The 144,179-nt window shown below is 35.5% G+C and overlaps 2 protein-coding genes across 4 annotated transcripts; one reads left to right on the top strand and one right to left on the bottom strand.

Moving 5' to 3' along the window:
• Nucleotides 1-52,181: 52,181 nt before the first annotated feature.
• On the bottom strand, nucleotides 52,182-58,634 carry LOC127840770 (uncharacterized). The gene is made up of 3 exons (XM_052369183.1): nucleotides 58,578-58,634; nucleotides 55,108-55,414; nucleotides 52,182-54,568 (listed from the first exon to the last, which is right to left on the bottom strand). The coding sequence occupies exons 1-3, from the start codon at nucleotides 58,632-58,634 to the stop codon at nucleotides 54,129-54,131; spliced, it is 804 nt and encodes a 267-aa protein (XP_052225143.1). The 3' UTR covers nucleotides 52,182-54,128.
• Nucleotides 58,635-71,587: 12,953 nt separating this feature from the next.
• Nucleotides 71,588-123,157, top strand: LOC127842017 (uncharacterized). Of its 3 annotated transcripts, XM_052371322.1 has the most exons (5): nucleotides 71,588-71,670; nucleotides 72,592-72,691; nucleotides 73,314-74,293; nucleotides 75,057-75,222; nucleotides 123,005-123,157. In XM_052371322.1, the coding sequence occupies exons 3-5, from the start codon at nucleotides 74,111-74,113 to the stop codon at nucleotides 123,127-123,129; spliced, it is 474 nt and encodes a 157-aa protein (XP_052227282.1). In that variant the 5' UTR covers nucleotides 71,588-71,670; nucleotides 72,592-72,691; nucleotides 73,314-74,110; the 3' UTR covers nucleotides 123,130-123,157. The 3 variants fall into 3 exon arrangements, with proteins under 3 accessions (XP_052227282.1, XP_052227284.1, XP_052227283.1); XM_052371324.1 differs by lacking the exons at nucleotides 71,588-71,670; nucleotides 72,592-72,691 and having other exon boundaries at nucleotides 73,148-73,463; XM_052371323.1 differs by lacking the exons at nucleotides 71,588-71,670; nucleotides 72,592-72,691 and having other exon boundaries at nucleotides 73,148-74,293.
• The last annotated feature ends 21,022 nt before the right edge of the window (nucleotides 123,158-144,179 follow it).

The raw sequence follows: 144,179 nt of genomic DNA, 5'->3' as shown, positions 1-144,179 counted from the left end.
CTTGACCCTTCACCACTCAAAATGTGCAGCTCCATGAGATACACATGCATGTCAAATATAAAATTGCTAGCTTCAATGTTGCAGAAGTTACATTACATGAGAAATTTTGACCCATATATTTGACCTAGAAGGATGACCTTGACCTTGCCGCTACTAGTTCTGGCTATGTTGTCGCTGATAGTTCTGACTCTGCTCTGGCTTCTAGTTGCGGCTCGGTTGCCGCTACTAGTTGTGGCTATGTTGCCGCTAATGGTTGCCTCTCAGTTGCCGCTACTAGTTCTGGCTGTGCTCTCGCAACTTGTTCGGACTATGTTGCCGCTACTAGTTTTGGCTATGGTCTATTGTGAAAGTGACCTTGACCTTTGACCCAATTTCAATAGGGGTAATCTTATGTCAAAGGCCAATGAACTGGTCTACCGACAGACATCCAGCAAAACAATATACCCCCTCTTCTTCGAAGGGGGGCATAATAATTACCAATTTGCATGATATATACACTTCAAAGCAGATGCACAATTCCTCACAATTTTCCCTTGGGGTGATTTAGGTAAAGACCTGACCATTGTATTCTACCAAGTACTGACTGATGATTGCAATCCTTGACAGCCACGAACATATATCATTGGATTTAGTTTTGACTTGTTTTTTTTATTTACGATAACATGATTTAGGACAAATGTTCGTAAAAATTTTGACCATTTAGGACACCTGTCCTGAGGAAAGTGGAGCAAATCTAAAACACTGCAACATTATTTATTTTTTTATCAGAAACCCTCTTAGACAGAATATATATGGATTGCTTTTGTATTTCATGTTGACTTGACAAATGGCCAGCGCAACAGCTAGAATTAAAACATTATGACAGCCTTTTGAAATAATCCAGAGATAAAATTAATCTTGCTCTGATACATGTTATTTTACTGCTTTTGTTTAAAAACAACAACAATTGAAATGTAAAAATAAATAAACACCAATTGAAACTGTATTAATCACCACAGCTTACTTACAATGACTTTAACTCTTACCCAGTAACTTCTTTTTGTTTGTCAGATTTTTCAGCCATTTTGATTTTTTGTCTGATGACATCATCAGTGAGTCATGACATCATGCAAAATATGATGTCATTCCACAATTGTGGCTGCCTTCTGGCCTTTTGTGTTTTCAAGATTAATATTAAAGTATTGGTTGTGGCTACCATCTGGCTTATAATTGCATACTAATAGCCATAAGATTGCCACAATTGGCTACTTTCTGGCTAGTAGTTGCAGCTACAAAAAAAGGTAGCGGCTTTGTAGCCCCAACATTGCGGCTAAATAGCGGCAACCTTTTCATTTCTGTATGGGATTTTCCCAACATGGGAAAATGATGTGTTAGAGTTAAATCAACAACATTAAATCTAATTGAAAACTCAAATGGACTCATGTATTTTATTGAGTATTCCAACGACTATGTTACAACTTGTAGTTTGATTAAACCAGAAATGGAAAATGTATAAACTATGGTGAGAATTGCTAAATGCATATCTTATTATGACACTGCAATGTGGAACTGAATGTTGAACCTGTTATAGCAACTTTAATTTTATAGCTGCTTTATAATAAGTTGAACTACGTCGTGCTTCCGACGCTATCTGAAGCCAATCTCACGTTGGCTCGTAAATGTTCGGATAAATCTTCGCAGGAAATTCACATGGAATATATTGTCACACACAAAATAAAACAAGCATTTTGAATCTCAATAAATCTATGCTACAAAACCACATCTAGGGTTGAAATTTGGGCTGTTGCTACATTGTATAAGGAACACTGATTTTTAACAACAAAAGTATAGTGAGTGTACAAATCAAATCTTCTGAAAACAAACTTGTTGACCAGACAGGGGCTTTCATAGAATAAAGTGAAAATACTTATCCAAGTGCATAATCTTAATGATGGTAATGTTTTAGTTTTGTATATGCTTCCGACACCACTTAGTCTTGATTGAACACTTCTCACTATCAATTGACCAGCTGTCTATAATCGTCCTTGTTAAGGAGAATACTTACAGTTCTCAAGCAGTGGTAGAAGTGTGCTGTTATGACTTGGTATTTAACACTTCCTTCTGCAGAATATAAAGAGTGAATATTTAAATATTGCAATTTTAATGTGAGCATACAAAAATATTAACCTAAAAGTAGTTTTTTTTATAGATTTTACAATTTCTGTAATAACAATTTCAAAACGGTGTTGTTAAGTGTGTGCAACTGCCACACACTTCATAATTTTGTATTCCTATAACTGCTTATGAACGGTATACATTTTGATAAAAAACTAAAACATTTAAATATAAGATCAGTTAGCAATTTAGCATCATATCAACAACTGCTTTACATTGTTACTACTCCACATAATTTAAAAAGATGTCATCAAAGTCAATGTAAAAGTATGATTGGGGCGCAGGTTTAGTCTTGTTCAACAACTATTCGAATATCCAAGTGATGTAGCACAGGGAGTGAAAGGCCGAGAAACAGTTTAAATAAAGTTTCAGTGTACAAATAGAATCAAACTAAGAGTGTCAGGTGGTGCATTCAATATTGAAGACTAAAAGTACAATCTGATAAGAGAACATTGCAGGACGATTTATTAGTATTTCAGTATTTAAATTCCTGTGTATTCTCTATACTGTGAAACCATTTATTTTCGTCAGCACGAAATTTCGTCCTTTTTAAAAAAATGACTATTTCGTCAGCACTTAAATTCGTCCATTTCTGGTTTTGATAAAAAAAGCGTCCGATTTGTTTGTAATGTTTGTAATACATGTAATACGCGGTTGCGAAAAAATCGTGCTGGGGAAAGAGGGGTGACACTTGGTAGTCACTTGCAGGAGGTGGGCCTTGTTTGGCATATGCCAATTAACAAGTCTGTTATTTCAGGTGATAGTAACTGTCCCTTATTTTTATGTCATTGACACGTTCTTTGTTATGATTAGCCGATAAGTGGGACTGAATAATCGTTTATGAGTGTTTTAAACAACGACGCCAATTGCCAATTAGTCTTTTTCCATTACAATCACGGACAACCAAACACAAATCAATATGTTCTTTATTAATTTGTAATAAAAGCGCAGAATATATTTCAGTCAGGTGTTGATCACACATCGTCATATTTTAATTGCGTTTAATAGTATTGTCTTTAATCCGGATTCGCCGCGTGTTGGCTGTATAATCTGCAACACCCCTGAAAAACACAATACACACAATGGGTAATAAAGTTGTTAACAATAAGCGCTAATCAACACTATTATACCTAAACGAAGTCGACGCATTCGATACAGCCTTATTGCATCTGCGTTTTACAGGAAATGTCAGTTGTCAGTACACTGTATAATGTACACCCCTTTGTGTCAAAACCGGATTTAACTTGAGTGTGAATAGTCGACTGTTTCATGTTCTTTGTATCAATACCATTCAGGTATCTGTACTATAAGTATACCAGTCTACAAACAAGGTGCGCGCTTCCACATATGGGTATTCGGTCGTTCAAAAAATTGACCTACGGTTTAGCGTTCACGCCGTCGAACGCATTTAGCAATATAACTCTTTTTTTTTTCACTATTTCTTTACTTGCAAAAAATACTAGTGGCTTATAACTTACCTTGCAATCTTTTTTTTGCGAGTGTGCGAGTGTTAATTTCGAGCCCTGTGTATATGCGTGGATTATGCTGGATTTAAATGCCTCATGCCTACGGTAATTCAGTCTTATTTGTTTCAAATATGGGACATGATTGTTCGTTAGGATCTTGAATTCGTCCATCGGTCAAAGGACAAAAAAGACAAAAATTAATGTCTGACGAATAATGATGGTTTCACAGAATATTGTCCATTTTTCATGACATTTGATCAGAACATTTGCAGCTAATGATATCTTGGCCCGAGTTCCGGTTGCTTTGAAAACATGGCTACCAGAGGGAAGGGCAGTTTTCCTTTTATTAATATGTCCTGCATTTTGGAAAACTAAAGGACTTACATTTGGCTGTGAATGAAACTTTACAACTCATGGATTGACTATTTAAGCAGCCATGATTTAATGCCTAATTGCTTCTAATACACTGGTCAACTGATAAAAAAACAACAACCAAACATGCACATCAACAGGTACCAATTAGTGGAACAAAACTCCAAGAGTGAACATTTGATTCTTAAAATTCACTCAAATGTGTTGTTTGTTTTGTTCTGAATTATTGTTCACCAATAAGGTTTTGCAAAGAAATTGAACCGTTATTTTAGACTAGTATTTAACATGATTCGTTTATTTAAATACTACTAAAATACAAACAGAATATTTGTTAAATAGCATCTTAATGTAACATGAAGAGTCAATGATGATGTATACAGTGTAATATGATTCATCCTCATCATCATCACCTTTTTCTCCACCCTTATTTCAATCGTCATTACCATCAAAGTCATAATCTTGTGCATCTTCATCATCATCCAGGGTTTTTTTTAGACAAAGGGGAAGACGCTGGACGCTGGGTGAAAGGGGAAAATAGAGGGCGAAAGAGACATATTTGGGGAAAAAATACAAACTGTTTTAATGCTTTTTTCATAATTTAGTACGTTTGACAAGATTAAATTGAAATAGAATTGAGATATTATAATCATGAGACACATCTTTCTATTAAATTTTTTAGAGGGAATTTTTTGGTCCAAAATGGGAAAATACCAGCCTAGTTTGGTGGGGAAAGACGCCGATATTCGGCATCTGTTATATAAGGTAAAAAAGCCCTGTCATCAGCAGCTTCATCATTATCATTCTCCTCCTCCTCATTATCATCATCGTTATTATTAACATTGTCACCATCATCATAACTATTATTACCATCACCATCATTATCATAACAAGGGCTGTTTGTAAAACATGTATGCTCCCCATATGGGCTGTCAGTTGTAGTGGAAGCCATTGTGTGAATCCTTTTTTTTTGGCAGTGACCTTGACCTTTGACTTAGTGACCTGAAAATCAATAGGGGTCATCTGCCAGTCATTATCAATGTACCTATGAAGTTTCATGATCCTAGGCATAAGCATTTTTGAGTTATCATCCGGGAACCATTTTACTGTTTCAAGTCACTGTGACCTTGACCTTTGACCTTCGAAGTGACCTGAAAATCTTTGGGGGTTATCTGCCAGTCATGATCAATGTCTCAATGTACCTATGAAATTTTATGATCCTAGGCGTAAGCATTCATGAGTTATCATCCGGAAACCATTTTACTGTGTAGAGTCACTGTAACCTTGACCTTTGACCTAGTGACCTGAAAATCAATAGAGGTCATCTGCCAGTCATGATCAATGTTCCTATGAAGTTTCATGATACTAGGCCTAAGCGTTCTTGAGTTATCCGGAAACCATCTGGTGTACGGACCAACAGACCGAAGGACATACCAACTGACATGTGCAAAACAATATACCCCCTCTTCTTCGAAGGGGGCATAAATATTAACATAAACATCTTGCACATGAAAATGAACGCGAAAGCAACAATTTTATTTGCGTATCAAGAATCAAAATAATTTAATATTATAATATATATATATATATATATATATATATATATATATATATATATATATATATATAATATGTTTGTAAAAGCATTCAAACATAATACACAATAACACTTGTCATAAGCAAAATTTCAATAGCAACTTATATACCAATTATGGCCATACAACTTTTACAGTGAGCACTTTGAAGGCTATTTTTACCTGACCCTAAACAATATTATCCTTAAACAATTGACATGTGTTGTAAACCATAAAGCATATCCCTTTATGCTATGTACTTTGTGAAACAATTGTTTTAATGTATGAAACCAATTTGTGTATATTATTATCTGTCTACTCCAAATTAACAAGGACCAACTCTAAAAAAAACTATTTTGGTAATAAATGATATTTATTTCATACAATATTTGTATACATATTCTTCAATAGCATTGATAACGAATCAGAAAGTTTCAATACGTCATCAATCCGAAAAAAATGAGTTAATGGTTTCCTGTAAAACGTAGTGTTGAGCACCCGCTTACAGTTTACAGTTTTTAAATTATACTATGTTAATATGACAGAAGTGGTTTCATTTTTTTTAGATGCTTGATCTACATTACAGCCAACGCCGAACAAACATAATCTGCGGCTACGCCACGGCCCGAAATTTAGTATGCGGCGGCTGTGTCAAGTGTTCACGCGGCGTATTGCCGAGGCACTTGGCATCGATCTTGGCAACGACGCTAAGTCTGATTTAACCTCGCGTACTTGCGCAGAGTAAATCCGCCGCATAGGTACGCGGCAGATTGAGTGAAAAGATATACACCTACATGTACATTTGTGTAGCATAGAAACCTAGATTTAAGCTATTTTCATATTTATTATTTTCACATTTTCAAAAGCGATATGGCACGTAATGCGCTTTAACAATTATCGTTGAATAAATTACGCACAATGTTAATGTTTCGTTCGATTCTGAAATGAGCTTTCTTAAATTTGTAATCTGAAACACGCTTCAGAATTTTAATGCTAATGCGACATTAACAAATTTTAGCGTCAAATAAACAGTGCTAAAATATCCTTTGTCTCCATAAAAAGCGCGCAAAAATTATGCAGACTTGTACAACGTCGCATGGAAAGTTTGGGTGTATTTTGTGTTGTATAAAAACATGTACATCACGTCAGGCGCTTTATGCATGTTCAGTGGTGAAAAAAAACGCCCCGATTGGGCGTTATTTCATCACATCTTTAAATAGTAACAAATACCAAAATGTACTTGATACTTGAGAATAATTGCGAATGTGTGTGTCTTGAGCACTTTTATCGTAAATATTTACCGGAATTTGCTTTAAAACTGGAATATACGGAATTATCGGGTATGATTGGCAATATCAACAGTATAATATAAACAAAATGAAACTAATTTATATACACATAGTCAAACAATAGTTATAATAAGCTGATTATTAACAAAACAACAATTAAGTGTTGGTTATTGATGTGGCTTCAAACTGCTAATTGTCTCAGCTTAAATATAATAGCAAAAACAACAAGCCATCCTAAATCCACCAACTGCTGGATTCTTGACCACTCGTATGTGCCAACACATAATTACGTGACATTTATGTGTGAAATAAATACACTACGGGCGGGAAACAAACTAACTTGGCCAGACACATTAAATATGCTTATTGCTAATACATGTTGTCGTAAAAATTAAACCCAAAACAAATACGTCTGTTGATCGTTTTAATATAAAGACAATAATCATAAGGCGCAATAAACGCACACAAAGTAACTTAAAGTACTTTAGCCAATTCTTAAAATGACAATGGCAAATGATTATTGGAATCTTATTAATACATGTCCGTGACAATCGTATTTTGTTTTAATTAATTCGATTTTTTTTACTTGCATTCTTTTAAAATAATAATTATTTATATCCAGATGACAGCAATTTCTTTAGAAACCAGAATGCAATCACTAACAAGAGCACCGCCTTGCGAGTGCAGACCGCTCATCTATTTTCTTTTTAAAGGTGAAGGGACTCTCATTTTCAATCACAAAGGAGGGAGGGGTGGAGTGAAGAGGGGTGCATAGTGTGGGGGTGTGGACATTTATTACATTATTTTCCAAAAATGCGAAAAAAATGCACAAAAAAAAATAATCGGGGGGGGGGGGTGGGGGGGGGGTGGGGGGTGATTCTTGGTTACGATGGTTGGACGGTATTTCAAACATAAAATAATAAAAATAAATATTTGTGATTTTTAACCGTTTAAAAAAAATGAAATTTGGGGGGGTGGGGCGGGGGGGGGGGGGTATAGTGTGAGGGTGTGGTGGTCATTTGTGAGATGATCTTAAAATAAAAAAATAAAAAAATAAAAAAAATAGGGGGGGGGATTCGGGTGGGGGGAGGGGGGTGGGTTGGGATTCTTGGGTGCGATGGTTGGACGATATTTCAAACATAAAATAATAAAAATAAATATTTGTGTTTTTTAACCGTTTAAAAAAAAATATAAAAAAATTGGGGGGGGGGGGTGGGGGGGGGGTGGGGGGGGGTTTAGTGTGAGGGTGTGGTGGTCATTTGTGAGATGATCTTTAAAAAAAAAATTGGGGGGGGGGATTCGGGGGGGGGGGAGGGGGGGAGGGCACGGGGGATGGTTTGGGTGGAGTCTATTGTGGTATGTCAGGTAAGAGTAGTTTTGTCAAAGTATCAATAAAATCTAATCATAAATAAAGAAGTTATGGCAATTTTAGCAAAATTTAATAATTTGACCTTGAGAGTCAAGGTCATTCAAAGGTCAAGGTAAAATTCAACTTGCCAGGTACAGTAACCTCATGATAGCATGAAAGTATTTGAAGTTTGAAAGCAATAGCCTTGATACTTAAGAAGTAAAGTGGATCGAAACACAAAATTTAACCATATATTAAAAGTTACTAAGTCAAAAAAGGGCCATAATTCCGTAAATGACAACCAGAGTTATGCAACTTGTCCTTTTACTGTACCCTTATGATAGTTTGCGAGTGTTCCAAGTATGAAAGCAATATCTATGATACTTTAGAGGTAAAGTGGACCAAAACACAAAACTTAACCAAATTTTCAATTTTCTAAGTATAAAGGGCCCATAATTCCGTCCAAATGCCAGTCAGAGTTACATAACTTTGCCTACACAGTCCCCTTATGATAGTTAATAAGTGTTGCAAGTATGAAAGCAATAGGTTTGATACTGTAGGAATAAAGTGGACCTAAACACAAAACTTAACCAAATTTTCAATTTTCTAAGTATAAAAAGGGCCCATAATTATGTCAAAATGCCAGTCAGAGTTACATTACTTTGCCTGCACAGTCCCCTTATGATAGTTAGTAAGTGTTGCAAGTATGAAAGCAATAGCTTTGATACTTACGGAATAAAATGGACCTAAACACAAAACTTAACCAAATTTTTCAATTTAATAAGTATAAAAAGGGCACATAATTCTGTAAAAATGCACGCCAGAGTTATCTAACTTTGCCTGCACAGTCCCCTCATGATAGTAAGTAAGTGCACCAAGTTTGAATGCAATAGCATTGATACTTTCTGAGAAAAGTGGACCTAAACGCAAAACTTAACCAAAATTTTCAATTTTCTAAGTATAAAAAGGGCACATAATTTTGTCAAATTGAACACCAGAGTTATCTAACTTTGCCTGCCCAGTCCTCTCATGATAGTAAGTAAGTGTACCAAGTTTGAATGCAATAGCATTGATACTTTCTGAGAAAAGTGGACCTAAACGCAAAACTTAACCGGACGCCAACGCCGACGCCGACGCAGACGCCGACGCAGACGCCGACGCCAAGGTGATGACAATTGCTCATAATTTTTTTTCAAAAAATAGATGAGCTAAAAACAAAACAACAGCATGCTTTTTTATTAACAAGTTTATCTATTTTGAATCCGCACGCATAAACTTAATTATGATAATAAATATAATTATAATTGTTCTTTTAAATTTCTTTGACCAACTAATCATTTAAAAAAGATTTTGATTTGAAGATGCCCATGGACTCGGCATCATGTCGCGGATCGCGGCTTGCCTCGGCATGTCTCGGCAGACAGATGCGAAGCTTCGCTGCGAAATGCGACTTGCCACCGCATACTGAGGCGGCTTCAACGGCCTTCTCGGCATCGACTGTTGCGCCTTGCCGCCGCAGATCGCAAATATGTTTGTTCCGCATTGGCTGTACTGTAATTAATTTATTCTATTTTCAATTAACATTTTTTCCTCTTTGTTCTTTTTTTGTACGAATGTCTTAAAATTTCACCCATGTTGTATTAGTCAAAGATTGGTGATGAATGTCCCAGAAGTGGTTTAAATGCAATGCCAAAAGCTTGAATAATGACAATAAAGATAAATCCAGAAATAAGCATTAGTGAAAAATATAATTGCCAACTAAGGCAAATGTCAAGTAAAGTACAAATGGACGGATGGGTCAATCAATATATACCTCACACATCAATCAAGGCCGGGGCATACACACTATTGACTGATAAAATCCTAACAAGGGCTGTTTGTAAAACACACATGCCCCGAAATTGGCTGTCAGTTGTAGTGGCAGCCATTGTGTGATTACGTTAGAAACCATTTGACTGCTTCAGGTCACTGTGACTTGACCTTTGACCTAGTGACCTGAATCAAAAAGGGTCATCTGCCAGTCATAATTAATGTACCTATGATCCTAGGCATAAGCGTTCTTGAGTTCTCATCCGGAAACCATTTTACTATTTCGGGTCAATGTGACCTTGACCTTTGACCTAGTGACCTGAAAATTAACAGGGGTCATCTGCGAGTCATGATCAATGTATCTATGAAGTTTCATGATCCTAGGAATAAGCGTTCTTGACTTATCATCAAGAAACCATTTTACTATTTCGGGTCACTGTGACCTTGACCTTTGACCTAGTGACCTGAAAATCAAAAGGGGTCATCTGCTAGTCATGATCAATGTACCTATGAAGTTTCACGATCCTAGGCGTAAGCATTCTTGAGTTATCATCCGGAAACCATTTTACTATTTCGGGTCACCATGACCTTGACCTTTGACCTAGTGACCAAAAAATGGGTGTGGCATGTAGAACTCATCAAGGTGCAACTACATATGAAGTTTCAAAGTTGTAGGTGGAAGCACTTTGATTTTAGAGCCTATGTTAAAGTTTGATATTAGAGGTCACAGTGACCTTGACCTTTGACCTAGTGACCCAAAAATGGGTGTGGTGTGTAGAACTCATCAAGCTGCATCTACATATTAAGTTTCAAAGATGTAGGTGGAAGCACTTTGATTTTAGAGCCAATGTTTAGCTTTTAGCACGACGCCTACGGCGGATGGCGGACGAGCTGGCTATGACAATAGCTCGGGTTTTCTCCAAAAACAGCCTCGCTAAAAAGAGGTTTTTTAAAGGGACCATAATAAAATACCCATCTGAAAGTTATTATAAATAGAATAATTTCTAGCATTAATATTCCATGTACAAGAAATGTTGCTCATCAGGCTGAAGTTCGCAAAACTAAATACTGAAATTCCTACCCAAAAATGACTTAACAATCAAGTAAAATGAAATTAAGAAAACAACCAATTAATTAGACAAATCCTCTAATCAAATAAATATTATCACTTAAAAATTATCTTAAGACATGTTGTTAAGGTTAAATTTTTATGAAAAAAATAATATCTTTATCTCTGAAGATCAATATAGGCAATATAGTTGCCAATATAGATTGAAACACTTTGAAAGAGGATCACCCAATGATCATTAATTTGAAGGTTCATTAGGATCAGCCCACTGATTGGGGTGGAGATTTGAAGCAGGTTATAATAGACGACACAGAAGACGGGCAAATAACCCCATAGCTAACAATCTGTGTAGAGGACCAACATATAAGATGCAAATCAAATACCAATTAAGAAAACATTTTAACAGTCATTTTGGCATACAAATTATGAGTAAACAATGTATCAGAATGACGAATCATTGGTTCCTACCAAAATAAAATAAGAGAAAATTTTAACAGTCATTTTGTCATACAAATTATGCGTTAACAATACATCTGAATGACAAACTGTTGGTTCTTACCTAAATAAATCAAAGCGCTGAAAGCACTGAAGTTGTTCACTAATGCATAATCTTAGATGCACTTCAGTTTTCAAAATTATGTTATAGCTTTTTATAACGAAAGTTTGAAATGAACATAACCCATTCAAATGTATAAAGAGTGTGTCTTAAAGCACAGGTCGACATGTGTGTGCACTGTTAATCCTCGTATTTATGTTATAGAGATAACTTCGACAAAATGTGCACGCTGCACATGCTAATCAGAGTGCACAGGCCGATGTTGTCGCACAAGCTGTTAAACACTAGACTGGCCAATGTCGTTGCACAAGCTAATCCTGGCGTAGTTAAGAGCAGACTGACTTGCAAAACTCCCTCTTCATTAGTTGTCCGCTAGCGCTAACAACTCAAAACACTGAACTACTGTCAAACCCCCCCCCCTCCCCGTGAACGATTTTACTATGTTAAGTACCTGCAAATAACGCCCGCCTGTCAACAATCACCAACGACCGCCATTTTACATTCCCAAAGTCGATTTAGATAGCTAACAAAGACCACTTCAACGACCAGAAAACCAACATTTTACATTCCATAGAGTCGATTGACGAACAAAATCGTTTTAATTATCATAATATAACGTTTTATAACGAATAATTTGGATTTGACAAAACAGCATACATTACTTATAAATACAATGCTAACGATATTTTTTGCAGCATTTTGTATAAATCATTGTACGTTGCCATCGGTTTGCAAAATAAAGTCTTGTTTTCCTTGAAAGAGGCTAACAACAACCACTTCAATCATAACAATTAACGATTTCACAACTGTAAATAAAAAAATGGCCGCCATGATGCTGTGATAGTCATGTGATAAACATTTTATCAGTGCACTGGTCGGTCGCTATGGAGATATTGGCAATTGACAGTTTACTTAACTCGATAGCAGTTTTGTTGTTTATTTAACACACACTGCTTATTGGTAGCCTGCTTCTTTTATGCATTTGACAGTTTGTCGAAAGAAAAAGATTAGTTGCCTTTTGATTTAAGTTGCTCGCGATTAAGGTACTGATTGACGAAAAATATCAAAGAAAAGTTTGGGGCTTACATCAATTTACGGATTTGTTACAATTACAATGCCAATTACAAACATAGCGTTTAATATCATTTCTTTTTTAAATTTCTCCGTGATAAGTCGTGCATAAATGACAGAAAAAAAGTAAATTATCAGTTACATTTAACCAGTATGGCATCCAAGCGTAAGTTCTTGACGTTGGATGGACGTGTTACAGCGATAAGTATGTTAGACAAAGGACACAATTGTAGGAGAGTGGCTAATGATTTTGGTGTAGGTAAGAATCAATTCCAGAACAACCTGAAGCAGACACTGTATTTTCAATCCTTTATTACATTACATATGCATTAGTATTCCTCTATTTAAACAATACAGCACAAACGTAGATAAGGTACCTGGAAAAAGCCTACTAGCATATTTTTCAAAGTTTCAATCAACCCTGCCAATAAAGACAACCTGTCAACAAACCACGGCGACCAAATCCCTTGAGTGGTCTTTGTTCACAGGTTGACGTGTTTTCATATTCAACAAAAAGAATTATTTTATTAATACTATAATATGACATTGTAAGACCGTTGTCAATATATTCCATCATATATGTCGAATTTATGGCATAATTTTGCGTCAATTAGATCTTCATGTGACGGCTTTGGACCCCGTTGGAAATAAGCTTTGTACGATTTATCGTCAAAACTTTACGGGTTATCCAGTGCACTCATATTTCTATAATAAAATATAATGTAATATTGACCAATAAGTGTGATAAAATGTGATAGAGTATGAACCATATAAATATGTGTATTATGATCTCTGATGGAAACCGTATCTGTCGTATGTCTGAATTGTTAAAATTGTTGACTGTTTGTTGTATTGATATGTTATGTGCACCAATAAAATTATTATTATTATCATTATTATTATTACTGTAATTATAAATTTGAATCTAACATGATTTTTTTAAATAATTGGCCTGTTTCTACCAAACAATAAAAAAATGTGTTTTCATGACATCAACACTCCATAACAATCATACATTATATCAGGAACATTAACATAATTATAATAGTGTATTTCTTAACTTTCTTGATTAAATGTATGAATGTGAAATAAAGTTATTAAAGGACATTTGTGTTTGGATCTCTCGGTAATCCTTCTTCAAACTTTATATGTGGACTGGTGGCAGCAAATTTACCATTGTTAATTGCCCAAACTAATCCATGTTGTTTTAGGATCGCCGTGGTGTAGTGGATATGGTGTCCGCCTAGCGATCGGGAGGTCTCGGGTTCTATCCCCACTGTGGGAGCTTTCTTTAGATCTCCCCCATAGACACCAAGGACACTGACTCGAGAGCGTTTCATAAAAGCTTAGGCTTGTTATGCAATCAAGCTTAAATAAATAGGTTTAAAAAAAAAAAAAAAAAAAAAAAAAAAACAAGCTCATAGGATTCCCAAAAAATTATAAATATTTAAAATGTTTGAAATTGTAATGCATTTCATGAAAATGGGATTTAATCAATAAAAAAAGAAATGATTCAAACTTTAACAAATATTTACACATATAAACGGATAAGAATACGCAATCAACTCCAGATTGCTGCACTTGTCTCGCTCTCTGCCAGCACTACATTACTCAAGTGTTTTCACTTTTGTCACATGATCTTTCTGATTCAAGCTATTTCCACTGTAAAAGTGCATGCTTAAATTTTACTGTTAATTCTTTAAAGTGACTCCACATTCGAACAAATGTGGATCTCCGCCCCATGCTGCCTTTTTTTAACACAATATCTCAAGTTTTACTATACAATTTATTTAAGTTCTAGTGCAATGGTGTGGTTAATTAGCCAAGCTTATGTTAGAACACTGCTTTCACCAGTTTCTTACTTTTCCTTAACAACCAGCAAATTTGTTGCATTGATATCCCCCGCCTTCACCTTATGTATATCTATACACCTATCAAGGTTCATGTTGAAATCTTAAATAGTTTCTGAGATAAAGCCCTAAAAAGTCTGTGACAGACAGACAGATGGATGGACTGATAGACTGACAGACGGACAATGACAAAACTATATCCCTCTGCATTTGGCGGGTGATAATTATAATCCATTTATACAAGCAGACATATGCAAGTACTATACTGTCATAGATGGTCTGGGAGATAACTAAGCACAGTTATGTATTTTATGTGATTAAACTATACATGTCTGTCAATTACAAATAATTTGCAAAGTGTCTTGTGGAGCTTGCTTAAAATTGTTTAATAAGTGAATAAGTGTACAAACTGAATCTTCTAAACAAACCTCTTTAACCATTGATGGGTTTTCATACTCAAAATACTTTTTCCAGGTATATAGTCACAATGATGGTATTGTTTAGTTGAGTGTGTCTTTCACACATTACTTACTTTCAATTGAGCATTTCTCATTATGAATAAAATCTTCCTTGTTAAGGAGAACACTCCAATTTATTAACTAGTGGTTGAAGTATGCATTCCATGACTCAGTATTGAACCCCTTGAGAACAATCTACAATACATCCTTCTCCAGTCTGAATGTTAAATTATTAAAAGTGATTTTTGGAAGAGATCAAAACACAATTTCCAACTGAAACGTTTTTTTATAGAATGACCAATTTCTAGCTTTAATATTTAATGTAAAAGAAATTTTGGTCTTCATACTGAAATCTGCAAACAAAATAAAAAATAAAAAAAAGGTCAAGGTCACAGAGGTAAAATATTGTATGCACATGGAAAGGTGTTGTCTAGATAAACATGCATACCGAATATGAAAGCAATATCTGAAGGGAAACATAAGTTTTGAGCCTTTTTCGATTCGCTGTTGCAGATTTCAAAACCTGAACACTGACCTCAAGTTCAAGGTCAAGGTCACAGGGGTCAAATATGTTATGTGCATGGAAATGTGTTGTCCAGATACACATGCATACCAAATATAAAAGCAATATCTGAAGGGACACAGTATTTATGAGCGTTTATCGAATCGCGGTTGCAGATTTTGAAACCTGAACGCTGACCTCAACTTCAAGGTTAAGGTCACAGGGGTAAAAAATTGTATGCGCATGGAAATGTGTTGTCCAGATACACATGCATATGAAAGCAATACCTGAAAGGACACAGAAGTTATAAGCCTTTTTTGAATCGCAGTTGCAGATTTCAAAACCTGAACGCTGACCTCCAGTTCAAAGTCTAGGTCACAGAAGTAACAAGAATATCAGTGAAACTGATGGATGCTCACCGACGATGCGCTTTGTCAATCAATGTGTTAATAACCACCTAAAAATATCTATTATTAGCCTTGGTGGCCTTGACCTTGACCCCAGTGACCTCAAACCTCATCAAAAGGTCCATGCAAGGTACGTACATGCCAAACATGAAAGTGATTGGTAAAGTATTGAAGGCGTTATGAGAAACGGTAGCAAAAGTGTGAAGGAAGGAAGTCTATTACTAGCCTTGGTGACCTTGACCTTGACCCCAGTGACCTCAAACCTCATCAAAAGGTAGAGGTCCATGCAAGGTACCTACATGCCAAATATGAAAGCGATTGGTAAAGTATTGAAGGCGCTATGAGAAACTGTAGCAAAAGTGTGACAGAAGGAAGTCTATTATTAGCCTCGGTGACCTTGACCCAGTGACCTCAAACCTCATCAAAAGGTAGAGGTCCATGCAAGGTAACTACATGCCAAATATGAAAGTGATTGGTAAAGTATTGAAGGCGCTATGAGAAACGGTAGCAAAAGTGGACGGAAGGAAGTAAGTAAGGAAGGACAAACTGGCAACTATATGCTCCGCCGAAATTTTATTTCGGGGAGCTTAAAAAAATGTATTCGCATGGAAAGGTGTTGTCCAGATACACATGCATACCAAATATGAAAGCAATATCTAAAGGGACACAGTATTTATGAGCCTTTTTCCAAAAGACTGTAACGCCGCGGCCGCGTGCGCCAACACAAGTAACACCTTTAAGTCCCCTGACCATAGTCAGGCAACACAATAAATCGTGTGACCAAATTTTTTACGACAACATACATGCGTATTCAATCTGACTTCATTCGGCGCTCATTGTGCATGTATTTGTTAGGCGCCTGTACTTTCAATTTATATTATGATGAGAAATTAAAATGTCTAAGAGAGGTCGAAAGACGTCCACGATTGTTGCGCCAAAATATCAGTCAATAGCAAACTTTTTCGAACCAAGAAAGCAATAGCCATTAAGTGCCGAATCATTTGTGGTATTGATTTAGTTTATATGTTTGACAGTTACAAAGATATCAGTTAACATCAGTTTTTTTTAAGTTTAAAGATTATAGTATGGACAGTTGCAAAGATTAAAGACGTTATGAAACGTCAGTTTATTAAAGTTAATAATTATGGTCTACAGTTTTATTGAATCAATACAAGTGTGCAGCTTCAACAGAAGTAAAGCAGCATTGATTTTAAGATATGCATTTTTATAACTCATTTCACCCTATTTCAACAAGAGGGCCTGAAAGGCCGAAAGTTGCTCACCTGAGATTCAAAGGAACTGACCTGTTCTGTGCAGCCCAAGATGTCATTAGAACAAAATGTTCTTACCAACTTTCATGACTAGTGAACACCCTGGCAGCCACGTTTTTCAACAGACCAGAACCATTTTCATACACATCCGAGATATCATTTAAACAAACATACTGACAAAGTTTCATAAAGATTCACAAGTCCATATAAGGAAAAATGCACCGCCCACTGGTGGCCATGTTTTTCAAGCAACTGGAACCATTTTCGAACTTGTCCAAAATATCATTAGGTATATCTTCTGACAAAGTTTCATGATGATCGTACAATAAATACTGCTTCTAGAGTGTTAACAAGGTTTAACTATAGCTATATAAGGAAAAATGCCACGCCCCCTTGGTAGCCATGTTTTTCCACCAACCGCAACCATTTTCAAACTCATCAAAGATATCATTGGGACAAATCATCTGACCAAGTTTCATGATGATCGGACAAAAAATGTGGCCTCTAGAGTGTTAACAAGGTTTTACTATAACCATATATGGAAAAATGCCCCGCCTCCTGGCGGCCATGTTTTTCAACCAACCGGCATCATTTTTTAACTTGTCCAACATATTGAGTGTTAACAAGGTTTTACAAGAGCATGATATATAGCCATATTAGGAAAAATGCCCCGCCCCCTGGTGGCCATGTTTTTTAGGCAACCAAAACCATTTTCGAACTCATCCAAGATATCATTAGGACACATCTTCTGACCAAGTTTCATGAAGATCGGAAAATAAATGTGGCCTCTAGATTGCTAACAAGGTTTTACTATAACCATATATGGAAAAATGCCCCGCCTCCTGGCGGCCATGTTTTTCAACCAACCGGCATCATTTTTTAACTTGTCCAACATATTGAGTGTTAACAAGGTTTTACAAGAGCATGATATATAGCCATATTAGGAAAAATGCCCCGCCCCCTGGTGGCCATGTTTTTTAGGCAACCAAAACCATTTTCGAACTCATCCAAGATATCATTAGGACACATCTTCTGACCAAGTTTCATGAAGATCGGAAAATAAATGTGGCCTCTAGAGTGTTAACAAGGTTTTACTATAGCCATATACGGAAAAATGCCCCGCCTTCTGGCGGCCATGTTTTTCAACCAACCGGCATCATTTTTTAACTTGTCCAACATATTATTGGGATAAATCTTCTGACCAAGTTTAATGAAGATTGGACAATAAATGTGGCCTCTAGAATGTTAACAAAATTTTACTATAGCCATATTTAGCCATATAAGGAAAATGCCCCGCCCCTTGGCAGCCATGTTTTTCAAGCAAACTTTACCATTTTCAAACTCATCCAATATATCATAAAAGACCAATTTTCTGACCAAATTTCCTGAACATTGGACAATAAATGTGGCCTTAAGAGTGTTAACAAGGTTTTACTAAAGCCATATAAGGAAAACTGCCCCGGCCCTTGGCGGCCATGTTTTTCCACCGATCTGGACCATTTTCAAACTCGTCCGAGATATCAATGAAACCAATGTTTTGACCAAGTTTCATGATGATTTGGCAAAAATTGTGACTTCTAGAGTGTTCACAAGGTTTCTCTATAGCCATATAAGAAATACTGCCCCGCCCCCTGGTGGCCATGTTTTTCAACGGACCGGAACCATTTTTGAACTCAACCAACATATCATTTAGAAAAACATTTTGACAAATTTACATCAAGATTGGGCATCAAATGTGACTTCTACAGTGTTCACAAGGTTTTTCTTTTTTTTGACCTAGTTTTTGACCCAGCATGATCCAGTTTCAAACTCAGTTGAGGTATCAATGGGACAAATGTTCTGACCAATTTTTATGAAGATCAGACAATAAATGTGGCCTCTAGAGTGTTCACAAGGCAAAATGTTGACAATGCACAACGCACGACGGACGACGGACAAAAGGCAATCACAAAAACTCACCATGAGCACGTTGTGCTTAGGTGAGCTAAAAATAAAATCACCCTTTTTTTTCAAAATCAATGGGTGAAAACTCTATTTCCCAAATAATAATGTGGGGCCCTGCTTCCATATTTTCAATTACTTAAACACTTTAAATATTCATAGCTACGCAAACATCCATTATTCTTATTATGGTATTATGGACTTAACATCCTGCCCCTTGCAGATATTATCAAATGTTTGCGTGAAATTTACTAATGTTGACATGGAAGGCAGAGGCTAAAAAAACATGAAAATGCAAAAAAAAACATGAACATGTGCGCAATTCTATAGATCTGCCATTAATTGTTTTGCTGCATACAATTCTAGTAAGGAATCTAGGTCAAAACGTCTGGATAAGACAGCTACAATAAAACAAGAGCTGTCAGAAGACAGCGCGCTAGACTTTTCGAGTGCTTGACAGTATAATGGGGAAATTTTTCATATTCAATAAAGTCAAGGTAATATACCGGTAGTCATATTCTAACTGGAAGAGGACCATATTTGAAACATATTGATTGCTTATTTTTTTAATGAAGTGGTGCATTATAGACGATTCTGAGTTCAGGTATATTTTCCACAATCTATTGAACATTTGTAAAGACAGTAAAACAAACTAATAAGAATATATTTCAAGTTTGATAGTAATTAGCTTGGGTGTGATAGTTGGACGGTCTTTCAAAAATAAAATAATATAAAATAAATATTTGTGATTTTTTTACCACTTTAAAAAAAAAAAAATCTTTGGGTGTGGGGGGGAGGTGGAGAGGGGGAATAATGTGGGTGTATGGTCATCTGTTAGATGATATTTCAAAAATAAGAAGAAAAAAAAGGGAAAGAATAAAATATTTTTTTTCAAGGGAGGCGGATTCTTGGGCTGGGCCTGGGGGATGGTTTGGGTGGAGTCCATTTTGGTATGTAAGGTAAGTGTTGTAAGAGCTGTGTTCGTGAAACACAAAGCCCCCTACATTAAACGACCCGCGATTTTTGCCTAAATAACCGAGTTAGGGCCAACGTGACAAATCGCTGTAATTTGCTGCGATTCGCCGCGATAACACTCTACGGGTGATTCGCGGGGATTCCGCCGTGATTTCACTTTTACCATCTCGCGATAAAGATCAGCTGTAGAATCATGGTGAAACACCGGGATTAGCAGTGACAACTAGATTTAAATTTCAACTTATTAACAATTGTCAACATTATTGACGATCACATTAGGTCGCGAAATTGTATTCCAATATGAAAGTAAACACCCTACCTGCTGAATGTCGAATCCTGATTTCCAAACAAGATCTTTATTTGTTAAAATAACAATTGTACAGTTCAGCTCACGCAAAACCTTTTGTTTACGAAGTTTCTCATCCACAACAAGTATTCACTCCGCATCATGCCGAGGCACTCGGCAATATATCGCATATATAAGAAAAATATACCGGTACTGATAATACCCTGATATTTTTTTACTTCTACGCCATTGTTTTAACATTTCATCAGCTTCTCTGCATACTTCATACAATTACCATCGGTTGTCAGCCGTCAAAACAATGATTGTGTATGTCAGTAGAAATTGAAGAAATTTACATAGTTTAATCTCAGAAACGAGACTTGCTTTAAACATCGAAAAAAAAGATATCTATTAGCATAATAGTTACTAAAATACACAGACGACACAAATATAAATAATATCTAACGATTTAATAAAATCAAATGTTGGTTTATTTTTAAAATGAATGCTTTCACTTTGTCCCAATTTTCAGAAAATGACTTGCACATGTGCATTTAAATTTGAATCTACACATTGCTTCAGGTGATGTACGCGAGTTCAGAGGGAATACTGACGTCCCGATTGGGCTGCTATGTAATAAAATAGTAGCATGTAAAATTCATTTGATGGAACAATTATAAACGTTTGTCTTAACAATTTCTTGAGCAATGTTGAACGGAATATACTTTTGAAAATAGAAGCCGTGATCATACGGAATAATCATTATTTTAAATGTTTCAAACGTAACGTAGTTTGTTACTCTTTAAATTATGCGGTGGCATTCTGTTTCATTTCGGACCCCATGCAATTTTTCAGATCATAATCTCTGTGCTTTATTACTCGAACTTGTAAGGTTCTGACCACGTGTGCTACTGAAAGTAACCATGGGGACTGTGTACTATGGCCTGTACAAGTGGCTAGGACCCGTGTTTATGATCCCTAAATGTTAGATAAGCATGTGCACTTTTTATGATTAAGTTGGTCAGTACTAAAGTTCTACTGAAAACTGCCAAATGCGTCTTTGTTTTATTATCCAATCAAGCCTCTAACATCCAGTATCCTGTGTATTCAGAGACAGATGATAGCCATCGGGCGTTATTCTCCTGAAAAATTGTGCTTATAATGCATAATATTATCAAAATATTTTTTTCGACATGTACAGGTTTTTAACAAATCAATATTTAATTCATAACAAATTTAACACAAGTATAAATGTTCCTTTAAATTCCCAAATGAGAATAATAATTTGTAATCCAAACACTTCTGATTTTTATGCCCATGGATCGAAAGATCGGGGTATATTGTTTTTCACCTGTCTGTCATTGTATGTGTGTGTGTGTGGGTGTGTGTGTCCCAAAACTTTAACCTTGGTCATAACTTTTGCAATATTGAAGATAGCAACTTGATATTTGGCATGCATGTGTATCACATGGAGCAGCACATTTTGAGTGGTGAAAGGTCAAGCTCAAGGTCATCCTTCAAGGTCAAAAAAACAAAATCAAAAACTTTAACCTAAACTTTAACCTTCTTCATAACTTTTGCAGTATTTTATCATAGCAACTTGATATTTGGCATGCATGTGTATCTCATGGAGCTGCAAATTTTGAGTGGTGAAAGGTCAAGGTCAAGGTCATCCTTCGACGTCAAAGGTCAAACAAATAATTCAAAGCGGCGCATTAGGGCGCATTGTGTTTCTGACAAACACATCTCTAGTTTAATGTTAACACGACGTTTACAAATGCTTCCAATATAGTCATCATTTATATTTCCCGACAAAAGAGCGCACAAATTATAAGGCAATGTTCAAGGTCAAGGTATAGGCCTGGAAAGCTAGCGTGTGTTGATTTTTTATACAAACTGTGTTGCGCAGAGAACATTGAGTTATGTTGATTTCGGTTAAAAGTTTCTTAGGTATTTTTTAACACAATTATATCGCAAATAATTTGATAATTCCTCTAAATTAATTTCAAATCAAACACGCCGTATCTTCATTGTTACGATCCTTTAGTTGAGTAATTATTGAAATAGTAATTGTACTGTACTGATTCAAGAGAACATCTGGACGGAACTGGATTAAGTATTGGGCGTTATGAAAACACGCATTGCACATCTACTGACCTATTGTGTAGACTGCTGTCTGCGGTGTTTAGACAAAAGAGATTAACATGTGTGAATGCAACTCTTCCGATTTGGTCCATAATGTCTGGTAATACATTGTTTCTAATGTCATTATTTTAATCAATACATTTGCGATCTAAATAAGGGACAAGTAGTGTAACACGAGATTTTTTTTTTTTTAAATAAAACAAGATGTGTTCGTGAAACACAATGTCCCCCTATATGACGTTTGACCTTGAAGGATGACCTTGACCTTGACCCTTCACCACTCAAAATGTGCAGCTCCATGAGATACACATGCATTTCAAATATAAAATTGCTAGCTTCAATATTGCAGAAGTGACATTACATGAGCAATTTTGACCCATATATTTGACCTTGAAGGATGACCTTGACCTTGAACATTCTCCACGCAAAATGTGCAGCTCCATGAGATACACATGCATGCTAAATATCAAGTTGCTATCTTCAATATTGCAAAAGTATTTATAAAATAAGCAATTTGGGCCACATATATTTGACCTCTGACCTTGAAGGATGACCTTGACCTTGACATTTCACCACTCAAAATGTGCAGCTCCATGAGATACACATGCATGCCAAATATCAAGTTGCTATCTTTAATATTGCAAAAGTATTCATAAAATGAGCGATTTTGGCCACATATATTTGACCTCTGACCTTGAAGAATGACCTTGACCTTTCACCACTCAAAATGTGCAGCTTCATGAGATGCACATGCATGCCAAATATGAAGTGGCTATCTTCAATATAGCAAAAGTTATTGCAAAATGTTAGAGTTGGCGCAAACCAACCAACAGACCAACCAACCAACAGACAGGGCAAAAACAATATGTCCCCCACTACTATAGTGGGGGACATAAAAATTGCAGTCGGTAGATATCTACGTCTCTGCTGCTATGAAATGTGTATTTACAAATAAATACACCCACGCCAATTAGAACAAAGAAACTCATTTAATTTATGTGCACTTTGGATAGAATTTGTAACCGAAAATAGCTGTACACGACGTGTGCTAACCGAGTCAGGTGATTTACTCATGTTGGATTACAACTGATCTGATTGGACGCTTATTTCATCAAATCTTTAAATAGAAACATATGCCTAAATTCATTTAATACTTTCGAAAAAATTTTAACGTTTGTGTTTGACATTCTTTAGCACTCTTATCGTCAATATTAACCAGAATTCGCTTTAAAAAAATGAAAACAGGCATAAGCTGGATTATCGAGTCATGGATAAAGACGGAAGAAGTTGCATGTATGCGATTGAGACAGTTGAAACGTATATATCGGGGAATAGAGGCACTCGTGGAAAATACCACTATTACATTACAATCAGTTTTGAGTTCTCCATGGCTTCAAACTGTTAATTACATAATGGGACTACTTTTATATTTATTGGTTTACAAAACCAGCAAACGTATTTTTTCAAAAACCAGAAAAAAATATAATTAGATTTGACATTGTTTTTTAAAACAAAAATTCCTGATCCTACGAAAATGGTCTGAACAGTAATCAGTTTTCTAAACGTTCCGCGTTTTAAACATGACATTGCGCACTGAGCTGTCGGGTTGTACTATTTTTGGTATTTTACGTTCTTGTGCGTATAAATACGCAGTAACTGTGATAAACCAGTCTGTTGTTATCGGGAACATGGCGACTCCCGTTGACCTGGAGAACAGGGGAGATTGTTTATTTTTGCAAGTGGACTTGTTTGGTCATAATTATAACGGACCTGCAAAGATTTTTATGTGCACAAAATGTCGAGACTATTGGAAATGCCTTTGCGACTTGATGACGAAAGTCTGACTGTGTCCAAACCCGAAGCCTTCCAAAATACACAAGGGTCATACTCTAACATCGCAATGACAACAGATACGTCCGTCTGAGCTATCCAGGAGTTCCGATACAAGTACTTGCACATACAACTAGCAAAAGGTAATATTTTTATTTTTGGCTATCTATTTTAAGATTTGCGGTAGCGCCCTTGTCGTTTCGCCCCCAGGATGTGCCACCCTCGTCGTTTCGCCCCCAATTATAATTAAATTAGGGGATATTTATCATGTCAATGATTTAACTTTAATACAGGGGTAAACATACAGCCTGAGGGCAGAAACACCTTGAAAGCGAAACATTTGACGACCTATTTTAATATTGAATTGTGAAACTGATCCCGACCTGCACACCATCATCCATTGCAAGCTTGAAGTTAATTTTCAATTAATTAAATATTGACTCAATTAATTAAATATTCACGATGGTAGTACAATGATGCATTGTTAAAATATGGGATTTCATTGTTTGATATAATTCATTATCATAAAATCTAACAATGGTCAATTTCATATGCAAGTCAACTACACTTCTCTACATGATGAAATGTTGTATTTGTCTGGCAATGTTTTTTGTGCATGATAAAGTTTGAATGCACAAACATTTGAACTTATGTTATAAAATATGTGTATTTAAATAGTATTTTTGTTGTGACAGCTGGGGTGCAGGGAACTCCTGAAGGACAGCAACCTGCCGGCACAGATGTGTTCCAGATGTTACTGGCTGCGCAGAGGTTCTATACCCACCTCCCAAGAGACATGCTCCAGACTAGGACTTCGAATGTGTTTTGTTGTTTTTATTGAATGTGTTTTTTGTTGATTTTTATTCAATAAAACTATATTGTAGATTTTCAAACTATATTGTAATGCCATCTGAAAGATAACAAATACACAATCATTTTTTTTCGACCGCCTGACGGATTGTTTCACTGAAAATTTTTGTAAACCAATAAATAACAAGGGCTGTTTGTAAAACATGCATGCCCCCCATATGGGCTCTCAGTTGTAGTGACAGCCATTTTGTAAATAAGTTTTTTGTCACTGTGACCTTGACCTTTGACCTAGTGACCTGAAAATCAATAGGGGTCATCTGCGAGTCATGATCAATGTACCTATGAAGTTTCATGATCCTAGCCATAAGCTTTCTTATGTTATCATCAGGAAACCATTTTACTATTTCGGGTCACGGTGACCTTGACCTTTGACCTAGTGACCTGAAAATCAATAGGGGTCATCTGTCAGTCATGATCAATGTACCTATCAAGTTTCATGATCCTAGGCATAAGCGTTCTTGAGTAATCATCCGAAACCATTTTACTATTTCGGGTCACCGTGACCTTGACCTTTGATCTAGTGACCTCAAAATCAATCGGGGTCATCTGCGAGTCATGATCAATGTATTAATCAAGTTTCATGATCTTAGGCATAAGCGTTCTTGAGTTATCATCCGGAAACCATTTTACTATTTCGGATCACCGTGACCTTGACCTTTGACCTAGTGACCTGAAAATCAATAGGGGTCATCTGCTAGTCCTGATCAATCTACCTATCAAGTTTCATGATCCTAGGCATAAGCGTTCTTGAATTATCATCCGGAAACCATTTTACTATTTCGGGTCACCGTGAACTTGACCTTTGACCTAGTGACCTGAAAATTAATAGGGGTCATCTGCTAGTCATGATCAATCTACCTATCAAGTTTCATGATCCTAGGCATAAGCGTTCTTGAATTATCATCCGGAAACCATTTTACTATTTCGGGTCGCAGTGACCTTGACATTTGACCTCAAAATCAAAAGGGGTCATCTGCAAGTCATGATCAATGTACCTATGAATTTTCATGATCCTAGGCCTAAGCGTTCTTGAGTTATCGTCTGACAACCACCTGGTGGACGGACCGACAGACCGACCGACAGACTGACAGACCGACCGACATGAGCAAAGCAATATACCCCCTCTTCTTCGAAGGGGGGCATAAAAAAAGAGAGGCCTAATAAAACACACAATTATCACTCCTCCAGGTGCAGTATCCTACAGCTAGGTGCGAACACGGATTTGTTTTATACGCGGCATTTAAAAAGACAGAAAAAACCTGTCGGGGACATGTGTGTACAATATATGTTGAAATTTTTAAACAGATACTCTCGTATATCTGCCAACAATGCTAATAATCCCATATTGCTATAATGGTTGTGAAGATTAAACATGTAAGGTAAGAAAATTGTACTTCACCGCATTTCACCATGAACGCGGTGAGTCGCAGTGAATCACCATGGAGATTCTATTTATAGCATTTGCGGTGATCGAGCTGGACCTATCGTGATAAAGGGCGCGAGATCGCGGTGATTTGTCACTCAATATAAATAATGACCACCGCGTGTCTGTGATTGAGGCAAAAATCGTGCTTCGCGTATTTTACTACACCGCTTTAAAGCCATATAATTGACCTTTGACCTCGAAAGATGACCTTGACCTTTCACCTCTCAAAATGTGCAGCTCCATGAGATATGCATGCATGCCAAATATCGAGTTGCTATCTTCAATATTGCAAAATTTAACATTTGACCTTGAAGGATGACCTTGACCTTTCACCACTCATAATGTGCAGCTCCAAGAGATATGCATGCATGCCAATTATCGAGTTGCTATCTTCAATATCACAAAATTTGACAGTTGACCTTTGACCTTGACCTTTGACCTTGAAGGATTACCTTGACCTTTCACCACTCAAAATGTGCAGCTCCATGAGATACGCAAGCATGCCAAACATCAAGTTGCTTTCTTCAATATTGCATAATTTGACCTTTGACCTTGAAGAGTGACCCTGATCTTTCACCACTCAAAATGTGCAGCTCCATGAGATACGCATGCATGCCAAATATCAAGTTGCTATCTTCAATATTGCAAAATTTTACCTTTAACCTTGACCTTTGACTTTGAAGGATGACGTTGACCTTTCACCACTCAAAATGTGCTGCTCCATAAGATACACATACATGCCAAATATCAAGTTGCTATCTTCAATATTGCAAAAGTTATGACCAATGTTAAAGTTTTCGGACGAACGGACAGACGCCATATATTTGACATTAGACCTTGAAGGAAGACCTTAACCTTTCACCACTCAAAATTTGCAGCTCCATGAGATTTACATGCATGCCAAATATCAAGTTGCTATCTTCAATATAGCAAAATTAGACCTTTGACCTTGACTTTTGACCTTGAAGGATGACCTGGACCGTTAACTTTCACCACTCAAAGTGTGCAGTTCTATGAGGTACACATGCATGCCAATTATCAAGTTGCTATCTTCAAGATTGCAAAAGTTATGACTTATGTTTAAGTTTTTGGATGGACGGACAGATGCCATATATTTGACCTTTAACCTTGAAGGACGACCTTGACCTACCACCACTCAAAATGTGCAGCTCCATGAGATACACATCCATGCCAAATACCAAGGGATATCTTCAAGACTGCAAAAGTTATGGCCAATGTTAAAGTTTCTGGATGGACGCACAGACTGACAGACAGTTCAACTGCTACCGTTGGCATTAAAAAGGGAAAAACAAAAAAAAAAGTTGGGGGGGGATTCTGGGTGGGGCCTGGGGATGTTTTGGGTGAAGTCCATGTGGTATGTCAGGTAAGCGTTGTTTTGTAAAAGTATGAATCAAATCTGATCCTTAATAAAGAAGTTATGGCAACTTAAGCAAAATTTATTTATTTGACCTTGAGAGTCAAGGTCATTCAAAGGTCAAGGTCTAATTCAACTTGCCAGATACAGTACCCTTATGATAGTAAGAAAGTGTTTGAAGTTTGAAAGCAATAGCCTTGATACTTTAGAAGTAAAGTGCATATAAACACAAACTTAATCAAAATATTGAAAGTTACTTAAAAAAAGGGCCATAATTCTGTCAAAATGCCAACCAGAGTTATGCAACTTGTCCTGTACAGTCCCCTTATGAAAGTTAGCATGTGTTCCAAGTATGAAAGCAATAGCCATGATACTTTAGGAGTAAAATGGACCAAACACAAAACTTAACCAAATGTTCAATTTTCTTAGTATAAAAGGGGCCAAAATTCTGTCAAAATGCCAGTCAGAGTTACTTAACTTTGCCTGCACAGTCCCCTCATGATAGATAGTAAATTTTGCAAGTATGAAAGCAATAGCTTTGATACTTTAGGAATAAAGTGGACCTAAACACAAAACTTAACCATATTTTCAATTTTCAAAGTATAAAAAGGGGCATAACTCTAAAAATAATGCTGACAGAGTTATTCAACTTGACATACAAAATTGTGTTGTTGCCATAAAGAAGTATTCCAAGTTTGAGTTAATTATCTTTGATAGTGTTAAAGTTATTTGACTTAATAAAACAAGAATATTAGTGAAACTGATGGATGCTCCCCGATGATGCGCTTTGTCAATATATGTGTTAATAAACACTTTAAAAAATCTAGTATTAGCCTCGGTGACCTTGACCCAGTGACCTCAAACCTCATCAAAAGGTAGAGGTCCATGCAAGGTACCTACATGCCAAATATGAAAGCGATTGGTAAAGTATTGAAGGTGCTATGAGAAACGGTAGCAAAAGTGTGCCAGAAGGAAGTCTATAATTAGCCTCGGTGACCTTGACCCAGTGACCGCAAACCTCATCAAAAGGTAGAGGTCCATGCAAGGTACCTACATGCCAAATATGAAAGTAATTGGTTAAGTATTGAAGGCGCTATGAGAAACGGTAGCAAAAGTGTGACAGAAGGAAGTTTATTAGCCTCGGTGACCTTGACCTTGACCCCAGTGACCTCAAACCCCATCAAAAGGTAGAGTTCCATGCAAGGTACCTACATTCCAAATATGAAAGTGATTAGTTAAGTATTGAAGGCGCTATGATAAACGGTAGCAAAAGTGTGATGGAATGAAGAAGGAAGTAAGGAACTACTAACTGGCAACTGAATATGCTCCACTGAAAATATTTTCAAGTAGCATAAAAACTTTCACCAACGCCAACGGCGACGCTGACGCAGGGGCTAGTAGTATAGCTCTCATTTTTCTTCCAAAAGTCAAGCGCACATGAGGGTCAACAGGAATAGCAGTTAATTACAGGCTTTTTACGCTCCATTTTGGGAAAACGCCACACTGGAATTTTGGGAATTTCGCGTCGTGAAAATCCCCATTTTGGGAAAAAAATTAATCACAAAATTGGCTCAATTGGGAAAAATTATTGCATGTAAATAGTGTTTCTTATATTTCAAAGAAGCCGTTAACTGGTAAATAACGACTATTTTGGTAACTAATTATTAAAATTTTACAAAATATTATGAACATGTGTTATAAGTGCAGGTTTTTTAATCTGAATTTGGGGAAAAGGCCTGACCTTTTTTGTGGTGAAAACATTTGCGCGAAGCGCCGGATTTTGAGGAAAATAAGGAAAGTCTTAAATAATCATTAACATATTTTACAGTTTTAAAACAATGTCAAGGCAACAAATAATTTAATTATGCAATACTTTCTATTTTCTACACTGGATCAGGTAAACTCATATATTTTAAGGTTAAAAAAAATAAAAAATAAAAAAAATTTTGTTTGAATTGGGATTTTTTTTTTCAATTGGGAAAAAACAACCAGATTTGCATTGGGAATGGGGCCGAATTTCGGACCCGTGGCATAGGGCGGAAAAAGCCTGAATTAAGATTGCATCCGTTTTCTGAATAAGTGCCTCTTGACTTACTTCATAGAAAAAACATGTAGAATGCAATTAAGCACAAATCTTTCCTCATCACTGCCATGTCATGATAGAGATAAATTATTATGTATATTGGGCACCTATAATACATATCCATGTGAGCTGGTAGGGTGTTGGGTAGTTAAGCAGGACTTAAAAAAACATGATGAGACATACTTGCACAAGAAACAGCTTTTAATATACCATGTATAGATCAGTAATGTACAGTCTGTAATTGGTCACTAGCCTTAGATAGAACAACAAGCGTCATCAGATAGGATGCAATGTGCACACATTATGTTCTTTGGTTAACAGTCAAAAGAAAATAAAGTACCAACTGAACAATTGTCATGATTTCAGATTAGCACTGGAAAGTGCTATTAAACTAAAAATCTGATCCAATTTTGATCCAGGCTAAGTTCTGACTGGCCTTGAAGGTATACAAGAGGTCCTAAGGGTCTAATCTAAGGCTTTCAGACTAAAGCATTATGAGCAGGTGGTTTTTGCAAGGTTTATTTTTTTTTAAAGAAAACTACCCCAGCACCTGGCAGCCATTTTTTTAAAACAACAACATAATCATGCCAAGAAATAATTACAACACAATTTGTGTTAATGTGTTTATTAACTTTCACAATGAGTGTGTTACTGTAAACAAATGTGACTGCTGGAGTCGTCAAATTGTATTCCTATAGCCACAAAAGAGAACTGCTGCGCCTCATTGCTGTCTTGTTTTTTTAAAGGACGTTAAATGACTTTCACTGCGCATATGAATTATTATATTTCATCTTGATAAATAACTAACAATAGCCTACTGCAGTTTTAGTTACACTGAAATCCTGGTGTCCGTGGTACTTTCAAAGCGGACTTAAGATAAACCTTAGAGAATTTCTGTGGAATTCACTGCAATTAACTGCAAATCTGAGGATTGAGTAGTTGAATTCAAAGCCCTGCATATAAATTTTGTGAAGATTGTTCAATAACTTAATTTTACACTTATTAACATTAATATGCGCACTTATTTAGGTTTAACAAAGTTAGTTTTTTAAACTATTGTATGCAATTAATTTTTTTTTAAGTGAACACTTAACATTGCATATTATATGCAACATAGAGGACAATAAATTTATTCCCTATAGTAAGTTAGACTTAAAATAAAATGATGCATTTTTCAAATTTTTGGCTTTTCTTGCTATAATTCCCGGAGAATTCTAATGCAAGCTTTTTATTTAAGTTAATCTAGGGATCTAGTTTTAAACCTCAAGTGATTCAGTTGTGAGTTCTTCCAAGATATCATTGTGATGTATGTTGCGGCCAAGTTTTGATGAATATTGAGTCACACCTCTACAGAGTTCACAAGGTGATAATTGATGACGCAAAAGGCTAGAAAGAGGATGGACAAAAGGGAATAACACAAGCCGTGTCTTTGTGTGAATGCACTCGTAATTGACAGCACTCAATGAGTAATTTGAGATGCTTATAGATGCTTATACTCACTTCAAATTATGACAATATTTTAGCACCTTGATAGCAGCCAGGAGTCTTTTTATATTTTGCTTTTTTGCTGGTCTGACACTGAAATGGTTTTAAACAGACCAATAGACAGTACGCTCAAACAAGATGTTATAGTAACAGATAACCCAATATATGATTCATTCTCTTTATAATACTGTGTTACTATAGCAACTTTTAAACACAGAAAACACATCATAATTCATGAATTATTTAGACAGACATTTGAATATCAGATGTATTGGAACAATTTGTCCAACCATTGTCCAATGTAGTTGTAACATTATACACATATTTTTTATTACCACAAGCAAGTTTGATTATGACAACACACATCCTGTTTTTTAGACCCCTATTTATGGGTAAGACATTCCTGTCAACTGGCACCATCATCATCGTCATCATCATCGTCCTCATCGTCATCATCAACATCATCATCATCATCATCATCATCATCATAACCCCCATCATCATCATCATCATTGTTGTCATCATCATTATCACCGCCATACTCATCATCGTCATCGTCAGCATCATCATCAACATCATCATCAATAACATCATCATCAACATCATCATCACTGCCATCATCATCAACATGATCATCATCATCATCATCAACATCATCAACATCATCATCACCACCATCAACATCATCAACATCATCACCATTATCATCATCAACAGTGCTCCAGATAACATGCGTTAAGGCGTAAAAACGAATTTAATTTCTTATACAGTAGATTTCGCTTAATTGAATAGCCCATTTGTCACGCCCGAATATTCAATTATCCGGAGTATTCAATTATACAGAATCCGTTATAATGCCAATATCACTAACCGGTTGTTATCCTCCTGGAAATTGTGCTTTTCATGCATAATCAAAACATCGTTTTGAAACATAAAGCGTTTTAAAATATTAATATTGGAATTAAATATTGAATCTATTATAAATATAATATAAATGTTTTGTTGAATTCCCAAATGAGAATACAAATTTTGTAATCCAAAACACACTTCTAGCTTTAAATAAAACGTCCACATGTATTTCCTTTGCCCCTAACAAAAAGCTAGCGAAAACTATGCAGAAATGTACAATGTCACGCCATACGGTGCGTGTAATGATTTTTCCCATTTTCATTTTATTGCTTACCCAACGCTTACGCTAGCAACATCTGTTGCTCATGTAATGTCCTGGTAAAAAGCGCGCTAAAATTAGCGTGGGTGTATATACACTGTCGAAGAAAAACTTTGTAGCGAGGAGAATGCTGTTGTATCTTTGACGTTACGCTCTTTCAGGTAATTTAGTATTGAAACAGATAATGTACTGTGTACTGATCTGGTCAATACTGGATTTAATTTTGGTAATTGTGAAAACATGATCAGCAGTGTTAAGACTGCGATGTTTGGATAAATGTGCGCATTTGCGATTGTTTGACATCATGTTTAGATATGATTTACTGTGACGCAGTAGTGTAGGTTTATAAACACGAACTGAGAATATAGTGTAACATTCCATCACCTATTGCAAACTGTCGAGCAAGACACGTCAACAGTTTGTTTCTTATTAGCAACACACTCTTAAATTGTTTCTAAGCGACAACAAACTGTTGAAGTCATAGGCGCTTGATGTCAATGACAATGTTGTTTTTTGTAATTTATTTATTTATTTTTAGTTACCCGTTGTTTATTATAATGCATACACAACCTAAATTAATAAAAATCTTCCAATAAAACGTCTTAAAAAAAAAAGATAGTTCGACTATGTACATAGATATTGACAAGGTAAATCACTCGCTATTTTCTAAAGCAACGGAAGTGCGTCATTATGCATAATTAAATCGCTGTCACCCCGCTCGCTTATTGAAATGCGCGCGCAGGCCGGGAACCTTGCTCTTTTTCTATCTACTTTCAGTTTCAACAGAAACATCCAAAGACACTGTGATAAATCCTTGTAACTATTTTTTCACTCAATTTATGGGACAATCGACACAAGATATTGTAAATTGCATACACATGAATCATAAACAACGGGTAACTTAATAATAAATAAATCAACAAATTAAAAAAAACAAAAACATTGTCATTGAAATCGAGCGCATAGGGTTGAAGTGTGTTACTCGACAGTTTGCATACGAAAGTTTGCACCTGACTGCACACCAGTGTTTGCATTGAACATGCTCGCATACTACACCTGTTAGTCACGTGACGCTTGACAGACGCTACATACATGCATGGTGTGAAATGAAAACAAAGGCTGTCAATTGAGCGCGTCTGTCAAAATCATCGATACGATTCGTATCCTTGGAGATTTATGACATTCTTTGCTGGATTATAATGTACACTAGAAAATATTTGAACACTCTAGAAGTCACATTTTTGGTCCACATCTTCATGAAATTTGGTCAGAACATTTGTTTCTTGGATACGACGGTTGAGTTTGAAAATGGTTCAGATCGGTAAAAAAAATAATTGGCTGCCAGGGCTATTCAATTAACCGAATTACGCCATATTTTCTATTAGAATATGTGGAATATTTACAACTGGAAGAGATGCCAATGGTTTGGTGTTTTCAATTTCTATTCAATTAACCGAATTATTTGATTATCCGATATTCAATTAAGTGGAATCTACTGTATAACGATTTAGAGTTAAAATCTTTGCGTAAAGTTACGCATTGAAAAAATAAAAAACGAATTCGACATTTTCAAACGTGCGTAAAACTTCCAGTAGCAAATTATATATGGTAAACATTTCATCCCGGTTTAGACTCGTCTAGACGCTCAATTAAAACTACAACTTAAAGTCAAAGTCACTCAAGCATTTGCTGTGATGAAAAGCCACACCTAAGAACGGTCAATAGGCCAAACGGTCTCGATTATGTTCTCCTAGTATTGCAGGCGAGTCATTATTGTTTATTGTACCTTTTTAATTACACTTATCGTAATTTTTATACACAAGTAATATACTGTATACCTATTCAAAATGTCATTAAAATTAAATGTTAAATATAGTTTTTGATATGACTTGAACGGCGACCAAAGGGCCATTATGACCTAAGTCGAAGTGTCAGTGACCGTTTTACATAAAAAAATCAAAATGGTCGACCTAAGGGGTGTATCGAAGCGTGAAAGGCAAAAAAAGCCATTTCAGTGTCAAAAGTCCACGCTGCATGCATTCTTTCAATTAGATTCAAATACCCAAAGCATGGTTTTGTCAATAATTGATGAACTCATAAGCTCTTGCGAAGCTCTTCGATTATGGGAAACAAAGAAACGGAGAAGGAAAGCCAGGCTTTTCCAAGACTTATAATAAACCAAAATGTTGAATTGTTGATGTGTCAAAAACAATGAATAAAACATTATTTGGTAATATATTGTTAAGAATTAATTTTATAAATAGGGGTAAAATAAGAATTATTTTTAAAATAGGGAGTAAAAAAGAATTTGACCAAAAATTTTTTCATCATCATCACCGCCATCATCATCATCATCTAGGTCATCATCATCATCATCATCATCATCATCATCATCACCATCATCATCATCATCATCGTCATCATCATATTCATATACATCTTCATATTCATCATTTTCAACATATTCATCATATTCTTCAGCATCATATTTATCATTTTCAACATGCCATAATCATCATGATAATAATCATAATCATCACTGCCATCATCATCATCATCATCATCATCATCATCATCATCATCATCATCATCATCATCATCATCATCATCATCATCATCATCATCATCATCATCATCACTGCCATCATCATCACCCCCATCATCATCATCATCATCACCGCCATCATCATCATCATCATCATCGTCAGCATCATCAACATCATCATCAACATCATCATCAACATCATCATCACTGCCATCATCATCATCAACATCATCATCATTATCATCATCATCATCAAAATAATCATCTTTATTATTATCATTATCATCATTATTTTCATCATCAACATCATCATCATCATTATTATCATCATCATCATCATTAGGGCTGTAACGATACATTCGAATATTCAAATTACTTGAATATGGCTGTGGACAAATCATATTCGTTATTCGCCACCTCCCGAACCGAATATTTGACGAATACAAACAATGTAGTTTCGAATTTGAAAGTTTAATCATCTTATCTTACCTTACAAATGAAGGTTCATACAATAAACCCCTATATGTAAATGTTCTTCTCCTTATTCCGGCGTTTTTCACCATGTTTACCCCACCCACTATGTTGCACAGTGAGATTATCAACAAAAATGGGGGCAACGGTTGAATATTTAAGACATTGAATTGCAATATCTTTTGATGGTTGTTTAATGTTTATTTTGGTAAATACAAGTGATTTATGTCAAAAGGATTAGCAGATGGAATTTCTTTTTTGTTTATCTTTACGACAATGATTGTGCAACTTATCAACAAACATGGGGCCTAGCAAAGGGAAAGCTATTGATATCGTTGACCCGCCTGCCAAATACATGTCAAGTTGCTTAATTGTTCTACTCAAGGATTTTATTGGTACTAATCATGTTTTCAAAACTGTGCTCAAAGTTTAAGCAGTTCTAGTCAGTGTTTTGTTATTTCAAAGTTTTATATTTCATATTTTAAGTATGCAATAATACTCATTACTCAATTAATCAATTGACAAATGCTCATAGTTTCATACTATATAATGTCATGTCAAGTTGTCAGTATTACTTTTTTTCAATGAAATTCATATTCGCGAATAAATATTCGTATTCGCCACCCTGTATTCGTGATACGTATCGTATTCGTGACCTAGTGTATTCATTACAGCCCTAATCATCATCATCATTAGTATAGGTTGTTTTGGGTACATATTGTTTCAATTTATTGAACATGCCTAAACCAATTTGGGTCATTTATTATCTGTCTTTCTTATAGCACGCACCAATTCCACAAAATATTAAAAACAATATTTGTACAAATATTCTTAACTTTCATTGATTGTGAAATCAAAATGTTTCTATATGTTATTGATCCAAAAGCATGAATAAATCCTAGTATTTAGCATATGTGTTCAATCTTTAAATTCTGCTATTTCGATATGACAGAAGTGGTTGCATTTTATTTCATTAAGATGTATATGCTTGATCTTATAAAATTGTTACTTTTATTTTTAACTAGCAATATACATCACCAACGTTTTGTTAGTCACATATGGTGAAGACTGTCCCAGAGGTGGTTGTCACACACTGCTCATTATTCCTTATTATCAAATCAAAAGGTTATGTGACTTAATCAGTGACATCACAATTTGACCCCAAAGACAGGCCAAATTCAAGGTCAAAATGAGATCAGGTGTACATTGTGTTATAAATGTCATCCTGTCATACATGTATAACAATACTTTACAACATTATAATTGCTGCTAGAATGACAGACAGACAAACAAACAAATGAATGGACCGCAAACACCAGGAAATGCCAGGAACATGAATATATTGTCATAATAAGGGTAAACCAAGAAATTGGCACATGCGAAAAATGTAAATGCCAAATAAGGTAAATGTTAATATGAAAATAAAGTCAGATGTGTTGAGAGTGGTCAACAACAACACCCATACAAGTATTAAATTTTTGGAGCAGGTGGTTTTGATGCTAGTCAAAATTATAAAATTCGGTTGAACAAAAATTGAACTTCTGAATGAGTTTAAGTCCTACAGTTTGTCAATGTCTATCATTGTCAAAATAAGGACAGGTGATGTGTGTTGATAGTGTTCAAAGATAACATCCATGTAAGTACCAACCCTTTGTAGGAATCATAATTAATGTCTGATGAAATGCTTAATTTTTTGTTAAACAAGAGATTGGACCCTCTGAATAACTCTGAGCAAAAAGTATGTCAATGTCAACAGCAACATGAGGTAGGTTTGATGTGGGTGTGTTGATAGTGTTCAAGGACAACATCTATGAAAGTATGGAAGATCTGTAGTAAACATTATTGATATTACCGGTACATGTATATGAAATGTGTCATTTTGTGTTATCCGTGTAGAGATGGAAGGGTGGGTCAAGCAATATGTACCTCCAACATCAGTCAAATTGCCGGGGCATACAAAATATTTTAGGATTGTGACTGCTCTTAAATATATTAATGTTAGTACAAGACACACTTTGGTGTCACTATTTTTATCAAAGGAAATAACAATTGGTAAAGAGCATCAAGCAGATCTTGTTTATGGAAGGCCATACCTAAATGATGACTGTGGAGAATAGATAGCTAAGTATTGCTATTAAGACAAGGGCTGTTTGTAAAACATGCATGCCCCCCATATGGGCTGTCCGTTGTAATGGCAGCCATACTATTTCGGGTCACCGTGACCTTGACCTTTGACCTTGTGACCTCAAAATCAATAGGGTTCATCTGCGAGTCATGATCAATCTACCTATGAAGTTTCATGATCCTAGGCATATGCGTTCTTGAGTTATCATCCGAAAACCATTTTACTATTTCGGGTCACCGTGACCTTGACCTTTGACCTAGTGACCTCAAAATCAATAGGGGTCATCTGCGAGTCTTGATCAATCTACCCATGAAGTTTCATGATCCTAGCAAATGCATTCTTGAGTTAACATCTGGAAACCATTTTACTATTTCGGGTCACCGTGACCTTGACCTTTGACCTAGTGACCTCAAAATCAATAGGGGTCATCTGCGAGTCATGATCAATCTACCCATGAAGTTTCATGATCCTAGGCGTATGCATTCTTGAGTTATCATCCAGAAACCATTTTACTATTTTGGGTCACCGTGACCTTGACCTTTGACCTAGTGACCTCAAAATCAATAGGGGTCATCTGCGAGTCATGATCAATCTACCCATGAAGTTTCATGATCCCAGGCGTATGCATTCTTGAGTTATCATCCGGAAACCATTTTACTATTTCGGGTCAACGTTACCTTGACCTTTGACCTAGTGCCCTCAAAATCAATAGGGGTCATCTGCAAGTCATGATCAATCTTCCCATGAAGTTTCATTATCCTAGGCGTATGCGTTCTTGAGTTATCATCTGGAAACCATTTTACTATTTCGGGTCACCGTGACCTTGACCTTTGATCTAGTGACCTGAAAATCAATAGGGGTCATCTGCGAGTCATGATCAATCTACCTATGAATTTTCATGATCCTAGGCGTATGCGTTCTTGAGTTATCATCCGACAACCACCTGGTGGACGGACCGACATACCGACCGACCGACCGACCGACATGAGCAAAGCAATATACCCCCTCTTCTTCAAAGGGGGGCATAAATATCCTAGTTCATGCATACAACTACAACCAAATTAACCCATTTATGCCTAGTGGACTCCTTCTAAATTGGATCAATTTATTTCCAAACTTAGGGATGTCTAGTATATTTATTTCTATATTTAGAATATTTCTTACAGAAATTTCTTTTAGCAAACAGCGCAGACCCTGATGAGACGCCGCATTATGCGGCTTCTCATCTGGGTCTACGCTGTTTGCCAAGGCATTTTTTCTAGACGCTAGGCATAAATGGGTTAAACATGATAAAAAGTTTACCACTTTACAGTCATATCAGATAATCGCAAAAAAATGTTATATTTATTTGTAGCTCAGGGTTGATACAAACAGGGCAAATTGTTATCAGAAAATACAAGTGGGACTTCCACATTTATGCTTACAAGAAAAGCCTAGTAAGGCAAATATTAATCTTATAAAATTATCTACAACATAACATTTTTGCATATTTTAATACAATTACCTTAAGGATGTTTCTTATAGGTTGTTTATATTTGTATGGCAGAGAAGTTTGCCTAACTGCTCCAGATGTATATTTTTGTTGTTACAAACAATAATCTAAATAGAAATTAAATGACAGAGTGTGGGTAAATGACATGAACTTAATTACAACAAGGGCTGTTTGTAAAACATGCATGCCACTCATATGGGCTGTCTGTTGTAGTGGTAGCAATTGTGTGAATACCCTTTTTGTCACTGTGACCTTGACCTTTGACCTAGTGACCTGAAAATCAATAGGGGTCATCTGCAGGTCACGATCAATGTACCTATGAAGTGTCATGATCCTAGGCAAAAGCGTTCTTGAGTTATCATCCGAAAATCATTTTACTATTTCGGGTCACCGTGACCTTGACCTTTGACCTTGTGAACTCAAAATCTATAGGGGTCATCTGCAAGTCATGATCAATCTACCTATGAAATTTCATGATCCTAGGTGTATGCGTTCTTGAGTTATCATCCGAAAACCATTTTACTATTTCAGGTCACCGTGACCTTGACCTTTGACCTAGTGACCTCAAAATCAATAGGGGTCATCTGCGAGTCATAATTAATCTACCCATGAAGTTTCATGATCCTAGGCGTATGCGTTCTTGAATTATCATTGAAAAAACATTTTACTAATACTGGTCACCGTGACCTTGACCTTTGACCTAGTGACCTCAAAATCAATAGGGGTCATCTGCGAGTCATGATCCATGTACCTATGAAGTTTCATGATCCTAGGTGTATGCGTTCTTGAGTTATCATCCGAAAACCATTTTACTATTTCGGGTCACCGTGACCTTGACCTTTGACCTAGTGACCTCAAAATCAATAGGGGTCATCTGCGAGTCATAATTAATCTACCCATGAAGTTTCATGATCCTAGGTGTATGCGTTCTTGAATTATCATTGAAAAAACATTTTACTAATACTGGTCACCGTGACCTTGACCTTTGACCTAGTGACCTCAAAATCAATAGGGGTCATCTGCGAGTCATGATCCATGTACCTATGAAGTTTCATGATCCTAGGCCCAAGCGTTCTTGAGTTATCGTCTGACAACCACCTGGTGGACGGACCGACAGACCGACCGACTGACCGACAGACCGACATGAGCAAAGCAATATACCCCCTCTTCTTCGAAGGGGGGAATAAAAATAAGATCTATGCCCTGCAATTTTTTTACCTTATAGCAACTAAGCAATTTACCAAAAGGAAGATAAATGGCTGCTAAATGAACGTAATATCAAATTCATACATCACTGTAAAAACTAATTTCTTTGTCAACTTATGGTTGGCCATGGTTTAATTGTAATATGCAGCAAACACATTGATCTGATTGTTGGTTTATCAGTGCCCCAGATAAGCTGCATATCTGCGTCTTTCACCCTATTAAAATGTTTAAAAACGCAAAGAAATACAATATCATGCGTATTGAAAACGCAATCAATTTGACTTTCACGCAAATTTGTCAAATTTGATGGGTATGATACAATAGCTTCAATCATTTTTTATTATTTTCTCTATGGAATTATTATAGTAACGCGGCGAGGCTTGTATTCAGCAACCGCCTGGATGACGGAGCAGGCAAACAGTTTAAGTTATTCAAACGCTCTGCTGACTTTATTTCAAAGTGAAATAAAGCGTCTGACCAAATTATTTTCGACGACATACATGCGTTTTCAATCTGACTTAATCTGTCGCTCATTGAGCATCTATTTGTAAAGCGCCTGCACTTTCAATTTCTATTACGATGCAAAATAAAAATGTCTAAGAGAGGTCGAAAGACGTCCGTGTTTGTTGTGCCAAAATATCAGTCGATCGCAAAAAAATTCTAACCAAGAAAGCAATAGCCAATAAGCGCCGAAAGTTTAAAGTTTATGTTATTGACAGTTTCAAGGATTATAGATGTATGAAACATCAGTTTATTTAAGTTAATTATGATAGTTTACAGTTAACAGTTTTATTGAATCAAAACAAGTGAGCAGCTTCAACAGAAGTAAAGCAGCATTGATTTTAAGATATGCATTTTTAGAACTCGACATTTCACCCTATTTCAAGAATAAAATCACCCTATTATTCAAAATCAATGGGTGAAAACGCTATTTCCCAAATAATTATCTGGGGCACTGGTTTATGCAGCAAACACATTGCCCTGATTGTGGTGTTATGCAGCGAACACATTGACCCGATTGTTGTGTTATGCAGCAAACACATTGACCTGATTATTGTGTTATGCAGCAAACACATTGACCTGATTGTTGTATTATGCATCAAACACATTGACCTGCTTGTTGTGTTATGCAGTTATCACATTGACCTGATTGTTGTGTTATGCAGTGAACACTTTGACCTGATTGTTGTATTATGCATCAAACACATTGACCTGATTGTATGATGCAGCAAACACATTTATCTGATTGCTGTTTGATGCAGCAATCACATTGATCAGATTGTTGTATTATGCAGCAAACACATTGACTTGATTGTTGTGTTATGCAAAGAACACATCAACCTGATTGTTGTATTATGCAGCAAAAACACATTGACCTGATTGTATGATGCAGAAAACACATTGATCTGATTGCTGTTTTATGCAGCAAACACTTTGATCTGATTGCGGTATTATGCAGCAAACACATTGATCTTATTGTTGCATTATGCAGATAACTCATTGACCTGATTGTTGTATCATGCAGTTAACACATTGACCTGATTGTATTATGCAGCAAACATGTTTATCTGATTGTTGTATTATGCAGCAAACACAATTTGACCTAATTCAGTTGTATTATGCAGCAAACATATTTGCCTGATTGGTGTATTATGCAGCAAACACATTTAGCTGATTGAGTTATATTATGCAGCAAACATATTGACCTAATTTAGTTGCATAATGCAGCCAACAAATTGACCTGAGTGTTGCATTATGAAGCAAACACATTGGCCTTATTTAGTTGTATTATGCAGTGAACACATCAACCTGATTTAGTTGTATTATTGTATTATTATAGTTGCAGCAAACATATTCATGTGATTTAGTTGTATTATGCAGCAAACATATTCATGCATTTTAGTTGTTTTATGCAGCGAACACATTGACATGACTTTGTTGTTTTATGCAGCTAACACATTCAACTGTTTTCAAAATCACAATTGAAATAGGTTTTACATTATTTCATTATCTTCAAGGCTGTCTGGTTAGTGCAGTGCTGACCGTTCCAAGGCGGTGACCCCAGCTTTATTCATATTTTGTGTTTATGTTGGTTTGTATTGTGCTGTATTGTGCTGTTTTGTACTGTTTGGGCAATCGGTCACTTGCCTTAAATAAAGGACCAACTAATTGTTTTTAATGAAAATTCAATACTGCTCCAGCAGCTGGAGTTTCACTTCTTTATATTGGTACATGCAATTCTCACTTCTGCAACCCGTGTTCAATGCCAGTTCCCAGGGCATGTGAGTTTAGTAGGTTTTCACCATACCAGACAGGTGCGTTGCATCAGGACACTCCAGTTTCCCCCCCACAGCAAAAGATCATACCAAAATTATATAACTTTTGGTTTAATCAAACAAACTGGAAACTGCAGCTTTATATCAAAATTCATTTCAACTTTCGTGAGTCTAGTAATCAAATTAGGTCGGAGTGCTGGGACACACTCTGGGTCTTCACATAATATGGCCTCTGGCCCAGAAGGACCACATAAACTTCAAAATACACGCACATTATCTATGATTATGATCATTCATTTTTTTATAACACCCCCACTTCAACTTAGGTAGATCACGTTTGAGGGGTTAAACAATGCATGATCATCAGCATGGTTCCCAGTATTTGACATTCCTGCCATTCCCTCTTAAGAGTCATATTTTTGTCTACCTTAATCTCGATTCACATCACACACAAAAGGGTGTAAACAAGAAACCGGGCAGACAGGTGAGGCTCCCCAAAGTTTTTTTTGTCACAATATTGCTCTATATATTCAGATAAAAGGAAACATCTTGAGGGCACAGTAGTTTGTGGGACAAGAATTGTTTAATAGAAAATTTCAAAGGGCCATTTCTGAGAAATAGCAAAGACAAGAATTGCACTATATGTATAGTTAATGGAAAATTTCAAAGGGCCATAACTCTGTGAAAAATCATCCGACCAGAACCGGCTGATAATATGCACATCTCCTCTTGGTAGTGAAGCTTCCCATAAAGTTTCATTGAATTCCGGTCATTAATTGCTGAGAAATAGCCCGGACAACAACTGTGCACGGACGGTCGGACACACGAACGGACAGACAAAGCGGCAACTATATGCTCCCCCCACAATTTGTGGGGGGAGCATAATGACAGGATATATTACATATTCTAATCTGATGGGATATAGATCAAACATCATGGAATTTCACATTATTCAAGGATTGGCTACAATATTTTACCATTGGAAATGGACATGAGATATCCAATTAATGACAGTCCAAGGGAGACAACTCAAAATTTAAAATTTGTACCAAACTTTTACCATTGGAAATGGAAGTGAGATATACCAGTAACGCAAGTCCAAGGGAGACAACTCAAAATTAAAAATTGTACCAAACTTCTCTGTGTGTCCAGGAATTAAAAGTAAATTCACTTCATTGAATTTTAAAAGTTCTTAATGTCTTTATAAAACTGAGATACATACTGCATATACTTTCAGACATGAACTAAAGACGTCAACATGTCATAAACATGCTTTAATGTTAGAGGTTAATTAATGAAAGTTATGGAAAACACATAATTTAAAATAATTTTACTTAATTGATACAAGTAATAAATAACAGGCTTGATAATGACTGGATAATTACTTAGAACAACTTAATATTGACTGCAGTGAATAATTGTCTAAAATTACAATTTTAAACACAAATTGACAACAGTTAAACACACTGTGTGACACAGTATCAAATATGAATTTCTTCTTAATTGGGTTAGGACTGACACTTTTCAAGTTTTTTAAACTTCTTTCCTGTGGCTTCAATTAAGATGTCAAACAATTATACATGAAATGACAGGCAACACACACTTGACAACAGACAATGACTGACCAAAATAGCATTTGAACCTCAGATGAACACGCAATCTGTGATTGCGCTGCATGCCACTAAGGCTGCGGCTGTTATATATATCAATGTAATCTTACCTGACATGACTTGGCTTGTGATTCTTGACTTGACAACTATCAGAGGCACAGTCACTTCCACCCAAACAGGAGGGAGGTCAGTTCAGGTCCAGTGTATGGCTTGAATTTTATTTCTGCTGATCACTAGACAACCACTTTCACTTCCAACTCAACATGAGGGAGGTCAGTACATGTCCAGGGTTTGGCTTGAGTTCTATTTTTGCTGCTCCCTAGACAACAACTGTCACTTCCAACTCAACAGAGGAGAGGTCAGTACAGGTCCAGTGTTTGGCTTGAATTCTGTTTCTGCTGCTCACTAGATAACTATCCCAACCACTGTCACTTCCACCTAAAAAGGAGGGGGCCAGTATAGTGTCATGTGTTTAGCTTGAGTAACATTTCAGCTGCTCACAATATAACTGTTCCAACAACTGTCGCTTCCACCTAGACAGGAGGGAGGTCTGTGAATGTCCAAGTTGGACTCAGGTTCTATTTCTCTTGCGTAAAATGCTTTAGCCCCCTGCTTGCCAAAGTGTCCTCTGTACATCAACTGTGTATTCAAAACAGAAACATAATTTGCTCATTAATTATTTCCCAAAAAGGTAAACACAACTCTGTGAATACATATTATTAATGCCTTAATACCTGTTCAGCCATCAAACACCTTATCAGATTCTCAAATTATGAATAAAAAACCATCTAATTGAAATCAACTAACCAAAATTGCTACCTGATTTAATTGTTTGGGAGGGTGCGGGGAGTGCTGCTATCATTGCCACCAATATATTTTAATGTTTAATTAAAGGTTAATTTTAATGTGTTATTAAAGGTTAATTATATCTTATTATAAATCTGAAATCAAATAATATTTATCTCAATCACATACAATGTAGGTTGCTATGTCTGTTTTACAATGTACATCAAGGATACAGGATGTAGAAGTAAAGACAAGCGTAAAATTGCCATGTTTTAAGAATGAAACAAGATGTGTTTGTGAAACACAATGTCCCCCTATATGAAGTTTGACCTTGAATGATGACCTTGACCTTGAAGGATGACCTTGACCCTTCACCACTCAAAATGTGCAGCTCCATGAGACACACATGCATGTAAAATATAAAATTGCTAGCTTCAATATTGCAGAAGTTCCATTACATGAGCAATTTTGACCCATATATTTGACCTAAAAGGATGACCTTGACCTTGACCTTTCATCATTCAAAATGTGCAGCTCCATGAGATACACATGCATGCCAAATATCAAGTTGCTATCTTCAATATTGCAAAAGTATTCATAAAATAAGCGATTTGGGAAACATATATTTGACCTCTGACCTTAAAGGATGACCTTGACCTTGACCTTTCACCACTCAAAATGTGCAGCTCCATAAGTTACACATGCATACCAAATATCAAGTTGCTATCTTCAATTTTGCAAAAGTATTCATAAAATAAGCGATTTGGGCCATATATATTTGACCTCTGACCTTGAAGGATGACCTTGACCCTGTACCACTCAAAACGTGCAGCTCCATGAGATACACATGCATGCCAAATATCAAGTTGCTATCTTCAATATTGCAAAAGTATTCATAAAATGAGCGATTTTGGCCACATATATTTGACCTCTGACCTTGAAGGATGACCTTGACCTTGACCTTTCACGACTCAAATGTGCAGCTCCATGAGATACACATGCATGCCAAATATCAAGTTGCTATATTCAATATAGCAAAAGTTATTGCAAAATGTTTAAGTTGGCGCAAACCAACCAACCAACCAACCAACAGACCAACCAACCAACAGACCAACAGACAGGGCAAAAACAATATGTCCCCCACTACTATAGTGGGGGACATAAAAAATGAAGCTTTAAGAAAATACTTGTGTTTTGTGTGTCCTTGGCTATTACAGAGCCATATAAATATTGCATTTATCAGTGGCCCTATTGCTTTTGAGATAATTCACTTTGTTTCTTTTCATACTTTATGTCCAGAGCATAATTATGAAAAGTTAGTGTACATAGCTTGCTTTGCAATATATTCACCCTTGTCATAAGCTATCCAATGTCAGACAGCACATATGATTTGCTGAGTTTTATTAAAATAATATTTGTTCAGATAAGAAACAAAAATAAAATGCTTAAAGTTAAGAAAGACACTGTTGGCAAGAGAAAAAAAATTGCCAGGTTTTTTTTTTAGGGAAAGGGGAAGACGCTGGACGCTGGGTGAAAGGGGAAAATAGAGTGCAAAGAGACATATTTGGGGGAAAAATAAACACTGTTTTAATCAATGTCTATAACTCATCTACTCTGATTTCAGGCAGGTGTTTTGGGGGGTTGTGGTGTATGGGGCCTTTAGCCCTTATGTGGGGGAAATTTTACGCACAATTTTCTACTTTGGGGGGAAAATACTTACTCTCTCATTATAACATTTGTACATGTTTGCACTATATTCATAGCTTTTTTTCATAATTTAGTACGTTTAACAAGATTAACTTAAAATAGAATTGAGATATTATAATCACGAGACACATCTTTCTATTAAAAAAAATAATTTAAGGGGTAATTTTTTAGACCGGAAAGGGGAAAGAACAGCCTAGTTTGGTGGGGGAAGACGCCTATATTCGGCGTCTGTTATATAAGGTAAAAAAAAACATGATTGCTGATTAAAAATCAGTGAAGCTGAGTGGTTGAACATTTAATTGATGCAAAAAAAGTGAAATATAATTTCTACTTAAAGCCCAAGTCTCACTATTGCCGGTAGAGCCCCAGTCCATCCCGGTTTGCTAATGCCGGTTGACCGGCGAGAACAGGGGCTATACTGGCATCAGACCCCAGCAGAGCTACAGTTTAACCCCAGTCATCGCTGGTAATGCCCAGGCGGAGCCCCGGTGAATGCCGGCGGAGCCCCGGTGAATGCCGGAGGCGTCCCTGCAGCATTAGTCTATACTGATGTTAAAGTCAGAGACTTGTTGACACAGTATAAACTGTTAGGGTAACAAGTAATGCATCAACAACCAAGTACGGGTCCATAGCGCTGTCTTAATAACTACCTAATTCATGGTTAAAAAGTATTGCTTGCAAATTTATTTTTATTTATTTTAATCAATTATTTTCTTGTATATTTCAACTTTGTTTATGGCGTCAAAAAGATATAGAGGATATTTGTTGGATCCGGTGGATTATCGATTTTAATTCACGAGTGATCATAGAAAATAATATTTTCACGAGTGGCGCAGCCACGAGTGAAAATATATGTTTTCTATGATCACGAGTGAATTAAAGTCGATATTCCACCGAATCCAACAAATTTTCTTTTTATTTAATGCATTTTTCACAGTTTATAAACATTGTTCAAGAGTTTAACTAACGAATTTTCCTGGGATAATGACGTCATTTTGTCAAAAAAATGACGTCATTTCACAGTAAACAATGAAAATTATCGATAATTCTCACTGATAATTTTCACTGTTTGAAACAGTGAAATTATCAGTTTTAATTCACTGATATTTCTCTATAAACCACCGGAAAGCATTAAATAAAAAAGTTTTCTAAGGGGATTTTTTTTCATAAAATTATATTCTTAGTGGGATAGGTATCATCAATATTCCAAAAATGTTCATGTCATATAACTGTGATTGCAAATTTTATTCGATATAAACTGAATCTCATTATATACCATTTCATCATGTTTTCTATGCTTTCAGAACGTCTAAAAAGACATTTTGTTGTTTTTTGTGTGTCTAATTTATCTCTATAACTTAAAAAGGATAAACAGAGCACACACAAACCTTGCTTAAAGGGGCCGTCCAACAGATTTTGGCATGTCTAGAAACATGTCATTAAATGCTTTATATTAATAAATTTAAACATTTGACCTAAACATCTCCAGTAAAAAAACAATACAATTTAAAAAAAGGAAAAAAAGTAACCCTCAACAGGGCTTGAACCACTGACCCCTGGAGTCCTGGAGTAAAAAGTCTCCCACCTAAACCACTAGACCATCCATGCTCATGCTTAGACCAGATGTATTTTTTACCTATATAAGCAATCCTTGTAGTTTCCCAAAATATAACTACAACAACAAAACTTTCCAAATTATTCAATCGTTTTGCGTCACATGACGCTTTATAATTTTCAGGTTTTCAAATCGTCAAAAGATGCATATAATGGATATTTAAGAGCATGGTAAATTGTCAGTATTACTATTTCCTCAAAAAGATCATAACAAGGGTTGTTTTGTAAAACATGCATGCCCCCCATATGGGCTGTCATTTGTAGTGGCAGCCAGTGTGTGAATACGTTTTTAGTCACTGTGACCTCAACCTTTGACCTAGTGACATGAAAATCAATAGGGGTCATCTGCCAGTCATGATCAATGTACCTATGAAGTTCCATGATCCTAGGCCTAATAATTCTTGAGTTATCATCAGGAATCCATTTTACTGTTTCGAGTAACTGTGACCTTGACCTTTGACCTAGTGACCTGAAAATCAATAGGGGTCATCAGCCAGTCATGATCAATGTACCTATGAAGTTTCATGATCCTAGGCCTAAGCATTCTTGAGTTATCATCCGGAAACCATCTGGTGGATGGACTGACGGACGGACAGACCGACCGACATGTGCAAAACAATATACCCCCTCTTCTTCGAGGGGGGGCATAACAAAAACGAAAATTTGCGAATCTGAAAGAATTTTTTTTTAATTTTGTCAATTTACCAATATGTTGAACGGCCCCTTTAAATACATATTTTTCATGTGACGTCACACATCCAGGTACTTTTTACACCGCCGCCATTTTGTTTGGCAAACTAACGCACTTACGCTTGACCTACTACAGATGACGAATTCATCTATTTTTAGTAAAATATGGGTGTGTCATGTTGGGTTAAAGGTTGCTGCAATGGAGCAGATAATTCAGTAAGACGAGATTTCTATTCAATTCCAACTGTCAGAGAAAATGAAGGCGATTTCACGAAAACTTTGAGCGAAGATCGGCGACGACTGTGGCTGGCAAATATCAACCGGAAAGATGCGCCGACAAAATACTCGAAAATCTGCTCCGATCATTTCATAAACGGTAATTGAAATGGATATATTGATGTTCTATTTTACAAGTTAAAGCCTGCGCTTTCTTTTTATAGTTATGTTAGGCTGTTATTGTTATTGTTAGGCTGGCTCAGACCTCATGCAGCGGTAAAGTGCAGTCAATGCATATTTCTTTGCATAGATCAGATTCTGAACAAGTGTACATTTTTCTATGACAATGCACTAAGAATATTAACATCTCGTATGCTTATTTGATAGTTCAATTTTAATGACACTCTGTTTTTCAGGCAAACCGTCTAGTATGTATGAAAGATCCAATCCTGATTGGGCCCCAACACTTCTTCTTGAAGAAGACCTGACACCAAGTAAATCTTTGAAGAAAGAGAAGAAGATAGAAACTAACAATAAAAGGTACACTATACATGTATGATAAATGTGGTTTGATCTGAAAATGCATGAAAAATGACTACCCAATCTGCCATCTGGATTTGATGGGTTCAAACTGGAATTGTACAAGAGTCAGTGAGTCTCAGTGTTGGTAAGTTGGTCTGTCTCTATACTAAGTACATGTTATTTGTAGTATGCTAATTAATTTCAGATACCAGAGGAAGTTGGATAGGGATGAGGTTCAAGAGAAGCACCATGTGGCCAGAGCACTTATTGAGTTACAGTCTGAATCGCCTGAGATTCATGAAATATTCACAGCCGTGCCACTTGCCTCTGAGAGTACTTCCAAGCCCCCTAATCACTCTGTCGAAAGTGAACTTCTGGAGAGCCCATCTACTCCATGAGTAACACAGAGTCAGGTAGATAGTGAAATACAAAGACTGATCTCTGAGAACATGCAGCTGAAAGCTGAATTGCAAGCACATCAGCTGTCAAAGGAAAGTTTTGAACATGACAATGAAAAGGTTAAATACTATACAGGTCTGCCGAACTTCCGCGTCCTTTTGATAGTGCTCAACATAGTAACTCCATTCATCTGTACAAAAAATATAGGCTTGGGGATATTTTAATGACATTGATGCGCCTTAAACTCAATATGCCGGTGCAAGACTTAGCTTACAGGTTTGGTGTCTCCACATCAACAGTGTCTAGGATTTTTCTAGTCATGATACACATTCTGTACATCAGACTGAAACACTTGATTTACTGGCCAGAGAGAGAGGAGTTACAGAAGACAATGCCAATGGAATTCAGAACACACTTCTCCAAAAAAACTGCTGTCATAATTGACTGTTTTGAAATATTTATTCAAAGACCTAAAGGACTTATGGCAAGAGCTCAGACTTGGAGCAATAACAAACATAACAATACTGTTAAATTCTTGATTGGAATAACACCCCAAGGATCTATTTCATTTCTTTCTTCAGGGTGGGGCGGCAGGGCCTCTGAAAAGTCTATAACTGAAGGTTGTGGTATTTTAGGCAAGCTTCTGCCAGGTGATTTAGTTTTAGCAGATCGTGATTTTGACATTGCAGACAGTGTCGGTGTTCATTGTGCGGAAATAAATATACCAGCATTTATGCGTGGTTAGGCCCAGTTGTCAGCCATAGATGTTGAAACAACTCGGAAAATTGCGCATGTGAGAATCCATGTTGAAAAAGTCATAGGTCTTGTCCGCAGCAAATATACCATCTTGCAAGATAAACTTCCCATAGACTACTTCATGAACCAAAACGGAAGTGTTCCCGCAATTGATAAAATAGCTACTGTTTGTTGTGCGTTAACCAACATGAATGAATCTGTAGTTGGGTTCAATTAATAAGTTTTTTTTATGAAGGTAACTGTCAAAACAACATGAAAGTGACATCTAAAGGATCATATGAAATGTATGTGCTACCTGATATATATTACTGTCTAGATATCATAAGAAAAAGTCTAAAGTGACAGAAGATTATGCTTCGTCTTTATATTGCATTTCGATTTAAACGTGTATATATTGTATAATTTTGAATGAATGCAAAAATAATTTTTAAAATAACACCATCTTGAAATGCCAGGCTTGGTTATGCGGCGACCTGAATCAGTTTTACATACTAGTGGTAACAAATTCAAAGAATGATTATGTAATGTATATTTATTTATTTCTGTCACTTAATAAAATATATAAACACAATTTTTCTTTCTTGTGCAGTGCTTGAGACATTTCAGAACTTTATGAGTCACATCACAGGAAAATGGACCTTAAGGTGATTGTGACCAGTTTTGATCCAGATCAGCCTGTGCATTGCTTTATTGACTGAATAACAAACAGATTGGATCTGTGATTTTTTTTATTGACTGAATGGCGAACAGTTTGGATTCTGCTCAGACTAGTAGCGAGACTACGCTTTTAAGTGGAGGCAGATCTGGTTTCGAATCCAAATCGGTCACAATCGCCGTAAGCAACTAATTTTATATGAATGGACGCATACTTTACAAGTAACACCAACAACATAAAATATTCAAGATTTATTTAACATCAAACATGCAAACCATAAGCTGATAGCACTAAGGCAAACAGTAGCACATAGTATATGAAAGGAATAATATATTAGACGACAGCCACATCGAATTGATAACAAGATACTCGCTCTAATTTATTCAGAAAAGGAAAACAGAATGTTCTTATGCATGTATATAGTATTTGTTTGCTTGCTTCTGTTCATATATGTTGCTTAATTTCGATAGAATTTCTGGCATCTGTAGCGGAGGATAAATCTTGTTGATGGCATAAATATAAAAATTATTAAAACTAAATTTCTTTTTTTCTTTGCTTGCTTCAGAAAAAAATACATATTTGTTTAAAAAAAAACAAACAAGTAAACAATTTGATGTGGCCTTAGCTTTGCAAGAAAAGCACATTTAATTAATGATGAGACAGGCATACATGTGCATAGCATGATGATACAGTGTCACAGGAAAAGAGACCTTGTGGCAAATGCGACCAGTTTTGATCCATATCAGCCTGCTTATAAAAACACAGTTTTATAAAAATCCAGACTATTGGATTAACATCTTTGTTTTACTGACTGAATAGCAAACAGTTTGGATCCTGATCAGACTGCGCTTTCAAGATATCATACCAGTTATTACATGCATAAATAACACATACCAAATATTTGTTATATCACAGTTATCATGAAGTGGGAAGCAACTAAAACTGATTAAAACTTAAGCTGTTAATTAGTATAAAGTCAATGCATACATGTATAAATGAAAGTAAAACTTTATAGTAGTGGTTTGTAAATTATTCTAATAATGTACAATCTTTTTAGCTTAAAAATGTTCAGAAGTAAAAGAAGAAGTATAATACATTACTGATTTAATAGAAATTCTTAAATTTAAAACCTGATTTAATGACTACCTGAAACACAGTTATTTTTATAATTTACATTCTTTCATGAAAATTATAAAAAGGAATGATATATTATTTAAGTATCAAAGAAACAATTTATAATACTACAATGCATATTTTATGCCCCATTTATTTTCATAAAGAAATATTGTCTGAATGTCAAACAGCTAGGAAACAGACCAGATGCTGTGTTTCATTACGTCTGGTCTGCTTCCGAGATGTTTTCAGAAATATCAATGCCATGGTCATCCTCAACAAAAACTTGTATCTGTATCAATCACAGTTAAGTATCACAAGTGGATATTACTTCCACATCTTATGTCTGCATGATGGACAGAAATATGGGGGTTTGGGTTTTCTTTTGATTGAAATGCATTTAAAATGCAGGAAACCATGTGGACAGTTTTCATTTGCACATTTCACAGTACATTCAGTGTTTTTATCTGCAACATCACCACATACACATAATGCTTGAGAAGCCCCGTCGGACTTACTGATGTCCTTGGCACTTTCTACTGAGGAATTCCACATGGATTGGGTACATAATTTCACCGGGGAAAGGGGCTGAGCAGCTTTGGGATGTTGATTAGCACTTTGCGGACCATTTGGGCACACATCACTGAACAATGGTCCTGTCCGCGGAGTTTGCTTATGCAGCCTTTCTCTGGAAATCAGACTTCCTGTCAGTTCAGGTAAAACAGCATGAGTGAAAAAGGCCTGTGATTTTTCTACAATTTCATCACCCAGTTTAATATCGGGTTCAATCCTTTGAACAAATATATCCGATGGAGACCATACAACAAAATCACAATAATCAAGGAGCTGTGTCTGCACTTGGTACGCGTACTTGTGACTGTCCTTAAGCTTGCCATCACATAGATATAGAATATTAGCAAGGCCATGGTCCTTTGCAGTAAAAGGGCACTTTATTTCAACCAGACCTTCACCACAACAATCACATTTCACAAAACCATCCGGGCTTGCACCAACGTAAGGGTACTCTGAGTTGATACACAGTCCACATCTTGTTATGGTAAAGTTCTCGTGTTCTGTCCTCATTCGTTTTTTCATATTCCTTCAGAGCAATGTTTTCCTGTTTAATCCCATAGTCAGTGGCTTTCGATCTGAAGCGCTTGGTACTGCATTAAGCCAAGACAGTTAATAAGGCAGGATTCTCGCTGCTTGTTGTACACACAGATTTCATGATGGAAGCAGTTATTCTTCCTAACCGAAAGCGAAACCACTTTTTACATTTGCTCTGGTATCGAGTGAGCCTTTCGGCATTTATTGCCTGCTCTTCAGTCACGGTTAAAGTTCTACTGAGCTCAATACAGTGCGCTCTCAGAGCTTCCGGGGACATATCTAAATACCTGTCATCCCGTAGATCCACAAGGGGCTGAGGTAGATTTCCATCTTGAAGAATGTGCGGTATAAATTCATCCTGGAATCCAGACGAGACAGTTAGAACCGACGAATGTGTGTTTGCGGCATGCAAATCTCGCAACAACTCCCACCTTTCTAGTGCGGTCGGTTCAGGTACATATGGCAATTTCAAAGGTTGTCGCTCTTGTTGAACATCCTCACCTGAAATACAACAGTGCCCATCAATAAAAAAATGTACAAAGATATTCAATTGTACAATGAAACACATATGTGCCATGTCACAGCCCACATAAGAAAAAGGACCTCAATATAATTGTGACCAGTCTAGATCCAGATAACACATGCTTTCAAAAAAGATCTAAACTTTTTGTTTAACATCCTGAGAATTAATAACTTGAATAGCGAACAGTCACGATTCTGATCAGACTGCACATTCTAGTGCAGGCTGACCTGGGTCTGAACTGATCGCGATTGCCTACGGTGCCTTTACCAGTGAGGCGGCTCATAATTATATAGTATATACATATACAAAGTTATGCGCTAGTTTTGGTACAAGGCCAAAGCAGGGGTGTGTCACTGAAGCCCCCTGAAACACATAACTTTTAAAGAAAGAAAGTTACGTCTCTTATCAGCCCATTATTATATGGGCCGCTAAAGTGAAAGTGTTCCTTACAGTCTCTTAGTTAAATAAGCCTTGCTAAAGGTGTATAACGCCACTCATAATTAGTATATATACATACCATTAATAACACTGTCAAGACGCCTTTTTTTGGTTGACACAGACGTAAAATCGATATCCCGAATTTCAGCATAGGGCACCTTGTCGACTGCTTTAGGCATGGACCAGTAAGCCTTTTCCTGTGTCACAGTTCTGCGGGACATGAGGCGATGTATAGCCTCTATGTGGAAAAGCAAGGCTCCGACATGGCTACATGTCTCCCTGAGACCAGCCTTGCAGTCGCAATGTGCTGCCTCTACCATACCATCTTTATTGGCTATGACCCAGGGATGAAGTGGTGCTGCATTCATCTGCTGGGAGTGTCGAACCTAAGTGAGATTGAAATGAATGTATATAATAATAACTCATAACCTATAATAATATACAGAAAAAGAACACCAGGAGGTAAACAGAAACTGATCCCCATATATATTTCATTGGTTTCAGTATACCTTCACAATATAATGTATTCTGTAAGAAATTAAATTAAAAGATAAAGAAGCTTTTATTAATGTAACAAACAAATAACAAATAAGAATAAAGATTAGGTTTGATTAGCTGTACAGTTACAGCTATAAATGTATTGCGACATACATGGTATTTGCTTGTGAGCCACTAGTATAATATTGGTATGCCTTGGCCAGGGACTGATCCCACAACCTTTATCCTGCATATGAAGCGGACACTATACTACCGGGCCATCAAGGCACTGGTATATTTCCTGGACCCCTCAAGCTATTATCTTTTCCCATTTAATTCCTTTTATGTAATGACTAAATATGCGATTTTCCAGGTTAAAACTATTTACTTAAATTTTGACAAATTCATATTTTTATTTGATGCTAGATCTAGATATATTAACACGACAATTGTATAGAGTTTACTTACCTTTGCAGTCACCAAAACCAGTGCTCCAGATAACATGCGTATATGCGTAAAAACGAATTGAATTTCTTAAATAACGATTTAGATTTAAAATCTTTGCGTAAAGTTAAGCATTGAAAAAATAAAACACGAATTCGAAATTTTCAAACGTGCGTAAAACTTTCAGTAGCAAATTATATACGGTAAACATTTCATCCCGGTTCTGACTCGTCTAGACGCTCAATTGAAACTACAACTTTAAGTCAACGCCACTCAAGCGTTTGCTGTGCGGAGGAGCCACACCTAAGAACGGTCGAAAGGCCAAACGGTCTCGATTCTGTTCTCCTAGTATTGCAGGCGAGTCATTACTGTTTATTGTACCTTTTTAATTACACTTATCGTAATTTTTATACTCAAGTAATATACTGTATACCTATTCAATATGTCATGAAAATTAAATGTTCAATATAGTTTTTGATATGACTTTAACGGCGACCAAAAGGTCATTATGACCTAAGCCGAAGTGTCAGTGACCATTTTACATAAAAAAATCAAAATGGCCGACCGAAGCGATGTATCGAAGCGTGGAAGGCAAAAAAAAAAAGCCATTTCAGTGTCTAAAGTCCATGCTGCATGCATTCTTTCAATTAGAATCAAATACTCAAAGCATGGTTTCGTCTATAATTGATCAACTTGTAAGCTCTGGTGTAAATGACTGTGAATCTAAAGCACAAAAAAACATTGAGGTTTAGACCGGAAAAAGCTGTCCGATTATGCGAAAGCAAGAAATGGAGAAGGAAAGCCAGGATTTTCCAAGACTATAAACCAGAATGTTGAATTGTTGATGTGTCAAAAACAATGAATAATCAAGAGCACCGCCTTGCGGGTGCAGACCGCTCATCTATTTTTTTTTGAAGGTGAAGGGACTCTCATTTTCAATCACAAAGGAGGGAGGGGTGGAGTGAAGAGGGGTGCATTGTGTGGGGGTGTGGACATTTATTACATTATCTTCCAAAAATGCGAAAAAAAGGAAAAAAAAAATCGGGGGGTGGGGGTGGGGGGGGTGGGGGGGTGGGGATTCTTGGGTGCGATGGTTGGACGGTATTTCAAACATAAAATAATAAAAATAAATATTTGTGTTTTTTAACCGTTTCAAAAAAATGTGTGGGTGAGGTGGGGGGGTATAGTGTGAGGGTGTGGTGGTCATTTGTGAGATGATCTTAAAAAAAAATTAAAAAAATAGGGGGGCCGGATTCGGGGGGGGGGGGGCACGGGCGATGGTTTAGGTGGAATCTATTGTGGTATGTCAGGTAAGAGTAGTTTTGTCAAAGTATCAATCAAATCTAATCATAAATAAAGAAGTTATGGCAATTTTAGCAAAATTTAATAATTTGAGAGTCAAGGTCATTCAAAGGTCAAGGTAAAATTCAACTTGCCAGGTACAGTAACCTCATGATAGCATGAAAGTATTTGAAGTTTGAAAGCAATAGCCTTGATACTTAAGAAGTAAAGTGGATCGAAACACAAAATTTAACCATATATTCAAAGTTACTAAGTCAAAAAAGGGCCATAATTCCGTAAAAATGACAACTAGAGTTATGCAACTTGTACTTTTACTGTAACCTTATGATAGTTTGCGAGTGTTCCAAGTATGAAAGCAATATCTATGATACTTAAGGGGTAAAGTGGACCAAAACACAAAACTTAACCAAACTTTCAAATTTCTAAGTATAAAGGGCCCATAATTCCGTCCAAATGCCAGTCAGAGTTACATAACTTTGCCTGCACAGTCCCCTTACGATAGTTAATAAGTGTTGCAAGTATGAAAGCAATAACTTTGATACTGTAGGATAAAAGTGGACCTAAACACAAAACTTAACCAAATTTTCAATTTTCTAAGTATAAAAAGGGCACATAATTCTGTCAAAATGCCAGTCAGAGTTACATTACTTTGCCTGCACAGTCCCCTTATGATAGTTAGTAAGTGTTGCAAGTATGAAAGCAATAGCTTTGATACTTAAGGAATAAAATGGACCTAAACACAAAACTTAACCAAAATTTTCAATTTTCTAAGTATAAAAAGGGCACATAATTCTGTCAAAATGCATGCCAGAGTTATCTTACTTTGCCTGCCCAGTCCCCTCATGATAGTAAGTAAGTGTACCAAGTTTGAATGCAATAGCATTGATACTTTCTGAAAAAAGTGGACCTAAACGCAAAACTTAACCAAAATTTTCAATTTTCTAAGTATAAAAAGGGCACATAATTCAGTCAAAATGCACGCCAGATTTATCTAACTTTGCCTGCCCAGTCCCCTCATGATAGTTAGTAAGTGTACCAAGTTTGAATGCAATAGCATTGATACTTTCTGAGAAAAGTGGACCTAAACGCAAAACTTAACCGGACGCCGACGCAGACGCAGACGCCGACACCGCACCAAGGTGATGACAATAGCTCATAATTTTTTTTCTTCAAAAAATAGATGAGCTAAAAATAATTTGGTAACATATTGATAAGAATTAATTTTATAAATAGGGGGTAAAATAAGAATTAATTTTTAATATAGGGAGTAAATAAGAATTTGACCAAATTATTATCTGGAGCTCTGACCAAAACATTGTCATTTACAGTCATGCTCTGTACGTCACGAACCCAACCACAGCTCAACTGGTTGATTGCTTCCATAGATTTGTACGCTTTCAGCTGCTCAAATGTATATGCACTTTTAGTGGTACCGTAATTGAATAATTCACAATGTCAATGTATGTGACTGATGGCAGACATTTATTGTCACTGACGAGATCACCCTTACTCAAAGCGTACGGGTCTCTTCCGCCTATCAAGGATGTTTTATCCTCGTATCTTTTCCTTTCCTTTCCTTCTATGTGATCCTTGTACGAGTTTTATGATTGCTTATCTGCCATTTTAGCATTAAATAAGTTCTACTTAGTCAGTATTTTTCTAGAAAGACGACAATTCACGAAAATTAATCAGATGTAGATGTAGATGTAGAAAGCGCTATCGATTGTGTGTATTTGCCAAACAAAATGGCGGACATTTCCTGTTAGCGCGCACCTGTTATTATCTCGGGAACTATGTATAGGTTATATTACACTGAATCCATTTCCCATTGGGTCCCATTATAAACCTGGCAACTTTCAAAGCATTTTTCTTGTATCTCCTATACATCAAATTTTGCAAGACCGGTATCATTTTAAAGATAAATCTGTACTCTTTCAATAAATGCAGTCAAAAATATATGGTCTCGCAACTTCTAAGAAAGTAATATTCGCCCAAAGGCAAGCACCCTCGGAAAACAGAGTTTCGAAAGTGAAATTTCGAAAAAATCCCCGCATTCAATAAATGCACCCCAAACAGTTATCTTTCAACGTAATCCCCAATGTAGTTCTGGCTTCCATAACTTTAAATGTCGCTTTTTATGATTTTTGACTGGCGCGACTTTATAGTTATGGACCAACCCCATTAGGAAAGTCAACCAGAAATTCCAGAAAAGTTGACAATTAACAAAGACCGGTCCAAAACAGCTTTTAAATGCAGTTGTTGGCCCAAATCAAGCACTTGATTGGAAAGATTGACATTTTTCACATTTAACTGATATATTATTTCACAAAATACTATCTTAAACATTTAAAATGTATCTATTCTGCTCTTACATATCGAGAAAAACAGCAATCTGACAGACTTTCTTGAAATGCGAATCTCCCGAGATTTCACGGTCATATGACGTTATTTCTATTTTTAGTAACAAACCATGTGCTCAGGTGTTTTCAAATTCAGAATGACATTTCCCGGTATTTTAATTATTCTGGCTTATTTTGTAAACAAATTGTAGTGTCAATACAAAGTCAAAGTAAATATTATTTAAAACTACCTGATTCACAATGAAATCAGTCTTATAATCCACCAGACGTAAGTTGTTTATCACAAATAATAGATTTCAGAAAACGAAAGAAACGATTACAATTTCAGCATAACATGTCAAGGTTTATCCGAAAGTATCCAAATGAAAACTCGTCACGTGACAAAGCGACAATGGCGTCAAAATTGTGAATTTCAGACTGATGAGAGTTATTTTCATCTATTGTAAGATGCATTTGAAACATTTGAACCTTAAAATATTCCTCGATGCAGTAATTTATATTCATTCACCAATATATGTAGAAATGTATCCAAGAAAATGAGCTTTCTTTGATTTATAGCGTGACATAAATATGTTACGACTCTGGTTGACTTTCGATACGGGGTTAGCTTCAGCGTACAGGTCTGTCAATACTATATAAACTGTACGCTGAAGTTTCTTTAGCTATCCCCAATGAAATGCGCCAAAATGTTGCAGACACACACAGGATGCAGGAAATAATCACAAAAAGCATGGTTGCGATAACTAAAATGCTTTTGATACCGAAGAGAAAAGGAACTCTTTAGAAATAGGCACTACTGTAACCTATACACACTTTTTCCAAATTTGAATGGGTTGTGTTTATTTCAATATTGTATTAAAAAAGTTATACCCTGATTTTGAAAAATGAGTCGCGTCTCAGATTATGCAATGACTTACAACTTCTTTGCTTTCAGCGCATTGATAAATGTAAACAAAATCATCAATATTATGTAAATTTCTAAATGACCGAACGATATTTAAAGAAGGGGAGCAACTCATTCATCTTTAATGATCTGTCTTGACAAAATGTACAATTTCCGATTAATTTTGTTTCAGAAATTGAAATTGTATGAATAAGACCATCATACATTTATATTTATTTAAGATAATCGCATGAAAGAAACACATATTTACCTTGTCAAGACATTTTAAGTTTTATATTCTTTACTGAAATGTATGTTTTATGTTCGTATACTTAATGCGTTGTCAAACGCCGCCATCTTAGGTTACATTCAACTAAAACATCGAGTGTCTCTTCGTAGTGCGTAATTTCTCAAGAGTTTTTGTCTCTTCTTGCATAAAAGACATTTAAAAATCTTAGACCTGTAATATGTGGCTATTTCCTATATCATATATGTGTCTGGAGAATTTTGATGACATCAATTGCATTCTAACTTAAAATATTATTTGTAGAGTGTGTTTTCTGTTGTATGGGGCTTTTGTGGAGCAATGTTTTGTAAAAACGATGTTTTTATCGTGTCTGCATTCGTAGGACATGCCTTTTTTTTGCATTTTTTTCAAGACGAAATACAGATCTTTAAAATTATACCATGCTTGGAACAGGAAAATGAAAGGCCAAAAACATGCTTTAAAAGTTGGCAGTATTATAATTTGTTCACGTATAGTCACTTGCTCACGAGGTGTGTGTTGTCATGTGGTTCATTCCGTCACGCATAGTCACGTGTTAACCTAGTGTTTGCAGTCACGTGGTTCGTTCTATCGGGGTGCGCAGGAGAAGGCGGAGGTTGCGGGAACTCAAGGAGCACCGGATGGAGCGGCGCATGCATTCCGACCAGATCTTCCACATCTTCCAGATCTTGCACTGGGTCGGCCGGGAAAGTATGTCGGGAGCCCAAAGACTGGTCGGCCATACATTCGCTGAACCATTTTACACTCTGTTTCTGAGCCCAAAGACTGGTCGGCCATACATTCGCTGAACCCTTTTACACTCTGTTTCTGAGCCCAAAGACTGGTCGGCCATACATTCGCTGAACCCTTTTACACTCTGTTTCTGAGCCCAAAGACTGGTCGGCCATACATTCGCTGAACCCTTTTACACTCTGTTTCTGAGCCCAAAGACTGGTCGGCCATACATTCGCTGAACCCTTTTACACTCTGTTTCTGAGCCCAAAGACTGGTCGGCCATACATTCGCTGAACCCTTTTACACTCTGTTTCTGAGCCCAAAGACTGGTCGGCCATACATTCGCTGAACCCTTTTACACTCTGTTTCTGAGCCCAAAGACTGGTCGGCCATACATTCGCTGAACCCTTTTATACTCTGTTTCTGAGCCCAAAGACTGGTCGGCCATACATTCGCTGAACCCTTTTATACTCTGCCTCTGAGCAGGAAAGGGTTAAACTCAATTACAATTACGATTTTAGACGACAATAGCCCCTTATTCCCCGCGTTTGGCTTTCACAAGCGTACGGGAGCAGCTACGGACGCTCTTTTCCATGTGCAGACAATCAAACGCTTATGCGTACCTTTAATAAAAGTAACAGTAACAGTGTTTTCCACAATTGGATTGTATATGCGGACGAGTAAACAAATATCGCTACTAAACATGTACACCTTCAATTCAATGAAATTAACGTCAAGACAATTACTTCTTTACCAATTTAAATGCCACGATTGATTGTGTTTTATATGAATGTTCAAATGTAATTCAATAATTGTGTAAGGTATTAAGCACATCCGGTTTGCGCCGCATGTATCTAGCCCGACACATGCTAAGAGCACCTGAAGTACCTGGCGCGCATCTGCAAGGACATCGCGGACAACATGATCTCCCTGGTGACGCAAGCTATTCGGAATCGAATGCTTCTGCACGTCCGACCCACCGAGGAATTTTGCAGCATATTCGGTTGTGCGCGGTGTTCCATAGACGTACCGAGATTCTGGATGTACGCGCGCTCAACATTCCAACGCTATCAATTTGGAGAATCATGAGCGATTTCTCTGTTACTAGTTTGCTACACCTAATTGTGTAATGCTCTATCGTATTCAAATCTGTATACTACACTTTGAGTATGTTCGGGTTTTCAATCAAGGATCCTCCAACAGTCCAAGACAGAGCGGTAGTCGGAAATAAATTGGCACAAATGTTTATCTTAGATTTAACGTATTTATTTTAGCTCGATTGCATCGAAAGTCTCAGGCTTACAGAAACGCTCTCGAGTCCGTTTCCTGAGTATATAATTAGTACTTGGTGTCTTTGGGAAAGATCTAGAGAACGCTCCCCGAGTGGGGGTCGATCCAGTGACCTCCCGATCTCTAGGCGAACACCTTATCCATAACGCCACGGCGAACTGAATGTTTATCTTAATAAGCAGTTGTAGAGTGTAATCAATTGGTGGCTACTTGTGTAAGGTCTTTTCTGTATTAGGACTTTAATATACTATTTGTGTTAATAGTATGTGGATGTTCGATTATTATTGTTAAACATGAAGCTAAGACAAAACGTGTGCAAGTTATCAATGACTTAAGATTTGAGCCTCGCTCTGGGAAAACAGGGCTTAATGCATGTGCGGAAATGTTATTCTCAATTTAGCCTGTGGAGTCCGTACAGGCTAATCACGGACGGCATTTCCCGCTGTTGAATTTTTCATTAAAAATGGTTCTCTTTAAAACGAGAATCAAAGTGTAATTAGTTTGTTGGGACTGCACAGGCTAATATGGAACAACACATGCATAAAGCCCTGTTTTCTCAGCACGAGCCCCATTTGTTGCCACTGTGCATTCTTCTCTTACAGCGGATCAAATCCTTTTTGATGGACGATTCGACAACGGCCCTGCTCGTGGTGCACGGAAATAGAGGTTCGGGCAATTCCATCCTGGCGTTGTCGGAAAAATTGAGCAAGATCTGGCTGGCCAAGACGCCTAAGCTCGTGTTAAGGTAACTGATGCCATGTCGATTTGAGCATATCTTGAGTGCCCTCGGACTGGAGGGTGTAAAGATTCATTGAAAAAAAAACTTACGCACGCACGCACTCGCGCGCGAATGAGACGATGGATGATGGAAAATGCAGTATTTGTTTTAAACTGTTTAAAATAAGGTTTCCTATATGAACTACCGATATAGCAGTATTGGAACTAGTAAATTTACCAATGTCATTAATAAGTTGCGAAAGAGACAAATTTATCGAATAGACTTTTTTTTCGTAGTTTTGTAAGACCTTTATAAATAAAAATCGATCAAGTGGTCATTAGTTAACGTGTTTGTGGATTTCGAAGTTTAGGAGGCCCGTTCTTGCCTGAGGCTTGAATAATATTTTTTGCTATGATAAGTCCACGAATAAAGTGTGGTCGCAGAAACTAAATTAACGCGAGTTATCAATTTTGTGTAGTCCGTTAGCAGTGTATTTTGATGTCCTCTTTATCATAAGAAATAACGTCATTTTGCTACCATTTACACGCAAACGCATTATTCATATATTTCGGCTTGTTCTGGAAAAACGAGGCTTAAATCATGTGCGTAGAGTGCCTTCCCAGATAAGCCTGTGCAGTCCTCAAAGGCTTATCAACGAAGACACTTTCCGCTTGGAGCGGATTTTTGTAAGAGTTTTAATGTTAACGAAAATTTTCAGAGAACGCGGAAAGTGTCGTCCCTGAGTAGCCTGAGCAGTTCACACAGGTTAATCTGGTCCTACACTTTACGCACATGCATTAAGCCCAGTTTCTCACACACAGGTTAATCTGGTCCTACACTTTACGCACATGCATTAAGCCCAGTTTCTCACACACAGGTTAATCTGAGCCTACACTTTACGCACATGCATTAAGCCCAGTTTCTCACACACATGTTAATCTGGTCCTACACTTTACGCACATGCATTAAGCCCAGTTTCTCACACACAGGTTAATCTGGTCCTACACTTTACGCACATGCATTAAGCCCATTTTATCACACACAGGTTAATCTGGTCCTACACTTTACGCACATGCATTAAGCCCAGTTTATCACACACAGGTTAATCTGGTCCTACACTTTACGCACATGCATTAAGCCCAGTTTCTCACACACAGGTTAATCTGGTCCTACACTTTACGCACATGCATTAAGCCCAGTTTCTCACACACAGGTTAATCTTAGCTTACACTTTACGCACATGCATTAAGCCCAGTTTCTCACACACAGGTTAATCTGAGCTTACACTTTACGCACATGCATTAAGCCCAGTTTCTCACACACAGGTTAATCTGGGCCTACACTTTACGCACATGCATTAAGCCCAGTTTCTCACACACAGGTTAATCTGAGCCTACACTTTACGCACATGCATTAAGCCCAGTTTCTCACACACAGGTTAATCTGAGCCTACACTTTGCGCACATGCATTAAGCCTAGTTTCTCACACACAGGTTAATCTGAGCTTACACTTTACGCACATGCATTAAGCCCAGTTTCTCACACACAGGTTAATCTGAGCCTACACTTTGCGCACATGCATTAAGCCTAGTTTCTCACACACAGGTTAATATGAGCTTACACTTTACGCACATGCATTAAGCCCAGTTTCTCACACACAGGTTAATCTGAGCCTACACTTTACGCACATGCATTAAGCCTAGTTTCTCACACACAGGTTAATCTGAGCTTACACTTTACGCACATGCATTAAGCCCAGTTTCTCACACACAGTTTAATCTGAGCCTACACTTTACGCACATGCATTAAGCCTAGTTTCTAACACACAGGTTAATCTGAGCTTACACTTTACGCACATGCATTAAGCCTAGTTTCTCACACACAGGTTAATCTGAGCTTACACTTTACGCACATGCATTAAGCCCAGTTTCTCACACACAGGTTAATCTGGGCCTACACTTTACGCACATGCATTAAGCCCAGTTTCTCACACACAGGTTAATCTGGGCCTACACTTTACGCACATGCATTGAGCCTAGTTTCTCACACACAGGTTAATCTGGGCCTACACTTTACGCACATGCATTAAGCCCAGTTTCTCACACACAGGTTAATTTGGTCCTACACTTTACGCACATGCATTAAGCCCAGTTTCTAACACACAGGTTAATCTGGGCCTACACTTTACGCACATGCATTAAGCCCAGTTTATCACACACAGGTTAATCTGAGCCTACACTTTGCGCACATGCATTAAGCCCAGTTTCTCACACACAGGTTAATCTGAGCCTACACTTTACGCACATGCATTAAGCCTAGTTTCTCACACACCGGTTTATCTGAGCTTACACTTTACGCACATACATTAAGCCCAGTTTCTCACACACAGGTTAATCTGGGCCTACAGTTTACGCACATGCATTAAGCATAGTTTCACAGAGCAAGGCTTCATTATTATTATGTACCTGAAACGTTAACACATCACATGACGCATATTTCTCTTGGCTGCAGGTTTCTCGGTACAACAGTGGAGAGATCTTCCGTACTGCCTCTGCTTCAGAGTCTGGTGCAACAACTGAGTATGCTGGGGAATCAAAGCCCACGAACCGGCCTGGTACGTGTGTCATTATCATCATCATCATCACCGTCATCATCATCATCATTATCATCAGCACCATTATTAGCATCAACATCATCATTATCATCATAATCATCACCATTATCATCATCATCATCATCATCATCCTCACTATCATCATCATCGTCGTCGTCGTCAATATCATCATCATCATCATCATCATCATCATCATCATCATCATCATCATCATCATCATCATCATCATCATCATCATCATCATCATCATCATCATCATCATCATCATCATCATCATCATCATCATCATCATCATCATCATCATCATCATCATCATCATCATCATCATTAAGAATTTTATCATAGCAACTCACCCTTTTCTTATTTTTAGCTCGGCTGTTTTCGTAGAAAACTCGAGGTATTTTCATAGCCAGCTCGTCGTGTCGTGTTCGTCGTCGTGTCGTGTCGTGTCGTCCGCGTCTAGCTAAATCCTTAACATTATGTCAAGGTTTTGAACATTGGCTCTAACATCAAAGTGCTTTCACCTACAACTTTGAAACTTCATATGAAGTTGCACCTTGATGGGTTCTACATGCCACACACATTTTTGGGTCACTATGTCAAAGGTCAAGGTCACTGTGACCTTAAAAAAAATCTGAAAAGCTTTCATTTTTTCAAAATACATCGCAGCCGAGCATTGGCACCCGTTATGGGATGCTATTTTTCTTATTATTTTTTGCTAGTAATGTTATTCTTAAAATTTGTCTTCTTTGTCATAGTCATGCTTACATTATAAATCTGGTCGTACAGTCTTTAATATTGTAGAATGCCAGTCCCAGGTTATTTCCTTTCAAGATGCATATGAGCCTAGTTCTGGGAAAAGTGGCTAAATGCTTGTGCGTTCCATATTAACCTATGCAGTACGGTATTATGGAATTCAGTACGGTATTATGGAATTCAGTACGGTATTATGAAATTCAGTACGGTGTTATGGAATTTTTCGTATACAGGAAGTCTATTTCACACGCAAATTCAGTTACGGCGGAAATTGTCTTCCCTGATTAGCCTCTGCGGACTGCACATGCTAGGAAGAGACCACAATTTAGCACATGCATTGAGCCCAGTTTTCCAGGGCGGGTTGTACAGGCTAATCTGGGACGACACTTTACACACATGCATTAAGCCCAGTTTTCCCAGTGCGGGTTGCACAGGCTAATCTGGGACGACACTTTACGCACATGCATTATGCCCAGTTTTCTCAGAACACGACACATATGTATATCGGGTACCATACTATTTTGTTTAAAACACTCCTTTCTTGAATTGCCTCGTGCAAAGATAAATTGTCATATGGATTCTGAACAATAGTTTCTCTTTTTCAGACCGTTGACCTTCTAAAAGTCCAGTTAAATCGGCTCTAAGAGGAAGGCACGGAAGAGTGTTCACTCGTGGTCATCTTGGACTCGCTTGACCAGCTGGACACCTCACACAATGGCCGCTCTTTGATGTGGCTTCCGGCCTCCCTGCCGCCTCACTGTAAGATTATTGTGTCATCACTTCCGGAGGAGAAATACGAGAAGTTTCCGGCTCTCAAGGTAGTGAAACTTAAGAAAAAACTCAACTTGTGAACAAGTAAAATTTTAGCCGAGGCAATATCTTAGGTCATTCTAGGGGGGTCCGGGGGCATTGTCCACCCCCGCACCCGTAATGTTTTTTTCCTAGTACGTCTCAAGTGCGTTTAAAGTCCATTCAAACCACATTTTTTACCTAAATTATCGGAATCGTGGATGCTACATATGACCGTTTAGTATCAATAAAGTTAACACAAAAATTTGCTACAAGTTTAGTGTCATTTTTAGAATATGTTACAATAATCGATGTTACATTTGAAGTCAGATAGAATAATAAAAAAATGAGACGCAGCTCTCTCATAATATGTATATGGATAATATAATGTGCTTAATAAAATTATTATTGAAATACTAAAATAATATAGATCTACCTTAAAATCTGAAGAAAACAGATCTATCAGTCATTTTAGCGAATTATGTTTCATGAATTGTGCAATACTTTTTCACTGCCTTAACATATTTTATTATTCTTCAACTCTTAAATATCAATTTTATTGAACGCTTATTCAACTCTCCCGCCTCCAGTCGAATCCCACATTTTAAAAATTTGTTTTCGATAAACTGGAATGTGTTTATGAACAAACATTAATGCGATGCCATTAAGCCGGTCTTCTTTCATAGTAGAACGTGTCCACGTTTTAAGCCGGCCATAAAGGGGAGAATACTAATAAAGCCGAAAACGCCAACCACCCGAAGTGTGTTTAGGTCCAAAATAGACCCAGGCCTGGTCGTAAAACACTCGATTCTAGCTCGGTACGTTCCGATGTCTTCCATGAATATAGCATCAAAGTGTACAGTGCGACGCTTTGTTTAATATACGGATTTTCCAAATCATTTTGCTCAGCAATTTTGGCATCAATTGAAGTTATTAAATTGAAATAATTATCTGCCTCAACATGAACCAATTGTACTCAGTGATAATATTTGTTTGTGAATATCATAGTGACTAAAATTCATTTAATTGCCTCAATTTCTTATATAGATTTTATTCGTTGACATACATTTTCCTTTTTCCATGTAATCTCAACCACAGGTATTGGGCGCGTGGTCAAGTCACTTTAACACTATCAATATGTCATAAAACAACTTTCTTCATTAAAAAATTCTGATATTATATATATAAACATAAATTATATCAGATTTTTAATTAATTTATTTTTTAAGAAAAAAAAAGTTTGATGACATATTGATAGTGTTAATATGACTTGGGCCACGCGCCCAATACCTGTGATCTCAAGATTGCTCTGCAGATTTTAGCCGAGGCAACTGTCTCGGTGTGCCTCAGCGTTGCTTCGACGCTGCTGATTAATATGAATTAAAAGACGCTACCGAGAAATGTGTCTGTTCCCACGACTTTTAATCGTGCGGCAATGTTCAAGGTCGCCGGATGTAACGTAGGCATCCTCGAGCTTTCAGAGATAGAAAATCTATTCAAATAAAACCAACCGATTACAGCTATGTAAGTTTTGGTTTTTAATTTAAAAAAACATCATCAACAGGAACGACGAAATACAGAGGCATATCGATGAAAATTTCCAGTCTAATAGAGGCACCTTGGCCGCTGCTTCCGGTTTAGTCTCACTTTAATGTGACATCAGTGACGCCGCACTGATGACAATGCTGTCTAAAACATTTGCATTCGTCATGTGTCGAGGTTGAAAGTCGCCGAATGTACCATTGGTCTGCATGAGCGAAAAAACGCGTATTCGCACTTAAAATATATATGACGAAAACACACTTCAACAGCTAGAATGCGCTTTTTCGTTTCAATCATAAAAGAAATAAAATATTGAGGCATTTTGGTGAAACGTTTCAGTCTTCTAGGGGCACTTGGGCCGCTGCTGCTGGTGCAGTCTTTCTTTTATGGAGGCGTGTTGAAATCAATTTGCATTCTTAATCCTACCCCTTCGTAACAGTTTTTGTATGAAAACGGAACAAGATATCTAAAACATGTTTACTTTTCAGCTATCATATAGTCTTAACCAAAGTTCAGGGTCAAATAAGACTTCAAAAACTGTACCGGAGATATAAATAACAAAGCTTACATCGCCAATAATAACGAACATAAAGCTGTGCTATTTTAGAGTGATCCGAATTTAAGTATTCAAAATTATGGCCTCTGAATAAGGAATTTGGCGTAAAGTTAATTCCTTATTTGGAAGCCTGTATTTCGGACAATCACTTTCGGATATGTTATATTTAATATGTAGTGAGGGTTATTTAAGCTTGATTATGTTATATGGACGTATTCTGTTACATTTATTTTTATATTCTATTCGACGATACACGCTGAAAACAAGTATTATGAAGACGATAATAAGGAAATGGTATTGCCTCACTCAAACAAAAATAAAAATTAACCGAAAAATACAAAATGTCAATGAAAATCGTGGTATATGTAGGTTCGAAGTAAAAAAAATATGCATAACAATATATTTCTATCTAGTTTTATTAAATAATAACACAGTTTCTTATTCAGTAAGAATAAAATCACATCGAATAAGGAACTGGCATTTTCATACTAAACAGACTATTAAAAATTTAAAATGAACCAAAGAGACCAATTAATCAATGTAAATCATTGTTATTTTAGGTTGGGTATCAAAAACATTTATTGCAGCAAATCTCTACTAAGTTTCATTGAATCATAACCGAGTTCCTTATTCGAATTGAAAAAGTAATGAGGAACTGATCCCTTATTTGTCATTCAAATCGAATAAGGAATGTCATTTTCATACTTAACAAAATATTGAAATGAACCAAAGAGACAAAAACATCAATGAAAATCATTGTAATTGTAGGTTCCGAATAAGGAACTGGATTATAAAAATACAAAAACATGTTTAAATGTACAAGATTGCACTTTTATATCACATACATGTAAAATAATAGTATATGCTTTAGGTTTTTGTTGATGTGAAGTTAGTATTCGAATTAAAAATATCGGTTCGGTTTAAACAAGAAATCCTATGCAAGCGCGAAGAAGAAACATGAATATGTAGCGTAATACATAACGTAAATGTATTCGAGTTACTTTGTTTTGATTTACTTCAGAAATGTTTGCATTATTTTTTTTAACCATGCAACAAATTTCTAACGCGTGAATAAGGAATAAAGAACTTGGAAAAAGGAACCAACTTGCTCTCCATGGAATACCGCGCTATGCATGAACTAAAAATACCACGAGTTTTATTTCGCTCTTTGATTATTTTATGTGTATTGCTCTCATTTGCTGAAATGAATTTCGACAACATATAATGATGCCGTTTATATGAGCCCCGTTCTGTGAAAAGTGGGGTTCATGCACGTGGGTAAATTCTCGTCCCAGATTAGCCTGTGCAGTCCGCATAAGCTAATCAGGGATGACACTTTCCACGTGTGTTGCATTTTTTCGTTAAAATGAAGTCTCTTTTAAAAGAAATTCCAATGTGGAAACTGTCGTCACTGATTAGCCTCTGCGGACTGCAAACGCTTATCTGGGACGACACTTTACGCAATGCCTTAAGACCAGTTTTTCCCAGAACGGGGCTCATGTAAATAATTCATGAATTACATTTTTGTTTTCATTTATTTTTATTGAGTTTCTTTTATGTGATTATTCTTTCTACACTCAAAACGTCCGAATTGTTGTAAATGTTGCATTCCCCCTGAACATTATTCGATGCTTTAGATACGTACATGATATCTTTGGTTAATAACAAAACAGTCCAATTAAGTAAACTTTAAAAAGATAAATATATATATTGTGCGTCATACTTTCAAACGTTTTACTCAACAGGAGGTGGTCGGCTTTGCATACATTTGGTTTTACGAAGCAGACAACAGATCAGTGGTCATGGAAATTGGCAAAAATTTGTACTTGTTTGACCTTGAACAGATTAACTTCAGCATCGTGTTTCCGGGCATCGTCTCGGGAGGAGTGTGTATCGTCACCAAACGGAAGCGTATACGTTAAAGTCCTTATTTACATTTTACAATTCATGTGTGGGGTGGCAGTATTCACAACATTGTAATTAAATATTACGGTCATGGTGTGCCATTACTATTCAGCGTTACTAAGAAATCAAAGTCATGATTTGAAGATTTTGCGAACTGAGCGATTTGGGTCAGAGCGTGTTAGAAACCGTTCCGCCCAATGTATCTCTGTCTATGACGTCATTCTTCATTTGTAGAACTCCTCGTGACGTCACGTTTTGGCAAGAACGTAAAACTGTACACCATCACAAACGGCTGCATTGACGCCATAATCAAAACTGGATACAAGGAGGAGATCTACCAAGTTGTGATCAGTTTTTATACCTTTCTCCACAGTATGCCATAGGCCACCAGTACAAGTGTAGTAGCAAGCAGTTAACATCTCAAAACTTTATTGCATTTTTGTTTTTGAATAATGTGACGAACATTTACATTCGCAAGTGATGTGTTCATATTATGTACGGCCATTCTCCCCATACCCCTGATTCACGAAGGGCAGTTGCCAGTTCTCATAAAAGCATGTGTACCAAGTAATAGGAAGACAGCTTGCCTAGGAAAAGTGTATGTTAACTGGCCGTTATGATATGACTTTCATACTGTTGAAAAGGGTGATCAATGAAAATGATCCCCGTTCTGTGAAAACTGGGCTTAATGCATGTGCGTAAATTGTCGCCCCAGACTAGCCTGTGCAGTCCGCACAGGCTTATCCGTGACGACTCTTTCCGCTTTTACGGAATTTCTCGTTAAAAGAAGATCTATTCCTGAGCGAAAATCAAGTCAATGCGGAAAATGTCGTCTCTGCGAACTGCACAGGTAATCTGGGACGACACTTTACGTACATGCATTAAGCCATGTTTTCACAGAACAAAGCTCATATCGTTGTTTTACAGGTAAACGATCCGGGAACGCTCGCCGCAGTAACGGTTGAAATGGGACCCGTAATGGTGATGGACCTTGTCACCCACTCTCGCATGTATGAGATCTCAAACAGTACGTACAGGAGATGCGACAGTATCTTTACCTTTCAGAATTAAACATACGTTGGAATTTCGCGGCATATATCGTTCAATATATTTTAAGGTTTACGGCGTCTCTTTTTCTGTGTACGCATTACATACTAGCATAACATAAACTACCAATAAAGCTTTTAAATGTTGTTGTCAAAATCAGTTTATCGTTTTCGCTCCATATGTTATAAGACTACGACAGTGTTATCGACCAATCAACTATTAAGTATGAACGTATGTTTTATACCAATGAGTCTCTTTCTTTCTGGTAATCTGTTGAAGAAATTCAGTTTGATTCAAACATTTTTTTTTCTGTAAACACACGTTTGCACCCTTGTCGCTAATTTGATTGCCTTTATAACTTATATTATCCGCGTTCTGTGAATACTGGGCTAAATGCATGTACGTAAAATGTCGTCCCAGATTAGCCTGTGCAGTCCACACAGGCTTATCAGGGACGACACTTTCCTCATAGAATTGAGACTTCCGTAAAACGAAACATTTCATAAAAGCGGTAACTGCAGAGGCTAATCTGGGAGGATTCTTTACGAACATGCATTAAGCCCAGTTTTCCAAGAACGAGGCATAGATAAGTTCCGCGCTAGTTTTAGGCCGGCGGTACGGAGGGAGATACATGCTGTTCGACTCCTACATGTTGTTGACCCGAGTCAGCAGCCGCTTGTTCTTCATCGGAGGTTACGTGGGCGAGCGCACAGACAATGAAGTTCAACTTTTCTGCTGGGACACTGAACAATGTAGGCTGTTTGTCCCGTTCTTGCAAATAGATCAGTTTTTTTATCGACGAGTTTCCTATCTTTTTATTACATGATTTTACCAATAAAACGACATACATTATATTATTTGTATAACTGACCACTGATATGTACACCCACAATTGTTCATATTGAGACTGGAATGACATCGATCTTTTCTGGTCAATTCAGAGGCAACTATATATTTCTATATCCAAACATCATTTCCTGTGTATTTAAATTATTATATACAAAGGCTCGCTTTCCACCAACATTTTTTATCTCGTTTGATAAAATATGGTTTTAAATGACAACGCATGTCAGATCTTTTATATTTTGAATCACATAAGAACACATACAGATGCCGCAATCGAAGTTTGTTCTTACTTTTCATGTCAGTATTATGAAGGTCCTTATCTAATGAGACGAGTTCTTTTAAAACTGTTTTCTATGCACGTGCTTAAAGTGTCATTCCAGATTAGCCTGTGGAGTCCGCACAGGCTAATCAGGTACGAAACTTTCCGCATATACTGGGTTTTCTTTTTGTAGAGACTTCATATAAACGAAAAAATTCCATAAAACCGGAAAGTGTCCTTCTAGATTAGTCTGTGCAGTTACCATAGGCTAATCTGGGACGACACTTTACGCACATGCACCGAGCCCAGTCATCCCACAACGAGGTTCGAATGTATGTTTCAGAGATAGAACCTTTTGAGCTATGTGACAGAGAGGCCGTCAAAATGGTCATGGCAAACGTTTATCGTCTCGATGACGACCGTTTTATGACCACGGGAAAAGGCGACAACTATGACTTCCGAGTGTTTGACGTCAATGTATAGCCGACAGTGTAGCTCCGGACTAGACTTCGCGATTGCGCAAGCTGGTCTGGAGCTACGCTGGCCGCATATAACGCGACTTATGTTTTAACTGTTCACATATGTATAACTTAGCATGTGTGTAAAACAAAAACAAACAGTGCATATTAATACATGAAATAACACGTGGACCATATAGATGCAGAAAATCAATCATTTTGTAAATAAGTAATCAATGGTTTGAGATTATAAATCGTTTATGACGGGAAAATAATTTGGAATATTTCTTCTAATTTCGTGAAAATTGCAGAGACCACACGATATGAAATTACACGTTAGCATTGTACTTGCCGGATAAGAAGAAATGTTAAGACGTAATTTATTTTACACATGAAATCCCGGGATTCCCATGGGAGCTACAATTTGTTTTAGATTTTTTACGTCCAGTTATATACCTTAGGCTATTAATTTCATGTTGTTTTCAATATTCCCTTTCTTAGCTTGTTTAAAACCATACATGCTACAAGTTGCCTTTAAGCAAATCGCTTGAACGCACCCTGCGTATTGATTCAACTCGGGTTTGTTCGTCCTTGCGTAGATTTATCTGTCACTCAATGAGTCATTCCACATAATGTTGCCGTTGTAAACATTACGCAATTTGGTGATGGTTTATATACATTTTAATAGTTATTCGACATGACTCGGTAATAATCCACACAATTCTGCTACCCATGCTTTTCTGTCAATGTCACGGGAATACAGTCCTTATTATATTAATCAGGTCGACACCCTGCACTCGAGCGTCGATGGAACGTTTTTCTACACGTCCAGCGATAACTTCTGGAAACACAAGGCTCCTGACGTCATCACGTGGACTATTCACCATGGAAGCCAACCCACATCGACGCCTGGGGCTAAACGCAGTCCTCCCTTATATTTAACCAAAGGTGACATACATGTTATTGTTATTTCTTTTCTGTTGTCCTTTAGTACAACTGTCACAACAACTACTTCTTCTTCTACTTCTATTTCTAATTCTACTTTTACTAGCGGACGATGAGGTCTTTGATTATAGAGTCCCAAAGTAATGACGAAGGCGATGCGAGGCGGTACGAAAACAACCATTACATTAAACACACTCAGTGTAAGACATACTTATTATTAGCAACTACATAATGTTTTCCACGGTTGGAATTCATTTAAAATGTCGGAATACCCTCGATTCTAAACAATTACGTGATCGACCTTATCAATTATTATTCAAGATGTCGGAATACCCTCGATTCCAAACAATTACGTGATCGACCTTATCAATTATTATTCAATCAATTAGTATACGATATATTGGTCCGTATTAACTGTCCGTAAGGAAAATTTATGAAAACCGAAGACAAATTGAAGACATTTGCTTCAAAATATACAAGCGATAAACATTAACAGCGGCACATCAGAAACCTCGCCATGTGATGGTACAGTGGATCAGTATCGGGTTCGAACACCAAACATCATGGATTCCATGGTTTCCACTCAGCATTTTTCTCACAATACGTGTTTACATAATGTAGACATTTTTATAAAATTATTTTAAGTTTTAAATATGTTATTATATATTAATTGTATTTATATTATAGTGTACTGTTTTTGTCAGAGCAATACAAGTAACAACATAACTCAGTCGCATTTTCTTTGTGGTGTCACTCTGCCAAGTAGTTCGTGTATCTGACTACAAACTGTTATCGTATGCAGTTGGTGTCAAGGCGGATTTTTACACATACAATATAATTTTGCCCACAAACTCGTTCATGTACAACGTCCATTGAGATGATTATCGAATAGACATAAAATTATATAGAAAAATACGTTATTGGCTTTGTGTTGCTGTAATTAGGATACCGAGCAGATGAGATGCGGCCGCATTATACATGCATGTATGCAGGTCTCATCAAATATCCATAACAATCATAAACGGTTCGTATTATCTTAATTCAGATTCGGCTACGATTATTTACGGTTTTAATATATTATATATTCATAAGGGCCAGATTACATTTATCGTGAAATGAGATGTCAGAGTCTTTGCAAACATAATATAACTGACCGAAATCAGTTTCTTTTTACGATATAGTATATTATTAACACTGTATTAAAATCTTCATATTTTGTTGCAGCTAAATTAACTTGTTTTGCAAATGTTTATTTGGTACTGTAAAATCAGTACATGTTTTTGTTACCTCTTCTCTTTATTTATACATTGTGGGTCAATTTACAATTTATTAAAGAGTCTTTACTAAGTCTATCAAGACAAAGTAAAAATCATAATAATTATTAAAAAATCTTAAATGGCTCGTTTTCTCTTTCAAGTCGTGGTTTACATGACCACTTCTCTTAAAAAGCTTTAAAAGCTCATTTACCTTTGCTTTGTTAGTTTCCCAATAAAAAGAACTTAAATTACCGGTAGATGTTTTAATTTCGATTTTTTTTATATTGACAGATCAATGTTTTACAAGGTCTTATTAACACAAATATGAGTACATGTATAGATATATGAATATATTGTTTGTGCCCATATCCTTTTCTAGCTCCCGATACATTGACTTTTAAGATAAATAAAATAAAGTTGCACATAGTTAAATGTCGTTCAGAATATTTCAACATGAACATGTCATTTAAATTCATAGCTGATTATTCAAATATATATTAATTTCTTAAAAAGATGTTCTCGACATACCTGTATTTAAAACGCTATAAATGTAAATATTTCAAAGCGGTTGTCAGCAACATCAACATTTTGAGCACAAATGGTACGAATTTCATAAAGATCAAAAAGCGAATGTCAAGTGGTAATCAAGCAGTCGCTACTCTCAAGATTGATATCTGCTACAACGAAATTAACACGCAATATTTTTTTTTCAAATTTTTATTGAGGAAAAGCAAATAACAAGAAGCAGTTGAGCATTCTTTTGCCACCTTGCGATGGTCTCATCTGAATAAATACTAAATACAGGTGTAAAACAGTTACAATTAAATATAACATAAAGGTTTCAAAAAAACAACAACATTGTTTTCATTCAACATTGAATTCGAAATAGGATTCGGTTGAAATCAATGCAAAATCTGAACCATATGACTTAACTAGGTCTGAAAGCGGACAGTGTCGCCCCTGATTAGTCGATGTGGACCGCACAGGCTAATCTGAGACGACACTTAACGCATATGCATTAAGCCCGATTTTTCCAGAGCGAGGCTAAAATGATTTTACAGATTTAGGATACCAAAGTATTGTGAATGGAACATCACGAAATATACCGGTGAGCAACAAAAAATATTGATGCAAATGCCATGTGCATCCAGATTCCCGCGAGAAGCGCTATAGGTTTGAATTATGCAATATTGTCATAATAGCGATGGTCTATGAGCCGCGTCATGCGACAATGGGTCGTATGCCATAACCACTCACCTTATTCAACCACGTGACAAGAGTTTGTTCAGACCATTTAAAACTAGTAGATTATTGAAACAAATACGTTAATTAAAGTTTCGTTTATCTCGTAGAAGAATACATGCTGAGTCCGGTGTATCTGAAAAACACATGATAAGACCAAAAGTAAGTACATGATATTCCGCATCGGTCTTCATTTGGGTTTAAACAGACTGATTTGGGTTTATTAAACCAACTTCTAAAACCATACATGACCTATAAAGTAAGATAAGTCCTATTCATTTTACATTGAATGTCCTTACCAACTTTATCATGTCAAGGTCTTTAAAAGTTCGAAATTTAGACAACATGCTATAGTAGAAGCAAAGCAGATATATAACATAAAACAATATTTGACAGAAACGACTGCAAAAGTCAATGTCTTTTTGTGTTTCGACACGATCATCATTAGTTTACGAGGGAATACTTAATCATAAGTTTAACAACAATCAAAGTACAAGGCATCCCTAAGCTGTCGCATGACTTTAACCCATTTGTGCCTAACGTCTAGAAAAAAAGGCCTTTGCAAACAGCGTAGACCCATATGAGACGCCGCACCATGCGGCGTCTCATCTGGGTCTGCGCTGTTTGCTTAATGGAATTTCTGTAAGAAGTATTCTAAATATAAAAATGAATATACTAGACATTCCTAGTTTTGGAAATAAATTGATTCAATTTAGAAGGATGGGAGAGTCCGCCAGGCATATAGAGAATACTAGGTCGGTGCCGAATAAAGCAAAGTTTATTTTGCGAGGCTTAGAAAATCTGAACCACGAGCCTTGGCGAGTGGTTCAGATTTTCGTGCCGAGCAAGATAAACTTTGCTTTATTCGGCACCGACCTAGTATTCGATTTATCCCATCAATTTTCTTAGTCGTAAATTATTTCTTTAAACATAGAATAGGAAAATCGAACTAGACGGAAAATCCCAAAGATATTTTAAGCAAACATTGTTTCATTATTTTAATCGTGTCGAGCCTAATACATTACAAAAAGATCAGTAACCAACCTGTTTTTCGTTTATCATACCTCTACGTCCCCGATTTTTAAGAAATAATGGAAAAAAACACTAAACAACTGCATCTTTAGCGTGAAACAACATGCATTGTGTCGTATGACGTATTAATAATGACGTCACGAGTACGCGCACTTAATATTTGTAAATAATGTTTATTTGCTTTTTGAGTTGCATTATGTGTAAAAACTACATTACATCTTGGTATCAAATTGTTTGTTTTGTTAAATCTGATTCGATTTTACTAAAAATGATTACTTTATAGTTGATTCCGAGTAATATGAACATTCTTCGCCGCGCGTGACAGCTATATTTCAGCACTGCTGAAATAAAGGTAAATTTATTCCACAGTGGTTTATTTCGACAATGCACGTCTGATGATGGGATAAAAATGGGTTATGATACATGTATATTGTTTCTCAAAAGCGATGCGTCCGTATGTTGTTTTGATTTGAAAAACAATGTCCAGTAGGAGCGATTTCTACAATATTTTATTTAATACTAGAGTTGCGACACCTTAAGGGTTTCGCGGGATGGAATGAGTGGGAACTAAAAAAATGTGGGTTCGAAAATTTTGGGAAAGAAAATGTGGGAACGAAAAGGCACGACACGACACGATGAGCTGGCTATGACAATACCTCAGGTATTCTCCGAAAACAGCCGAGCGCATATGCATAAGTCAGTGAGTAATACTCAACAAGGCTATTGTCAAGCAAATTTGTCCCCTACCGGCTCCACCATTGTCAGAATTTATTTTATTTTTTTATTTATTGCCATAGAAACCAGAATTTTTGACGTGGGAACAAAATGAAATCACGTGCATAATGTCCTTATTGCCATCTATCCATGTTTCAAGTTTCATGAAAAAATATTAAGAACTTTAAAAGTTATCGCAGGATTCAGAAAAGTGTGACAGACTGACTGACTGACGGACACAGAGCACAAACCATAAATCCCCTCCGGTGAAACCGGATGTGGACTAATAAAAGCTACGCACGGCGTATAAAATCAGAACCACTGGGTCGAATCTGCTGAAACTTGGCCACATTATAGATTATAGTCCAAATTAACAAGCTACAGAATGAGCGTTTTTGGACCAGACAGCGTAAAACATCAACCAATAATGAACAGCACAAAATGGGTAATTTTGTACAAAAAATGTAAACTTTGAGTGGCATTTAATGACCATTAGACATCAGAAAGTTGCAAATTTTTAATATTCTGCACACTTCGACTTGTTTTTTTTTTACAAATTTAGAAGCATCTATGCTTGGGATGTATAAACCCTGTTATTCAGTGTCAAATTTGGCCAAAAATCACAATACAATCCCAAAAATGGCTAAGCAGCAATGCCCCTTTAACATTATTCCTTATATTTAATTGTATTGTTTAAAAAGATAACTGTGTTACTGTATATTTAATCATAATGGCTCTGTATATCACACATGATAGGGCACTGCTGGGGCTTAAACCCAGAACTCATCTCACATTGTAAGATGCGTTTTTCAATTAAACTACAATGACTGTATCTTGTGAAGTGGAGCCAACATACACCCACATACCGGTAAATGAAAAAATCATTCTGTCCATATATTTGTACTGGGCGTTAGTGAAAGTGAAAGTCTTTTTCCAGGTTTTCCCTGATTTCCAGGTTGGCTGGGAACCATGTTTAACTATGATAAAATGTTCTTTAGATGCCATGTGTATTAATATATAGGTCTATTTTTCTGAGATATTAATGAAAATGCCTTTGGGTATGTGGCGAATATTTTAAAAATCTGCAACTTGATATATGGTGCTAACACGGTAAAATTGTATGAGCCCAAATTATAATAGATGAATGCGTATTATGCTTCTCTGCTTATACTATGACGACATGTTCATACAATGCCATTTTTATTAATATACATGTATATGCCAAATTTATTGAAAAAGACTTGAAAATGTGTGTCGCAAGATACCAAGTAAGAAAAAAATCAGCATTTTTATGTAGGGTCTTCACACGGTAAAATTATTTGTGCCCAAAATAATAATAGATGAATGCATATTAGGCTTCAATGTTGCTTATACTATGACTACTGGTTCATACGATGCCATTTTTATGAATATCTATGCCAAATTTAATGAAATAGACTTGGAAATGTGTGTCGCCAGGTACCAAGTAAGAAAAAAATCAGCATTTTTATGTAGGGTCTTCACATGGTAAAATAATTTGTGCCAAAAATAATAATAGATGAATGCATATTAGGCTTCAATGTTGCTTATACTATGACTACTGGTTCATACGATGCCATTTTAAAAAATATCTATGCCAAATTTAATGAAATAAGACTTGAAAATGTGTGTCGCCAGGTACCAAGTAAGAAAAAAATCAGCATTTTTATGTAAGGTTTTCACACGGTAAAATTATTTGTGCCCAAATAATAATAGATGAATGCATATTAGGCTTCAATGTTGCTTATACCATGACTACTGGTTCATGCGATGCCATTTTTATATAATAATAAAATATAACAAATAATCCAACATGAGACAAAATGTCAAAATAAAGATTATTAAAATAACATCTTTATAGCACAACTTGAACAAATTACAAATTAGACAGGCACACAATATCATTATAAAAAATATGATAGTGATATGAAATGGCCGTAAACAACTTTAAATAAAAAATAATTACGAATTTGTTTAAACTGAAAACTTTTTTAAAATAGACTTTTTTCTCCTCAATTATTAATAGTGATAGCTGTTTTTGCACAAATTATAGGAATTCGCGATGCAAATGGTCAATGTTTTAAAAAGCGTGCAACTTATTTTTTCACATTTCACAACAGTTAGCGACTAATGCTGATGTTGTTACGCTGAGTGGCATATGGTTGCTGATGTCGTTACTGAGACTCATATTTTCACAAATTTGAACAATGCTCAATTAATTATTTTCACAATGTTCAACAGTCACAACACATTTGTTCACAATTTTGAAAAGTGTGCAACTTATTTTTCCATAATTGTCAAGATTGCGAGGCTCATTTTTAAAAATCTTTAACATTGCACGACTCATATTTCACAATTTTCAACATTGCGAGACACTTGTTTTCACAATTTTTAAAAGTTTGCTACTGATATTTTAGGAATTTTAAACAATGCGCGACAATTTTTTTCACAATGTTAAATAGTCACCACCAATTTTTCTCACTTTGATCATTGCGCGACTCCTTTTACCACAATATGAACAGTGTGCGCCTAATGTTTTCACAAAATGAGGCGGCAGAGGTTGCTGCACAAAGATAAAAAAGCCCACTGCCATAAATTTTATCCAAAAAATAGCAACATGGCTTATTGGAGCTAAACAACCCTTTCTACATGTACTTTCAACAAGCACACAGACCAATGTCAATGACCGTAGGACTACTGGCACTGACCGTTGGTTCATCAGCATGAAAAATGGGTGTCAAAAATAGCACAAATAATGTAAAATGTGTTATATGCATGTATAACGATGAAACTTACCAACCACTCGACCAGGAAACATCTGTTGCAGACTATGTGGGATTCGGGATTCTCTCCCACTGGTATCATATGCAGATCGGTGGTCACAAGAACGTACACAACATCATTAATGTCAGCAATATATATCTCCAACTTCAAACACACAGCTTGCAAAATCGCTGAATATTGCACAAAAGCAGCTTCGTTACAAACTTCCAGCAACTCGAAATCCACAAGCAGTCTCGTTCCCCACCCACTTTGACTTCGTAGCGAAGGCATGTTTTTTTTGGGAAACCGTTAACATCTCACAACTAAGCGTATACTACGGAGATTGACAAGTTGAAAAATAAATTACTGTAATCACTTCCAATTTGCGCACTACGTTAAACTCCAGTTCAATTTTGTCTTTATTGTTGAAATGTTACTCTACACATTCGCTTTGAAAATAGCGGTTGGCGTGTTGTTGGAAGTACATGTACATGTCGAATGTGTTAATGTAAAAACTATTGGTATTGTGTTTTTAGTGCAGACATTGTATTTAAGTTTCGATTTCTAGCTTAAATTTATATATTTTGTTAAATAATTTGCGTTTAAATGTGATTGTTTGTTGCTTACTTGCGAACTATTTTTTATGTGTAAATATGCATAGACGCTAGTGGATATGTAATCAGGTTACCATATTTACAACAATAAAATTTAACGGTTGTTTGTTTTTGTTTGTTTTGTTAATATTTTCTAAAACGTATGTTAAACGCAAGATGAAATTATTAATTAATTTGGGAATACAATCGCAATATGTATTATTTAAAATCAAATTTGAATTGCCTAGCGCGTGAATTATCTCCTGGGGTGAATCGGCTTCCGGCGAGAACTCATTTTATAGCGCGTGCGCCATAAAAACACACCACTTTTTCGTGATTTAATCAAAAACTAGATTTTTGCCAGGTATAACGCCTACGCCAACAGGTAGATCGCATTCTTGTCCATATACATGTCAAATTTCAGCAAAAGTTACCGACCAGTTTTCAAGGCGCTCAAATCGCGGCTATATGCCTCAACTTAACGAAACTTAGCCCCCTTTATCATTCGTTCGAATGAACGTCATCAATGATGACGTCCAATACATCACTCATTCCATACTAGAGTTGCGACACCTTAAGGGGTTTCGCGGGATGGAATGAGTGGGAACTAAACAAATTTGGATTCAAAAATTTTGGGTAAGAAAATGTGGGAACACAAATTTTGGGTACTAAACAAATGTGGGTATGAAAATTTTGGTTACGAAAAAAAATGTGGGTACGAAAATTGTGGGTACAATGGGTCAATGTTAAGGTTTTAGCATGGCGGACGCCGGACGGCGAAAAGACACGACACGACGCGATGAGCTGGCTATGACAATACCTCAGGTATTCTCCGAAAACAGCCGAGCGTATATGCATAAGTCAGTGAGTAATACTCAACAAGACTATTGTCAAGCAAATTTGTCCCCTACCGGCTCCACCATTGTCAGAATTTATTTTATGTTTTTATTTATTGCCATAGAAACCAGAATTTTTGACGTAGGAACAAAATGAAATCACGTGCATAATGTCCTTATTGCCATCTATCCATGTTTCAAGTTTCATGAAAAAATATTAAGAACTTTTAAAGTTATCGCAGGATTCAGAAAAGTGTGACTGACTGACGGACCCACAGAGCGCAAACCATAAGTCCCCTCCGGTGAAACCGGTAGTGGACTAATAAAAGCTAGGCACGGCGTATAAAATCAGAACCACTGAGTCGAATCTGCTGAAACTTGGCCACATTATAGATTATAGTCCAAACAAGCTACAGAATTAGCGTTTTTGGACCTGACGGCGTAAAACATTAACCAATAATGGACAGCACAAAATGGGTCATTTTGTACAAAAAATGTAAACTTTAAGTGGCATTTAATGACCTTTAGACATCAGAAAATTGCAAATTTTTAATATTCTGCACACTTCGACTTGTTTTTTTTTACAAATTTAGAAGCATTTATGCTTGGGATGTATATAAACCCTGTTATTCAGTGTCAAATTTTGCCAAAAATCACAATACAATCCCAAAAATGGCTAAGCAGCAATGCCCCTTTAACATTATTCCTTATATTTAATTGTATTGTTTAAAAAGATAACTGTGTATATTTAATCATAATGGCTCTGTATATCACACATGATAGGGCACTGCTGGGGCTTGAACCCAGAACTCATCTCACATTGTAAGATGCGTTTTTCAATTAAACTACAATGACTGTATCTTGTGAAGTGGAGCCAACATACACCCACATACCGGTAAGTGAAAAAATCATTCTGTCCATATATTTGTACTGGGCGTTAGTGAAAGTGAAAGTTTTTTTCCAGGTTTTCCCTGATTTCCAGGTTGGCTGGGAACCATGTTTAACTATGATAAAATGTTCTTTAGATGCCATGTGTATTAATGTATAGGTCTATTTTTCTGAGATATTAATGAAAATGCCTTTGGGTATGTGGCGAATATTTAAAAAATCTGCAACTTGATATATGGTGCTAACACGGTAAAATTGTATGAGCCCAAATTATAATAGATGAATGCCTATTATGCTTCTCTGCTTATACTATGACAACATGTTCATACAATGCCATTTTTATTAATATACATGTATATGCCAAATTTAATGAAAAAGACTTGAAAATGTGTGTCGCAAGATACCAAGTAAGAAAAAAATCAGCATTTTTATGTAGGGTCTTCACACGGTAAAATTATTTGTGCCCAAAATAATAATAGATGAATGCATATTAGGCCTCAATGTTGCTTATACTATGACGACTGGTTCATACGATGCCATTTTTATAAATATCTATGCCAAATTTAATGAAATAGACATGAAAATGTGTATCGCCAGGTACCAAGTAAGAAAAAAATCAGCATTTTTATCTAGGGTCTTCACACGGTTAAATTATTTGTGCACAAATAATAATAGATGAATGCATATTAGGCTTCAATGTTGCTTATACTATGACTACTGGTTCATACGATGCCATTTTTATAAATATCTATGCCAAATTTAATGAAATAGACTTGAAAATGTGTGTCGCCAGGTACCAAATAAGAAAAAAATCAGCATTTTTATGTAGGGTCTTCACACAGTAAAATTATGTGTGCCCAAATAAGAATAGATGAATGCATATTAGGCTTCAATGTTGCTTATACTATGACTAATGGTTCATATGATACCATTTTTATAAATATCTATGCCAAATTTAATGAAATAGACTTGAAAATGTGATTCGCCAGGTACCAAGTAAGAAAAAAATCCGCATTTTTATGTAGGGTCTTCACACAGTAAAATTATTTGTTCCCAAATAATAATAGATGAATGCATATTAGGCTTCAATGTTGCTTATACTATGACGATATGTTCATACAATGCCATTTTTATTAACATATATGCCAAATGTAATGAAATAGAATTGAAAATGTGTGTCGCCAGGTACCAAGTAAGAAAAAAATCAGCATTTTTATGTAGGGTCTTCACACGGTAAAATTATTTGTGCCCAAATAATAATAGATGAATGCATATTAGGCTTCAATGTTGCTTATACTATGACTACTGGTTCATACGATGCCATTTTTATAAATATATTTACCAAATTTAATGAAATAGACTTGAAAATGTGTGTCTCCAGGTAACAAATAAGAAAAAAATCAGCATTTTTATGTAGGATCTTCACACGGTAAAATTGTTTGTGCCCAAATAATAATAGATGAATGCATATTAGGCTTCAATGTTGCTTATACTATGACTACTGGTTCATACAATGCCATTTATTAAAATATCTATGCCAAATTTAATGAAAAAGACTTGAAAATGTGTGTCGCCAGGTACCAAGTAAGAAAGAAATCAGCATTTTTATGTAGGGTCTTCACACAGTAAAATTATTTGTGCCCAATTAATAATAGATGAATGCATATTAGGCTTCAATGTTGCTTATACTATGACTACTGGTTCATATGATGCCATTTTTATAAATATCTATGCCAAATTTAATGAAATAGACTTGAAAATGTGTGTCGCCAGGTACCAAGTAAGAAAAAAATCCGCATTTTTATGTAGGGTCTTCACACAGTAAAATTATTTGTCCCCAAATAATAATAGATAAATGCATATTAGGTTTCAATGCAGGGTTGGCATATTGACCGGTCAATTGAGTATTGACCGGGCCGGCAGTCAATACCCGGTTAAAACCGGTCAATACTGGTCATTACTGGTCTTTACTGGTCGATTAAAAATTGTAGCATTTAAACATTACAAAGGAGCCATTTTATATTAAATCAATAATTATTCTGTAATTGATAAACTTTTTTCTGAGTTATTTATTTTTTAAAAAATCTTTAAAAAGCTGTAAAAAGTTACTTCTTAATTATTTATGGAAACAGCCTCAAATACATAAGGACTAAGGCAATATCTTTATCTCAGTGTATCACATCTGTTACTAATTAGCCGGATTTTACATAAATTCCAGGTTGATAAACACAACAAGGTAAAGGTACCTTGTAGTCGGTGAGATATAATAATAATACAGTTAGTAAGGCTCATACCCTGGGTACGGTAAATATACTAAAACGTACGCGGGAATTTTTTAACACTAAATCGGTTGTTGTCGGCTATTTTGTCAAAATTAATTATGTTTACATTTATGTCAATTTTCTGTTAAATGGCATTTATATTATCAAAACTCATTGTTAAAATCAATAATGTGATTTAATTTTAAATCTTAAATTGTTTAAAGTCGCGTCATTGTATGACGTCGTCAAGTATAATATTTTCCGCGACATCGCACGTTCACTTTTTACCGTCATAGATTTTTTAAAAGAAACATTATTTGGTTTGCAAGGTCCGTTAAATGGGGAACACCATATTCTGTCTTTATATTATGTTTTAACAATTAATTAATGCTGTGTAATAAATATTGTATAAGATATTTCGATATTTATTGAAAATGTTTCAAATTGTTATGTCAATTTTCTGTTAAATGGCATTTATATTATCAAAACTCATTGTTAAAATCAATAATGTGATTTAATTTTAAATCTTAAATTGTTTAAAGTCGCGTCATTGTATGACGTCGTCAAGTATAATATTTTCCGCAACATCGCACGTTCACTTTTTACCGTCATAGATTTTTTAAAAGAAACATTATTTGGTTTGCAAGGTCCGTTAAATGGGGAACACCATATTCTGTCTTTATATTATGTTTTAACAATTAATTAATGCTGTGTAATAAATATTGTATAAGATATTTCGATATTTATTGAAAATGTTTCAAATTGTTATTTATGAAACCTTTTATTCTAATGAGTGTATGCTATTATATTATACTTTGAATAGCATATCTGTTGTACTATAATCTTATTACTCATTTTTTATTGTTAATTTCATTTATTGTAGAGAATGGTCAATGTTACATCTAGTTGCCAATGCTTGTCGTCAACGTTAGTCGTCAATGCTTGTAATCATTGTCGTCAATGTTAGTCGTCAATCCTTATCGTCATTATACATGAAGGAAATAAAAGCAGAAACAGAGACGTATTCTTGATAACTTGCTTATTCCTACGGCGTCCTCTCAACACTCATACTAAAAAGCATGTTGATGCTGATTTTTTAAAAGAGAAGTTTGGTTAAGGTAAACAATATTGTTTTACGTTAATCGGTAGCATGTTTAACGCAGTGTTCTCCAGAAACATCTGAGAAGCCAGTTATATTTTCAAAGTAGCCGGCGATTAAGCAATAAAACATGTGCATTTGCACCATTTCAATTGATATTTTGGGGAAAAGTAGCCTGCATCTAGATTGAATGTAACCGGTGAAATCGCCGGCTGCCGGTGCTTCCAGAGACCACTGTTAACGACATCGGATTTTTGGCGGATATACAAATCAGATACAATCTAATATTTGCGGGTATGTTTAAGTTTATTTACCGTACCCGGGGTACATGTAAGTAAAATTAAGAGTACCCGGGGTACATGTACCGGTAAGTAGTACCCAAGCCGAGTATGATCAATCGAGCCTTAGTAAGTGAGTGATGGTGTATGGGATAACATGCACTGAGGGTGTATATTTTTCACGAACAAGTCAATTGAAGGTGTTAGAGATGCATTGATCCATAAGATTAAAAAGGGTAATTAACCACGAGCTTATTAAAATTAAAATGATGACATTACATTGTACCAGCTGTTTATTGTTGTATACTGTAAGCTTGCAATATTTTAAATAATGTAAACAACTTACCTTGTATTAAGTTGGCACATTGTTTTCAGGTGTAGAAACTTTTTATACTTATTTCTGTTAAGTTGCACTGGCTGAACCAAAAGAATTATGTAGTCGTTTCTAAATAATCACGAAACAACCTACTAATGCTTATATGCTTGCCAGTTACTGAGTTTGTGCATTTCCATTCATTATCGGCCTTGGCAAACAGCGTAGAATCAGATGAGACACCGTGTGATGTCTGCTATTTCGTTACGCTGAAGATTTCCATATCCGCGGGTGTTTTTATGTCAAATGTTATGGTTTTTCAATAGATCGTATACTTATCTACAAAACAGCGAATTAGCGTTCACTTTACATCATTTCTGATGATCTTATTTTGTAAATAATTTCTGAGCGTTAATTCCTACGTTGCTATGTCGTCAGCCATTTTGAAGGTTGGTTTGTTTACTTTCGGTTTCCACTACAAACGAAATTAATTGATTTGCTGCTTGCGTTTATTTATTGATTAAATAATAAATTATTAAACCGTAATAATGTAATTGTCTGAATATCATTTATATTCAAGATATTATCGGATAAATAGAATACCATTCTAATACCAGTGTGTACTTACATTTATCTCGGAAAGCCTAGCCGTGTAAACCTTTCTTTAACTCGTCGCACTCAATACGTTGAATAACACATAGATTTATGTCATGTTCATTAAAAAACCACAATGTGCACAAAAGACATGCATGTGTACTACCGATTGATATTCAAACACAATTATTACGCCTTTGTTTATCGATTAAACGCCTAACTGAATTAATAACGCGTAACGTCAGTTTCTTTGTTTCGTAGCAAGATGGAAGCTAGCCTAAGCGCTTTTCATGACGTCACGCGCGCGTGCCCTTTCCCATAAAAAATATTTAAACGCAAAATACTCGAAAACCTGATTTTTCCCAGGTATAACGCCTACGCCAACAGGTAGATCGCATTCTTGTCCATATACATGTCAAATTTCAGCAAACGTGTTCGGCCAGTTTTCAAGAGACCCAAATCGCGGCTATATGCCTCAACTTAATGAAACTTAGCCCCCTTAATCATTCGTTCGATTGAACGTCATCAATGATGACGTCCAATACATCACTCATTCCATACTAGAGTTGCGACACCTTAAGGGTTTCGCGGGATGGAATGAGTGGAGAGTTCAAATCAAATTGAAAATCGATTATTTCAAAATAAAAAATTGGTACTAGAGTTGCGACACCTTAAGGGTTTCGCGGGATGGAATGAGTGGGGAGATCAATTCAAATTGAAAGCCGATTATTTCGACAAAAATTTGGGTATGAAACAATTTAGGTACGAAAAAAAATTTGGGTACGAACAAATTTGGGTACGAAAAACATTTTGATACGAAAAAAATGGGTTCGAAAAAAAAAATTGGGTACGAACAAATTTGGGTACGAAAAACATTTCGGTAAGAAAAAAATGGGTACGAAAAAAATTGGTTACGAAAAAAATTTAGGTACGAAAAAAAATTTGGTTACAAAAACAAGTTAGAGTACGAAAAAATATAGGGAACGAAAAAAATGAAGGTACGAAAACTATTTTGGTACGAAAACATTTAACATTTGTAAAGACATAAAACAAACTAATAAGATTTTATTTCATGTTTGGGTGGTGTCCATTGTAGTATGTCAGGTTAGTGTTGTTTTGTCAAAGCATGAATCAAATTTGATGATAAACAAGAAACAATCGGAGACGGGTGATGCTCCCCAAAGGTTTTTTGGTCACAATATTGCACTATATATTCAGATAAAAGGAAACGTCTTGAGGGGCATAACTCTGGACAAAATAATACAATGGATGGTTAAGTAACTTAAAAATTTCAAAGGGCCATAACTCTCTAAATAAATCATGTAACCCGAACCCACTTATAACATGCGCATCTCCTAGAGGTAGTTAAGCTTCCCATAAAGCTTTATTGTATTCCAGTCAGTAGTTGGGGAGAAATAGCCCGGACAAGAATTGCACTACATAAATATGTACAGTTTATAGAAAATGTAAAAGGGCCATTACTCTGTGAAAAATCAACCGAACATAACCGGCTGATAATATGCACATCTCCTGTTGGTAGTGAAGCTTCTCATGCTGTTTCAGTGAATTCCCATAATAAGTTGCTGAGAAATAGCTCTGACAAGAATTGCACTATATGTTCAATGTAAAATTTCAAAGGGCCATAACCCTGTGAAAAATCATCCGACGAGAACCGGCTGATAATATGCACATGTCCTCTTGGTAGTGAAGTTTCCCATAAATTTTATTGAATGCCAGTCATTGGTTGCTGAGAAATAGCCCGGACAAGAATTGCACTTTATGTACAGTTAATGGAAAATTTCAAAGGGCCATACATTGTAACTCTGTGAAAAATCATCCGACCAGAACCGGCTGATAATATGCATGTCTCCTCTTGGTAGTGAAGCTTCCCATTATGTTTAATTGAATTCCAGTCATTAGTTGCTGAGAAACAGCCCGGACAAAAATTGTGCACGGACGGACAGACGAAGCGGCGACTATATGCTCCCCCCTTAAAAAATTTGGGGGGGGGCATAATAAAGAAGTTGTGGCAATTTAAAGGTGGTACGCAAACTTTAAAATAGATTTATCAATTATATGCTTTTTCTTAATGAAAAAAAGGCCATAATTGTTACAAAATGCTTGATACAGTTATCTGCTTGTGTTTATACATTGGGGTCATGTTGGTTAAGAAGCAAAATACATGTATGAAAGCAATATGTCAAGGGACATAGAAAATATTTGAGGTGGTATGCAAACTTTAACATAGATTTATCTATAATATGCATATTCTAAGTGAAAAAGGGCCTAATTCTGTTAAAATGCTTGATACAGTTGTCTGCTCATGTTTATAGATTGGGGTTATGTTGGTAAAGAAGTATCCAAAATATAAAAGCAATATGTCAATGGACATAGGAAATATATTTGAGGTGGTACGCAAACATTCCAATGCGCGCGCCAACGCCGGGGTGAGTAGGATAGCTCCACTATATATGTTTCATATATAATAGTCGAGCTAAAAAGTAAATATACTATAAACAACAAGCTAACCTCAATCACAACTTTAATGCAATGCAGTTAAACAATAAAGTTACAATGATATGCCAGGGATTGAAACTACTTTTTTTTTATATTGTGTGCAACCATCTTTAGTATTTTGGTTGCCCAGATAAAGAATAACCAGCCCAGAAATACAACATATATCAACATGTGAATATTATTATAATAGATAATTATATACATTTGCTGACAATACACATGTTCAATGCATGATGTATTATTATGAGCCTGAATTGAATCATGTCCGATTCCTAAATATTGAATGTTATTTAACTAGTATTGATCCATGGTGATCAATTGTTTTTCAATTTTTATTGCACTGTATTGTTTTATGCTTTAAAAAAAAAGAAGTTTACCAACTTTTGAAAATGAGTTGCCCAGGCCAAAATCTACTTGCCCTGGGCTCACGGGAAACCACTTATTTCCATCCCTGTATACTCTTCATTTTCTGTTCTTCCATCCCATTCTCAAAATTAATTTTAAAGCACAATATTTTTAATAACATTTGTATGAATTGCTAATCATTATCACCCAAATAACAATTTTACAAAGCTGTAATCCTGTCGTAAAGATTTAGTTTACTATTATCAGTGTTCTCTTAACTTAAATACCGGCAACCAGCGATTTTGCCGGTTACATTTACTCTTGATGCCGGCTACTTTTCCCAAATATATCAAGTAAATGTCACAAATGCTTTCGTTTTACTGCATAGTTGCCGGCCATATAACTGGCTACTCAAATTTTTCTGGAAAACACTGAATTATGCATGACAAACACACAATACTTACATGTAAATAAACCTTAGATTCGTTTTTAAAATAAATTGACACTTCCAGCTTGTCGTCAGTAAAATCCAAAGATTCAAATAATTTTCCACGAGATACGTCAACAATTGTGTAATCAAATGAATGAAAAATAAAAGTAAAGAAAGCCGGATTTAACATAAGTTTCAGGTTGATAAACACAACAAGGTAAAGGTAGTCGGTGAGATATAATAATAATACAGTTAGTAAGGCCCAAACCCTTGGTACGGTAAATATACTAAATCATACCCGGGAATTTCAACACTAAATCGGTTGTTGTCGGCTATTTTGTAAAAATTAATTATGTTTACATTTATGTCAATTTTCTGTTCAATGGCATTTATATTATCAAAACTCATTGTTAAAATCAATAATGTGATTTAATTTTAAATCTTAAATTGTTTAAAGTCGCGTCATTGTATGACGTCGTCAAGTATAATATTTTCCACGACATCGCAGGTTCACTTTTTACCGTCATAGATTTTTTAAAAGAAACATTATTTGGTTTGCAAGGTCCGTTAAATGGGGAACACCATATTTGGTATTTATATTATGTTTTAACAATTAATTCATGCTGTGTAATAAATATTGTATAAGATATTTCGATATTGATTGAAAATGTTTCAAATTGTTATTTATGAAACCTCTTATTCTAATGAGTGCATGCTATTATATTATACTTTGAAAAGCATATCTGTTGTACTATAATCTTATTATTCATTTTTTATTGTTAATTTCATTTATTGTAGAGAATCGTCAATGTTACATCTAGTCGCCAATGCTTGTTGTCAGTGTTAGTCGTAAATGCTTGTGATCATTGTCGTCAATGTTAGTCGTCAATCCTTATCGTCATTATACATGAAGGAAATAAAAGCAGAAACAGAGACGTATTCTTGATTACTTGCTTATTCCTACGGCGTCCTCTCAACACTCAAACTAAAAAGCATGTTGATGCAGATTTTTTAAAAGAGAAGGTTGTTTAAGGTAAACAATATTGTTTTATGTTATCGGTAGCATGTTTAACGACATTGGATTTTTGGCGGATATACAACTCGGATACAATATAATATTTGCGGTTATGTTTAAGTTTATTTACCGTACCCGGGGAACATGTAAGTAAAGTTAAGAGTACCCGGGGTACATGTACCGGTAAGTAGTACCCGAGCCGAGAATGACCAATCGAGCCTTAGTAAGTGATTGATGGTGTATGGGATAGCATGCACTGAGGGTGTATATTTTTCATGAACAAGTCAATTGAAGGTGTTAGAGATGCATTGATCCATAACATTAAAAAGGGTAATTAACCACAGGCTTATTAAAATTAAAACGATGACATTACATTGTACCAGCTGTTTATTGTTGAGTACTGTAAGCTTGCAATATTTTAAATAATGTAAACAACTTACCTTGTATTAAGTTGGCACATTGTTGTCAGGTGTAGAAACTTTTTATACTTATTTCTGTTAAGTTGCACTGGCAGAACCAAAAGAATTATGTAGTCGTTTCTGAATAATCACGAAACAACCTACTAATGCATATATGCTTGCCAGTTACTGAGTTTGTGCATTTCCATTCATTATATTATCGGCCTTGGCAAACAGCGTAGACCCAGATGAGACGCCGTGTGATGTCTGCTATTTCATTAGCTGAAAATTTCCATATCCACGGGTGTTTTTGTGTCAAATGTTATGGTTTTTCAATAGATCGTATACTTATCTACAAAACAGCGAATTAGCGTTCACTTTACATCATCTATGTTATTTTGTTAATACTTTCGAGCGTTCTTTTCGAACCTGTATTGGCAGCCATTGGTCGACGCCGTCTGCTATTTCAAACGCCGATGATTTCCATATCCACTGGTGTTTTTTTATGTCAAATTTTATTGTTTTTTCGTTGGATCGTATACTTATCTACAAAATAGCTAACTAGCGTTCACTTTACATCATTTATGATGATCTTATTTTGTAAATATTTTGTGAGCGTTCATTCCTACGTTGCTATGTCGTCAGCCATTTTGATGGTTGGTTTGTTTACTTTCCGTCTTTCGGTTTCTACTGCAAACGAAATTAATTGATTTGCTGCTCACGTTTATTTATTGATTTAATAATAAAATATTAAACCCTAATAATGTAATAGATATTATCGGATAAATAGAATACCATTCTAATACCAGTGTGTACTTACATTTATCTCGGAAAGCCTAGCCGCGTAAACCTTTCTTCAACTCGTAGCACACAAATTCACAATACGTTGAATAACACATTGATTTATGTGATGTTTATTAAAAAAACACACTTGTGTACTTCCGATTGATATTCAAACACAATTATTACGTCTTTGTTCATCGATTAAACGCCTAACTTTTATTGAATTAATAACGCGTAACTTTGTTTCTTTGTTTATTAACAAGATGGAAGCTAGCCTAAGCGCTTTTCATGACGTCATGCGCGCGTGCCGTTTCCCATAAAAATATTTCAACACAAAATACTCGAAAACTTGATTTTTCCCAGGTATAACGCCTACGCCAACAGGTAGATCGCATTCTTGTCCATATACATGTCAAATTTCAGCAAACGTGTTCGGCCAGTTTTCAAGAGACCCAAATCGCAGTGATTTGCCTCAGCTTAACGGAACTTAGCCCCCTTTATCATTCGTTCGAATGAACGTCATCAATGATGACGTCCAATACATCACTCATTCCATACGAAAAAATATGTGGGCAGTGGGTACGAAAAAAAAAATAATTTGGGTACGAAAACAAATTTGAGTACGAAAAAAAAAAGGGTACGAACAAAATAAAGGTACGAAAAACTATTTGGGTACGAAAAAAATGGGTACGAATAAAAAATTAGGTACGAACAAATTTGTGTACGAAAAAAATTTGAGTACGACATATGGGTACGAAAAAATTTGGGTATGAACAAATTTGTGTACGAAGAAATAATGGGTACGAACATAATATGGGCAGGAAAAAAAAACTAATTTGGTTACGAAAACAAATTAGAGTACGAAAAAATAAAGGAAACAAAAAAATTAGGGTACGAAAATTATTTGGGTACGAAAAAAATTTGTACAAATAAAAATTTTGGTACGAAACAAATTTGGGTACTAAAAAAATGGGTACGATTTTTTTTATTTGGGTACGAAAAAAATGGGTATGAAAAAAAAATTGGGTACGAACAAATTTGGGTACGAAAAAGATTGGTACGGAAAAAAAAATGGGTACGAACAAATTTGGGTACGAAAAACATACGGGTACGAAAAAAATGGGTACGAAAAAAAAATTGGGTACGAAAACAATTGGGAACAAAAAACATTTGGGTACGAAATAATGGGTAGGAAAAAAAAAATTGTTACGAAAAAAAATTGGTACGAACAAAAATTTAGGTACGAAAAAAATGGGTACGAAAAAAATTGGGCACGAAAAAAAAGGGGTACGAAAAAAATTGTGTACGAAAAATTTGGATACGAAAAACATTTGGGTACGAAACTAATGGGTACGAATTTTTTTAGGTACGAACAAATTTGGGTACGAAAAACATTTGGGTACGACAAAAATGATTACGAAAATCGAAAAATTGGGGTATGAAAAATCTAATTTGAATTGTCTAGCCCGTGAATTGTCTCCTGGGGGTGAATTGTCTAGGGGTTGCTATTAAGGCTACATGTACTTCCGGCCAAGCCACGTGTTTATAGCGATTGCGCACTAAAAAACACCACTTTTTCGTGATTTTAATCAAAAATTAGATTTTTCCCAGTAATAACGAATACGCCAACAGGTAGATCGCGTTATATGTACAGTTAATGGAAAATTTCATAGGGCCATACATTGTAACTCTGTGAAAAATCATCTGACCAGAACTGGCTGATAATATGCATGTCTCCTCTTGGTAGTGAAGCTTCCCATTAAGTTAAATTGAATTCCAGTCATTAGTTGCTGAGAAATAGCCCGACAAAAATTATGCACGGACGGACAGACAAAGCGGCGACTATATGCTACCCTTAAAAAATTTGGGGAGAGCATAATAAAAAAGTTGTGGCAATTTAAAGGTGGTACGCAAACTTTAAAATAGATTTATCAATTATATGCTTATTCTTAGTGAAAAAAAGGCCATAATTGTTACAAAATGCTTGATACAGTTATCTGCTTTTGTTTATACATTGGGGTCATGTTGGTTAAGAAGCAAAATACATGTATGAAAGCAATATGTCAATGGACATAGGAAATATATTCGAGGTGGTACGCAAACATTCCAATGCGCGCACCTACGCCGGGGTGAGTAGGATAGCTACACTATATATATTTCATATATAATAGTCGAGCTAAAAAGTAAATATACTATAAACAACAAGCTTACCTCAATCACAATTTTAATGCAATGCAGTTAAACAATAAAGTTACAATGATATGCCAGGGATTGAAACTAACTTTTTACTAGTGTGGGCAACCATCTTTAGTATTTTGGTTGCCCAGATAAAGAATAACGAGCCCAGAAATATGAACATGTGAATATTATTATACATTTTTTAAATAAAATAATAGATAATTATATACATTTGCTGACAATACACATGTTCAATGCATGATGTATTATTATGAGCCTAAATTGAATCATGTCCTATTCCTATATAATGAATGTTATTTAACTAGTATTGATCCATGGTGATCAATTGTTTTTCAATTTTTATTGCACTGAATTGTTTTAAGATTTAAAAAAAAACAAGTTTACCAACTTTTGAAATTGAGTTGCCCAGGCCAAAATCTACTTGCCCCAGGCTCATGGGAAACCACTTATTTCCATCCCTGTATGCTCTTCATTTTCTGTTCTTCCATCCCATTCTCAAAATTAATTTTAAAGCACAATATTTTTTAATAACATTTGTATGAATTACTAACCATTATCACCCAAAACACAATTTTACAACGCTGTAATCGTGTCGTAGAGATTTAGTTTACTATTATGAGTGTTCTCTTTAAATACCGGCAGCCAGCGATTCTGCCCGTTACATTTACTCTTACATTTACATGACGGCTTTTTTTCCCAAATATATCAAGTAAATGTCATAAATGCTTTTGTTTTACTGCATAGTTGCCGGCCATATAACTGGTACTCAATTTTCTGGAAAACACTGAATTATGCATGAAAAACACACAATACTTAAAATCTTAGATTCGTTTTTAAAATAAATTGACACTTATAGCTTGTCGCCATTAAAATCCAAAGATTCAAATAATTTTCCACGAGGTACGTCAACAATTGCGTAATCAAATGAATGAAAAATAAAAGTAAACAAAGCCGGATTTTACATAAATTCCAGTTTGATAAACACAACAAGGTAAAGGTACCTTGTAGTCGGTGAGATATAATAATAATACAGTTAGTAAGGCTCGTACCCTGGGTACGGTAAATATACTAAAACGTACCCGGGAATTTTAACACTAAATCTGTTGTTGTCGGGTATTTTGTAAAAATTAATTATGTTTACATTTATGTCAATTTTCTGTTCAATGGCATTTATATTATCAAAACTCATTGTTAAAATCAATGATGTGATTTAATTTTAAATCTTAAATTGTTTAAAGTCGCGTCATTGTATGACGTCGTCAAGTATAATATTTTCCGCGACATCGCACGCTCACTTTTTACCGTCATAGATTTTTTTAAAGAAACATTATTTGGTTTGCAAGGTCCGTTAAATGGGGAATGGTTAAATGGTATTTATATTATGTTTTAACAATTAATTCATGCTGTGTAATAAATATTGAATAAGATATTTCGATATTGATTGAACATGTTTCAAATTGTTATTTATGAAACCTCTTATTCTAATGAGTGTATGCTATTATATTATACTTTGAAAAGCATATCTGTTGTACTATAATCTTATTATTCATTCTTTATTGTTAATTTCATTTATTGTAGAGAATCGTCAATGTTACATCTAGTTGCCAATGCTTGTCGTTAGTGTTAGTTTTCAATGCTTGTTATCATTGTTGTCAATTTTAGTCGTCAATCCTTATCGTCATTATACATGAAGGAAATAAAAGCAGAAACAGAGACGTATTCTTGATTACTTGATTATTCCTACGGCGTCCTCTCAACACTCATACTAAAAAGCATGTTGATGCAGATTTTTTAAAAGAGAAGTTTCTTTAAGGTAAACAATATTGTTTTACGTTAATCGGTAGCATGTTTAACAATATCGGGTTTTGGGCGGATATACAACTCGGATACAATCTAATATTTGCGGGTATGTTTAAGTTTATTTACCGTACCCGGGGTACATGTAAGTAAAGTTAAGAGTACCCGGGGTACATGTACTGGTAAGTAGTACCCGAGCCGAGAATGACCAATCGAGCCTTAGTAAGTGAGTGATGGTGTATGGGATAACATGCACTGAGGGTGTATATTTTTCATGAACAAGTCAATTGAAGGTGTTAGAGATGCATTGATCCATAAGATTAAAAAGGGTAATTAACCACGGGCTTATTAAAATTAAAATGATGACATTACATTGTACCAGCTGTTTATTGTTGCAATATTTTAAATAATGTAAACAACTTACCTTGTATTAAGTTGGCACATTGTTGTCAGGTGTAGAAACTTTTTATACTTATTTCTCTTAAGTTGCACTGGCTGAACCAAAAGAATTATGTAGTCGTTTCTAAATAATCACGAAACAACATACTAATGCATATATGCTTGCCAGTTACTGAGTTTGTGCATTTCCATTCATTATAGTATCGGCCTTGGCAAACAGCGTAGAATCAGATGAGACGCTGTGTGGTGTCTGCTATTTCGTTACGCTGAAGATTTCCATATCGGATTATCCGCGGGTGTTTTTATGTCAAATGTTATGGTTTTTCAATAGATCGTATACTTATCGTCAAAACAGCGAATTAGCGTTCACTTTATATCATTTCTGATGATCTTATTTTGTAAATATTTTCTGAGTGTTAATTCCTACGTTGCTATGTCGTCAGCCATTTTGACGGTTGCTTTGTTTACTTTCGGTTTCCACTATAAACGAAATTAATTGATTTGCTGCTCGCGTTTATTTATTGATTAAATAATAAATTATTAAACCCTAATAATATAATTGTCTCAATATCATTTATATTCAAGATATTATCGGATAAATAGAATACCATTCTAATACCAGTGTGTACTTACATTTATCTCGGAAAGCCTAGCCGTGTAAACCTTTCCTCAACTCGTCGCACACAATACGTTGAATAACACATAGATTTATGTCATGTTCATTAAAAAACCACAATGTGCACAAAAGACATGCATGTGTACTACCGATTGATATTCAAACACAATTATTACGTCTTTGTTTATCGATTAAACGCCTAACTGAATTAATAACGCGTAACTTGGTTTCTATGTTTATTAACAAGATGGAAGCTAGCCTAAGCGCTTTTCATGACGTCATGCGCGCGTGCCGTTTCCCATAAAAATATTTCAACACAAAATACTCGAAAACTTAATTTTCCCCGGTATAACGCCTACGCCAACAGGTAGATCGCATTCTTCTCCATATACATGTCAAATTTCAGCAAAAGTTACCGACCAGTTTTCAAGCGCCTCAAATCGCAGTGATTTGCCCCAGCTTAACGAAACTTAGCCCCCTTTATCATTCGTTCGAATGAACGTCATCAATGATGACGTCCAATACATCACTCATTCCATACTAGAGTTGCGACACCTTAAGGGTTTCGCGGGATGGAATGAGTGGAGAGATCAAATCAAATTGAACAAAAAATTGGTACGAAAAAATATGTGGGTATGAAATAAAACAAATTTGGGCATGGAAACAAATTTGAGTCAAAAAAAAGGGTACAAACAAAATAAGGGTACGAAAAACTATTTAGGTACGAAAAAATGGGTACCAATTAAAAAATTAGGTACGAAAAAATTCGGGAACGAAAAAAATTTGACTACGATCAAATGAGTACGAACAAAATTTGGGTACGAACAACTTTGTGTATGAAAAAAATGGGTATGAAAAAAATAGGGTAGGAAAAAAAAACAATTTGAATACGAAAACAAATTAGAATACGAAAAATATAGGGAACGAAAAAAATTAGGGTACGAAAAAACTATTTGAGTACGAAAAAAATGTGTACAAATAAAAGTTTGGGTACGAAACAAATTTGGGTACGAAAAAAATGGGTACGAACCAAAATTTGGGTACGAAAAAATGTGGGTACAAAAAACATTTGGGTACGAAAAAGATGGGTACGAAAAAAAAAAATGGGTACGAACAAATTTGGGTACGAAAAACATTTGGGTAAGAACAAAATGGGTTCGAAAAAAAAATTGGGTACGAACAAATTTCGGTACGAAAAACATTTGGGTACGAAAAAAATGGGTACGAAAAATAAATTTGGGTACGACAAAAATTGGGAACGGAAAACATTTGGTACGAAAAAATGGGTCCGAAACAAATTTGAGTACGAAAAAAATGGGTACAAATTTTTTTTGGGTACGAACAAATTTGGGTACGAAAAACATTTGGGTATGAAAAAAATTGGTACCAAAAAAATGGGTACAAAAAAATTGGGTAAAAAAAAATTGGGCTACGAAAAAAATTGGGTACGAAAAACATTTGGGTTCGAAAAAAAGGGGACGAAAAAAAGAATTGGGTACGAACAAGTTAGGGTACAAAAAACATTTGGGTACGAACAAAATGGGTACAAAAAAAAAATTTGGGTACAAAAAAATTTGAGGACGAAAAAAATGGGTACAAAAAAAATAGGTACGAAAAAAATATGGGTACGAAATATTATTGGTACGAATTTGTTTATATTTAAAATCAATTTTGAATTGTCTAGCGGGTGAATCGTCTTGTGGGGGTGAATTGTCTTAGGGTTGCTATTAACACTACATGTACTTCCGGCTTATCCACGTGTTTATAGCGATTGCGCAATAAAAAACACCACTTTTTCGTCATTTTATCAAAAACTGGATTTTTCCCAGATATGACGAAAACGCCATATACATGAGAAATTTCAGCACAAGTGTCGGGCCAGTTTCAACACTCTCAAATCGCTGCTATACGCTGGAGCTTATCGAATTTTAGTCGCCATTATCATTTGTTCAATTGAACGTCCTCAAATGATGACGTCAATATAGCACTCATTCCATAAAAACCAGGAGTCAATGACCCCTGGACTGAAATTTTGAGGAGTCAAATTGAAAAATTCTCGGGTCAATTTTGAAGCGCATTAATTGTGTTTTTGTCTGTATTATTCAATTTTTTTAGATAAAAACATGCTCCAAGAGTTACACAATATCTAAAAAAGTAATACTGCGTTATTAAATAAAAATACCATGATACATAACACAACATATTTTAATGAATTGGTACACAAAGATAAGGACAAAATATCAATAATTTGTGCGAACAATATCGACTTTTAAGTTTTTCAAAAACAAAACATGTTCATTTTACAACTTTTATTATTTCTATCACTATACTATGTTTATTTGTTAAAACAATAAATGCTCATTAAAATCTACTTCATCATAACACATTTAAGTAATTTAAGATATGTACCTGTAGCACCTTTTCATCACATATTTATCTTGTTATAAAACTCATATTATCATCATCCCTATGATAGCTTTTGTACAAAAACACAATCTAAATGCATGGAACATCTAGTATATCTATTACTGTTTATCCAAATTCTATACATGTCGGAAATATATACACTTAAGAATGCCTTACCAGTAGTAGTTTAACTTTAATAATCCAAAATTTCCTTGTTGTTATCTGGTTTAACAAACCTTATTTAATGTTTGTTAAATCCAGTTAATGCTATCTCCATTATTGAATCACCATAATACTTGTAATTTGAATTGTTGTTGTTTGAATCGCCATTTTTAAATTGAACGCAGGTTTAATGTTAATTTACAATACGTCCGCCATTTACAATGTCAAAGGTCAGACGTAGCAATTTAATTCTACTCGGGTAATTTATATCTAATTGAGAAAATGTGTTTTCTTAATGTTTATGTGTAGTATTATGACTTGTGAGTATAAAAAAACAACGCCCGGGGTAGACCTCTATTCCCTCGATTATAGACCGAGTTTCAAATACTGAAACATTAATTTTGATTAGGAGCACAGGGGGATTTATTACCATGGAACTGGAGATGTTAACTGACTGACACACGGGTTAAATTTTCTATGCGTCAAAATGACGCACGGCAGAAAAAAGGGTTGCGTCAAAAATGAGTCATTTTTAATTTGCTCGCGTCAAAACGCAGGATTCTGCTTCTATTGAAATCCCTGGTCCAATATTTGTTTTGAAGTTAAATATTCATACTGATGTTGATGAAGATTAGACTAACAGTGTGACTTCTGTGGTATAAACATGCATTTTGTTTATTTAATATATTAACCAATTTTGTTAGCTCAAATGACCCAGTGTCAAACTTGGTTGAGATTTAATTTATACAAATCTTCTGACCAAACTTCATTAAGATTTGAGAATAAATTAAAGAAAGCGAAACAGTTTTTCAAATTCAGCCAAGACATCATAAGAACAAATGACCTGACCAAGTTTCTTGAAGGATGCACAGTAAATGTGATTTCTAGAGTGGTAACAAGATTTTACTATAGCCATTGGCCCATATAAGGAAAACTGCTACGCCCTCAACGGCCATGGTTTTAAACCGACAGAACATTTTTAACTATACCCAAAATTAATAAAACCTTATCAAACATTAGTAATTTGAATGACTATACATGTATTAAACACCCCAAAAAACTCATGAATGTAAAATCAAACCCCGTTGTTGTTTACTTTTCAACCCCAGTTTGTGAGAAATAAATGGGTTTCTAAAATTTATCGCATGGAAATGGTATATACAATACTAATAATTCAACTTGTCATAAAAAATTTGAGTGCACAATTATACTTATAGAGTATTCTGTCATATCTATTACCTGTCAATAATACCCGAAAGGGGAGTTAGACAGTATACAGTCTTGGCCAAACATGGCCGGACCGACGAACACGTCCTGTAAAATTGTGTAAGGTCAGGCCTGTCTGTCAAATTTACAGGACTCATTGTCCGGTAAAAAAAACAAAAACAAATTCATAGGTTTGTTTATGGCTCTGAAAGTTTTCTGAGGTGCAAAAATAGCAATAGCGTCTTTATACATGTGCTTTTCCATACCAACTCTCTTTCTGCTGACGGAATTTTCCGAGGGCACCTGATTGGTCTATTTATGTGCATCTTACAAATGCGGGTCAGGACGGTCCAAATCCATGACGGCCTAGTCCCTTAACAAGATAATCATAAATCTGATTATTACAATTTAAATGATGCAGATATCAATTTGTGTGGTTTTAATAGCAATAGTAATGTATAATAATGATCGTTGTAATTCAAACCGTTATTATCTTGGCTATCAATGTCCACGCGTGAAACAGGCCGGTTGTCATTTATCGAGGCCGTTGTAAGTTTAGGCTGTATTGACCAGACTCATACCTGACATGCACGCTAAGCATAGCTTAGTTAAAAAAGTATAAAGTACTTTTGTTTTGGAAATTGTTCTTAAGATATTACAAAGAAGCGATTCCTGTTTATATTAACTGTTAACATGCGTTCAGCATTTAAAAAATTCTTTTTTCTAAACAAGACTAGTACCATGTATGGCGTGTATTATTATTTAATGTCAGATACAAATGTGTGACCTTAAAATTAATACCTATTCAATAATTTTATCATTTTATATCATAAACACCTTGATCCCGGCAATGAAACCAAGTTATTTTACTAACTATTATATTCTGTAGCCAGTAGGTCCTATAAAAAAAGAGCGGGTCCTGTATTTTTTCCCATTTTACAGGACCTTCTGTCCAGTAAATATTTGCCTAGTTTGAATTTGACTGAGCATATATAGATAGATAGAAAAACCACACGCTGCACATATTACAGGCTTTTGTATTGCTGATATTTAATTTCTTCTTTGCATATTCAATTGATAAAAAAACTCAAATGGATGTCTATTCTTAGTTTGCTGTCTTATTGTACCCTCAAATTATAAATGTTTCTTCAATGATTGAATTTTCAGAAACCTCATTCTTTAAAAGAAATTTTCAAAGTTATTTGGTTAAAGCCACACACTTTGAAATGAAATACATGTTAATCAATACATAAAGATGCAATTTGAAGGTGTGCAAAACTGTCATTAAATCTATAGCCTAACATGTGTATATTCTAATTGGCATAGGTAAAATTAAATCTATAGCCTAGTTAGAAAGTAATATATTATTGTTTAAATGGTACCGCTTTTAAACCGAAAGTAGGATTTGTAGACATATAAGTCTATTTTGACAAATGCAATTATTTTTAAGTTTTAAAGCGCAAAAAAGATTGATTTCTACCTTGTAATCACCAGATATATTCTAAATGGCAAAGATAAAAATATGTTTATTATTTATACATAAATTTACTATGCCATGCAGTTAATTTTTAGGTGTGTGGCTTTCAGTCATTTACAAAGTTGAGCAAATATAATCATTTTTCTAAAAATAAATCATCCTCTGAAGCCCCCACTGAGATTCAAACTCAGACCTCTTTCCTCCGTGAAGGAAAGTATTCTATCTTGAAATACAAGGGCATGTAAGAGGAAAGTTAGTTATTTTAAATCTATCAACAAATAGATTTGAACAATATTTATATGTTATTAAAATATGCAAACAGCCCATAAGTTTATTTTTCACATGACCTTCATAACAGAACAGACATCTCTGAATCTGCAATACATTACATTCTTAAGTGTTAACAAGGTAAATGTTGACGACTAACAACAGACGACAGACAAAAGGCAATCACAAAATCCAGAGTTTAAAAGAATTTACGATACACGAGATACGTATTTCATACTTTACAAGAGCGAAGGAGTCATAAAAAACTTAATTTATTATTAACAACACGCTTACCTCAATTTTAACTTTATCCCAATGCTTTAAACAATAAATTTACAATGATATGAACTTCCATTTTCTGTTCTTCCTTCCCTTTCTCATAAATTATTTAAAACCACACTATTTTTTAATAATAAAAGTATTAAATGCTAACCATTCTGACCTTAAACACAATATAGGAAACCGTACCAGGGTTTTTTTTTCGAAAAAGTGGAAGACGCTGGACGCTGGGTAAAAGGGGAAAATCGCGCGCGAAAGAGACATATTTGGGGAAAAAATAAAAAACTGTTCATTTCAATGTCTATAACTCACCTACAGACTTCAGGGTTTTTTTTAGAAAAAGAGTCATGTCTCTGACCTTTTTGTTCTTAAACACATGAACAAGTATGATATTAAAGTCAAAGTCCTAAATAAAGTTGCAGGGGTAGATCTAATAATGGGAAATGTTTTCAACTTGGGCCGGGGAACGATGTCAATATTGTGATTTCAATTTCATGATGAATGGGTTGACGATCTAGATCTGCTACAGTATTGGAAGGGAAAGGTGCGGCAGCTGCCGATTGTCTACTTTCACTTTCACAATAATCCGACAGTATTAATCGATGTTGATTACATGTACCTCCGAATCCTGCTGGGTTTCAACGGTTTTTGATGATTCATTCTTAAAAAATACGTCAACGCAATTAATATTTTCCGAGTCCGAACGTTTTATTTTGTTCGTGTATGAACGCCAATTGTAGTGCTGCAACAATACGCCAAAAACCGTATTGCAATATATTGTCAGTTCAAAAACCCGTATTGCAATATATCGCAATATATTGCTTACTTGTACCAAAATTATAACTTGCCAATTACCCGATAATCCCGTATATTCCAGTTTTAAAGCAAATTCTGGTATATATTTACTATATATGTGCTCGAGAATAACAAAAAACACAAACATTCGCAAATTTTCTTAAGTATCAAATACATTTTGGCATTCGTTACTATTTAAAGATGTGATGAAATAATGTCCAACCGGGGCTTTTTTTCCACTGAACACGCGTAATTCACCTGACGTGATGTTCCCGTTTTTATACAACACAAAATACACCCATACTTTCCATGCCACGTTCTACATGTCTGTATAATTTTCGCGCGCTTTTTATTGAGACAAAGGATAAAGCACTTTTTATTTGACACTAGAATTTTTTATTGTCGCATTAGCATTAAAATTTTGAAACGATTCCGAAGTTCGGAATACAAATTTAATAATGCTCAATACAGAATCGAACAAAACATTTACAGCTGTGCGCAATTAATTCAACGATAATCTGTTCAAAAGCATCGAACGAATGCTCCGATGTAACAACGCTACTCCGTATAATACACTTTCAGAATGCTATTTTTACGGAATTTTTTGTTAACCTTGTTATCATTATTTCGAATGGCTTTTCTGGAGGAAATGTGAATGATTTTTTGTAAAATGTTCGTACCGGTATGATGAAAATCGTATCGCAATACAATATGCGAATTGCGTATTGCGATATATACCGATAAACCGGTATATTGTTGCAGCACTAGCCAATTATGAGACTTTTTCTGTTTTAACGTTTATATCTTGGCTTTCACATAACCCGGATGAAAATTCGACTGGTTTCCGGTAATTAATTGACGAAACACCCTTCTCGCGCAAGACCGGAATCCAGTAAAATAGTCACATGATTAATACGATTAGTTGCCCGGTTTCCATGACGTAATTTAAGAGCTATATATAGAATCACTGGGATTCCCAGATTTGAGTGTTCGTCGGGAGAGAGAGAGAGAGAGAGAGAGCGAGATCGTTGTACATGGTACAAATTGGATAAGCGTCGACTTCCCAAAAGAAAAAAGAAAAATTCTTTGAGGGTAAAATATTATATTTTGGTGAAAAATTATATTTTTGGAGGGGAAATGGTATTTTTAGGGGAAAATTTCTGGTAGGGGAAGACGCCGAATATCGGCGTCACTTTCTTAGTAAAAAAACCCCCTGCGTACATCCAACTTGTCGTCATTAAAGTCCAGAGTTTACATGAAATTATGTTACACGAGATATGTATTTCATACTACACTACGCGACCCGTGATTTTTGCTGCAATTCTCGCATCACCGCATGTACATGTAACATATATGTATACATTTACATTATACATTGCAATAATAAAGCTTTTGTTGTTGTTGTATACAATGGGCGTATTAGCTAAAATACTCCCGTTCGACATGAATTTGATGAAGTAATGTCGGAAGCTTTAACGGCTCCAAATTAATATAACAGCGCAGAATGATCATGCAATAATTATTGAACATAACATGTAAACATTATTTAATTATATTCCTGGCCCGAATACACTACCACTTTTCAAATTCCATATTGTTGCCATATACATGTAGCACTGTCTAAATTGAAAGTTGCATACTGTTTCGTCATTGGTCTGTTATAAATACCTTGTTTATCTATACATGGTATTTGATTTAGACAAAACTAATAATTTGGTAATTTACGAGAAATATGATATAAGCTTTTTAAATACGCTCGTCCCACATTATGCACTGTACTCTTTACACTTCTGAAAAATGGCGTAGTCATATGGTTGTGTTAATGAAATTCTCAAGCATATTTACCGACATAAATGTTTAAGATTATTTTTTTCGTAAGTGAAGTTGTAATTATGTTGGATTATTTGATAATTGTGAACATTAGAAAAGCGTTATGTATACAGTTATCGATACAATTCGGTTTATATGCATGAATTGCTGAATCATCGATGTCACCGATACAGTGCCTTCCCCAGGAATTAGTTCAGGCGCCCCGGGGGTGGGTTCTGGAGGGGTGTCCCATCCCGACGTTGATTTTTTTTTAATTTAACGTGTCAATTCACGTTCTGTGGTGCGTTATAACTCAAAGAAAAACAGCGTCAAAAGACGTCATTTGGTGCGCTATGACTCTTCAAAAAAAATCCCCCAGTCATTTAAAAATATATTTTTTTATATTGTTTAATTGTTTTAAAACTTTTCCGCACAGCTAGTAAAATCCCGACTCGAACGATTCCCCAATACATCCGTTTCAACCCGAATCTATTACTGTATACTTACTATTTTTCAAGTTTCTATTTATTACCCGATAATCCCGTTTATTCCGTTTTTATCAATCTCTTTCTGGTAAATATTTACGATAAAAGCCTTCAGCTATTTCTTTAACACAAACCTTGCCATTTTTTAAGTGACTATTTATAGATTTGATGAAATATTGCCTCTGAATATGCGTCAATCCCCTGACCTGTTGTGTGCTTGTTAAAACGCGTAATATACGCCATTTGTATGCAATAGACGCGATGTTGTACATGCTGCATAATTTTCGCGCTCTTTTTAATTGAGAAAAAGATTCGACACAAAATAAATTTGCGCTGCTAATTTGAAGCAAAAATATTAAACGTTGCGGTAACATTTACATTCGGAAGTGTGTTTCGGATTAAAAACGCGTTAACATCGACTTACGGTAATGGGTTTCGGATTACAAATTTAATTATTCCCATTTGAGATTTCAACAAATATTAACCGTTGCGTTATAAATTCAACGATAATTTGTTTACACACTTTACGAGTCGAATAAATGTTTTGACGGAATTATGCATGAAATTCACGTTGTCCACGAGGATCACGGCAGGTTGCCATCATCAGTCTTCTAACTATCGATTATCGGACGAAGCATTTACAAGTGTGCGTAATTAATTCAATGAAAATCGGATATCCACTGCAATCACGGCGAATCACCGCAAAACTGAGGGGAATCAGGGCGAAGATTATCTTGCTCTCGCGCGACGGCAGAGTGACGAATCACGTGAAATCTCAAAAATCAAACTGTCCGCCTTGACTCCGCAAATTAGGCAACAATCACGGGTCACGTAGTGTATACATTGTATATACAGAAGCGAAGGAGTCATAAAAAAACTAAATTTAGTATTAACGACAAGCTTACATTTACATCAATTTTAACTTTAATCCTTTGCTTAAAACAACAAAGTTACAAAGATATGAACCTCCAATTTTGGTCATCCTTCTCTTTCTCAAAATTTATTAAAAACCACACTATTTTTTTTTAATTTGTGTATCAAATGCTAACCATTCTTACCTAAAACATGATTAAGGAAACCGAAATTTTGACGCAGCGAGTTATTTTATTCTTATGGAAGATTAAATTATGCATGACAAAAATACAATCGGAAATATTTTTACAATCTTTTGAGGCTTTAAAAAAGATTTTACTGTTAAATAAAATAACACGTCTGACTTGTCGTCATTAAAATCCAGAGTTTGAATGAAATTACGTTACACGAGATACGCATTTCATACCATATAAGAGCAAAGGAAACATAAAGAACTAAATTTAGTATAAGCGACACGCTTACCTAAATTTAAACTTTAATCCAATTCTTAAAACAATAAAGTTGCAAGATACGGTAACTGCACGCACTTTGTAAAAAAATCTCAAATTCATTTGAACTCCACACTCATTCCATCACGCGAAACCCTTAAGGTGTCGCAATACAGAAGCGAAGGAGTCATAAAAAAACTCAATTTAGCATTAACAACATGCTTACATGTACATCAATTTTAACTTTAATCCTTTGCTTAAAAACAATAAAGTTACAAAGATTTGAACCTCCAATTTTGGTCATCCTTCTCTTTCTCAAAATTTATTAAAAACCACACTATTTTTTTTTTAATTTGTGCATCAAATGCTAACCATTCTTACCTAAAACATGATTAAGGAAACCGAAATCTTTACGCAGCGAGTTATTTATTCTTATGGAAGATTAAATTATGCATGACAAAAATACAATCGGAAATATTTTTACAATCTTTTGATGCTTTAAAAAATATTTTACTGTTAAATAAAATAACACGTCTGACTTGTCGTCATTAAAATCCAGAGTTTTAATGAAATTACGTTACACGAGATACGCATTTCATACCAATGAGCAAAGGAGACATAAAGAACTAAATTTAGTATAAGCAACACGCTTACCTAAATTTAAACTTTAATCCAATTCTTAAAACAATATTATAAAGTTGCAAGACACAGTAACATGCACGAACTTCCATTTTCTGTGATTTTTTTGCGTTCCATTTCTCAAAATTTATTTACAACCACACTAATTCTTAATTACATTTGTATCATATGCTTAACATAACAAAGCCGTAATCCTGTCGCTGTAAGTTATTTTATTCCTATGAAAATTTAAATTATGCATGGCAAACACAAAATCCAAAATAATATTGGATTCTTTCTATGCTTAAAAACATATTTAACTGCACGACTGACTTGTAGTCATTAAAACTCAGAGTTTAAATGAAAATACGCCACACAAGATATAGCTGTATTCCATATCAATTCATGTGTGCTGAACAAAGGGGCAAATATACACTAGGCTTACAATGCTCAAACCAAAAGGTTCCAAATTGTTGCAAACAAATAAATTAAACATTCACATTTATCAATTATAATTACAAGCTATTTGTTTTTGTACTGCTATAAATTGTGGTGTGGTGAACCTATATGAGAATCAGGTGAACCACTGCCCTAATCAGAAATCAGTCTGAATTAATGTTACTCAGCTTTACATATTCTACTAATTATTAATTAAATAAAAATATTAAATCTTGACAGAACTTTGTCAAGTTGACGATGCTTATAATTTGAGAAGTTAATGATTTATAACATCGAGGGGGGTATTCCAGACGTTAAACATTGCATCATTACATGGAAAAACAGCTGCACAACTGTATGCGAAAAGGTAAAACAGTATATTCTATCGAGAACTAACTTGCATAGCAACGTCCGAAATGTGCAAACTCCGACATCTAATCGATATTAATAAATTCAAGATATAACGTTAACTGAACTGTTATACAGAAATCAAACTATAAAACTTGTGTTTTGATAAAAAAAATAAGCAAAGCAAACCAAAAAAAATTACCCTTTTAACGGCAAAACGATTAATTTATCCAATATTCAACACATGTATTTCCATTCAAATTATGCCCTTGAACTTTAACGGTTGATTGTCGTTTCGTGCCAATACCAGTTCGTGCCACTAATATTTGTGTTGTTTATTTTTAAAGGTAAGTTTCGTGAGAAATAAATGTGTTTGAAAACTTTCTCACATGGTAATGGTATATAAAATTCAACTCATCGGACAAATTCAAGAACACAATGACACTTACCAAGTTTTCTGAACAACCGTACACAGCGCAAAATGCGGGAGCCGCGTGATGTCTATTTCCATATCCACGGGTGTGTTTATGTCAAATGCTAGTGTTTTTCAATAGATCGTATACTTATCTAAAAAACGGCGAAGTAGCGTTCACTTTAACTATTTTGATGATGTTATTTTGTAAATACTTTCTCGCGTTCTTTTCGAACGTTCATTGGCAGCCATATTGAATGTTGGTTGTATACTTCCGAAATAATGTGTTTTAATGACTCTCAAAAATGTTTTTAGTGCAGAAATTGTAGTTTTAAGTATCGATTTCTCGGATTTATTTTATATATTTTGTTAACTTATTTGCGTTTAAATTTGATTGTTTGTTGTTTACTTGCGAACTATTTTTCATGTGTACGCTAGTGGATATGTAATCAGGTTACCATATTTACATTAATGAAATTTAACTGTTGTTTGTTTTTGTTTGTTTTGTTAATATTTTCTAAACGGGTTCAGCTATGTATGTTAAACGCAATATGAATTTATTTATTAATTTGGGAATAAAATCGCAATATGTATTAATTAAAATCAAATTTGAAGTGTCTATCGCGTGAATTGTCTCCTTGTGTTGAATTGTGTTTGGGTTGCTATTAACGCTATTAACGCTTCCGGCGAGAACTCATTTTATAGCGATTGCGCAATAAAAAACACCACTTTTTCGTAATTTTATCAAAAACTGGACTTTTCCCAGATATGACGAATACGCCATCGTGTAGATCGAGTTCTGGTCCATATACATGTCAAATTTCAGCAAAAGTTACAGACCAGTTTTCAAGACTCCCAAATCGCTGCTATACGCTGGAGCTTAACGAATTTTAGCCCCCTTTATCATTCGTTCGATTGAACGTCATCAATGATGACGTCCAATACAGCACTCATTCCATACTAACGTAACTAGACTTGCGACACCTTAAGGGTTTCGCGGGATGGAATGAGTGGGAACTAAAAAAATGTGGGTTCGAAAATTTTGGGTAAGAAAATGTGGGAACACAAATTTTGGGTACTAAACAAATGTGGGTACGAACATTTTGGTTACGAAAAAAAATGTGGGTACGAAAATTGTGGGTACAATGGGTCAATGTTAAGGTTTTAGCATGGCGGACGCCGGACGGCGAAAAGACACGACACGACACGATGAGCTAGCTATGACAATACCTCAGGTATTCTCCGAAAACAGGCGATCGCATATGCATAAGTCAGTGAGTAATACTCAACAAGACTATTGTCAAGCAAATTATTTTGTCCCCTACCGGCTCCACCATTGTCAGAATTTATTTTATTTTTTTATTTATTGCCATAGAAACCAGAATTTTTTACATAGGAGCAAAATGAAATCACGTGCATAATGTCCTTATTGCCATCTATCCATGTTTCAAGTTTCATGAAAAAATATTAAGAACTTTTAAAGTTATCGCAGGATTCAGAAAAGTGTGACAGACTGACTGACTGACTGACGGACACACAGAGCACAAACCATAAATCCCCTCCGGTAAAACCGGTAGTGGACTAATAAAAGCTAGGCACGGCGTATAAAATCAGAACCACTGGGTCGAATCTGCTGAAACTTGGCCACATTATAGATTATAGTCCAAACAAGCTACAGAATGAGCGTTTTTGGACCTGACAGCGTAAAACATTAACCAATAATGAACAGCACAAAATGGGTCATTTTGTACAAAAAATGTAAACTTTGAGTGGCATTTAATGACCTTTAGACATCAGAAAGTTGCAAATTTTTAATATTCTGCACACTTCGACTTGTTTTTTTTTTACAAATTTAGAAGCATTTATGCTTGGGATGTATATAAACCCTGTTATTCAGTGTCAAATTTTGCCAAAAATCACAATACAATCCCAAAAATGGCTAAGCAGCAATGCCCCTTTAACATTATTCCTTATATTTAATTGTATTGTTTAAAAAGATAACTGTGTATATTTTATTATAATGGCTCTGTATATCACACATGATAGGCCACTACTGGGGCTTGAACCCAGAACTCATCTCACATTGTAAGATGCGTTTTTCAATTAAACTACAATGACTGTATCTTGTGAAGTAGAGCCAACATACACCCACATACCGGTAAGTGAAAAAATCATTCTGTCCATATATTTGTACTGGGCAATAGTGAAAGTGAAAGTCTTTTTCCAGGTTTTCCCTGATTTCCAGGTTGGCTGGGAACCATGTTTAACTATGATAAAATGTTCTTTAGATGCCATGTGTATTAATATATAGGTCTATTTTTCAGAGATATTAATGAAAATGCCTTTGGGTATGTGGCGAATATTAAAAAAATCTGCAACTTGATATATGGTGCTAACACGGTAAAATTGTATGAGCCCAAATTATAATAGATGAATGCGTATTATGCTTCTCAGCTTATACTATGACGACATGTTCATACAATGCCATTTTTATTAATATACCAGCGTTTTTTTTTCCCCAAAGGGGAAAGGTACCTGTACCCCTACAATTGGGAATTTTTCGAGTCGTGAAATCTTCAAATTGGGAAAAAAACGAGTCGCGAAATCAATGAATTGGGAAAAATTCGAGTCGCAAAATTGATGAAATGGGAACCTTTAAAATGCATGTAATCTATCATTAGGGGCTATATTCTGCATCACAAAGCATTTTAAACTCTAGGTTTTGACAGAAAAACTACAGTACGGTTATGATATTTTGACTATCGTATCATGTCATGTGAAAATTGTGTTATTGCCACTTCAGTTAGAATGTGCCCGTCAATTGGAAAAAAATATCTTCCAGTGATAGGCATAAGCACTGAGGTTGCATAAAAAATAATATTAATAATTTTTTTTAGCCCTTAAAAGTCTTACAAGCCCTGCAATGTTTCATGTGAGTTAAATTAAAAACTTAAAAACTAAACAAAAACAACAACAATGGATCTTGTACTGGTTTGACATCTTTTAACAATAGACACTGAGAATAGTCACACGTAACCAAAATGAGTTTTTAGAGTGGAATGCTTTAACAATAATTTTCAAAGCTAAGTCTTATATTTTGTTTTGATTTTTTTTCAAATCATCAAATAAGATATTAAGATCATGTGCCATTAAATGCTTATGTATATGTTGTAAATAAGTATAGGATTTTACACCCATGTCACATTATTTTTAATTTTATGTTAAACTTTTATTTGTTTATATCCGTATCCGAATAGTTACTGTCCGGATTTGACACTTAAAAAACTATACATAGAAGTAATATGCGCATTTAACTCAATACGGTTACGTTTTTTGTAATGTCAACGAAAAAGTAGTGTTGAGAAAGTTTATTGATGTAAGGAAGACTGGTCTTAGCGATGGGATTCTTTCACGGGAAATATCGATCACTCGTCGCGGTTATGTAATCCATTCACATTTTACACAGCGGTTAGAGTTGCGCCCCATTTGAAAAGTTTTGTTTACTTTCTACGCAACAATGTCCGGCGAAAATAAATGGCCGAAAATGAAAGGCTCGACAATATCAAAAGATATTTCCAGCGAAAATAAAACGCACTGGCTATTGGGAACGGCACCTAAAATCGTTCGGAACGGTAGATATCGAGATTGGGAAAGGTCCGGTGCTAAAATTGGGAAGCCTCCGGTAGGCTTTGGGAAAGGTACCGTTCCCCGGTACTAGTTAAAGAAGGAAAAAAAACGCTGTATACATGTATATGCCAAATTTAATGAAAAAGACTTGAAAATGTGTGTCGCAAGATACCAAGTAAGAAAAAAAATCAGCATTTTTATGTAGGGTCATCACACGGTAAAATTATTTATGCCCAAAATAATAATAGATGAATGCATATTAGGCTTCAATGTTGCTTATACTATGACTACTGGTTCATACGATGCCATTTTTATAAATATCTATGCCAAATGTAATGAAATAGACATGAAAATGTGTGTTGCCAGGTACCAAGTAAGAAAAAAATCAGCATTTTTATCTAGGGTCTTCACACGGTTAAATTATTTGTGCACAAATAATAATAGATGAATGCATATTAGGCTTCAATGTTGCTTATACTATGACTACTGGTTCATACGATGCCATTTTTATAAATATCTATGCCAAATTTAATGAAATAGACTTGAAAATGTGTGTCGCCAGGTACCAAATAAGAAAAAAATCAGCATTTTTATATAGGGTCTTCACACAGTAAAATTATTTGTGCCCAAGTAATAATAGATGAATGCATATTAGGCTTCAATGTTGCTTATACTATGACTACTGGTTCATACGATGCCAATTTTATAAATATCTATGCCAAATTTAATGAAATAGACTTGAAAATGTGTGTCGCCATGTACCAAGTAAGAAAAAAATCAGCATTTTTATGTAGGGTCTTCACACAGTAAAATTATTTGTGCCCAAATAAGAATAGATGAATGCATATTAGGCTTCAATGTTGCTTATACTATGACTACTGGTTCATACGATGCCAATTTTATAAATATCTATGCCAAATTTAATGAAATAGACTTGAAAATGTGTGTCGCCAGGTACCAAGTAAGAAAAAAGTCAGCATTTTTATGTAGGGTCTTCACACAGTAAAATTATTTGTGCCCAAATAAGAATAGATGAATGCATATTAGGCTTCAATGTTGCTTATACTATGACTAATGGTTCATACGATACCATTTTTATAAATGTCTATGCCAAATTTTATGAAATAGACTTGAAAATGCGATTCGCCAGGTACCAAGTAAGAAAAAAATCTGCATTTTTATGTAGGGTCTTCACACGGTAAAATTATTTGTTCCCAAATAATAATAGATGAATGCATATTAGGCTTCAATGTTGCTTATACTGCAGGGGTGGCGAAATCTCAAAAAACTAAACTTGTCCACGGACAACCATTTAGGAAATTTAACTTGTCCGTTGCTGAACAACACTTGTCCGTTAATGTTTATATAAATTATAAACGCATTTATTGATTAATGTAAAACACTGTGGAATATACCAAAATGAGTATGATTTTCTTATTTTGTTTATAGTTGTATTTCAATAGTACATTCATTATAGCAGTATATTATAAACAATATAAAGACTTTCTAAAACTTTTAATCTTGCAAAGCTAGTGTAATTAAAACATGTGTTGAACATAGTACATCGTAATCTTAACAAATTAAACTAGTCCAATATGTGGACCTCATCAGAGTCAGACTGAGGCTCCGCTACTGGTAGCAATTTGATTATCATCAACTGGTACATGTGTAATCATTGAAAATCTGTTAGCCAAGTTTCTTGAAAAGTTCTGGTGCGTTTACTTAGATAATATTTTTTATCATAATCTTTCTTAGTTTTTTTGGGAGGTGGACTGCTCAAAGCTTCGGGTTTCTGCTCCGTTGTTGAAGATTAAAAAAAAAGTTCCATTTTTTACCATTAAAGTTGTCTTAAATAACAAGGTAGACCGTGTTTTGATTATCTTACTTTGATACTTTTTATTTCCGTCTGATTGTAAAAATACAGAAACCAGTCTGTACACTGTCTAACAGTCGGGCCAAATGTTTAAAATGCGGCATGCTCCTGGTCTCTTATAGAATTAGGGAGATCACTGCGCAGGAGAGTGCCCGTATTAAAACTTGATTGCTCCGCAAATAGCACTGACAATGTAATCGCATGTCAAAATCCGGTTTTGTAAAACTTAATTACAGCTTTAATACAATGTATTTTTTTTGTATACCTGGACCCGACTTTTAAAAAACTTGTTGTCCACGGACAACTTAATTGAAAAAAATCAGTTGCCCAGACAAGCAAATGTACGACTCGGGCAACTCGGACATTTGATTTCGCCACCCCTGATACTATGACGATATGTTCATAACTTCATACAATGCCATTTTTATTAATATATATGCCAAATTTAATGAAATAGAAATGAAAATGTGTGTCGCCAGGTACCAAGTAAGAAAAAAATCAGCATTTTTATGTAGGGTCTTCACATGGTAAAATTATTTGTGCCAAAAATAATAACAGATGAATGCATATTAGGCTTCAATTTTGCTTATACTATGACTACTGGTTCATACAATGCCATTTTTTAAAATATCTATGCCAAATTTAATGAAATAGACTTGAAAATGTGTGTCGCCAGGTACCAAGTAAGAAAAAAATCAGCATTTTTATGTAGGGTCTTCACACGGTAAAATTATTTGTGCCCAAATAATAATAGATGAATGCATATTAGGCTTCAATGTTGCTTATACTATGACTACTGGTTCATACGATGCCAGTTTTATAAATATCTATGCCAAATTAAATGAAATAGACTTGAAAATGTGTGTCGCCAGGTACCAAATAAGAAAAAAATCAGCATTTTTATGTTGGATCTTCACACGGTAAAATTGTTTGTGCACAAATAATAATACATGTAGATGAATGCATATTAGGCTTCAATGTTGCTTATACTATGACTACTGGTTCATACGATGCCATTTTTTAAAATATCTATGCCAAATTTAATGAAAAAGACTTGAAAATGTGTGTCGCCAGGTACCAAGTAAGAAAAAAATCAGTATTTTTATGTAGGGTCTTCACACAGTAAAATTATTTGTGCCCAATTAATAATAGATGAATGCATATTAGGCTTCAATGTTGCTTATACTATGACTACTGGTTCATACGATACCATTTTTATAAATATCTATGCCAAATTTAATGAAATAGACTTGAAAATGTGATTCGCCAGGTACCAAGTAAGAAAAAAATCCGCATTTTTATGTAGGGTCTTCACACGGTAAAATTATTTGTTCCCAAATAATAATAGATGATGCATATTAGGCTTCAATGTTGCATATACTATGACGATATGTTCATACAATGCCACTTATATTAATATATATGCCAAATTTAATGAAATAGAATTAAAAATGTGTGTCGCCAGGTACCAAGTAAGAAAAAAATCAGCATTTTTATGTAGGGTCTTCACATGGTAAAATTATTTGTGCCCAAATAATAATAGATGAATGCATATTAGGCTTCAATGTTGCTTATACTATGACTACTGGTTCATACGATCCCAATTTTATAAATATCTATGCCAAATTAAATGAAATAGACTTGAAAATGTGTGTCGCCAGGTACCAAGTAAGAAAAAAATCAGCATTTTTATGTAGGGTCTTCACACAGTAAAATTATTTGTGCCCAAATAATAATAGATAAATGCATATTAGGCTTCAATGCAGGGTTGGCATATTGACCTGTTTTGACATCAACAAGCTTTATCAATTGGCCCTCAAATTTTGCACATAAACGCTACACGATCAACCAATATGCCTTTTCATTTCAAGTTGGAAAGCAATTTAGCCCTTATTCGGCCATAATAGGGTGGAGGATCGATTTAAAATACAACTATTCCAGATACAAAAATATTAATTCATTTATTTAATGCACTTATTTTCTTCTCTTTTGCTACGAAATGACCAGTCATATTTTGCACTAGCAGATAATATTTCTTTTTTTACATATGAAAGGTAAAAAGAAATTCAAGCAGCATTTTATAATATAAATTTAAAAATGCACTAAATCGTGCACTTAAAAACAATATTATTGTGATTCTGTTATTTATAATCATATTAATAATGCCTCATTTTTCTCCATTTTATGGTTTACTATCTATTTTTCCCAATTTTATGGTTTATCTTGCTTATTTTCTGAATTCAAAAGGCACTGGCTTAAAAAAAACTGTCTATGCATGTAACTGTATATTGAAATCTCATTATGAGTGATTATAAATGCATGATAAAATTCTAACATGTTATGTTATAGATAAATCTATATTGTTTGTAATTTTTCCTAAACATTATTAGCCACCGTTGTGGTCAAACATATTTTTTTGTTTTATTAATGACGTTGTTTCACAGATTACTGTAACAGAGCTACAGATTAGGTGCGCATTTGTGTAAATACCCAATGTAAAATTGCCGATTACGCATAGAAAAATAAAACCATGCGTTCCGAAACCCAATTGAAATTGTCGATTAGGCATATCATATTTTTCCTTTGCATATTGAGTAAATCTGTCCCGGAAATACCCTGGTCCGAAATACCCGGATTCTTTCCGCTTTGTCCAAGCGCTTTCAGTATACGTGTTATTGTTGTGAAAATGTAGATGTTAATGTTATACTTGTTATGTACAAACTGACTTAAAATAAAATTTGTATTTGTATATTTGTATACCATGTGCTCAAGTGTTTTCAAATTCAGAATGACATTTCCCGGTATTTTAGAATATTCTGGCTTGTGTTGTTAACAAATTGTAGTGTAAATACAAACTCAAAGTAAATATTTAAAACTACCCGATTCACACTGAAATCAGTTTTATAATTCACCAGACGTATGTTGTTAATCACAAATAATAGATTTCAGAAAACAAAGGTAATGTTTACAATATCAGCAAAAGATGTCAAGGATGATCCGACAGTATCCAAATGAAAACTAGTCTTGGACAAAGCGACAATGGCTTCAAAATTGTGAATTTCAGACTGATGAGAGTTATTTTCATCTATTGTTAGATGCATTTGAAACATTTAAACCTTAAAATATTCCTCGATGCAGTAATTTATATTCATTCACCAATATATGTAGAAATGTATCCAAGAAAATGAGTATTCTTTGATTTATAGCGTGACATAAATATGTTACGACTCTGGTTGACTTTCGATACAGGGTTGGCTTCAGCGTACAGGTATGTCAATACTATATAAATTGTACGCTGAAGTTTCTTTAGCTAATATTTTTCTAATGTTGACAGACCATTGACATTGCTGGGGTTTGTTGAGTTAAAGACTTATTATCATCAGGGGCAGAACAACATTATAGACATTAAACAGCGCGTCATTAAGTAGAAAACAGCTGCACAACTGTATGGTAAAAGGTAAATATGTATCTTAATAATTATGTTGACAACTAGCTTACGTAGCAACGTCCGAAAATATGAAATATCCGACATGTATTTCAATATTTAAAATTCAAGATATAATGACGACTGAACTGTTTTACTTTAAGGAAAAAACGGTAAAACTATGTTGAAAATGAAACACAACAAACTAAATACTTATCTGTTACGGCTAAACGACTAATTATCCCAATATAACACTGTCATTGAATCGCACATTTCAGTTATAATTATTCCCCTTGAAAGTTAATGCATATTGATATAACGAATTCATCAAACGTTATCAAACATTAGTAATTTGAATTGCATCGGATTCGCACAATATTATGTGGATGTAAATCCGATCCGGTTGTTGTTTATGTGTCAAGCTCATTTTGTCAGTGACTGAGTGAGATATAATAAATTTCTTCCGTAGTAAAATCTACTGTAAAGTACACAATGATACTTACGTAATTCTGTCGTATCCGTCTGAATAAACATCCGCTGCACAAAATATAGACATTTGTATTAATGATAATTAAACACAATCATATTTTCTGTGTTTATTGAATTAATAACACTGAGTTTCTTTGTCGCGTTACAAGATGGCGGATGTCTAACGCTGTTTGTGAAGTGACGTCACAATGTTTATCTGTGCGCGTGCCCTTTCCCATAAAAGTATTTAAACACAAAAAACTCGAAAACTTGATTTTTGCCAGGTATAACGCCTACGCCAACAGGTAGATCGCATTCTTGTCCATATACATGTCAAATTTCAGCAAACGTGTTCGGCCAGTTTTCAAGCGCCCCAAATCGCGGCTATATGCCTCAACTTAACGAAACTTAGCCCCCTTTATCATTCGTTCGAATGAACGTCATCAATGATGACGTCCAATACATCACTCATTCCATATTAAGGAATGCATTTTAAAGGGACCTTTTCACGTTTTGGTTAAGTGACAAAATTCAAAAGAAATGTTTCAGATTCGTAAATTTTCGTTTTAGTTATGATCTTTGTGATGAAACAGTAATACTGAACATTTACCATGCTCTGAAATATACATTTTATGCATCTTTTGACGATTTAAAAACCTGAAATTTTTAAATTGTTGCAACGCGAAACGACTGAATAATCTGGGGAGTTCTGTTGTTGTCGTTATATTTATTTTATGACACTACGAGGATTGCTTATATAAAGTATAAAATACATCATTCATCGTATGAGAACGGATGGCCGAGTGGTCTAAGCATTAGACTTTAACGTCAGGGGTCAGTGGTTCGATCCCAGTTGAGGGTTACTTTTTTGTTTCTTTCTTGATTTTAAACTGAAGCTTTTTAGATCAAATGTTTACATTTAGTTATATAAAGCATTTAATGATACACTACAATACATGCCAAAATCTGTAAAAACGGTCCTTTTGAGTCCACACACAAGTCATTTAACTTTAGGCTTGCTATGCTGTTTAAGCATGTACTTAGACAAGACTTCAATATGGTGTCACATACATAGGTTTTACGTATGCGATTCATACGAAACCTGATACCGTAGGGATGGTAATTAAGCAAATATTTACAAAACAAATATGCTCGATTTGAATCATTATTCCAAACAATCGCGGTTCAATATGGGAACATGAATGCTTTCGTCATAAAATGAGTCGCGTTCTGAGAAAAAAAGGGCTTAATACATGTGCGTCAAGTGTCGTCCTAGATTAGCCTGTGCGGACTGCACAGGCTAATCATGGACGATACTTTCCGCCTAAATAGTATTTTTGCTAAGAAGAAACTTCATTTAAACGAAGAATGTCGTAAAAGAGAAAGTGTCGTCCCTGATTAGCCTGTGCGGAGTGCTCAAGCTAATCTAGGACGACACTTTACGCACATGCATTATGCCCAGTTTTCTCAAAACGCGACTCAAATAAATGACAAAATGCTTCCATGAACGAACTGTAACATTGATAGAGCTACGACGCTTGACAGAGCCACGACGCTTGACAGAGCTACGACGCTTGACAGAGCCACGACGCTTGACAGAGCCACGACGCTTGACAAAGCCAGGACGCTTGACAGAGCCAAGGCTTGACATAAAAACGATGTTTGACATAGCCATGACGCTTGGCAGAGCCACGACACTTGACAGAACTATGACGCTTGACAGAGCCACGGCGCTTGACAGAGCCAAGACGTTTAACATAGCCACGACGCTTGACAGAGCCACGACGTTTGACAGAGCCACGACGCTTGACAGAGCCACGACGATTGACAGAGACATAACGCTTAACAGAGCCATGACGCTTGACAGAGCCACGACGCGTCTTAGGATTGGAAACACACTGTAACTCGGTGGCGCAGGAGAGTATGTCATCGTTCTGGAACCGTTGTCGGGCGCCCTTCACGGCTGCCAACATTCTGCTACACTGCAACCTCTTTTCATTGCAGAGGCGCCGGCTTCGAGCCGCATTGCACTCCCATGGACTAGTGTTAAACCTGTTCATCGAGGAGCGATGCAAAGGCCCGGTCTTCTCTGTTCTGTCCAAATATCAACTGGACATTCTAATAACTGACAAGATCTTGGTCTTTGGGAAAGAGGCAGTAAATTCCACCAACGTATCATACATCTTGCGCGGAAACATACCAGGGTTGATTCTAGTAATATGGTACCGCATTCTTATAATTATTGCAGTGATAGGTGCAATGCTAATTATAATTAAATATTAATACAAACTTTGTATACTAGTATAGTCAAATTTCATATTATAAATACGTATTAAATGATAGTAACAGTCAATACAATACTATATTAACACTTACGTACGCTCTGCGTGTCATACCCTGGGAATGTATAGTCCAGTATATTCCTTATGCCCTTAGGAATACACTGTTTTAGACCACTATTGTGGACTCAAGAATGGTTATACGATTTTGCTATGATTTGACATAGTGACCTAGTTTCAAACACGTGACTAAATTTCTATCTTTATATAATGGTCAAACAGTCCGATATTTTCTGATTAAGTTCCATAAATATTAGATGGGAAACGTGGCCTCTAGATTTGTAACGATCTGAAATATTACGATACACACATACCGCACACCAAATGATGCTGGACGCTTGACATAGGATGATTACAGAAGCTCACTTTGAGCACGGAGAGACGTTCTTTAAACGAAAAATATCATAAAAGCGGAAAGTGTCGTCCCTGATTAGCCTATGCGGACGGCACAGGCTAATCTAGGACGACACCTTACGCACATGCATTAAACCCCTTTTTCACAGAGCACGGTCCAAATATATTAAAAGATCACTAGTAAGAACAATAAAATAAGAAAGCATAGATAAACAAATAAGTTTAACAATTTAAACCAAACAACCCAACAAGAAAGTGTTAATTGTCATTCTATACAGTCATGCGCCTTGTATGCTCACTAGAAACTATTTTTATAAATATGTAATGTTGATCTTATCAATATCAATCTTATGTTATATTATGTGAAGTTTTATTTACCTTAAACTTAAATGTCTATTTTATTATTTTATCCACATTTCATGAAGTCAATGTCGAAACAATGACACATGGTTTACTGCACTGATTACCATGGTACCATGTGGAATACTTAATTGTAACATGTACTGTTACAATTTTGTTACACGTATACACTATATGGGCCTTTTTCTGAGAAAACTGGGCTTAATGCATGTGCGTAAAGTGTCGTCCGAGATAAGCTTGTGCAGTCTGGACATGCTAATCAGGGACGACACTTTACGATGTTTTGGTATTTTTAGTTTCAAGGAAGTTCCTTCGTATCGAAAATCAAGTTTTGGCTCAAAGTGTCGTCCCTGATTAGCCTGTGCGGACTGCACAGGCTAATCTGGGATAACACTTTACGCTCATGCATTAAGCCCAGTTATCCCAAAACAAGGCTCAAATAGTTTCATCATGTGATCTTTATAAAAGTGGTATACTCTTCTTTTCTCTCTCTTCTCGCTATAGTTCCAAGCTGCAGAGAAAGAAAAAATACTGAAATAATATCACGTTATCATATTTATTATAATAAAACGACGCCAAAGTGTGTCTGGTGCCATGTGGAGTACGTATTTGTCACGTGCACTCTTACAATTTTTGTTACACGTATACACTGCATGTTCATAAAGTGGTTCTATGATCAAACAATTTAACGATTTCATAAATAATAAAGCACGGTTTGGCGGAAAAAATCTCGATGGCATATCTCACTGAACCTGATTTCCTCGTTGTGATCATCCCCCAACTTGGGAATATAAAACTCGTCTATTGCTTGTTTTATGTTGTAATGCCCACTTCATACAGAGAATATGTTACTATTCTATCATTGCATAATTTATCGAATCGGCGAGGCTTAAAATACCGTGGCCTGAAATGCGTATATGAGTGTTTTGACCTTTTACCACTTAGATACGTATTTTCAAGCATGTGTAGTCCCTTAGAAAGTACTTTTAGATTAAAGGCCTTTCTTCAAGTTTGTAAGGCTTCCTTTCCAACACTTAGATACTGGTGAGTAGCAAACAGCATAAAACCTGAACAAATTGCGAGTTACTCCAAGGCTGTTCTGGTTTTATGCTGTTTGCACATAGTCATTTTCACATTGCTTCTGAACGGGAGAGGGTTTAATATTATACTGCGTGGTTGATATATACGGAATTCTTCAGCAAATGCAAAAGGTTTTTACAAGTAAAAAAACTAACGTAATAAAATGTATTTAAAAACATCTTATCCTAATGCTCACGCACGCGCATTGGCAATAATCAAATTGTAGTTCGGCCGAGTTAGATACATTGCTTTTTTCAAATCAGATAGTGTTGCAATCTACTATTGTTCTTATCACTTTCTCGCTTATATGTCTGGAATGGGAGCGGCATTAAAAAAGGTATTCAAGGTCATACAATGGCGAAAATACGAATCTCGGAATGGACGTCGCCAAATTGTCTGTCACGTGATTGCATCCCACTTTTATTTATAATCTGAATCAGCCTGTAAACAAATTTATTTCTGAGAAAACTGGGCATGATGCTTGTGCGTAAAGTGGCGTCTCAGATCAGCCTGTGCAGTCCATTTTCGTTAAAATGAAGTCTCTTCTTAGCTAAAATCAAATTAAGGCGGAAAGTGTCGTCCCTGATTAGCCTGTGCGGACTTCACAGGCTAATCTGGGACGACACTTTGCGCACATGCATTATGTCCAGTTTTCTCTAGACTCATTTAGTCCAGTTACTCAGGACTATGAAATATCGGTTAAATGGTTTCAATGTAAAACTGTATTGTTGGTATATATCAAAGCGCTTCATTGGTGCAAAATGGTACCACATACCGTTAAATTTAAAGTACACAAGGTACCTTTTTGCACCATTGGTCGAAATAAACAATGAAACGCACGCGAATGAAATTGATAAAAGACTGATCCTTTAATGCTACTTTGACTTTTGAGCTGAAAATACTGCCTATGATTGGTCGGGTAAGTAAGGGCATAAGATTGCTGATGATGGGCGTTAGGTTACTAAAGTTAACATATTATCAGAACTGTTAAAATGTCTATATTGACTGTGATCTGTGAAAAAGGGGTTAAATGCATTTGCGTAAAGTGTCGTCCCAATGTGGGACGACACTTTACGCACATGCATTGAACCCCTTTTTTACGGAGCATGACCCCTTTATAATCTGCTCTTGGTCTGCCATCCACGAGTGTTATTTGAAACCTTGGCGTTGTCCGATGCCAAGTTTTGTTTTCAATTATGACTTGCAAGATTCAAAGGCTAACACTGGGACGGATGATTTAAGTCTATAAGTAAGGGAATAAATAATATATACCCATCACGTAGTTGTTAGATCATCAGGGGAATATTAGAGGAGACTAAAAGTTGATACGCTCCGCTTATGGAAATTACAGATAATTTTCATAGTTCACAAGAATCTCTAAAAAGAGAGTTTTATCGTCCATGTTATCGCGATAAAATCTTCTGTCTACATTACCTGCACATAAATAAGTAATGAATTTCAAAACGGAAGATAACAGATTAGTTCTGAAGTTTTGGAATCCTACCTTTGCGCAGAGACCCGGTGTGGTTTTATGTGATATGGATGAGAAGGAAGAAGATTGTTATTTTTTTAAGTGTTTTCAGACATAATTTAGAATTTCAAAGTACTAACTTCTATTATGGACTACTTGTTTTCTCCTGTTTTGTTTTCATTAATTTTCAGCGGAATTCCAAATGTTAGAACGAGTACCCAGCGAAATTGTAGGTCAATTAGAACTTGAAGTTATTAGTACATTTAACAAACTACCTCAGCTGTCGCTAAGCAAATAGACGACAATGCACTCAGATTATTAGAGCAAATACAACATTGATAAAAGAAAAAAATATTTAGTTTCAAACAAAGTCCGTGTAATGTGCATAATATTCATGAAAGAACACTGAGTTAAATTAAATGCAGTCGTGGCAAACTCATGGGCAATGGTCAGTGGATACAGAGTCCGTCCATATATCGTATTTTCGTTATTCGTCTTAAAATTGACAACCTTAATACGAAAATAAACACATATTTAATTCGTAAACCGATTTTGAAAGACCCTGAACTTAAAACCACTGAAAACCAAATAATTTTCTTTACATCTTTTTTTGTTGTTCTCATAAAACAAACATAAATAAAACATAGCCGTTAATTATACAGGTATGTTGTTAAACGTCAGAATGAGAAATATGAAATAAGACTCTTAATATAATTGCTTATTTATTTTTAAGTTTCATTACTCATTTCCAAAAAAAAAAAGATTGTAATCATCTATACAAAAAGGATATGCAGCTTTATAACAAAAAAAACAACAACAACATTATTTTAACGTTGGCGCGTATATTAATTCGGTATATTGAAATTTCTATAAGCTTCTTAAAAACAAACAACAGTTTGTTTATGACGTGAAACCCAAGTGTTTTCGTTCAAAGAATTATTTTATGTGTATTTAAAATATGTCATGCATTAACTCATTTATGCCTAGCGTCTAGAAAAAAGGCCTTGGCAAACAGCGCAGACCCAGATGAGATGCCGCTTGAGGCGTCTCATCTGTGTCCGCGCTGTTTGCTTACAGGAATTTCTGTAAGAAATATTCTACATATATAAATAAAAATACTAGACATCCCTAATTTTGGAATGAAATTGATCCAATTTAGAATAATGGGAGAGTCCACTGGGCATTCATGGGTTAAAAGTCCCAGTGGTCTTAGTTGCGCTATGGCTTTAAACTCCTCATTGTAAACACTATTTTCATATGACAAAATGTTCTTCCTTTGATATTGTATCCGCATTTCTTCTTCCCACATGCTTTAATAGCATAACTTTGATTTCCGATTCTTCTTAAATTATTAAAAGCGACAGCTTTCCCTCATGACATCATCAAACGTTACTAAAACAAAACTTTTGTTGTTATTGAAGTATCTGGTTGACACATTCATTTCCTTGTATTTTCATTTTCGACCGCCGAATTTAAAAAAAAGTACCAGCTTGCACTCCTCCTGTTCAATATTATGGGCACAAAATACGTTTCACGAAATACGTTTTCTTTCAGGTCATGCTCAATTATTCGTTTACTAATGAAACGCTATTTTCTACCACTACATTATTGCAGTTTATTGTTAGTGATGTTCCGAATAAGAATTGTATCTCGATAACAGAAGCTCTGAATTATAAGTTTTGTTAATTTATAACTTAATTGTACATAAAATGTACAAGATTATTTTAATTTTGCACACACCAATACTAATAAGTGCTGCGATTCATTCGAAAGATCCCATGAGACCACATTTTAAAAGGCATTCTGACAAAGATTAAATACGGGCCGTACTCTGTAAAAAAAGGGTTTGATGCATGTGCGTAAAGTGTCGTCCCAGATTAGCCTGTGAAGTCCATACAGGCTAATCAGGGACGACACTTTCCGCTTTTACGTTAATTTTGGTTTGCAGATAGTCTCTTCTTATAAAAAAACCCAGTTGATGTGCCTTTTAACAAATAGTTTAAATAATCAAGCTCGCGTAACGAGAGCCTACACGATTGCAATGTGAATATATAAGTCGTGTTCTGAGAAAACTGGGCTTAATGCATTTGCGTTAACGGTCGTCCCAGATTCACTTTGAAGCCACACAGGCTGATCAGGGACGACATTTTCAGCCTTAATAGAATTTTTTGTTTAAAGGAAGTCCCTTTTTACCAAAAATCTAGCTTAAGCGGAAATTGTCGTCCCTGATAAGCCTGTGCGGACTGTAGGCACATGCATTAAGCCCAGTTTTCTCAGTACACGACTCATATTATTATCGCAATATCATTTATGAACAGGACTGATAAATGTTATAAAACATCAAATACTTCTCATGTTCTTACTTCATGGAAAATTCACGAGCAAATTAACGCCAATACCGACAAATTGACTCGTGTTTGATATATAATTGATCACAATTTGTCCATGTTTCCTATGAACGAATTTGCACAAATCGGTTGGGATTACACAACTGAGTACCTGTTTTGAGTACAAGAAAGCAAAACATTATTTGCCATTGAAAAAAAACGTTACGTTATTATTCTCGACTTCGTTTGAAATGTATTAAAGTCGTTAATACAATATCGTTTTATCGATTTAAAAATAGTAATACGATCGTATATACGCGTAAGTCCTCAGCAAGTTTTGACTGTACAAACAGGATATGCAAGGGTATAACGCGTTCAGTGTCGCGGTGCTCAGGGACTCTTTCTTCTGAACTTGTATTCAAGCTTATTATAAATTAACGTTTAAATTGCCAGTTACATAGTACGCTGTTTTCAGTAAATAAAGCCTTAGTTGTTTATTTTATAATCATTCGCTATTTAAATGGTATGTGGGTCATGAAAACAGAAAAAAACCCAGATTTATCAAAATTACAAAATACGCGATGCAAAACGCGAACTTCACGAGGCAGTCAGCAAAACAGAACAAACTGGTTAAACTCTGCAGCTAATGGTAGGTTGCGTAATAAGTAAATTTTAAAGATATTTATAAAACTATTATTTCTCGGTTTCATATTGAAAAATACAGAATGTATATGCAACTGGTCGGCGTTGGAACAGGCACATTACGTGAAAAAAACACGTAAATTTATATTTGAGGATACAGTGAAAACTCTCTTTACGACCTTCTCGGTATTCCGACCAACTCGCTAAGTCGACCACCATTTTTCAGTCCCGATTTGTTCCTTCTATATTTCAATGGTCGTTACACTCACTAATCCGACCAATCCGCTAATCCGCTATTACGACCACTTTAATCAGTACCAATTATCGATATTGTTCTTAATTGACACCCGCCAAACGACCAGTAATTTTCACACCTCACTTGATCTGATGTTGTGGTACTATCGGGCTTGTGTACGAAGCCATTCTGACCCAATTAACCACAATTAACGACAACGGTTTTTGGCATTGATTTGCGACACAGGTGTTAGATTTTCGGCACTTGTTATAATTTTTAACCCTTGATTGACAATTAGCTATTATTATTATTGAGTCTTTGATGGGTAAATTGGTAGTTGTTTGGTACACACTTTAAAGATTTATTACGGCGAATAATTTAACAGTTAGGATATTTGAGTAACACGGTTTTGTTCGTGATGGATATAAAAACCGACTTTTATACCATATCGTTATTCAAAATGGATAAGCGAAAACGGAAAGAGTTGTGTTTAAAAGAAAAGATAGATTTGATCGACGCAAGTGATGGGAAATCTCAACGACGATTTATTCGGCATTGGAAAGACTCGGGTTCAAGCTATTCTAAAAAGAAAATCTCGACTTTTATTCGACAAAATGCTAAGCAGACGACAATTGACTCATTCGTTAAGTAAACATCAAGGATCTTGATGAAAAGTACATATACATGTATTTACACTTCTTTAATGAACAACTTGAAATACTATCTTTGTACAATGTATAAATACAATGTATAAACGGATGACTGTTATATTGTATGCAAACAGATAAAAGTTCAGTGAATATTTACGTTGTTGTAATTATATGTCCATCAAATTCATGAAAACTCAGAATTAAGACCACCTCGCTATTAAGACCACTTTTGAAAAGTCCCACAAGTGGTCTTAATAGCGAGTTTTCACTGTACATGTATTAACTGACTAGTGCCTAGAAGACAGTAGAAAGCGATGATGCCGCAGTCAAAACATATCCATACATGTAGAAACAAATCCTATTACAAATGCTCGTTCACGTTTTGACATGTTCTCGTCTTCAGGCACACGTTATTCGGTTTTCCAAGGATATGTTCACATTGGCACTGCAATCGACGTTTCCGCGAAGGTCCTGTCAAATCTCCTCTGCGCATCAAGCTGTTCCAAAACAGAGAACTGCATGTTTCTTATTTATACTTACTATTTATATTTACTATGCCAAATAAGTTGTTTGGCTTTGAGACGCAGTTTTTCCCCATATTCAAATAAAACTATATCATCCGCGTCATGCGAAAATCGGTCTTATGACATATGCGGCCAGAGTAGCTCAAGCCAAGCCTGCGCACTTTCCCATCAATGGCTACGCTTTCCGCTTTAAAAAAGGCACGCAAGGTTTGGTAATAACCGAGTAGTTTATTCAGTATTCATATTCTTACAAGACTGTGCGATTGCGCAGGCCTGGCTGAAGCTACGTTGGGATCATATTGCATAAGATCAATTTTTGCATGACCCGTATACAAATCTTATAAATAGAACATCTAAGCACAATACTTGCCGATAGAAAAGTGAATTCACCTTGTGTTGTTTATAGCAAACTTGCAAATGTCCGTAGACTATTTTGACTTGCATACGTCACACATGTGTGGTTAGATAATTAAACGATTTTCCTTCTACATGTATCATGGGCACTCTACTATTAGGTAGTTCTGTCTCACAATACAAGACAAATGGCATTTACCAATAGGTTTTCCTAAATGTCTTTCCCTAAAATGTGTGTTATTTGATATATTGAAAACAATACTGTGTTATCAACAGAGAGTAGTCTGCATTTGCAAATTTTGCTTTGACCAATAGCATGCAGCTATTCTGGCGACATGACTTCGTCAGCATCAAATTTCATCACATAAGTTATCAAATTTTAGGATTTACCAGCATGATTTAGTAAAATTATTATGTATTAGACGTCTCAATAACGTCTCTGTCACCTTGATGAAAAGTGTGCAAACGTCTTAGTGGTGTCTTTCCTTCAAGCGATTTCCTTAACGTTACGTCAAGTTTATACTGAATGCAAAGACGATGGTTTGCTCAAGTCTTAATCCAGTCATTGTTACCATTTTCACATTAGAGACCCCTGTACATTGACACTTTACCTGAGAAATCCAAAATCAAACGATATTAAATCTCTGCGAACGCCAATCACAATGTGACATTTGAAAGCTCTTAACGGAATAGTTCTTAAGATATTGACTGTAAACCAATGTCGACCAAAGTATGACGGCAAACTAATGGACGGATAGGCCAAATCAATATGTGTCCCCTAGTTTCAATAGGGGAGCCAATATAGTACTAATACAACGGTTCATAGTATTTTTATTTGAACTCGCAACACTTTTCCACAGTACAATACTATTCCCATTTAAATCAGAAAACTTGTAGTTATCTACTTTAAATAGTGTGCAGGAACAGACTTGGATCAGCAAAAACACATCACTAACATAAACATGTATATCTCTTAAAGGCACATAAACTATATTATTTCCATAACAAAATCAATGTTTAAGCAATAACTTGTACACAAAATAAATGCAACATTTTGCACATAGAGACCCTCATAACCATACCATTTCTAAAAGATAATTCCGATCCAAATTAATTAAAAAAGATAGTTCATGCATATCGAATGCATGACATATCTTGCGTGGAGTTCTGTCTTACATTGTTTATTATATGTTTAACATACATCTTTTCACAGCTACTTTGCAGTTAAATGTTTTCTGCCATCTTTCAAGATGTCAACATTAAGTTTCTAAACCTTCAAGCAAACAATGTTTTCCCTACCGCACATTCAAAGAAATATTCACAAATAATGTCATGGGAAGTGCCCATATAAAAAATCAATAAATAGTGCTGATTTATTAAGAGAGCAAAGCATTGCACAACTGAAATATTTAGTATAATGCAACCTCTACAGAATAAACATTGGTTATTAATGATGGAGAAAAACAACAGGAGTTGTGTAATGTGCTTTGTCTAAACCAGACACCAACAATGCATGTTGGCGAGAATATAGACACTTCAATTTAATTAGCTAGACAATACAATGTATGAAACCTAAATTAACAGATAACCTGGTTATAGTTTAGATAAATATTTTAACATTATTAAAATACTATTTGCAATAATTTAAGGACTATGAAGAGATAAGTAAGACATAGGCACACACAAATATGCAATACATAAATAAGAGTCTTACATCAATATGACCTACACAAGCAATTTAAAAAAGGCATCTAAGAAGTTTATAAACACACTATATTTACGAATGCACAATGCTTATTTGGAATGGATGACAATATTAACACATTATTGTAAAAATCGCATCCAAGAGTATTAATTAAGTTCAATACTAATATGATTGTATGGTAACAATTGTTTGTTATGCATTCAAAATAACGCAAAATGTATTTTTTTTTTATGTAATCAATATGATTTATTTGAAACATTTTACACAATTAACAAACATCAAGCTATTTTCAGCTGTTAAGCAACAGAACAACAATGTTTCATGCATTTAATTAAAGTTCAATATAAACAATCACATTTTTAAGGAAATATGGTCTAATGGTCGAGTGAAACTAACTGTAACACAAATAGTAACAGCCGCTATCATCAACCGTAAGTAAATTCTTGTCATGTATAATATAAATACAAGTACAATATGATTGCTACAATTTTCACATGTCTTAAAAAGACATTTTGAGCAGAACATTTCCTTTATCATCGCAATTGCAAAACTGTAAGCATTGTATGGACAACTAAATTTTATGATTTCAAATAAATGACATTATATGATTATATTTTAATTACACATGTTTTGTAACACTGAGTATCATATTGTACCATAGCTATTCATTCATTAAACAGACGTATATTAGTTTAGTAAGTATTCCACAAAATCCCAATACAAACTGATGGCTGAGAATAAAGAGTGTCATATTTTTAATAACTGTATGAATGTACTTGTTATGTTGAAAGATGAACAAAAGCATTATCTAACAACGGATACAACTTTGTTTTTCAAGCAACAACATCCCTATATCTTCCGTACAAAGAGAGACAATTCAATTATTGACAGGTGTTAGCATGTTAAATCACTCTCGCTTGATTTGCAATTGACTGATTTCCAAGTTGAATATATTAATTTTTCTTAAGATAATGCAAAACAAAGTTACACCAATCTTTCAATAGTTGCTTGACTTTATTTAGTGAAAGGCATTACATATACTAGTAACAAGATGTTCCTATTGTCTAAAGGATATTTGCCTCTTCAGAATGTGTTGTTCTGTATCATTAAGAAAGTTTTAAATGAGCATTCTCACAAGCAATGTTTTTTTATTATCTGGCACCTAAAAGATGTACATGATGAAAATTGTAAGTACAAATAAATGTTAACAGTGAAAATCAAAATGGCAACAATAAACGCATGATTTACATTGCAAATACAATCATTTCGCAATCGCTCTATATACAAGTGACAAATGTACTGACCGATATATACAGTGATCACTAATTATTGGTCAAGTTAATCTGGTCGTCTAAATGCCTATACACAAACATATAAACCATAATAAACTTTACAAAAACAAAAAAATAATTATCATAACTTTGCCCATTATTCCTACACCTCATATTTTCGTTTTTAAATACAAAGTTTCAAAACAAATAGAGCATTTTAAGCAACACAAAAGTCATCCTTAAATCATATTCATGCAAATTAATAAATAACTGGTCGTAAATACATTATAGACAATTTAAGGAAGATTAAATGATTTTGTCTAAAATTAATCAATATTTTCAAGAAATAGTAAGACAATAAACAATATTCTTGATAAAAACCTGACACCAATGGGCACACTTAAGAGTATCAAAGCCATAGCATCAACATTCTCCATCTGGCTAAACAATTCTTGTAACTACCACCTCTATATTACAGGTTAAGCCACAAAAAACTGAAGCATGTCTCATTACATGAAAATAATAATTTCTTTAAATTTTGTCAAAGTTACCAGCATCATTTAAACAGCTTTGACAAATGTTAAAATCAACATTCATAGACATATATTTACTAACATTATATTTTCCTTAACATTTCCAAAATAAAATGTCATAATACAGACACAGTAATTGGATAGACTTGTTAATTTTGCGCTTAAAATACTATTTTACATTATTGCCTTTATCAAGTAATCTTAATCTTATTATATTTAAATATAGTTATTTAATGCCTTCAACATAAAATGACTGACAGCATCATAGTTCCAATAAAACATGAACTATTGTTTTTCTTTGAACACAACTTGGATGGTCACATGAAAACATTGCTGGCCACAAGACTTTCTGGCTTTCCAATTTTTGTTGTGATTTGTCACTATGCGATTTCTGTCTGAATCAAGTCACTAATTGTCCACGTGTCCCAATTTCAAAGATGAGACCTTCAATTGTACATGTTCACACCAGACATGGGGTATGTAGAGACCTTCAATTGTACATGTTCACACCAGACATGGGTATGTAGAGACCTTCCATTGTACATGTTCACACCAGACATGGGGTATGTAGAGACCTTCAATTGTACATGTTCACACCAGACATGGAGTATGTAGAGACCTTCAATTGTAAATATTCACACCAGACATGGGGTATGAAGAGACCTTCAATTGTACATGTTCACATCAGACATGGGGTATGTAGAGACCTTCAATTTTACATGTTCACACCAGACATGAGGAATGTAGAGACCTTCAATTGTACATGTTTTCACCAGACATGGGGTATGTAGAGACCTTCAATTGTACATGTTCACACCAGACATGGAGTATTGTAGAGACCTTCAATTGTACATGTTCACACCAGACATGGGGTATGTAGAGACCTTCAATTGTACGTGTTTACATCAGACATGGGGTATGTAGAGACCTTCAATTGTACATGTTCACACCAGACATGGGGTATGTAGAGACCTTCCATTGTACATGTTCACACCAGACATGGAGTATGTAGAGACCTTCAATTGTACATGTTCACACCAGACATGGGGTATGTAGAGACCTTCAATTGTACATGTTCACACCAGACATGGAGTATGTAGAGACCTTCAATTGTACATGTTCACACCAGACATGGGGTATGTAGAGACCTTCAATTGTACATGTTCACACCAGACATGGGGTATGTAGAGACCTCCAATTGTACATGTTCATACCAGACATGGAGTATGTAGAGACCTTCAATTGTACATGTTCACACCAGACATGGGGTATGTAGAGATCTTCAATTGTACATGTTCACACCAGACATGGGGTATGTAGAGACCTTCAATTGTACATGTTCACACCAGACATGGGGTATGTAGAGACCTTCAATTGTACATGTTCACACCAGACATGGGTATGTAGAGACCTTCCATTGTACATGTTCACACCAGACATGGGGTATGTAGAGACCTTCAATCGTACATGTTCACACCAGACATGGAGTATGTAGAGACCTTCAATTGTACATGTTCACACCAGACATGGGGTATGTAGAGACCTTCAATTGTACATGTTCACACCAGAAATGGAATATGTAGAGACCTTCAATTGTACATGTTCACACCAGTCATGGGGTATGTAGAGACCTTCAATTGTACATATTTTCACCTCACATGGGGTATGTAGAGACCTTCCATTGTACATGTACACACCAGATATGGGGTATGTAGAGACCTTCAACAGTACATGTTTTCACCAGACATGGGGTATGTAGAGACCTTCAATTGTACGTGTTTACATCAGACATGGGGTATGTAGAGACCTTCAATTGTACATGTTCACACCAGACATGGGGTATGTAGAGACCTTCCATTGTACATGTTCACACCAGACATGGAGTATGTAGAGACCTTCAATTGTACATGTTCACACCAGACATGGGGTATGTAGAGACCTTCAATTGTACATGTTCACACCAGACATGGAGTATGTAGAGACCTTCAATTGTACATGTTCACACCAGACATGGGGTATGTAGAGACCTTCAATTGTACATGTTCACACCAGACATGGGGTATGTAGAGACCTCCAATTGTACATGTTCACACCAGACATGGAGTATGTAGAGACCTTCAATTGTACGTGTTTACATCAGACATGGGGTATGTAGAGACCTTCAATTGTACATGTTCACACCAGACATGGGGTATGTAGAGACCTTCAATTGTACATGTTCACACCAGACATGGGGTATGTAGAGACCTTCAATTGTACATGTTCACACCAGACATGGGTATGTAGAGACCTTCCATTGTACATGTTCACACCAGACATGGGGTATGTAGAGACCTTCAATCGTACATGTTCACACCAGACATGGAGTATGTAGAGACCTTCAATTGTACATGTTCACACCAGACATGGGGTATGTAGAGACCTTCAATTGTACATGTTCACACCAGAAATGGAGTATGTAGAGACCTTCAATTGTACATGTTCACACCAGTCATGGGGTATGTAGAGACCTTCAATTGTACATATTTTCACCCCACATGGGGTATGTAGAGACCTTCCATTGTACATGTACACACCAGATATGGGGTATGTAGAGACCTTCAACAGTACATGTTTTCACCAGACATGGGGTATGTAGAGACCTTCAATTGTACATGTTCACACCAGACATGGGGTATGTAGAGACCTCCAATTGTACATGTTCACACCAGACATGGGGTATGTAGAGACCTTCAATTGTACATGTTCACACCAGACACGGGGTATGTTGAGACTAGCACATATTAAACAGCATTTATATCTCTGAGCTTCTTCGGTATGGGGTTAATATGATAACAACGGTAGCAACAGGCTGTCCTTCTGATTTGCTGGTTTGATTTCGTCAAGGGACGTCTGAAAAGAGAAAGATTCATAACAGTTAATGTCAGTTGTTCATTGTATGTGTGTTACGGATGATAAACAAGAACAAGAATAGCACTTTTATACATTGAGTTACATTAAAAGTTAATCATAACCACTTTATTACCAACTAACTATAAATCTCATCATCAATCAGGAAATATGGGTTGATATTCGAGAAACATACATTTCTTCCATTGGAAAAATATCACCTTATCATTTATAACAATAAGAAAGGGCCAACTAGCCAATAGCAAATAAAACGTGCTGGAGAAGAGTTTTACTGAGATGTATGTGTGAGGTAGGCAAAAGGCAACCGATGCAACCACATTTTACTTTTGACTGAAAACTTCACTACTATAAAATAAATGAACCAATACTAGAGCTTTGTCACGGACGTGACAAATACCCCCACATGCCGCATTGACACAGGTTATTTTGCATGTTGTCTTCACAAAAAAAGCGCACACCATGCTCAATGTTTAAAACGCACTAAGTGACCACGTGACCTAGTTTTGACCCGGCAAGGCCCATGTTCAATCTTGAACTAAACATCATATAGCTACAACTTCTGACAAAGTTTGGTGAGTGATGAAAACTACTTGAACAACTAAAAACTAATAATTATGCCGTAATACGTGATCAAAACGAAATATTAAACACTGCCAAATTTTATGAAAACCTTTATAAAAAAGACAAAAATATAGATATAAACATCATGAACGTTTCCATACCAATATCTGCAATAAAATAAACCCAGAACAAACGCAAAATGAACAAAGATACCTATCAGAGTATAAATGCGCTAAAGCACTGCTAGACATGAAAAACATTAAAAGTCCAGGATCAGATGGCATATCTGCAGAATTTAACAAAATATTTTGGAATTATATTAAGCAATATGTTGTTAATTCTCTTAACTGTTCTTTAGACACCAATAATCTAACAGAATTGCAAAAACAAAGCATAATTACTTTACTACCTAAGACCGGAAAGGACACCCTTTTGATCGATAACTGGAGGCCCATCTCGCTTCCTAACGTTGATTACAAAATAGCTACAAAATCCATTGCCAATCGTATAAAACCTCATTTAAATAATATAACCAGTGTAAATCAAACAGGATTTATCAAAGGAAGATATAATGGCGAAAATGTAAGACTTTTGCATGAAATAATTGAACTAATGGATGAAAGTAACGAAAACGGTCTCCTATTTTTTCCGATATAATAAAGCCTTCGACAGTATGGATCATGGATTTATGTTTAAATGCCTCGCCATTTTGGATTTAGTGAGCATACCTTACAGTGGGTAATGCTATGTTATAAAGATGCAACATCACGCGTTACAAATAATGGTCATTTTTCAGATTTTTACGAAACAGAAAATTTACGAAATAACAGAAAATACAAAAGCTTGCAAAATGGTATATAAAGCACTTATACTAAAACAAAAACCAGAAGTATTCAAACAATTTGATAAATGGAAAGAAACTCTGAATAATCAAAACATTAACCAAAGAACCATCTTCAACCAACCAATCAAATTAACTATTGACACCAAACTTAGAAACTTCCAATATAAATACCTCATGCACATTTTACCAAACAATTCTTTCCTCCATAAATGCAATTTTGTTCCATCAGCATTATGTGATTTTTATAATATGCACACAGAAACGAATTTTCACTTATTCTGGGATTGTCATCCTATTCAAAAGTTTTGGATGGATATAAAAAACTTTATTTACGACAAGTTAGAAAGGTTAGAAAACTTGGAGCTAAATTATGCAACTTTATCATTTTGTAATTTGACCCTAGCTGATGCAAACAATGCACATGTCATTAACTTCATAATATTGTTGGCTAAATATTTTATCTTTAAATGCAAACAGGAGAAAACAACACCACTAGTAGAAACTTTTATACTATTTTTTAATACTAGAATTAAACTCCAGGAATTAATCCCAACAACACAAAACAAACTACATATATTTAATACTCGCTGGGCACTTGTTATGCCAATTTATACACCTACCCTAAAAACATCTTTACACATACTCACTTACATAAGAACACCTACCTTACTTAAAGCAACAAACACCCCTTTTTTCTTTCTTTTTTGTATATTTGTATTATAACCTTTATTGACCTGTGTACACCATTTTTGCAAACTTTTAAATATTGTTTGAAACTATTTCAAACATATTCATTTAACACCAACTATTGTCTTCATAGATGCTATGTATCACAAGTAATATAAAAAACATTGTGAAACATTTTGCTCAATGTATGTATTTCTAGTAATATTTAATAGTCAAAATACACATGCTTTATCTACAACAATCATAGTCTTCAAAAATGCTATGTACCATTATACAGTAATACATTGTGAAACAAACATACTAATTGTGTGTATATTTGACATATTATGTATTATGTTATATGCTAGGTGTATTATGTTTACGAAGGAAATAAACAAGAGCTGTAAGAGAACAGTGCGCTCAACTATTTGAGTGCTTGACAGTATACCATAAGCCATCATGGGGAAATTGTTCATATTCAATAACTTATCAGACAATCTTTCAAAAATAAAAAAAGGAATTTTTTTTTGAGGGGGGGGGGGTAGGGGGGTTGAGAGGGGGGTATAATTTGGGGTGTGGTCATTTATAAGATGATCTTTCAAAAGTAAAAAAAAAATGGGGGGGGGAGGTGGGGGGGGCAGCGATTCTGGGTTGGGGCGTGGAGTTTTGTTTGGGTGGAATCAATTGTGGTATTCAGGTAAGTGTTGTTTTGTCAAAGTATTAATACAATCTGATCATAAATAAAGAAGTTATGGTAATTTAAGCAAAATTTTCAATTATCTAAGTATAAAAGGGGCCATAATGCTGTCAAAATGCTTGATACAGTTGTCTGCTCTTCTTAATAGGTTGGGGGTCATGTTGGTAAACAAGTATGCAAAATATGAAAGCAATATGTCAAGGGACACAGGAAATATTTGAGGTAGTACGCAAACTTTAACATAGATTTATCAATAATGCATATTCTAAGTATATAAGGGGCCATAATTCAGTTGAAATGCTTGATACAGTTGTCTGCTCTTGTTTATAGGTTGGGGTCATGTTGGTAAACAAGTATGCAAATTATAAAAGCAATATGTCAAGGGACAATGAAAATAATTGGGGTAGCACGAAAACGTTAACATGTGCACGCTAACGGGAACGCCGACACCGGGGTGAGTAGGAAGCTCCACTATATATATTTCATATATAATAGTTGAGCTAAAAATGGAATTAAAAAAAGATAACTACTTGAATAAGAGAGCGGACACCATGCTCAATTTTTAAAACATACTAGACACCATGCTCACTTTTTAAAAAGCACTAAGTGACCCCGTGACCTAGTTTTGACCCGGCATGACCCATATTCGAACTTGACCTAGACATCATCTGACCAAGTTTGGTGAAGATCGGATAAAAACAACTTGTATTAGAAAGCGGACACTTAATACAGACCAACAGACAGACCGACCGACCGACAGACTAGCTCATCCTATATACCCCTAAACTTCGTTTGTGGGGGTATAATAAACAAGAAGGCAAGTTCACATGATTGTAAATATGTCTGGTTTTATCACATAAGGAGCAATACTTTTTTAGATCACACACGACCAAAATAACCCACAGCTTGATTGAAAGAGGTATTGACACACAAGGTTAAATCTACATGCACCCACCAATCTCTGAAAGTGAGGCCATGAAAAAGGAAAACAAACCCAAGGTTGGCTCTGCATGATGTTCATAGATTGAGGGTTGTGGAGCATGGGGATCTCAAAATCTGGAGACGATGACAGCAAATTCTCCTGAGACATACTCATTGCTCTGCTTCCCAGGTTTTCTGGAATAAAAGTAAATCATGCCTCAAACAAAACAAATTCAAAGAAATACTAGCGTTTTCAAGGACAAACCCAACTGATTTCAACCCGACAAAAACGCTTGTCAGTGCCTCGACCTATCATATCAACAAGGTAATGTCAAAAGATTTAACTAAAGCCCACCTTATGCCCACGATGTTCTAGAGTTGTAAAGTGTGTGGAAACTGTGAATGCATTCAATGCATTGAAGCTAAAATCAATAGAGAGAGAGAACATTAGTTCATTTTGGTTTATCCCCAAACTTTATTTAAAGAATGTTTAAATAAAAACAAGAGCTCCACTGTCCGAGACAGATGCCTCCCAAAACAGAGCCTTGACACCCATCACTCAATCCTTTGATAACATATCAAATTGATACCAATTTAACACTTAATGTCACAGTGACCTTGACCTTTGAACAAGTGATCCAAATTTCAACAGACATCATCTACTGTCTAAGACCGATGATCATGTGAGGTCTCAAGTCAATTGGTAAATTTGTTATTTATTGGAAACGATTCTCACACATATTGTGACAGTGACTTTGACCTTTAACCTAGTGACCCCAATTTCAATAGGGCACATCTACCGTCCATGGTCAGTGTACATGTGAAGTATCGAGCCAATAGGTCAATTTGTTGACGATTGATTGATCGGAAAGGATTTTCACATGTATTGTGACATTGATCTTTGACCTAGCGACCCCATTTTCGATAGGGGTCATCTACTGTCCAAGGCAAATGTATATGTGAAGTATCAAGCCTATTGGTCAATTTGCTGACGAGTTATTGATCAGATGATTTTCACAGTTATTGTGACAGTGACCTTGACCTTTGAACAAGTGACCCCAATTTCTATAGAGGTCATCTACTGTCCAAGACCAATGCACATGTGAAGTATGAAGCCAATATATCAATTCGTTGACGAGTTAGTTATAGGAAATCAACTGGTCTACCAAAACACGAACGATAGACCAGCAAACATCCCGCAAAACAATATACCCCCTCTTCTTTGAAGTGGGGCATAAAATACACGTGGCGGGTAAACAAGAAATGGTTTAAATATACTTGTTCTAGAAAAAGTGTTATACATATATGAAGATTTACCAAATGCAACACTTTTTTTATGTTTCAGTACAATAACAAAAACTAATGTGAGAACAGTTTAAAAGTAATTTACTTGGTTTTTTTTTTTAAATAACTTGAATTTACAGGGTTTACATTTACGCACTGTTATTTTTTAAAGTAAAAATTAACCTTGAATACATTGATATAGTGACTCATCTGAGAATACGCCAAAGACAAGTGCAAGTATGACAGCTTGTTTATTGCAATAGACATGTGCACAGGTCGGTACTGGATTAGTCTCTTTATAGGCAGGGCTCTACTTCTAATAGGGGTCTGATGCAAAGTCGGATACACACTTTTTTTAACTGCTACCTTACAAACCGACAAAAAGTGTGGTGGAAAAAAACATGTCAGAATGAGTGCACTGTTGTATATTAATTTAATATTTTAAATTGATTTATGACAAACACAGTGTCCTATTGATATTCGACACACATTTGCATTTTTTAGAAAAACAAGAGCTTGTCACAATAGTGCCAAATCCCTGCCGACATGTGTTTGCGCGTATGACAACATTTGTTTTAGAGAGTAGAATAATATTTGTAAAACATGGCAACGTTGCCATCCATTAATATTTCAAGGATCAATTAGTTTTTTAGATATGCAGTAGAGAATAAAATATAAGGAAATAAAAGAAAGTGAGGTAATTAAAGAAGAGGACTATAAGCAGTTACTGTTCTTTGTCACTGTATTTTTCCTTAAACTCATCTACCGGTATTTATTTTACAGTGAATTCTTCGTTGTTCAAATTAAAATATTACTGTAAAATAAGATAAAGGGAGATATTAAACAAGAGCACCGCCTTGCGGGTGCAGACCGCTCATCTATTTTCTTTTTAAAGGTGAAGGGACTCTCATTTTCAATCACAAAGGAGGGAGGGGTGGAGTGAAGAGCGGTGCATTGTGTGGGGGTGTGGACATTTATTACATTTTCTTCCAAAAATGCGAAAAAAAGGAAAAAAAAAATCGGGGGTGGGGGGTGGGGGGGGGGGGTGGGGGGGGGGGGGGGTGGGGGGGGGATTCTTGGGTGCGATGGTTGGACGGTATTTCAAACATAAAATAATAAAAATAAATATTTGTGTTTTTTAAACCGTTTCATAAAAAAAAAATTGGGGGGGGGTGAGGTGGGGGGGTATAGTGTGAGGGTGTGGTGGTAATTTGTGAGATGATCTTAAAAAAAAAAAAAAAAAAAAATGGGGGGGGATTCGGGTGGGGGAGGGGGGGGTGGGGGGGATTCTTGGGTGCGATGGTTGGACGGTATTTCAAACATAAAATAATCAAAATAAATAGTTTTGTTTTTTAACCGTTTAAAAAAAAAATTGGGGTGGGGGTGGGGTGGGGGGGGTATAGTGTGAGGGTGTGGTGGTCATTTGAGAGATGATCTTAAAAAAAAAAAAA

Source organism: Dreissena polymorpha, chromosome 8 (assembly GCF_020536995.1).
Source record: "Dreissena polymorpha isolate Duluth1 chromosome 8, UMN_Dpol_1.0, whole genome shotgun sequence".
Taxonomy (NCBI): domain Eukaryota; kingdom Metazoa; phylum Mollusca; class Bivalvia; order Myida; family Dreissenidae; genus Dreissena; species Dreissena polymorpha.
The sequence above is the reverse complement of the archived record's forward strand: the minus strand, read 5'-3'. Positions and strand labels throughout refer to the sequence as shown.

Excerpts from the sequence above, each read along its gene's own strand:
- LOC127842017 (XM_052371322.1), top strand. The coding sequence starts at position 74,111 with ATGCACCGAGCCCAGTCATCCCACAACGAGGTTCGAATGTATGTTTCA. Across the intron at positions 74,294-75,056 it reads TCCGAGTGTTTGACGTCAAT|GTCGACACCCTGCACTCGAG; the intron begins GTATAGCCGACA and ends TATATTAATCAG. Across the intron at positions 75,223-123,004 it reads TCCCTTATATTTAACCAAAG|AGGCGCCGGCTTCGAGCCGC; the intron begins GTGACATACATG and ends TTTTCATTGCAG.
- LOC127840770 (XM_052369183.1), bottom strand. The coding sequence starts at position 58,634 with ATGGAAGCAATCAACCAGTTGAGCTGTGGTTGGGTTCGTGACGTACAG. Across the intron at positions 55,415-58,577 it reads GTGACGTACAGAGCATGACT|GTTCGACACTCCCAGCAGAT; the intron begins GTAAATGACAAT and ends AATCTCACTTAG. Across the intron at positions 54,569-55,107 it reads TCTTGACAGTGTTATTAATG|GTGAGGATGTTCAACAAGAG; the intron begins GTATGTATATAT and ends GTTGTATTTCAG.